The sequence below is a fragment of the Schistocerca serialis genome, chromosome 5 (assembly GCF_023864345.2).
Source record: "Schistocerca serialis cubense isolate TAMUIC-IGC-003099 chromosome 5, iqSchSeri2.2, whole genome shotgun sequence".
NCBI classification, from domain to species: domain Eukaryota; kingdom Metazoa; phylum Arthropoda; class Insecta; order Orthoptera; family Acrididae; genus Schistocerca; species Schistocerca serialis.
Genome location: NC_064642.1, coordinates 560108975 through 560253153, shown reverse-complemented (window position 1 = coordinate 560253153; position 144179 = coordinate 560108975). Strand labels below are relative to the sequence as shown.

Genomic DNA, 144179 nt, shown 5'->3' with positions numbered 1-144179 from the left:
AACTGGGGAGGTATCAAGAATGTTGTCTCACAGGGTTCAGTCTTGGGTCTCTGTGTTGCCTCCTCAGCTCAGTTCCAAAAGCACATTCCTCTTTTTTGACTTCCCCAATTTCGCACAAGCCAATCACGAGCTGGAGCCCAGCATTCTAAGCTCGGTGAATGGTCTTTGCCCTGCAGACCGATTTGACCAATCAGAGACTTAAAGTTAATTGGCAGAAACCGGAAAAAAATTCAGCTTTGTGGCCTCTTTCCGACTCGTTTGCCATGTCTTTTGCTAACACAATACAGGGTGGAAGCACAGCCCTCCATAAACAGCTTGTTATCTCCCCTGTTGCGTCCACTTCAAAGTTCGCAAAGAACGGCCATAAACTAGCATTGACAAAACATGTTTAGAAACAGAGTCTGCATGTATGGGCACCAGTATTCCTCTCCGACGGATATTTGCAGAGCGTTTACATTTCTTTTGGTGGCTTGCTCGAAAACATGGTCTAGAATGCGCTGTCGGCGACTTTTCGGCGCTAGGCCATATACCTGGACGTCTGCCCCTGTCCGTGGCGCTAAGCTTAATGTATTTCTGCACTTCTGCACGGACCGTCTGGAAATGTCTCAACCGTTCTCCAGAAAAAACACGCTTTGTCGCCCCACCAACGCCGTGCTTTTACTGCAGTCGCCCTGTTCCTTTGAACACAGGTAAAGTTTACCGTATTTTTTCCCTATAGCACGCAAACAAGACCATAAACTGCTGCCCACCATTTCATCACAATGTATGAAGTCAAATCGTCACAAATCATATTCCCTACACCAAAGCAGAATCTGCAATCTCTCATGGACACTCCCTAAATTTTGAGAAAACACAGTTTATACAATTCTGTACAGTAAATGGCATAACACCATTGATAAATATAGATTTTGAATAGAAGTCTGTTGAGGCAGAATATTCGAAATTTCTGGGTGTGTGTATTGATGACAAATTGAATTGGAAGAAATGCTGAAATGGTTAGGTTCAGCTACATATGTTATTAGGGTTATTGCAAATTTTGGTGATAAACATATCAGTAAATTAGCCTACTATGCCTATTTTCATTCACTGCTTTCATATGGCATCACATTTCGGGGCAATTCGTCATTAAAAGAGAAAGTATTCATTGCAAAAAAGTGTTTAATTAGAATAATAGCTGGAGCCCACCAAGATCATATTGCAGACATTTATTTAAATAACATGGGATATTCGCAGTACTTTTGCAATACATATGTTCACTTATAAAATTTGTAATTAATAACCCATCCCAATTCAAAAATCACAGCGAAGTGCATAGCTACAATACTACACTCCTGGAAATTGAAATAAGAACACCGTGAATTCATTGTCCCAGGAAGGGGAAACTTTATTGACACATTCCTGGGGTCAGATACATCACATGATCAAACTGACAGAACCACAGGCACATAGACACAGGCAACAGAGCATGCACAATGTTGGCACTAGTACAGTGTATATCCACCTTTCGCAGCAATGCAGGCTGCTATTCTCCCATGGAGACGATCGTAGAGAAGCTGGATGTAGTCCTGTGGAATGGCTTGCGATGCCATTTCCACCTGGCGCCTCAGTTGGACCAGCGTTCGTGCTGGACGTGCAGACCGCGTGAGACGACGCTTCATCCAGTCCCAAACATGCTCAATGGGGGACAGATCCGGAGATCTTGCTGGCCAGGGTAGTTGACTTACACCTTCTAGAGCACGTTGGGTGGCACGGGATACATGCGGACGTGCGTTGTCCTGTTGGAACAGCACGTTCCCTTGCCGGTCTAGGAATGGTAGAACGATGGGTTCGATGACGGTTTGGATGTACCGTGCAGTATTCAGTGTCCCCTCAACGATCACCAGTGGTGTACGGCCAGTGTAGGAGATCGCTCCCCACACCATGATGCCGGGTGTTGGCCCTGTATGCCTCGGTCGTATGCAGTCCTGATTGTGGCGCTCACCTGCACGGCGCTAAACACGCATACGACCATCGTTGGCACCAAGGCAGAAGCGACTCTCATCGCTGAAGACGACACGTCTCCATTCGTCCCTCCATTCACGCCTGTCGCGACACCACTGGAGGCGGGCTGCACAGCTTCATGGAGACGGTTGCGAATGGTCCTCGCCTATACCCCAGGAGCAACAGTGTCCCTAATTTGCTGGGAAGTGGCGGTGCGGTCCCCTACGGCACTGCGTAGGATCCTACGGTCTTGGCGTGCATCCGTGCGTCGCTGCGGTCCGGTCCCAGATCGACGGGCACGTGCACCTTCCGCCGACCACTGGCGACAACATCGATGTACTGTGGAGACCTCACGCCCCACGTGTTGAGCAATTCGGCGGTACGTCCACCCGGCCTCCCGCATGCCCACTATACGCCCTCGCTCAAAGTCCGTCAACTGCACATACGGTTCACGTCCACGCTGTCGCGGCATGCTACCAGTGTTAAAGACTGCGATTGAGCTCCGTATGCCACGGCAAACTGGCTGACACTGACGGCGGCGGTGCACAAATGCTGCGCAGCTAGCGCCATTCGACGGCCAACACCGCGGTTCCTGGTGCGTCCGCTGTGCCGTGCGTGTGATCATTGCTTGTACAGCCCTCTCGCAGTGTCCGGAGCAAGTATGGTGGGTCTGACACACCGGTGTCAATGTGTTCTTTTTTCCATTTCCAGGAGTGTAGAAGAAAGCATAATCATCATTGTTCTGGATTAAATCTCACTTTGACCCAGAAGGGGGCGAATTATGATGCCACAAAAATCTTTGGTTATTTACCAAATACTGAGTCTTGGTAGTGAGTCTGCTCGGTTCTGTAAATGGTGATATAGAGAATAAGCTGACATAAATTAAACATAGGCTACCCTCTTTCATATGTCGAACCTGCCATAGAATATTGACATCACAATTACGTTCCAGTTTACATGGTCATGCAAAATAATAGATTATAAGATGTATATTAAGTAACTAATTTCAACAGGTCACATGCAGTTCTCCTTGCACCTTAAATGCTCCACATTGCCTAACAGCATAGTTTTTCCATGGCGTTGTATTGTCTATTGTTTTGCCTGCACTTCTGGTTTGCATTGTATGTCATCCTGAAGAGATTGTGTTAGTTGCTTTTATAAGCCAAAATTTGTGTTACAGCAGATTAGAGTAACTTTATGCAGTACTAAGTTATGATATATTTCTATGTGTAGCAAGGCATTCTAAAACATTGTGAAAGCCATGATCACTGCAGCACACATGCATATGAGAACTTTAGCTGGGTTGTGTAGTGAAGAAAGTGATATAGCAGAGGATCACGTATTGTTTGGAATTCTGTAATCATTTGGAGAGGCATGAGCTGGACCCTATAGAAACCTAATAGTCTCAAGGGACATGGACGAAAGTGAAATACAATGCGAAATGGGACCAGAATAAAGAAGGTCTGTGCCAATGGGTAGAGCCGAATGGAGCACAGCCATCAGGGCAACATACAACCCAAAGAATGGCAGCAGGTAGTGGCAGAGGTTGTTCATCCAGGCTCGGATGGCAGGGCACCTGTCGAAACCAGACTAACTGTAGAAATGTTTGATTGTCAGGCTCATCAAGCTTGGATGTCTCAGCAATTTAAGATGGAAACTGACGAGTAGGAAGCGCGTAATGCAAGGCAATGGTAGCACAAGAAGTGAGAGGTGAAAAGCTTGAAAGAAAAACAGAGGAGCACAGAGCGATAAGTTAGATTCATTCATAGAAGGAATTCAGAGGATTAGAAGGCAGTTTGCGAAACAATTGATGTGCAGTCCGATAAGCTTAATGCAGTAGTGCAGTATTCGAGAAGGCAGATGAGCTAAGAAAGGGTTGCAGTAATGGACAGATTGATAGTGTGCTAGAGAATTTAACAACTGTCATTGAACAAATATGCGGCACCACAGAACTGATTCCAATGAAGGTTATTGAGAATCAAGTAGTGAACACTGGTACTGATAGCGATGCACTGCAAGTATGATGCACATATTTGACTCAGCGAATGCAGAACATTGCGGTTCTAACAATGATCGGTGGTTTTACCCATAAATGAAGACATACAGAGAGAGGTCTTTCTTGTGCTTTGCGGTTAAGGTTGCACAATAACCTGAAGAGATTAAGCTGTGCTGGAGCCTGTGCAGAACTGTTGATTTTAGGAGAATGTTGTAGAGAGATACTGGGTTTTGTAGAGAGGCATATTATTGAGATTTTAGAGATTTAGCAGAGAGCTGTTAGAGAGCTTTGCTGTAGAGATTTTGAACAGAGATGTAGGAGAGGACTGTGTTGTGTATTAATTCCCTCATGAGGTTAATGGTGGTTTATTTGTTAATGGGAGCAAAGCACTGTTAGATTATTGAGGGGGAAACACCTCACTTGGACATTTTAACTGTATTAATATTCGAATCTTGTGTGTCACGTGGGAGTTCGAAAATTTCGTTGAGTGAATATTTTTAGAGATTCACGAGAACCTACAGTATGTCACTGACATTTTTTTATAGACGCCATATAGTAACCATAGGGGTTATTATAAGCTTACTGGTAGACAAAAGATGAAAGAACGATGGGATGAGAAAGAATTCTGCCCTTTTTCTTGAACTTTTGGAAAGTAAGAGTTTGAAAAACGAGGTATGGATTGGTTAATCAGATCATGTTAAGTCTTCATATTTTTTCTGTTTTTCCTTGACTCAGATTTATGAGCATTTATTTCCTTTCTTCAACAGTAAAATGAATGTGATAATCAGTACATCAGTCTAAATATGTAATTATCTTATTGACCAGCGGTGTGATGAGTGTGGTGTGTGATTGATTCAGTAAACTTGTGGACTAGAGCACTGGTTTTCAAACTTATGGAAGGGAGCATGGCCAGGGCAAGCGGCACCAACTCATTACGTTATTAAAAAAAAACTAACTATTTAATCAAAACAAATGCATTAGTACTATAATGAACTGTTTATTGGGTACCCAGAATTTCCTGTGTACTCTTAGCTAATGAACCTGAATGTAAGTGCAGTAACTGACTGTAGCGTACGAGTACAGTAGATGTGCAGTTTTGGTGCTCGAGTCTTAGTTGGACATGTTCTGTCAGTATCGATAAAACAAACAGTTTAGTCATGTGTAAGTCTGATGTGAATGTAAACACACGTCTCGAATGGCATTTATGGACTAAACATAGCGCTTTAAAAGGTAAGTTGATGGAGTTTTTCGTTGCAAAATGTGCGAATTTGAAATGTATGAAATTGGATGGTACTGGATACGTTGCTCATTCCTCTGAAAAAGCAATCCTAGTTCCCTATGAGCTATCGCAACTCATCGCAAAAGCTACGAAAAGTCATATTGTCGGAGAAAGACTTGAAAGAACCTGTATTTTGGAAGCATATTGTCGGAGAAAGACTTGAAAAAACCTGTATTTTGGAAGCAGTTGATATTGTTTTTGGACCAGAAGGTGAACAAAAACATCCACAAATACTGCTTTGTGACAACACTGTGAAATGTCGAATTGATGATATGGCTGAACACATAACAAATCAGGTAGTGCACGCTGTGAAAGAATTAGAATTTTTGGGAAAACAGTTAGACCAGAGTACAGATGTTGCAAATAGTCGTCAACTAAACAAAACCGAGATGCTATTTTCGACAGAGCTAGCGACTACTTCAAAAACAATTCATATAATTACAGTGATATCTAAATTCTTTTACAAATATGAACCGTCATGGCAGAAGCTGATCGGGGTATGCACAGATGGCGCCCCGTCAAAGCTTGGATCTCGGTCAGGATTCGTGCAGATTATCAGAGAAATGGTATTCAATCCACTGCATCATACACCGTCGGGCCTAGGCAGCTAAGATACTTCCAAACGAACTCAACGACCTCTTAAAATTATACATCAAAACTGTGAATCATGTTAAAGAGTGTGCAGTAAATACTCGTTTTTATCGGCGCTTTGTGAAGATTTCGGAACAGAACATAAAAAAACTGCTGTTTCATATGAATGTACGCTGGCTCTCAAAAAAAAAATGTTAGCTAGATAAAGCGATTCAGTTTTTGGAAATTGAAAACCAAACTGAATTGTGTGTTGAACTCAGTAAGCCAAGAGGTCAAGTTGCGTTCACTTATCTGCGGATATTTTCAATTCGTTGAACTCAACAAATTTGAAATTGCAATGTGAAGATAATTTATCATCAGGATGCCATTGCAGAGTATATTAATGAGCTGAAGCTTTGGAAATGTAAAATTGTAGCCTGCAATTATTCCTATTTTTCTTAATTAATTGGAGTCCTAAGGAAAAAGCACTCTTTATGGAGGTCTTTGAGCAAACTGATACTAAGAATAAAATATCACATCATTTGCAACGTCTGACGGCTTCAAACGCTACATCCCTAGCTCGTGTGATAAAAACATTTACAGACTGGTAACAGAACGTTTTCACGTTGACACAGATGTGCTGTCAGGAACACTGTAAGAACTAGGTTTCGAAATTAAAAACGCTTCCACAGCCAAATATGACTTTGAAAAGATGGGTAAGATTTTATTTTGGGTAAAATATCTGAAAGCAAGCACTGCAACTGCGCTTATCATTTTCGCGCACTTATTTGGGCGAAAGGGCGTTTTCAGCAGTTGTAGCCATGAAAACAAAATGGGGAAGATAGCTCAATACCGCTAGTGAATTACGCTGTGCACTTTTTACTATTCAACCAAGAACTGAAAATCTTTGAAAAATGCAAGTACATCCATCACACTGATTTACTTTTTTTCTGTTACCAAATGTGGGTGTAATAAAATATTTATATTACAAAATATTTATTTTTAAATCTGTTACTGTAGGTTATCCGTCTTGAGCTGACTGCAATCTAATTAAAAAGAACTACACCAGACGCACTTCGCTTTTATTTACAGACCATCTTCAGTGTTTATTCTGTAACTTGGATACATATGTTAGTACATTTTTTGTTTGTTTTAGGTTAAAAACAACGTTTTCTTTATAAAGTTGGTCTGTAAGCTACTTACGGTGTTACATAATCTGCTCCTTTCCTCCTTGCTGGCAGTGGTTAGTGTCAACAGGCTTCATTTCACATCTGCACTTGGCAGTTTTGGCATTCTGGAGTAATTCCTGCACTGCACTATTTATAATTGACTTTCTTAAACTGTTTTTCATTCTGCACTGCCACAGTGTTTATGCCTGTTACTTTGTTTTCGTTCTCATTGTGAGTGTTGCCAACCTACGAAATGATTTTGTGTTTGTGTTTGTATGTGTGTGTGTGTGTGTGTGTGTGAGAGAGAGAGAGAGAGAGAGAGAGAGAGAGAGAGAGAGAGAGAGAGAGAGTTAGTAAATTTGTCTTGCAGGAGTGGAGGTGGATTGATTTTTTTTTGTAGGTGGGAGAGGGGGAGGGGGGAGGGGGGAAGACAAGGATGGGCCTGGTCAGTGGTTATAGGACAGAATCTGGGAGGAAATGGTAGTGGTAAATGGAGCCTGTGGTTATATGTGTGCTTTTAATGTTATACTAAGTGGCCAGTCAGTTTAAAGAGTGAGTGGTTTGCCAAGTTGTACTGATCATTTATGAGTTGTTTCTTTTCCGTTATGGTTTTTTGGATGTGGCAGCTTTCCTGTTGAGATGGTGTTTTTGTTGTAGTTTATCCTTATGTTTTCAATTTCTATGTCTCTGATTGCAATTTTATGTTGGTATTGGTGTAAGTGTTCTGCAAAAGTTGACTGATTTGTCCTATACTTCCATGCCCTTACATGCACTTTGGAGGTGTCAGATGTCATCCTGGTTTGACCGAATTTCCATGCAAACGCGTGTATTGATCATTTTAGGGAATAAATGCGTATGTCGAAGAATTTTTTATTTAATATCTTGTATTTAGAAATTTATGAGGGACATAAATAATTTTCCTGGCGTCAATGGAGATGTTTCAATAACTTGCATAGGCATAATAGGTACTATCTTTTCTCATGTGAATTAAGACCAAATTGAAGATTATGTAAAATTTATGGTAATTTGGTTGAACTAATTATTATTTTACAACTGAAAAATTTTGGCAATATTTGAAGGACTTTGTTTCATAGAATTGTATGAAAAATTCCCATGTCTATGTTAAGATGTTAGTCGACAAAGCAAAAGTGCTTTCCTGTCACCCACAAAGAAAAGTGACATAGAGAAGTACAGTACACACATGTTTAGTAGTTCTTCCTGTCGCATCTAGAGCAAGTCGGAACATTTCGTGTCGATAAATTCTTTTTCCGATTGGCGTCATCGTCAAAATCTTACTGTTGTGGCACTAAAGATGCGAGGAAGTGGTGCTGTGCCATCGTATATTGTCTGACGTTGACATCTTAAATAATAACGAAACGAGCGTTTAATTACTAAGGCAATAATTGTATTTATATAAAGTGACCTGACACGAACTAAAATGGTCATTATGTTTTTAAATGACGCTTTTCTCTACTACCTGCTTGGTGTTACAACACCTTTCAGACAGTTCCATTTTCCTTGATACGTGTGAATAACGCATTTGACGATGAGTATGTATCTGTATAACGCGCAGTGTGCACTTTGTGTATACCATTGCAGGTTTTTGGTACAATGCACGTGAACTTGTCAGTTAGCAGCTCCGAAACGGAGACTGATAAATATTCCCCCTAACACGTCACCCCTTACCCCGGCGAACTTCCTCTCTCTCCTCCGCGTGCACGCCCTTGAGATAACACACTAACTCCAAATATTCGTACTGAAGCAAATACTCTACTGCTCATAATCCGATGAACATGTGGACGTCAGTATAAATTTGTGTAAAACTGTGAAGTATACTCATTGTACTGATAATTATTCGAAAATGAGACCTAGCTGCAAAATGAATTGAGGAGACAATTTTTAAGAATGGAAGTTTTTGTTCGGGTTGTCGAATGCGCAATTTTAGTTAGCAGCTTACCTTAAAGATACAGAGGGAGTGTTGATTAGCCGCCATAATCGTGACAGGGGCAATGCTGGCTTGGCTTCACACTGGTGCTCCCAACCCACAGGTGTGTGCACATCCTATAAAAGTTGCCCTTTGGCTAACGTTTTGGATAAAAGCTTGTGCAAAATTGAAGTAAGTATAAAACTGAAACTGAATTTTGATGCTGCATGTTTCTGTTGTTTTTTGGTTCAAAAATGGTTCAAATGGCTCTGATCAGTATGGGACTCAACTACTGTGGTCATTAGTCCCCTAGAACTTAGAACTAGTTAAACCTAACTAACCTAAGGACATCACACACATCCATGCCCGAGGCAGGATTTGAACCTGCGACCGTAGCAGCAGCGCGGCTCCGGACTGGAGCGCCTAGAACCGCACTGCCACTGTGGATGGCTTTTTGCTTCATTGTGCAATTTTGATCTTGTAGCAGTTCATGAATGCAAACAAGTTTAAGATACGATAGTGTATGGAAATTGGGGCTCTAATTATAAGTCTTCACGAATCTATGTTACTTCTGTGTGGTATCTACACCTAAGGGCTGATCGATATACACTCCTGGAAATTGAAATAAGAACACCGTGAATTCATTGTCCCAGGAAGGGGAAACTTTATTGACACATTCCTGGGGTCAGATACATCACATGATCACACTGACAGAACCACAGGCACATAGACACAGGCAACAGAGCATGCACAATGTCGGCACTAGTACAGTGTATATCCACCTTTCGCAGCAATGCAGGCTGCTATTCTCCCATGGAGACGATCGTAGAGATGCTGGATGTAGTCCTGTGGAACGGCTTGCCATGCCATTTCCACCTGGCGCCTCAGTTGGACCAGCGTTCGTGCTGGACGTGCAGACCGCGTGTGACGACGCTTCATCCAGTCCCAAACATGCTCAATGGGGGACAGATCCGGAGATCTTGCTGGCCAGGGTAGTTGACTTACACCTTCTAGAGCACGTTGGGTGGCACGGGATACATGCGGACGTGCATTGTCCTGTTGGAACAGCAAGTTCCCTTGCCGGTCTAGGAATGGTAGAACGATGGGTTCGATGACGGTTTGGATGTACCGTGCACTATTCAGTGTCCCCTCGACGATCACCAGCGGTGTACGGCCAGTGTAGGAGATCGCTCCCCACACCATGATGCCGGGTGTTGGCCCTGTGTGCCTCGGTCGTATGCAGTCCTGATTGTGGCGCTCACCTGCACGGCGCCAAACACGCATACGACCATCATTGGCACCAAGGCAGAAGCGACTCTCATCGCTGAAGACGACACGTCTCCATTCGTCCCTCCATTCACGCCTGTCGCGACACCACTGGAGGCGGGCTGCACGATGTTGGGGCGTGAGCGGAAGACGGCCTAACGGTGTGCGGGACCGTAGCCCAGCTTCATGGAGACGGTTGCGAATGGTCCTCGCCGATACCCCAGGAGCAACAGTGTCCCTAATTTGCTGGGAAGTGGCGGTGCGGTCCCCTACGGCACTGCATAGGATCCTACGGCCTTGGCGTGCATCCGTGCGTTGCTGCGGTCCGGTCCCAGGTCGACGGGCACGTGCACCTTCCGCCGACCACTGGCGACAACATCGATGTACTGTGGAGACCTCACGCCCCACGTGTTGAGCAATTCGGCGGTACGTCCACCCGGCCTCCCGCATGCCCACTATACGCCCTCGCTCAAAGTCCGTCAACCGCACATACGGTTCACGTCCATGCTGTCGCGGCATGCTACCAGTGTTAAAGACTGCGATGGAGCTCCGTATGCCACGGCAAACTGGCTGACACTGACGGCGGCGGTGCACAAATGCTGCGCAGCTAGCGCCATTCGACGCCCAACACCGCGGTTCCTGGTGTGTCCGCTGTGCCGTGCGTGTGATCATTGCTTGTGCAGCCCTCTCGCAGTGTCCGGAGCAAGTATGGTGGGTCTGACACACCGGTGTCAATGTGTTCTTTTTTCCATTTCCAGGAGTGTAGGTTATATGCATCACCTTTATGTTGGCAGTGCCGAGAGAAAAATTAATACAGATTCATTTCTCCTTTCATGACGCCCTCTCCTCACCAAGTCCTCATTATCTCCCCCCCCCCCCAACCAGACAATGAGCTAATCGGTCGCATTTTCAGGTTCTTGCGTTAGGTAAGACAGTGTTATTATTTTGAAGGGGGGCAGTAGATGGACATGACAAACAATAATTTGGGAGCCACGAACTAGAGTATCAGCCTATGTGAATAAATATTTTGGTAATTGCTGGTCAAGTACCTCCAGCCGCGGAAGTTGAACATGTGCCAGAACAAATGGACATGGCCAGCCCATAGTGGGCTCCGCGTCCGCGGCGGCTCTTCCATGCAGCGGCTCTCCTGCAGCGAGGTTGCCACCGCTGCACCACGTGCAGACCGCGGCCAATAGCCGCTCCCTCCAGTTTCGTATATAGGGACCCGCTCTGCCCTAGTCCAGACGTTCTCCCATTATTCTGTTTTAAGTTCCCCTTTCTCGCCTTATGTATGTAATATGTTACTCTTATGTCACTCGGCTGAAGAGCGGCGGATTGTGCCGCTGACAGCCCTCCCCTGCCCATATGGGGCAGGGGAATGAAATCACAATAAAGAAAAAAAACCAAAAACCTAGTCCAGTCAGTCTGGTACTCGCTCTGGATTGCGTCTGTATCTCGGCGGTACTGCGTTCTGCTCGTTGCTTGTTGTTGACATTTGCCTGGCTCTGGTTCCGAGTGGATTTACTGTTGGTGTTTGGTGTTGTGGTTTCTACAAGCCTCCGTTGTTTATCTATTCCTTGTTGTGTCGGTCATAGTCGGTTGGTTGTTGTCGGTTGTCGTTCGTCTGTCGTCCAACTCGTCCTTGTCTTTACCCGGTGGTGCGTGCTCCACCGCCAGCGGCTTCCCCACCTGGTGGTTCCGACCCGCAGTCCTAGGTGTTCCCGCAGTTGGTTTTTGTTACTACAGCTGGTGTGATGTGTGTTTCTGTAGACTAAACTAGCAAGGTCTGGTGATACGCCATGCCTCATTCTTAACAAATGGACATCTGGTTAATCAATAGTGTGTAATTTATTGGGTGGACTGTTTGGTTGACTGACAGTGTCTTTGTACTTTGATGTTTGATTAGTGGAGTTTTTATTGAATGTTGCATAATTCTTTTATACTTATCTGGTCATGATTTTAAATATTGTACATACTCAGGAATCAGGGCCTTACCGAGTCCCTGGCTATACTGGCTCCCATGAAGGGTGTAAGCACACAAAGCGTAAAAACCTATATAATAAAAACGTGAAATACGATTTAATTCTCCTGCCTCTCATGTTTCTTTCTTCTGACTGCGAGAAGAAGACTTGCCCTCAGGTCGCGACTGTGCGCACACAGTTATCACAGTGTCATTTCGTCCAAGCAGCAGCATAAAAAATGATTTCTAATGAACAAGATTCATATGAGTTATGTGTCAACAGTGCACTTACTTCATAAATTGCCAACTACATTTTTTGTACACTACTAGCTCACGTTCAACAATGGAATTTTTGTTGAAACTTCGTTACGGTATAGTAGGATCTAATGGATTCGTGAATGAGTGCTAAAAGAGATATGCTATTTGACTGAAGATTTCAGATTTTTGCTGATTTCTGACAACTAGGGAATGGAATGAAACGGTTTAAGCTTGAATGCTTCAAATTATTTGATAGAATAATAGGTGTATCGGGAAACGGGTTTCACATATAACATCCCATTTCACCTCATTTTAATTTATTGCAGGAATGCCTTAAACGAGAGTTTCCCATTTGGATATTTCGAAGTTTTTTTCAGAGTATGGGTTACTAGTACAGTTGACAGATTAAACTGACAAAATTACCAAATACATCCTGGCAAAAGAATTTTCTGAGCTGATAAAAGTTGTTGCATGCTGCAAAGTTCAAAATAATTCTGTTTTTACTGTATTGACACTGAATTTATTTCTAGTATCAGACCATAAATGATTCACATGACTGAAGATTGGTTCAAATGGCTCTGAGCACTATGGGACTCAACTGCTGTGGTCATAAGTCCCCTAGAACTTAGAACTACTTTAACCTAACTAACCTAAGGACATCACACACATCCATGCCCGAGGCAGGAATCGAACCTGCGACCGTAGCAGTTGTGCGGTTCCAGACTGTAGCACCTTTAACCGCTCGGCCACTCCGGCCGACTGACTGAAGATTATTCCCACACAGACAATGTTGCATCGACCCATCATTACCCTTTGATAACATTTTTTATGTTACATGTTTCTTCAATACCCACCATCTTCGATGCTTGTACAAATTTTTCATATGTAGGAGTTACTCTTTCTGCATTCATACAACTGAAAATATTAAAAGGAGTATTTTCATAGACAGAGAAGTTTTCATGATAATCTTTAGCTCTTTGATAAGGCATGAGAGCTTCATTCTTGAATTTATTTAAGTCAACCGCATTTAGTTTTAACACATCTTGATAAAATTTTGCGCCAAAGAAACAGTCATTCTTATGCGCTATGATATCCAGTTTTAATGTGACTATTGTATTAAATAATTCTAGAATTTTATATGTTTCTGAAATAAATTAACAAATGATACACTAAACAAACGCATCACTCTGACAATCTATTTTATTCATTAGCCATGAAAGACAAAATAAGCTTACTGCACTCACTCTCATTCTCTTGGCAGAAATACATCTTGGTTCCTTTCCAGTCAAGCAAAAGACTTTCCGCAGTTGCCCATCTAACTGTTGTGGCAAAACAAGGCATGATAATCATAATTAATGAAAGCAGAGCATTCTCTAAGCACCTCCACCCTTTTAACACTGAAAGAAAATTCACCAAAACCTTTAGTACAAGAGTTTCAATATCAAAAGGTACTGGCTTCATGGAATGTTTTGCTGCATTACGCAAAACATGACTACTACAATTAGATTTATGGGCTTCAGGGTTCAGATTGACCTCATTTGATTGCGCAAATCAATAAGTAAGTTAGTGATATGAATGTAATCCGAAAAATACTGAACCACCCACTTGTACTTTGGTACCAAATACCGAACATGGACCTGAAATACGTAACAGTTTCGTAAATGACCCAACATCCGATGGCTCAGCTTACAAGTTGCTTCTTCAAACTTTGAAACAGCTTAGGACTTAGGGGATACTTATGACAATGCCAGTGACTGCAGCATGTTGTCAAGGCAGTACAGCAAATTAAACATGATAAAAAACTATTTAAGATAGAGTTTAGCTGAGGTAGACTGTCAAATTGAGCTATCTTGTCATAGAATAGGACACAGCTGCTAGATTTGACATCAGTGACAAAAACCAACACATTTGCTTCGCGAAAGTAAGAAAATGGAAACTAAAATTGTAACAAAAACATAATTCTTGAGAAGACACATATTTCAGCACTTATTTACATCACCTTTTTACTTACGTCCAGTTAATTTATGAAGAACAAATAAATTCTATTCGTTACTGTACATCATATTAAAATCAGTATGCAATAGCTGACATAAAAAATTAGATACAGATTTTGGTTTATTTTCATTTTTTAGAAATTTGATACGATTTGTAATTTATTTACTACATACATTTAATTAGTTGTGTGCAATATTTTCCATTTGTTGTTGTTGCTACCGTTATGGCCTTCAGTCGAAAACCTGGTTTGATGCAGCATGTCATGCTAGTGTATCCTGTGCAAGCCTCTTCATCTCTGCATAACTACCACAACCTACATCCACTTGAACCTGCACCTTAGTACTCTATTCAGGCATTGTTTTACCCTCTCCACAGACACTCACACACACAAACGCATACTTACTTCCGTCACCAAAATGACAATCCCTTGATGCCTCGGGGTGCATGTTAATAACTGATCCATTCTTTGAGTCAAGTTGTGCCTAAATTTAGCTTTTCCCCACTTCGATTTAGTACCTCCTCATTTATTATTCGATCTACCCATCAATTCTTCAGCATTCTTCTATAGCACAACATTTCAAATGCTTCTATCTTCTTCTTATCTGAATGGGTATCGTCAATATTTCACTTCCATACAAAACTATATTCCAGACAAGTACCTTCAGAAAATATTTCCTAACACTTACACTATGTGATCAAAAATATCCGGACACCCCCACAAATATGCATTTTTCATATGAGGTTCATTGTGCTGCCATCTACTGTCAGGTACTCCACATCAGTGACCTCAGTAGCCATTAGACATAGGGAGAGAGCAGGATGCGGCGTTCCGCACAACTCACGGACTTTGAACGTGGTCAGGTGATTGGGTGCCATCTGTGTCACACGTCTGTATGCGAGAGTTCCACACTCCTAAACATCCCTAGGTCCACTGTTTCCGGTGTGATAGTGAAGAGGAAACGTGAAGGGACACGTACAGCACAAAAGTGCACAGGCCAACCTCGTATGCTGACTGACAGAGACCGCCAAGAACTGAAGAGGGACGTAATGTTTAATAGGAAGACATCTATCCAGACCATTACACAGGAATTCCAAATTGTACCAGGACCCACTGCAAATACGGTGACAGTTAGGCAGGAGGTGAGAAAACTTGGATTTCGTGGTCGAGCGGCAGCTCATAAACCACACATCACGTCGGTAAATGCCAAACGACGCCTCGCTTGGTGCAAGAATCGTAAACATTAGACGACTGAACAGTGGAAAAACATTGTGTGGAGTGCCGAATCACGGTACTCAATGTGGCGATCCGATGGAGAATGCCCAGTGTACCTCATCTGCCAGTGTTTAGTGCCAACAGTAAGATTCAGAGGTGGTGGTGTTATGGTATGGTCGTGTTTTTCAAGGAGGTGGCTTGCACTCCTTCTTGTTTTACGTGGCAATATCACAGCACAGGCCTACGTTGATGTTTTAAGCACCTTCTTGAAGAGAAATTCAGGGATGGCCATTGCATCTTTCAACACGGTCGAGCACCTGTTCATAATTCACGGCCTGTGGCGGAGTGGTTACACGACAATAACGTCCCTGTAATGGACTGGTCTGCACAGAGTCCTGACCTGAATCCTATAGAACATCTTTGGGATGTTTTGGAAAGCCGATTTCGTGCCAGGCCTCACCGAGCGACATCGATACCTCCCCTCAGTGCAAAATCCATGAAGAATGGTCTGCCGTTCCCCAAGAAACCTTCCAGCACCTGATTGAACGTATGCCTTCGAGAGTGGAAGCTGTCATCAAGGATGGACCAGCACCATACTGAATTCCAGCCGTACCGATGGAGGGCGCCACAAACTCGTAAGTCATTTTCAGTGAGGTGTCCAGATACTTTTGTTCACATAGTGTAGGTTTTTAATAAAAGTTAACAAATTTGTATTTTTCGTAAATGGTTTTCTTGCTGCTGCCAGTCGGAATTTTATTTCTTCCATACTTAAGCCATCAACAGCAATTTTGCTGCCAAAATAACAAAACTCATATACTAATTTGAATAACAGCAGAGAAGTTTACAACTCTCTCTCACTCCCTTCTCAACTACTGCCTCCCTTTCACTTTTTTCGAATTGTATACCTGCACTCTGTCTTCTACACAAAATCTTAATAATCTTTTGGAGACTGTATTTTATACCTGCTACCTTTCGAATTGTGTAGTCCAGACCAAACTGTCGAAAGCTTTCCCTAAATCTACAAATGCTGTAAACCTATCGTCTAGGAAAAGTCATAGAATCAGTATTGCCTTGCATGTTTCCACATTTTTCCATAAACCAAACTGACCTTCCCTAAGGTTAGCCTCTACCAGTTTTTCAATTCTTCAGTAAATAATTCGTGTCAGTATTTTTCAACCAGTCATTCCTATGAACACCTGCCTTCTTTGGAATTATCTTATTCTTCCTGCAGTCTAAAGCTGTTTCGTCTGTCTCGTAATTATATCTTCCACACCAGGTAGAATAATTTTGTCATGGTTGGCTCTCCAAAGAATCTCAATAATTCTGAGGCAATGTCGTTATTTCCAAGGGCCTTATTGGCCTGTAGGTCTCTCATTGCTTTGTCAATTTCTTCTCGCAGTATCACTTCTTCCCTGTCATCCACATCTACTTCTTCCCTTTCTACAATATTGCCTTCAAGTTTGTTTCCCTTGTATCGCCCCTCTACATATTCCTTCCACCTTCTAGCTTTTCTTTCTCTGCTTAGTACTGGATTGCTATTTGAGCTCTTGATACTCATTCAGCTGCATCTCTTTTCTCCAAAGGTTTCTTTAATTTCCTTACAGACAGCATCTATCTCTCCTCTAGTCAGCCTTGCATTTGTCCTTCATCAATTTGTGCTTAACCTTTTTGCACTTCCTGACAATCTCATTTTTTATGCATTTGTATTCTCTTTTGCGTGCTTCATTTGCTACATTTTTATATTTTCTCTTTCCATCAGTTAAATTCAGTATCTCCTATGATACCCAAAAATTTCGATTAGGCCTTGTCTTTCTACGTATTTGCTCCTCTGCTGCCTTCTCTGTTGCATCTCTCAAAACTACTTATTCATTTCCTACTGTATTCCTTTCCCCTGCTGTAATCAATCATTGCCTATAGCTCCCTCTGATATTCTCTGGTTCTTTCCACTTATCAAGATCTCATCTCCTTAATTTCCTACGTTTTTGTAATTTTTCTTGTTTTAATCTACAGTTCATAACTAATAAATTATGATCAGACTCTACATCTGCTCCTGGAAATGTCTAACTGTTTGAAAATTGGCTTCCAAATCTCTGTCTTACCAATACATACATTGAGGTAAGGAAAGTAATGGGATAGCGATGTGGACATATTCAGAGGGCGGTATTATCATGTACACAAGGTACAAAAGGGTAATACATTGGCAGAGCTGTCATTTGCACTCAGGTGATTCATGGCCACACAATGGGAATTAACGGACTTTGAGAATGTGGTATGGCAGTTGGAACAAGATGCCCGTAACATTCAATTTCGGAAATCGTCAGAGAATTCAGTATTCCGAGATCCAGACTGTCAAGGGAGTGCCGGCAATACCTCTCACCAAGGATAATGAAGTGGCCTAACGGCCTTCATTTAACAACCGAGAGCAGCAGCGTTTGTGTAGAGTTGTTAGTGCTAACACACACGCAAGACTGCGTGAAATAGCCCCATAAGTCAGTGTCGGATGTAGGAAGAACGTATCCATTAGGAAACTGCGGCGAAATTCGGCGTTGTTGAGCTAGGGCAGCAGATGACCGTTGCTAGTGCTATTGCTAACAGCACAACACCACATGCAGTGCCGCTCCTGAACTCATGATCATTTCACTTTGACCCTAGACGACTGGAAAATCGTGGCCTGGTCAGATAAGTCTCGATTTCCTTGGTAAGAGCTGAGTGTAGAGATCGAATGTGGCTCAGACCCCAGAAGCCATGGACCCAAGTTGTCAACAACACACTGTGCAAGGTGGTAGTGGCTCCATAATGGTGTGGGCTGTGTATACATGGAATGGACTAGGTCCTCTGATCAATCTGAACCGATCAGTAACAGTAAATGGTTATGTTCAGCTACCTGGAGATCATCTCGTTGTTGTTCCCAAACAACAATGGAATTTTTATGGATGTTAGTGTGGCATGTCACTGGGCCACAGTTGTTCGCAACTGATGTGAAGAACATTCTGGACAATTCAAGTGAATGACTTAACCACCCAGATCACTTGAAATGAATCTCACTAAACATTTATGGGATGTAATCAAGAGGTCAGTTCTTGCACGAAATCCTACACTGGCAACACTTCCACAATTATGGATGGGTAAAGAGACAGAATGACTCAGTATCTCTACAGCATGCTTCTAACGACTTGTTGAGTCCATGTTTGGATGTGACTATGTCTTATTTTTAATTTAATTCTGAGATATTATTTCTTCTATGTTGACTTGTCGAATACCTGGTAGAAATGTAAAGAATGTAAGTCAGGTGTACACACAGTAAATTTCATAAATTTAAAATTGATGAGTCTAATCATGGCACTCCATGAAGTAAAACTTCTTTTCTCACTTTACATTGGTTCCTTTGTTGGTTGGTGGAGGAGACTAAATGGTGAGGTTATTGGTCCCATCAGATTAAGGAAGGATGGAGAAGGAAGTCGGCCATGCCCTTTCAAACGAACCAATTAGAGAAATCACACAAAACCTAAATCAGGATGGCCGGATGCGCGTTTGAGCCATCGTCCAGTGTACTAACCACTGCACCACCTCGTTTGGTACATCACCAGGCAGTATGTTGTGCTGCAAGAAACGGAATTTTTGATCAGTATGTTTTTGCCTGTTATGTAAAATATTATTGGAATAGCTTCACTTTTCTTGTCCTTGTAAATAATGTACAGAAGTAGGCACTCTGCCAAGACGAGATTCATGTGCAAAAAACTGTGTCTGTGGCAATGTAGTCACATTTGTTTGTCTTGAAATTATGGAATTTTGTAAATATGCTCCATGTTGAGACAATTTGACATGGATTTCCTGGCGTGAGAGTTCAGTGAGGTACACACCTCGCAGGACCCCTCCAGAGGGACACAAGTAGGACAATGCAAGTGGTTGGCTGGATGGGAGAGTGCCAGCCAGTCTACACTCAAACCATTCTCACAGAGTTGTGTCTTGGGACACTGGGACACTCCACTGCTGCTTTCCTAAAAGCATCATGTCTTTAGTTTTTGTGTGGAATACTGTGTGCTACTTTGTTGAAACTGAAATATTATTTTCCATTTTAAAATCTCCCCACCTAAGATATTGATAGTGCCACAGTCACATTCCTTTTTATGTTCCTTGGGCTTAAGGATAATTCACACCAGCTGTCATGGCACCGTCACATCACAGCACCATCATGTCAAGGTGTATTCATATCACCTCACCTAATAGCATGTCACGTCCATTCAAGTGATGTGATCTCTATTTGCATGGTTGCCCTAAACCGTTTTTTCGTGGGAGTTGTGATCATCTGAAGATGACTTTCATCTGTTTTTACACACAAAATGCATGTACACAACAGAATATCTTATATACGTGGATGGTGGAGTCCACATTTGTATGACAGTGACATATGTTTGACTCAAATGGTTTGCAGCTTGCATAAATGCAAAACAACACAAAAAAGAGAGTAGGTCTATAAAATGTCATTATGTGGTACAGAAAGGGAATTTCACACGCTATAATGGAGCTCAGGGAAGAGGAATCTGTATTTTATAAGTATTTTAGGAAGTTGAAGCGCCAGTTTTTTCATTGGTTACGCCAAATTGCACCCAGAATCGCTAAAGCGAACACAGTGTTATGAGCTGTCATCACATCTCGTGAAAAATTGGTCTGTGGAAGATTTAATTGCCAGTCCAGTGCAAATTTTTGTGCATTAGTCGTATCTCTTTCAAACCTTTCCCTGGAGGACTTATACGTTTTCTCCACATCTTTTATTGGCATAATCTAAATCATTTCAGGCAGGGGGGTTACCTTCATAGTCTCGTATGTTATTGAATTTAGCATATGTTATAATACAGGAGTAAGTATGAAACAAACATTTTTTTGTTTTCTCCAAAAAAATTCCTGCCCCAAGATACAGGCCTCAAATGATGACACTGTGAACATCATTTTGAAGATGCGAATTTCGGATTTTTTTTAGAAAAATGCTCTATCTCTGTAACAGTTCTAGATTTTTGTTAGAGTTGTTTTTATTTTAAAGATAATTGCTTTATGATTACAATGGTATCCTCCGTTTAGCCATATCTATCAAAGTTCTTTTACTGTCACCTTTTGAATTTTTTTACAATTTACAGAAAAAAATTTTTTTTTCAAAAATACCGATCCAGAAAAGTTAGATTTTTTTCTGTTGATTAGTACCATGTAGTACTATATTCTCTGTACAGGTGTGCTTCCACTTTTAAGTTGGACAAGTTTTATTTCAAAAAATCATTTTTTTATCTTTCAAGGGTAATGCATGACTTCATTGAAGCTGTTTTCTTACCAATTTATTTGTTACAATGTTTGTTTGTATTGTCTATGTTGTAGTTATTTCTTATCACTTTCATTGTTGCAGATATTTCTTACACTTTATTGTAGTCTCTCGTCAGTTTTTTGCTGTGGTTGTTCATTGCAGGTTTATGTATTGTAGTTGTTCAGTGATAATTTGTATACTGAAGAGGCTTCTAAGAAATCTGAGACCATCCAGTGAGTTCTGTGTATTTGTGAGGAATTTCCATTTGACACAGTTGCAGTGTGTTTTGTGAAAAGGACTGTTTGAAATGTATTCTGACTGGGGCCACAGGAGCGTGAAGTGTGCTAAATGTTTGCTCATCCATAAAAGTGTGACATATAAGGCAAACAAAAAAACAGACTTTGTTCAGGTTGGGAATAAGTGTTCTTATTTGAAGACTCTGTTTCAAAGTGAAGATATTTCCAGTGATGACTTTTTGTGTTCCAAATGTTTTGACAGAATAACAACAATGATAGTATCTGAACAAGGTAAAGCCTCACATGGTACAGATGAGGCAGATTTTGCATCAATACAGGAAGAATTAAATACCTTGAATCAATCATCTACAGAGGTAGCCCTGTTAGTTAACCGTGATCAGTGAAGTCGAGTCATAAGCTCTATGCATCAAGAAAAGTGCACAGAAATTACTAAAGCTATGGATGAATAAACTACAGAAAAATTGACCACACTCTTCAAACCAAAAATTCCATCTTCAGAATGAAATGAACCAAAGCTCTCTTGCACCTCTTGCCAGGAATTTTTCACAAATATCAATTCAGCTGTTGAATATTGTGCATCCTACTGTGAAAAGGTGCAAGTTTTAACTATTATTTCAGAGACATTTTCAAAGAAAACAGTTTGAACCACATTCCATTAGCATCAAAGTACATGGTAGACAAATCAAGAAATTTGATGTCTGTAAAAGGAGTCTTTGGAAGACCAGATCCCTATTATGGTCATCCTGTAGAAGCAGCTCAAGTTCAAATAGTGCCAACAAAAAAGACATTATAACTGCAACAGTTGAAGGTCAAAAATTTGTGAAAGTGAAGACACATATGACTCTCAGTATTAAAGAAACTTTTCCAATTTGTAAGAGCAACTATAGAACTTCACATAGTGGAAGATCAAAATTTTATGTCCTATGACCTAAGTGAGTAATTCCATTTCCACCTAGAGATGTCTGCTTATGTGTGTACTGCGCGAATTTTGAACATTGTGTGGTAACTTTGAAGAACTTCCTGGAGCACGTGACATATAACACCTTGGTTGGGCGTGTGAAGTCATTATTAGTCTGTGATGTACAGTGAGAGACTTGTTTGTTTGAAGAATATGACGACTGACCTGGAAAGGGAGGACTGTCTTTACAAACACTTAGCCTGGAAGGTGTAGCGGTAACTCTGAATAAATTACATATGTGACATGAGAGGAAAATAAACTAAATAAGAAAACTGTTGCCTTTGACAGTTTCGCTGATGACCTTGGCAAATGGTCAATGAAAGCAGTAACACACCAGCATCTGAAGAAACTGCAAGTTATTTTACTGTGAACTGGTCTGTAATTCTCCCACAAGATGTACAAGGGTATCATTGGAGTAATGACCAGGTTTCAATTTTTGTAGGAGTGGTATATTTTCAAAACAAGACCACAAGTGTTGCAGTTATAAGTGATGACGCAGGATATGATTCAGCGCATGCTTTGGTAGCAATACGCAAAATTCTTCAACTGCAAAGAGGGGCAGAGAAGATCATAATTATTTCTAATAGTGCTCCTAGTCATTTTAAAAATCATTACCAGCTGTATAAATTGAGTAAGTCGCTTGTGCTAACTGACTGGGTATACAGTGCTACTGGTCACATGAAGGGGCCTTGTGGTGGTGTAGGAGGCATGCTCAAGCAACATGCTACAAAACATAATATTTCCAGACCAAATACAGCTGCGATTCAGAATGCTGAGGATTTTACAAGAGTCTTGAAGTCTTACACATCCACAGCCCTAATTCTTTTGTCCAAAGAGGAAAAAAGAATTCCATGCACAGAAAAAAGAAGACTGGCCCAAAAAACTACTCCTGTAAAAGTAATTCAGAGGACACATTTTTCGACTCAAAGTGATGGGCAAACTCATATTGCACACACTTTAAAGAGCAAGAAAGAAGAAACTTCATTCGTTCAGCCAACACCTCAGAAATACCAGGATAATATTCAGATTCAGAACTTGAGAAGGGGGATGTTTGTGGTGTGTGTGTGTGTGTGTGTGTGTGTGTGTGTGTGTGTGTGTGTGTGTGTGTGTGTGTGTGTGTGTGTGTGTGTGTGTATGACTGTGACTGGTGGATTACAGAGATCATAGACACCAGTTATGAGTTAAACGAAATTGTAGTGAACTTTATGCTACCACATGGACCAGCTGCTGGGTATAGGTTTCCAGCAGGACAGCAACAACCCCATCAGTTCTCACTTCCTGTTCACAATGTTTTGAAGATTGTAAGTGATCCAGATCCTATTGATTCAACAGGAAGGCATCACTCTATATCAAAGGAAGATTCTGAAGCACTGGAACACATTTTTAGTTCATTGACTGGCTAATTTCAGTACAAAACAAAGTGCACAGAAGTTTTATAAATTGAAACCCTTAAGTCTTTGGACCTTTCACATACATTTTGAAATCATTTAAAGTGCTTGAAAATGACTCTCTTACTCATCTTTCAAAACTAAAATTATGTTAAATAACGCTACATTCTGATTTTTATGAGCCTGTAATGTGATAATAATACAGGTTTTATGCATGCAAAAATTTCAGTTGTTCATAAAACCTCTTCAACCTACAACTCGAAGCTCTCCTTTTCAGGGAATGTAGAACTATATGGTGCTAATCAACAGAAAAAAACCAAAATATTATGGATTGGCATTTTTGAGAAATTTTTTTTTCATAAATCACAAGTTCAGAATTCTGTCATAAAACAAATTTGGCAGATAACTCCAAATGGAGCGTTTCGTTGTAATCATAAAGCAATTATCTTTCAAATAAAGAAAAACCCAACAAAATATCTAGAATTGATGCAGAGATACAGCAATTTAAAATCTTTTCCAAAATTCGCATCTTTAAAATGGTATGCACAGTGTCATCTTTGGAGGCCCGTATCTCAGAGCAGAAACTTTTTTTTTTGAAAAAAACAAAAAAAATGTGTTCCTTAGTTAGTCCTTCATTTTGACATATGCTAAATTCAATATCTGAGACTTTTTCTAGCCTTCCTGAATTAATATGAACTATGCCTATTTGGCTTTTAATAGTTCAAGTGCCTTATTTGTACTGGGGTTAACAAGTGAAACCAAATAAATATTGAACACTAGTGCTTGCAAAATTGTTTCATACGCTGTCAAAGGAGCTACTTAGCAATAAATAAGTCTGCCAAAAAGACACAATTAAACGAACAACTCTAATAATACATTAGTTGATGTATACTTCACCAAAAATGTATTTTTCCACTGTTGCAGCATCTGAAGATTTCAGTCCATTTCTTTATGAAATATTACAAATGCCTAACAACGTATAAATAAATTTCACTCACTGATCAGTCTCATTCTGCCCACGGAATTCTTTTCAGTTAAAGTTGCAGCTGTACTGCTGTCCATTGCATGGTAAAATATTAAATACAGTATCGGTATGCATAAAAATCTATAAATGTAGCAGAGGGCAACTAATTTACTAACCTCATGTCACACAATCCAGACTACTGCCTCACTACTTTATTTAATCTTACATTTATTATAAAATTATAAATTTTAACAAAAGAAATAACGAAATGAAACAATTTATAACAAATAACAAAAATAACGAACGAGAAATAACTGATGTCAACCACAAAAAGAACGAAAAACGAAATACGGATATCTGCACATGGCCATGTATCAGGAGTGAATGAGCTTGTGGTCATGTGATTAACAATGGACAGATGATATCAGCCATCAAAACTTTTTTTGCAAGAGACTTTGACAGTGCCATGATGTGATGTGATTGCCAGTGTGGATGCTGCCATTTGAAATGCATTGCATAATGTTTTGAGGATGGGTCGGGATGTGGCATGAAGTGATAGCGAATGTGAATTGGCCTTTAGCCCCTGAAATCCCTAAACACAGCATGAGGAAGAACAAGGAAAGCAAGGAAGGGTAAAACTTGAATAGCAGTGTAATTTGTACATTGAATGGTTACATTTATTTAACCACCACATAATAGCATGAATAAATAACTACAATAATCACAAATAATTATCAGTAACAGTGTAAGGTTAATTAGTTTTTTACAGCAATGATTGGTTTCAAGAAATTTTTTTACCTCAATAAGCCACAAAGTACAGTGCCAGAATAAATATAAAACAGTAAATTAAAAAAACTTTATTTTATTATAAAATACAAGCTGCTCAAAGGGCAACAGTAAATATATTTTAAGGCAATTTAAGAAAAAGTTACATAAGGCCTTTAAAGAGTTTTTGGAAAACTAATTATTAAAAAAATAATCAAACAGGCACTTAACACACAAGAGGTGAAACACACTGCTAAAATCAGCATAAAATCTACTGAAAAATTTTTCAGGTTCCAAAACAGCAAAATAGATTAAGGTTGTTCACTCGTGAGGCAAGTACAATCTCAATTTAAGCTCATACCAGTAATTATGCTTAAATGATTTAGAAGTGTTTGCATAACATAATAATCAAAAAAGTAGCATGAGCTTAAGCAAGTTTAGAAAAAAACTTAGGTACCTGAAATTCATAACATGGGCAATACAAGAATATTCCAAAGGAGATATACAACTTTAAGTAAAATTTAAATAAGGTTCCATAGATCAGATCATTAAGCAATATAGACACTATTTAACTTAGAATTCATTAGCAGGCAACTCGAACCAGCACGTTAAGGCAATCGTGGATGTGCCTCAAAGGAAGCCAATAAACACCAAGGCAATGCATAACAACAACAATACCCTAAAACAATACCCATGAAGGTCAGAAGACTAAGTAGGGCTGTTAACAAACAATACTTCGGTGAAACACAGACCTAACAAACAAGTTAGGCAAATATTAATGCCCATCTTCTCGAGAAATGGTCAGCATAAGGCCTCTTAATATGCCACCAAATTTCAAACATTTATCCTTAATCAGATTTACAAAATATCGAGAATACAGAGTTGTAGCGAGGGTAAAGTCTCTTAAACCATTTAGCTGAATAAAATTTGATACAAAAAAACTTAATAAATACCCAGAGAATAAGATATGGCAATAATTTAGCCAAAACAAATGGCAAAGACCATTGTGTGAACCAAACAGTTATGCAAGGCGAACAACAAGCTTACCTTTACGAGGTGATACTTAATGATTAGATCTTAGAAGCACTGCTTCCTTCCGTGGTATTTAGACATGGAAATCTACAACACGATTTTAACTCACATATTAAGTAGACGAAATTTCTGTTAAAATAAACAAAATATAAATTAAACGATTAAATGCAAAATCCTTCAAAACACTTAAGATCACACTTAAACCTGAAAATTTTTTGCCATGGCTTATTGCCAAAACATTTCTCAGAACACTATGGCATAAGAAAGCTGACGGACATATCAATGGAAAAGCCTAACATTAGGTTAACCACTGAATTTAGTCTTTCACTCTGCTTATAGCAAAGACAAATACACCACAGTAATGTTCTCAGTGGTACACAGAAATCCCCAGTACAAGCACAATTATATGTACAACAAAATATTCGACTGATCAGAAATATAAATAATCTGAAGTAACTGAGCCTTAGCTCAGATAATTAGGCTGAAGCAATTATTTCAGTAAGCCACCAAGCACAAATGCGTCATGTGGAAGATATCTCATAGACCTGGAAATATCCAGTGTAGCTCCCAGCACCGAGTCCCACAAATCATGAAATATGAAAGTCGGACAAATGAGTGGCACGGACACAAGGACGCCAAACTGAGCTCAATATTCATAACTTTGACTTCATCAGTGTCACAAAGTCTTGGCGACTGACCCACTATGTGTGGAAGTCAGCCTGTGATGCCCCCTAGGCCTCTGTCAGAGTTTTATTGTTTCTGACGATGTATTATCACGTCTGTGTTGTTTTCTCTTAAGCTATGGCTGTGGTGGCTTATTTTATGTAGGAATTACATTCCACATTGGATCCCTCCCTTTTAAATTCAATGATTTGGCTGAAAGTGTAGCGAGAAAAACTCCACTTTGTTGATTAGACATACATCTTCCTGCGAAAAGCCATTTCCTTCCACGTTAAATAGCAACTTTTTGCTCTTAAAGGAAAACAACATTATTCGGTAAATACTGTACGTTACAAGAGAATTATAAATAAACTGTACTGTAATGTACCGTTTCGTACTGTACTGTAATGTACCGTTTCGTACCTTGTCCACCGAGCGAGGTGGCGCAGTGGTTAGCACACTGGACTCGCATTCGGGAGGACGACGGTTCAATCCCGTCTCCGGCCATCCTGATTTAGGTTTTCCGTGATTTCCCTAAATCGCTTCAGGCAAATGCCGGGATGGTTCCTTCGGGAGGGCACGGCCGATTTCCTTCCCCATCCTTCCCTCACCCGAGCTTGCGCTCCGTCTCTAATGACCTCGTTGTCGACGGGACGTTAAACACTAATCTCCTCCTCCCTCCTCCTTCCAGGGTCCTTAGGAAACTAAAGTATTACAAATTTTGTAGTTGTTGTCGCTTTTTATGGCACTAAATAGATTCCCTATTGTAAAAACTATGCTAGAGATCAACACAAACATTAACATTCGTACTCATCTTATATCGTATTCAGATGTGTCGCTTGCTGGCCGCCTGGGGCGCTTCTGTCGCAGTGGGTAACAAAAACAAGACGTTGTGTCGCGACTGTTATCAGACTGTGATGGCACCACAATCGCATTTCTTTTGATGTTCCTTGGGCGTAACCCCCTTTTGTTTATTCATTGTTTGTCCATCATTAAATACACTTCGCTGTATATTCAGGCGTAATAAAAGTTGTTCCTTTGTATTCTTGCATCTAAATTTTAATTACATAAACCTTAACAGGCTTTGAGTCCAGTTTAATTCCAAAATGTCAAAATATTTGCAATGCTCTGAAGGTGCATCCGGAAATTAGGCTCTTTTCTCAACTGTTCTACCTTAATTTTATTCTCAGTCATGGTTCTGAGAGAGAATTGTTGCTGTAGATCTAATTTTGTAACAAAACTTTGTGGCAATATACAGAACCAGCCATCAATTGTGTCAATAAAATCACTGTGAAGTTTTGGTGGGATTTTATTTCATATCAAAGGTAGCTTTAAATCTCCGAAGGCAGAAATAAATTTTCTGCTTCCACTCACTGTAACATTTACATTCAGTGACTTGTTCAGTATAACTTATGCAATTTAAGCTGTATGTTGAAACTAGACGAATAAATTTCTATGTCTTATAGGCTTATTTAAAAAAATTATTGTTATTATACTACATGGTGGTTAAACGGATTTGCTGAAGGCCAGTATGAGACTCCTACCATGATGTTCACAATCATTTTCCAATGTACAAAATATTTATTTATGTAGCTGAAAATATAACTCATTTTACAGTCGTGACACTGTCTTGCTAAAGAATGCAATATGAGAACTTAGCCATCTAGTGCAGTTTTCGAAGCTCTTGTTAAAGGTGGAGCAAGGTGCATGCGGCCAGTAAAACAAACGGCTTTTAACTTTTCTGACTTTTATGCCAGCTGGCATGACAGTGAGCCGTTAGGATGTTTCCACAGGTCTGGGGCTTGTAGGAGATACATGTGCAAGTTTTCATTGAACGTAGAGTCGTCATAATCGTCAAAGCAAGGCCATAGTGTGCCAGCGCGAAGTAAAAATTAAAATCTCCAATGGAAGATCTCTGGTGTCTATGTGAATGTTTGTAAATAAAAGTGCTTGTGTTGAATTTTGTGGTTAGGGGTCGTGTTGGGTACATGGTTGGCGATTAAATGGCTTACTCTCGGAAACTTATTGTCAGTTGCCTACGAAAACAGTTGTCAAGGAAAAACTACCAATACTTACAGAAAAAGGCGTATTCAACGGCAGATGTAAATGCAAAGGATGGTTAGTTCAGCAATGATTTCAAAGAGTACTGCGTACAAATTCACTAGGCTCATCACTGATTCCAGAAATAAATAAGATATTTTTTTAAAAAGTTAATGAACATATCTCATTCTTAGTGATACTGTAAAACTATAGAATGCTGTTCATTGTTGCCGTTTCGCATTAATGTTTGATAGAATGCATCAGTATATTCCGAAAATAGCGCAGCTTCGCGTGCGTCAGGAACTAATAAAAATAAAAAATCATTTAATATTGTGATTGTGACAGGAGCATTGAAGTGACACAATCGAACTGCCATTTTAAAATGACAACTATTCCATTGCGGAAGTGAAATGTTTGCTGTAAAAAAATAGTTACCAATTTTCCCTGAAACTTAAAGTAAGACCAATGAAAAAGCCATATAATCCGCTAGCTTTTGGTCAGAAGGTTTACAACAACACAGCATCATTATTGACGAGTGAAAGCCGACGAACGCTACTGTACGTTTCGGATGGCCCACTGTCACTAAAGGTTCTCCTTCATGACGGAATCTGCCAGAACATGCTGAAAGAAGGAGTTAACATGTGTGATGTTATTCGAGTTGGCAGTTTTTGCACAGTTTGATCGAAGAATGGTATTGTATGTTGTAGGTGCAATTGGCTTAAAAATAGGGCCTATCATGAAACTTTTTGGCAGATTAAAATTGTGGGCAGACCGAGGCTTGAATTCGGGGCCTTTGTTTTCTGTGGGCAAATGCTCCACGCCAGTACGTCATGTCCTACCTGCCAAACTTCACAGAAGCCAGGACGGTTCATATCAACGCACACACCACTGCAAAGTGAAAAATTCTTTCTGGAACCATACTAGGGGCTGTGGTTAAGCCATGTCTCCACATTATAGTTTCTACCAAGAGTGCTAGTACCGCAGATTTCACAGGGCAGCTTCTTTGAAGTCTGGAAGGTGGGACATGAGGTACTTGGCGGGGGTGAAAGCTGTGAGGACAGGTTGTGAGTTGGGCATGGGTAGCTCATTCAGTAGAGTACTTGGGCGCAAAATGCAAAGATCCTGAGTTCAAGTCTCGGTGCGACACACAGTTTTAATCTCCCATGTAGTTTCACATCAGTGCACACACTGCTGCAGAGCGAAAAATTCGTTCAGGGTCTGTTGCATCTGTCAGGATGATCATACACATTTGATAATCATTTAACCCCAGAACACTAAAGGAGAGAAAAAATTGATTTTTACTAAACCATCGTAAATTTTACTAGGCTATTCCGTATTTTATTCAAAGAAAGTCATAATTTATAGCTTAAACACCAATTAATTACGATTATAAGGCCTTCAATGGTATGTCCCACACAAAAAAGTACAAAATGACTTTTTTTACACCCAATGCTGACAATACCAGATCGTAGGGAACTGTGAATTGGTATCAACTGCAATCATAAATTTTATGAGGGTTTAGTACTCTAGGGTTAATGTTCTGTGTGATTCATAAAGGAGTGTCTCATCAACACACTTTCCTATGCCTTATATGCATTCCTACAATTTCATTTGGAATGACATTAAATTTTATATATGCAGGCTGAAGTGGTGAGTTAACATTTTTACCAAGAAGGGGAAATTGAACTGGGTTTCCTGCTAATTAGGCAGGTGTGTTAGCTACCTTAGAATAGCAGTTCGCACAGCTACACGGATTAACCTGGCATGCAACCCACATTGATCCACACTCTCACTGCTGTCTCAATCTACTTTAAATTCCCCCTTGCACACAAACAGAATTGTTGAGGCTCTCCATTTTCTGGAATAGCACCTCAGCATCGAACCTTGGTACAAATTTTTACCTTCAGCTTCAGTCTATATACATGAAATCATATCTGTATGAGACCAAGGAACCACCGTACAAATTTTCCCTTGCTACTTCAGTCTATATACATAGAATCATATTTGTATGAGACCAAGGTATCTTGGTGCAAATTTTCACTTGCCGCTTCAGTCTATATACAGAAAATTATGTCTGTATGAGGCCCATAAAGTCTCTGAAATTGTGTGATTTTATGTGTTTAAGTGCCTGCACTTGGGTTTCAGGCTGGGTCCCCCATTTATGTTCAATGCTGAGGTGCTATTCCAGAACATGGAGAGTCTCAGAAATTCTGTTCAGGTGCAAGGGGGAATTTAAAGTAGGCTGTGGCAACAGTGAGAGTCGTGTCGAGGAGGCAGAAGTGCCAGGATAATCTGTGCAGTTGTGTGAACCACTGTGCCAAGGTACCTTAGTGGCTAATGCACGAGCCTAGGATACCTGGGTTCGATTCCCGGCCTTCGTACACATTTTTTACTCACTGCTACAGTCTGTATACATAAAATCATATCTGCATGAGACCAGCCTCTGAAATTGTCATTTCATGACATGTTAAATGTCAAAGTCATTCCCATTTCAGTGAACCATAAGATACAGTACCATCCTACACATTTTCTAAGTTACCTATTTTTAAGATGAGCAAAGTACTGGACACTAATTGATGCCTGTGGCTAGTGGTCATTGAGTGTCATTGACTCTACTATCACATTCAGCAAAGGCAGTCAAAACATAGAGATCTTGTATGGCCCAGCACAGCTGCAATGGATAAATGCACACCTTTCCACTTATTGTCAGTCATCAGTGTCATTTATCAGATACAAGAATGTGACAGCAGCATTTTTCTGTGCATTTTATTGCCTTGTTTATGTACTTTCTCCACCATTCTACCATATACACAAATATTTTGTGATATAGTACTTCAGTAATAAATAAATCCTTTAAAATACATTATACAGTGTGCTTCTGTACCAGTATCCCAGATAAAACACTCAGATTACAAAGAATAATCAACAAGATTAGCCTATAATTACAGTACACAGGTATTAACTGAATATCAGGCAATGGGAAAATATGATTTTATAAGGCTAAAGCAACCTCTCTGAAATGCTCCCATTAATATCCATGGAAAACGTATCAGGTATGTAATTTGGAATTCCAGTTGTGGTGGAGACATATTTGTCAGCTACAGATTGGCGAGTTTTCTTGAGAACGTATACACAGAGACCAGGGCCAACTGTCGTATGCAATTCTAGCAACAGTGATCATAACATAAATAAATGAACGAGGATACAAAGTATTGTAGAAATGAGCAAAAAAATCTACGTTTTATTGCAAACTTGACATCGACATATTTGTAATGGGAGCTGGAAACATTTATTTTAGATAAGGGCCTTGCAAAATGCCTCTAATATAAGTAAAACTGAGTAGTTGATCACACTTTACAGTAATATGTAACTAGAAAATAAATAAGCATGGCAGATCACCATGGCATATCAGTAGCATTAGGAAGCTTATTAAATGAAAACACTTGCTTTACAACAGATATAAAGCAAAGTGTAAATCTATAGATAGGCAGATCTGATGCAACACAGTGGAATCAGCAACTGGTGTAGCAATGTCCTATTACGAAGCTCATCTAAACATACATTATGAGCCTATAATATACTGGGGGTATAAGATAATGTTACAGAACAAAACATTTTGCTCTCTAGCATCCAGCATGGTTTCTGATCAAAACTATCAGCTGAAAAGTCAACTTTTGCCCCTTACCCAACGCAGTTTAGAGCCATGCGTAGTGGAACCTTGTTTTGTCTCTCTCTCTCTCTCTCTCTCTCTCTCTCTCTCTCTCTCTCTCTGTGGATTGAGATCATCTTAAAGAGACAGAATGTAGTGTGTTGTCAGTGAAAACTGGCTGTTGGAGCATCATGGGATAAGTGGTTAAAGCTAAGGCACTGAACATGCACTCAGGAGCTGCAATGTCCAAATCCCTGTCTAGCTATCCAGATTTGATTGTTCTGCAGCTTCCTGAAATCTTTCTTCCTCAAACTACCTAGAATATGAAGATAATAGAACCTTGTAGGTCAGCATCCCATTGTATTAAGTATTTAAGCACATATCACAATTATTATTCTTCTTCTGTAGCGCTACCATGCTTTGTGACCTTTGGCTTCTTCGTTTATTTTCCTCTACGCTTCTTGGTTTTTTAAAATTGTTTTCCATCCCTGGACTCCTTTGCTGATGAGAGAGATCCTCCATTACATCATCAATCCACTTTCTTCTAGGTCTCCCCTTTTGGTCTAGTAGCATGGATGATACTTTTCATAATTTTCTTTTGTATTCTATCCTCTGCTATTCTCTCTCAATGTCCTAGCTATTATGTTCATTGTGATTTGACAAATGTTACTATCTCTTTTCCTTGTATTAATGCTTATTACTCAGTGTAACAGTTTATCCTCTGGTCTTCTTCCTCCCTCATTGGGCCATACATTTTATGTAGTACTTTTCACACATAGGTTCTTAAAGCATTTTCATCATCTTCTGTCAGTGTCCGTACCTCGGACCCATGTGTGACAACCAGGTGAACTAGGGAGTTATGTACTAAGAATTTCATTCTTCTTATAAAAAGGCTGTTTTCGAAGAGTTGTAGAGCTGCAAAGTAAGTTGTGCTCTCTGCTTGTATCCTTTCCTGTATAGCCTTTCAGATGTTGTTATCATTTGGTATTAAGCCTTCCAGGTAACTAAAAGATGATACCCCTTTGAAGTACTTCCCATTTATATTTAGATTTTTGGGGGTTCTTCTGGCCTCAGAGCATGACATTACTATACATTTTGTTTTATGTTTATTTGTGATGAAGCTGATTTTTAAAACTTCTGTTTCCGTTGCCAGGTATTTCTGTAAGTGTGTTAGAATCTCTTCATACTATTGCTATGTCTTCAGCATATTTACATAACTGGCTGGTTTTCATGGATATGGTGCCTCTTTTATTGATTTTATTTACCATGCTGTGCAGGGATATATGTTTAATATGACACTGGAGAGACTGTTACCGTGCTTCACTCCTTTATTTATTAAAGATGAATCTTTCATTTGTCCTGTTGAATATCTATACTTTAGCTCTTGACTCTGTCAGTGCGATTCCGATTGGATTTAATAGTCTAGCCAACTTCCCTTGGCGCTCTGTATAATTCTTGCCACCTGATGCTATCAAAGGCTGGTTTGAAATCAATGAGTAGGGAGTGTAGGTCTATATTATGCTCATAGAAATTTTCCATCAGTTTTCTGTTCGCAAGTACTTGATTAGTTGTTCGTCTGTCTGGTTGAAAGTGACACTGATGTTCCCCATGTATGCCTTCTGTGCATTTCCGAATCCTTTGATTTAGTAAACATATGATGACCTTTTAAGCCATGCTTAGCAGTGTTATACTTCAGTAGTTTTCATATGCAGTTCTATCTCCTTTCTTATAAATGGGGATTATTGTTTCAATTTTCCAGTTATCTGACATGATTTCAGTTTCCCATATGTCTGATATTAGTGTATGCACTTCCTTTATTACAACATTGTAATTTATATGTTTAGAGGCACACAATGAATCACTAGGTGATACTAACTCTCAACCCGTTAAAAGATTTAAAGAATTAAGTCCTTCTGAATACATAAAAAAAATCCAGATTGTAGTAACAGAACGGAGATGAATTATCAAAATGGGTTTCAAATTATAAATAGTAAAAAAAACATGTTCTAAAAACTGGCACCAGAGGAAGGATTATGAAATCGGCCAAAAAGGCTAACAAATGGTGCTGTATACTTTTGAGACAGTTCCACAATGCTCATATTTATTAAAGCGGTGGAGACATGCACAGATTAATACAGTTGGAAACAAATGAACTTCAAGAACAGTTACAGGCTGATGATGTCACTGACAGAAGAAAGAAAATAATAAAGTGAAGAGCTTCAGTTACCAGAATGTGAACTGAGATATGTAATAATTTATTTTCCCATTAATGACCGCTGCTCCTACAGGTATGATGGTTTTGGTAGTTTTTCAGTTTCAGCAAGATGCTGCTTGCTGGGCTGTTAGATGCATCTGAAACTATTGTTCCAGATCATCATCTCAGATTATTCTTTGGATGATTTCTACGACTAGTGAGAACTGAAGTTGTGAACATTGTTAATCAAAGCTACACTACCAAGAAAAACAGTTACAATCAGTCATTAAATTTAATATCCATAACAGGACTGGCTTCATTACTGTGTTTATTGACATAACATCCAGTATAAATATGTTGGGCAAAGCTCTGGTAGAATACAAATAATACACATATGCCCTGGGCAGCGAACAGGCAATGCCGGGATTGCAATTTGGTTATGAACTGGGGTGAGTGGTTACATTGGGGTGGCTGGGTACATGGGGAAAGAGGCAGGAAACAGGAGGAAGCAGATGAGGAGGAGTAGCTGTTGGATTGGAAGGAAGCATCAGGTATGTAGGATAGTGACATGGAAGGGAGAGGTAGCAGGTGCGTGGGCTGAGAATGTGAAAATTGGGCACCAAAGACAATGAGATCATGTAGTGCACAGCAACAATGACATGAAGGCTTGAATTGAGAGGTGGTGACTGTTGGGCAGAGTGTGTGGGATGTGGGTGTAGTGGGTTAGTGGAGATGGAGGCCAGGAGGATTACAGGAGCAAGGAATATGTTTCAAGGCTAATTCCCATTTCCATTGTTCCAAAAACCTTGTACGGGACAGAAGGAATCAAGATGGCATGATTTGTGAAGCAACTGTTTATTTTGAATTTGTTGTGTTCTGCTAATGAGTGAGCAATCTTTGCTTGCCCACAGTTTGACAGTGGCCATTCATTCTAGTGGATAACAAAATGCTGTGCAGGAATTGCAGTGGAGCTAGCATATGACATGGCTGCTTTCACAGGTGTTCCTGCTCTGGTGGAGTAGGGTAAGACTTTGACAGGACAAGAGTACGATCTGTTGGGCAGTGAATCAAGCAAGTCTTGCATCTGGGTCTTCCACAGGAATATAACCGCTGTGGCAATGGAGTGGGGGTGGCGTGGGTATGGACCAGGATGTTATGTAGTTTGAGTGGATGGTGGAACACCACATTAAGAAGGGTGGGAATGACTATAGGTAGGATATCCCTCATTTCCAGGAATGGTGATAGTTATTCAAAGGCCTTTCAAGGAAAACAGTTCAGATGCTCCAGTTCAGGACGATATTGGGTGATGTGGTGGCACACTCCTTTGTAGTGGGTTCTTGGGGGTGGTGGGAGGTTTAGGAGTGTGTAAGGATATGGTATGAGAAACTTGTTTGCGGATTACAGGTGATGGGAGGGGAGGCGGGGGGAGAATGCCTGTCTATGAAGGCCTTCATGAGATGTTCAGCCTATTGGACAACACTGCAAGTACATCTGCCATGGGTGGCCATGCTACAAGGGAGCAATTTTTTGGTATGGAAGGCACAACAGTTTTCAAAATGCAAGCACTGATAGTCATTAGTGGCCCTGATTTGGACAGAAGTGTGCACTGAGCCATCGGAGAGATGGAGGTCAATGTCCGGGAAGGTGGCACCTTGGGCTGAGGAGGACCAGGTAAGCAGATTGGGAAAATGTGTTATGGAATGAGGAGAGCATGTCTTTGGCTCTTAATCTTTCTCCTTTGAGGGAAAGATACATAAACAGATCCATAGCACACCCATAGGCATCCACATGCACCCTTCTATGCCAACCAGTTAATGGACCGTCTAGAGGAAACCTTCCTAGCCTTCCAAACCCCTTGTATGATTAAAGTTCATTGATGATACCTTCATGGTCTAGAGGCCGGGAAAATGTGTTATGGAATGACGAGAGGATTCTTTGGCTCTTAATCTTTCTCCTTTGAGTGAAAGATAAACAAACAGACCCATGGCGCACCCATAGGCACCCACATTGCACCAATCTGCCAACCAGTTTATGTCCCATTTAGAGGAAACCTTCCTAGCCTTCCAAAGCCCCAAACCCCTTGTATGATTAAGGTTCATTGATGATACCTTCATGATCTAGAGGCCAGGTCTTTGACTATCTATTATCATGGCTGGAAATGAGGAACATCCTTCCCACCCCTGCTAAAGTGATATTCTGTTGGCCACAACATCCTTGCTCATTCCTATGTCACTCCTACTCCCAGCCTTTTGCCCAAGGACTCATATTCGTGTGGAGGACCCAGGTTCAAGACCTGCCATATCCACCACCCGGCATATCCTTCCCTTGTCCTATCACAACCTTATTCTATACCATTAGCAGCAGGGCCACATAACAAAGCAACCATGTCATATACTAGCTCATTTACAATTTATGCACATTTTTATGTGAGCATGACCACCAAATACAAGAGCTATCCACAAAGTACATTACGTTTTGGAATTAAAAATAAATAAAGTATTGGAATTTTTTTAAATTATATACAGATGAAAGCCACACTTAAATACTACTTTTCTACATAGTTGCCATTTAAATTAAGGCACTTATCGTAGCGATGGACGAGCTTGGAAATTCCTTCGTCATAAAATTCGGCCGCCTGCGCCTTCAACCACGTGGTTACCTCTTCTTGAAGCTGGGCGTCGTCATCAAAACGCTGCAAAGCCAACCACTTCTTCATTGCTGGGAATAAGTGGAAGTCACTCGGTGCCAGGTCGGGACTGTACGGTGGATGAGGAAACAACTCCCACTTAAAAGATTCGAGAACTTCACAAGTGGCATTTGCCGTGTGGGCCCGGGCGTTGTCGTGAATCAGCAAGATCTTTGAGCCCAACTTTCCCCTGCGCTTGTTTTGTATTGCTCTTCTGAGGTTGTGCAGAGTTTGGCAATACCTTTGAGAGTTTATTGTAGTGCCTCTTTCCAGGAAATCCACAAAAATCACACCTTTTCTGTCCCAAAAGACAGTCACCATCACCTTCCTTGCCGACGTTGTCTGCATGCATTTCTTGGGTTTTTGGGGGGAATTTGTGTGCCCCCACTGCATTGACTGCAATTTTGTCTCGCAGTTCACATGCTTAACCCATGTTTCGTCACCAGTAATGATGCGATTGAGTAATGAGTAACCATCTTTCTCGTAAGCGTCCAAAAACGTTAACGCTGCAGCCATTCGCTGATTTTTGTGAATCTCTGTCAAGATTTTTGGCATCCATCTTGCACAAAACTTGTGGTAACCAAGCTTTTCGGTAATGATTTTGTGCAACAAACTTCGTGAAATTTGTGAAAAACTCATAGAGAGTTCTGTTATTGTGAAATTACGGTTTTCACGGACCGCGGCATCGACTTTTTCGACAAGTTCGGCAGTCACTATGCTCGGTCTTCCACTTCGCTCTTCGTCGTGAATGTTAGTTCAGCCATTTTTAAATTTTATGACCCATTGACGCACTCCACCTTCAATGATTATGTTGTCCCCATACACTTCACAAAGCTGCCGATAGATTTCTATCGGTGTACAGTTTTTTGCAGTCAGAAACTTTATTACAGTACGCACTTCACACTTCGTGGCATTTTCAATTAATGCTGACATTTCAAACTGTCACAGTAAGTCAAAGGAGTACAGCACGAACCTCTCACTAGCACGGCAGGATGCCGGCTGAGCGGCGGAATGCCATGACACCAAGATGGCCGCGCTAGCCCCGCCGCTAACGGACACAAACGAAAACATAATGTACTTTGTGGATAACCCTCGTAACTGTCCATGAAAAGAATGGCCACCACCCAAAGGATTCATCTGAAAGCTAGCAAGTTTTCATTCTTTTTTTGTATGCCTGTTGACAACTCAACACTTCTACTACTCAGTGAGTGGTCTCCTTTACTCCTAAATTGGTGACACAACATCCAATATTTCAACCACATCAGGCTAAGAAAATACTGCAAGAAGACATATACTTTGGGTTTCCTAATCTGCTGTTGATATTCTGTAACATATTAATGGCCCAAGATTCTAAGAATCTGTACCTCCTTAGGCAGCCACAGTACTATAACCACCAACTCTCTCTGATGAGTATCTTCTGCCAATACAGCATAAGGTCACCGGATTACAGTGTGTTTGCTTGTCTGTCCTGCTGTCTCATTTGTGCACCCATAGTCTGCTCACTTTAAGCGTATTAGATGAGAGCCTTGTGAAACCCTCTGCTTCAGATATCCTGTTCCATATTTGCCCTCCCCGCTTATTATAATATTAGAGATAGGCTTACAGCCTTTTTAATTAGGCTTTACAGTGCCCCCTCTTTTCAGTGTCTACTGGGAGTAGTTCCTAATTACAAAAACAGACATAAAAAAACTCTAGTATCAGACACTGGAGGTGTGTGAGATTGGTTAGTCTCTAGATGTATCATGATAAATCAAAAGAGAAACATAGCTTAAAATTACATTTTTTGCACCCATTGACATATAAGATAATATAAATTCACTTTTTTGTTGATCTACCTAGTTGACTGTACTGACAAAATGCTTTGTACTGTAGTTACCAAGTACTCTCCTTTAATGTTGCAACAATATGAGAGGCATCACTCAAAAGAAAATCTACAACCTGTGCTTTTCTGAGCTCATCTCTTGCACAACAGAACTAAACAATCTAAGAAAATATTTTCAAAATAAAACAGCTTAAGCTCTGTGATTCCTCCCTTGCATACCATGTAGTATCTACTCATACTCCCCTTGATAAACCTCTTCCTAAAAGAAGAAAGACAGAATAATGTAATTACACTTTATCAATGTATGTCTACCATGAAGACTGGAGCTCTTCCAACTGAAGAAAGATACAAAAATATGATCTTATAAACACACACATCTGGCATCTAAGCTCACCATGTGCACATTATCCAGAGGCAAAAAAGCATATTGAAAATAATAACGTGGTAACTCTCCAAACAACTCACTCTTTAAACAACTTGCAACATGTGCCTCTGCTTGAAGTGTTGTTCTTATTTAGGCTATCCATAACACAGTCACTTGTTACTAACAAACTCAAAATATGCTCTTCATATTAAGTCTTTTACTTCTACACATCTTGACATATCTTTAGATTTCAGTCTTTGCTGAACTAGATAGTGGCACTTATTGCTTCACTTATTAGATGGCACTATCTTTTCCTCTATTACACATTGTACATGTCCTGCTCAGTAACCATCTATGAAGGTCTGCATGCAGACATCAGTTCCTGCATTAGTCAGTATCTTCTGAAGTAGCTGATATGTATTTCTGTATATACCTGGCTACCTAAATGGAAGGTTGTCTTCTGATAGCTGCCTGTTCTGACAGCCATTGTGAGCAGGATAACAGGCCCTATGGTGAGCTACACATTGGATATAGATAGAGGGCACATCCTTGTTTACTGGGCTGTTTCCTTGGTTCCATGTGGTTCACTATATAGCCTTAGTACCTTCTGACTCCACAAGTGGTGACAGATTATCACTGAGATGGACCCCTTAGCCTGATGTGCATGGCAGTGAAAACCTCGTACCTACTCCCTTTTTACTGTTATATTTATCCCTCCAAAACTCCACTGTTGCTTATTAGCAGGTATCAGATCACCCCCTTCTATTTCTAATCTAATCCAAAGTTTAGAACTTTATTATGTGTTGCTTGACGAATGTTGTACTGGTTCTTCCAATAGTTACTCTGTTGGGTTTCTACAGGAAGAACTTGTGCAGGCTAATCATATTAGGTTCTTTCCTGGAAAATTTAAAACTCTCTCTATCTGACCTCATGTTATTAAATATCTTAATTTTCCCACATGTTCTACCTGTCAAAAACCTGTCCTTGTTTATCATTTCTCCTTAGTGACATAGCCAACTTTCTCAGACAGTTGTCCTTTCAATATGTCTGTGTTTTCAAGGGAAGGCCATACCTCATCTGCTGTCCATGCCCAGTCTATCAAAGCATACCCCCTGGATTCAGATTGGCAGCTTCTCAGAAACTGTGAATAAGGTCTTCTTTCCTCCTTGTACCACACTTTATCTGTAAGTTGCAAAAGAAATCTTTTCCATATTCCCAACCAGGACTGGTGACTGGTAACTTTTATCATGTATGAATGTTCTACCAGCAGTGTTCTTGCTTCCTCTCTGACCAGACTTGTTTCTTAAATTTTTTGGCGCATTCAAGTAAAGCTGGATGAGTGGCATTTAAATACTCCCCCTACTAATTCTATCTCTCCTGCTAAATTGGAAGAGTTTATTTTGGATTTTTGGCCCTTTTTTTGTTCTGCTAAGCGAGGTGGTGCAGTGGTTGGCACACTGGACTTGCATTCTGGAGGACCACGATTCAACTCCGCATCCAGCCATCCTGATTCAGGTTTTCCATGATTTTCCTAAATCATTTCAGGCAAACTCCAGGGTGCTTTCCTTTGAAAGTGCATAGCCAACTTCCTTCCCCGCCCTTGCCTAATTGGTTAGGATTGATGACCACACTGTTTGGTCCCCTCCTACAATTCAACCAACCAACCACCTTTTTTTTTTGTTTTCATAGTCTTTAAAATTGTTGTGAGAAATTGGTTGGCTGTAGTTATCTGTTCTCTGCAAAATCTTAAAGATTACCCTTTCTGCAAAATGCATCTTGCCATACTTTGTTCTAATTACTGTCGCTTTCCCTGGCCTGCTTGTTTCTCTTTTCTTATTTTTTCCACCACATGCTATAGTTTCTGTTATTTGCCTTAAATTTTCTCTGTCTCAGCTCTCAGGTTGTGCATTATGTGTCACTCTCGTAGTTATTTATTCATTCATTGTTGTGTTCTGTAGATGAACATTTAGGGTTGGGGTTGTTTTGGGGGAGGAGACCAGACAGCGAGGTCATCGGTCTCATCGGATTAGGAAAGCAAGTTGGCCATGCCCTTTCGAAGGAACCATCCCGGCATTTGTCTGGTGCGATTTAGGGAAATCACGGAAAACCTAAATCAGGATGGCTGGACACGGGATTTAACTGTCGTCCTCCCGAATGCAAGTCCAGTGTGCTAGCCACTGCGCCGAACATGTAGGGGTGTGAAATAAATCAAGATATACTTTAACAGAGACAATACATTGAAACTTAGTCTGCATATTATTTTAATAATAAGCTATCACTATAATGCTTCATGAATCCAAATTTTAGATAATTTGTAGAAAGAATGGCTAATGAGGTACATTTTAATTTTCTTTTGAACTGATTAAGATTCCCAGTTTGTTGGTTTATGTTAGATGGGACCCTGATGAATACCATTACAGCAGTGTTCATAACCTCACTCTGAACCATAGACCAGGAGGAAAAATCTACATGAAAATTATTTTTGTATCATATTTTAGGACTGTGTATATTACAGTTCAGCTGAGCTGGTTTTTCTTATCAGCTACAGATACCATTAAAGAGTAAATGTATTGGAAATTAGTGTAAGAATTCTAATATCCATAAAAAGGCCCTCTGCAAGATGTTTGGTCATCAGTTTTACACAATATGTGTACTGGTTGCTTCTGTGGAATAAATATTTTATTTAGTTAGGGTTCATTTCCCCAGAACATAATTCCATGAGACAGTATGTCCCCCCACCCTCTTAAACCAATCAACCAACCAGTGAGGAGGGAAAATATCCAAAATAAGCTAACACTCTTGCCTTTAAGCCAACTCAGTGACAGATACTCCTAAGGGCAAAAAATAATAAACCAAGTTTCTTGATTTAGTTTGTTTATGTAATGACTATTTTAACATGTTACTCAGCTGAATGATAAGGAGGTTTCCACACAGTGTTTCATTGGGTGCATAATCATTAATGTCTACTTGTGGTGCAAGCGGGGAATTTTCATATGTTTGAGTGAGATTAAAACTTAAACTGTTTGCTGTGAACCAGTGATAGTCTTATTCAGCTAAAACCTGAACTGTATCTGGTAAAGTTGAATTTGGACCCTTGATTAGTATGTTTGTGTCACCAGAAAATGTTACAGTTTTAAATGCTTTTTTCTCCCATGTTTACTCATTCAGTTACCTCATCCCTAAGCATTTTACTTTTCTCCTCCTTATCTTTTCTCTCATTTTTCAATTTTCCCACCCCCACCCCTTCACCCCTTCCTTTCCTTTTTGGTATCTTTCTTTCTGCTCTCTACCCTCCCTTTCCTTCTCCCTCTCTTCCTCCTCTTGCACTCTTTCTTTCTGTCATTTATTTTCTTCCCTCACTTTCCATAACCGTCTACTGTCCCCTGTCTAATTATCTCTTCTCTTCTGTCTCTCTCTTTTTCTACCCTAGACAAAATTATCTGTATGTTTACTCCTGTATTTCTTTTCTCACTGCTTACTTACTTCTTTCTAACTTTTGTAAATGGAATTCTTTTCTTTTCCATTGCTTCCTGCCTCCTTCCACTACTGATTGAGCTCTCTTTCATTTCACTTAATGCTCTGTTCATCTGTTCACATACATAATCACCTCATTCCATATTATCAAAATCAAATGTGTGGTTCTCTTATTTCCATTCATTGTTCATGTTGTCATGCAGATACCACACAAAGTCTGTTCAAGCCTATTGTCATCAGCATAGCTCATCAAGTGTAACTCCTCAATTTTATATTACTTATTTACATCACTTAGCTCTGGAGACAAGTCGCCAGAGCCTTCTTTACTTGAGCTCCGCTAATGGCTTGCTTGGGTTGCAGCCACCTTCTTACCTGGCCCATGCAGGGTGCTGACCGTGTCATTCTCTGCAGTTTTGTAAACACCTGTATCTCAGATAATTGATGTAGATTTAAGGGTTACTCGCCCCAATAAGAAATCTGTGATATGAAAATGAATTTAATATCAACACAAAGTGGCTCTCTTGACTAACATCCCAGAAGATTCACTTAATCTGCTCATTAAGTGATGTACATACACAAAAAACTTCCATAATTAATAAACTCTGTCTGAACAGGCTTTGCAAGGTCCAACGATACCAACTGGCCACCTTGTCATCTTCAGCCAACAGGCATCACTGGATGCAGATATGAAGGGGCATGTGATCGCCACACCACTCTCCCAGCTGTTGTCAGTTTCCATGACTAGAACTGCTGCTTCGCAGCAAGTAGCTCCTCAATTGGCCTTACAAGGGCTGAGTGCACCCCACTTGCCAACAGCACTCGGCAGACCCAGACAGTCACACTTCCAAGTACTAGCCGAGTCCAACCATGCTTAGCTTCAGTGGTCTGATGGGAACCAGAGTTACTAATGCGGCAGGGCTGTTGGCATAATTAACCAGAACTCTGATAAATTATGAGCATGGGAAGTAAAAGTTACACTATTAATAAAAACAGCTATAATCAAATATTAAGTTTAACATAAATGTGCTCATTAGTTCTAATATTATGTTTGAGAAGTCATCTAATTCTTCTGCAACATCAAGAAACCTACTTAAGAAAGTTATTTAAACACATACTTCAGTTTTCCAAATTTGCTGTCCAACCCTCTAAAACGTAAAGAGCCTATGGTTCTACAGTATTTTATTTCCTTATTACTCAACCTATCCTCCTCCTCCCAATTCCTTCACTATTGACTATCTGACACACACAATCAAATATGCATTATTCATAAAGGGATCTTGCAAACAGGTGTTGCAGATGAACAGGCATGTTCTGCCATCGTAGATTTCTGAAAGGCGTTTGAAACTTAACCATTTTACCAGATAATAATCAAGATACAATCATATGGAACATCTTCACAGATATGCAGTTGGCCCAATGAATTTTTGACTGACAGAACACGGTACATTGTACTGGATAGCAAATATTCAACAGTGATGAAAGTGAAATTGGCCAGGCCCAAGGAAGCATAATAGGAACACTGGTGCGACCATACAAAATACACATAAGCAGTGTATCAGAGAGCATCAGCAGCACTATCAAATTGCTCACTGATGATGCTGATGTCATTATTAAATCACAAAGAAATGGAGATAGACTTGGACAAAATTTCCTCTGGGTGTAATGACGGGCAGCTCTCCTTACATGTAGATAAATACAAGATAATGCATATCACAAAATAACACCATAATATCCTGAAATATTAGTGGCAAAATCTAGAGTTTGTCACATTATTTAAATATTTAGTTGTAGTATTTACAAGAAATTTTAAATGAGATGAAAATTTTAAATCCTTAATTGGTACAAGAACTGAAGGACTGAAATTTGTTGTAAGAGTTCTGTGAAAATGGAAAGCATCTCTAAAGGAAATCACATAGAAGACACTAGTATGACTAGTTCTAGAGTATAAATCAAGCTTTTGGAGTTGTTATCAAGTAGGAATGACAGTATAAACATCAGAAGAACTCAGAGATACACTACTATGACTGTAACAGTTTCATATAGCTCATATAAAATTGTTAATAATGTAGAAGTAAAGGTAACAACTCACCCAAATAGTGGAGACACTGAGTCACAGAGACACACACAAACATGACTGCAGCTTGACTGGGATCAGCGGTTGTGTGGGGTGAAGTGAGAGAGTGGAGAAAGGAGGCAGGGAGTGGGAGGGACCTTTGGGGAAAATTGGCTAATAGCTTGGAGGGAGACAGCAGTTGCATGAGATAGGAGACAGTGGCACCAGTGAGTTGGGTCAGCACATGATGATGGTGATGATGATGATGATGATGATGAAATGGGCTAGTGGGCTGCTATAGGTGATGGAACAGGAAGGGGAGGCTGTAGGGACGAGGTGAGTAAAGTTATGGTGCTGGGGCAGGAGGAGGTGCATGTGGCTCTAGCTCAAAAAAAGGATTTCTCTGAAAGCTAGCAAGTTGTCAGTTTTATTTATGTGTATGTTGTCAACTCAGTGCCTCTACTATTTGGTGAGTTGTTACCTTTACTCTTAAATTATGTACATTGTATTATGACTCATTGTTATAATATTCATATATATTTTAGTGGGAATGTTCAGATATTTACAGGGTGACAATTATTGAACTATATGAAAAAAACATAAATTAGTTACAAACTATGGTGTGCAGACACTTTATTCAACATTTAATTGTCACTACAGATATTTGGATTTAGGTTATGACATGTTTGAAATGCCTGCCATCATTGGCAATGATTTGGCGCAGACGAATAATGAAATTCTTCATGACCTGCTGAAGTGTCAGAACATCGATGCTGTTTATGACCTCCCGAATGGCTGTTTCCAGCTCAGCAAAGGTTTTGGGGTTGTTGCTGCACACCACATCTTTAATATAGCCCCACAAAAAGGAGTTGCATGTGTTCAGATCTGGAGAACACGGCGGCCAATTGAGGCCCCTGCCAGTGGCCTCTGGGTACCCCAGAGCTAGAATGTGGTCCCCAAAGTGCTCCTCCAAGACATAAGACACTCTCCCGCTTTGATGTGGTCAAGCTCCGTCATGCGTGAACCACATCTTGTCGAAATCAGGGTCACTTTGGATAATGGGGATGAAATCATCTTCTAAAACCTTCACATACTGTTCTGTAGTAACCATGCCATCAAGGAATGTCGCGCCAATTATTCCGTGACTGGACAATGGACACCACACATTCATCTGCTGAGGGTGAAGATACTTTTCGATCATGAAATGCAGATTCTCAGTACCCCAAATGCGATAATTTTACTTATTGACCAGTTCTGTGGACAACAGTGTTGGCGAAACGCAACCTCTGTTCCATGGCCCTGGGGATTAATGGCTCATGGTATTGAATTTTGTATGGGAAGAGATGCAAGTCTTCAACAATTTCTCAGTGTCTCCCGGTTGATTCTCACCTGTTGTGCAGCTCGTCTGATTGATTTCCTGGAGCTGATTTGAAACACAGCACATATCTTCTTGATGTTATCAGGCATTTCCACACATTTTGGATGACCAATATTGCCAATACTGTCAACATAAACACTACCCGTTCTCTCAAACTTGTGAATCAGATTCTAGATTGTTAGCACACTTGGACCAGCTGTCTTCAGCTTGAACTTGGTCACAAACTTCCTGTGAGCCACAGTTGGGCTGTTATTGCATGCATTGCATAGTAGGCCTTCACAAGCACTATATGCTCAGGCACTCTGTACCATGACATTTTCTCATGCAAATGGCTGACAACAACAAGGTGCGTACACATTCACACTAATTCCCATCATGGCCCGCCGACAACCTTGCAGTTTGAACATTCTAACACAAACCGTTCAGAAGTTATGATGATTTTATTTCATATAGTTCAATAATGGTCACCCTGTAATGCAAATTTTTGGGAGAATGGCAGTGGTGTTTCCATGAAAACATGTTTGTTGAATTACGGAATGGGTATTGAGGAAGACTGTTCAACATTTCTGTTGTCACTGTCATATATGTCACACAGGGATTCTGAGAATAAGGTATGATAGATTACGGTGCATAGAGAGACATATAAACACTAATTTTTCCCCTCAATCAGTTGCATTGTTAGCTGCAACAGACAGAAGATGTGCTTTGTTGGTGTTGCACATTTTACCGATTTTAATTGAGATAAACTCATGCTGCATTGTTCTTCTTCAGCATGCCAGTGTAGAAGTGTGCACAGAATCAGCTAAATGAAAAATCTGTGCAATGCACACTTTTATTTGTATGCAGAGGGATTCAGAAAAATGTAGATGCTCTTTGATAGTTAATATCTTTGCAATTTCATGAGGTGACATAGTCCACTGTTTTTCTCAACAGATCGTGGTGTGCGTTTTCCAGCAGATGACAGTGCACCAATGAATGCAGTAAGATTGTCGTCTGAACAATGCACAGCCGTATTGAAGTGGTACTGGAAGTACAAAAACATGATGGAGGTACAATGACAATGATGTAATGTGCACAGAACTCAGCCACCAACATGTACAACAATTTATAATATTTATTTGGGATGATTTTGAAGCCAACGGTACTCTTCAGGATGTGCGTAAGAAAAAGTCTGGCTGATCAAAAACATCAGTAAGTCCAACTTCCAACATTGCTGTGTTGCAACATTTTTTAGGCCATCTCAAAAATCTGTGTGAGCCAATCAAGCGTGCAATGAATTCTGAAGGCTGCAAAGTGGAAAATGTACATTCCTAGATCACTACACACCATGAACAAGGATGACCCAGATCCAAGGATGGAGTACTGTAAGTGATTTGAAGGCATGCTTTGGGAGGATGAACAGTTTGCAGGGATGTTTATTTGGTCTGACAAGGCGCAATTCAAACTGAACAGTACTTTAAACTGCCACAACTGTATATATGGGCTCCTGAAAATCCTTACATTCCCATGGACAAACATGTTAATCTACAGGGTGTTAATTTGTGGTGTGGTCTGTCATCGCACGGTTTGATTGGCCCATTCTTTAAGGATATGTAACTAGTAAGGTGTATTTTCAAATGCTGCAAACATTGATTTTACTTGCTATCTGAGAGGTATTTGGAAATGAAAGATTTTTACCTACAATAAGATGGTACTCTGCCTAACTACCATAGAGATGAAAATATACCTGGGCAATGGATAGGTCGAAGAGGAACTTGTGAATACCCAGAACGGTCTCCGGACCTTACACCTCTTAACTTCTACGTATGGGAAACCATGAAAAATGAAGTTTATCAACAGAAGCCAGCTACAATGAATGAGCTACAAGAACCATCGAGGCGTACTGTGTGGCTATCACACTGGCAACACTGACAGCTATAGTTCGGGTAACAGTTCAGTGGTATTAATGTTGTTTGGCTGCTAATGAGGGTCACTTTGAACACATAAAATAACCTTCCCTCCATGCAATAATTGTAACAGTGTGTCATTTTGTTCCATTCATATTGACTATCAAAGAGTATCTACATTTTTCTGGACCCCTCTATGTAAAAGGCGACTTCAGAATTTCCTTTGTGTGAGACCACGCCTACAAGAACAGTGTGCCAATTTGAAGTTTTAGATTTGCTTATTCTACCATTCACTTTGCTTCTGTGTGATCTTTCATTGATTGTATCAATACCCATTTGTAATGTGAAATTTCAAACATTCGTGAGTGTTGCAATAAACTCATACTGTTATCATCAACTTAAACTTAATGGTGCTCTTTTAAAATTTTTGAGACCAGTGGGCCTCTCATGATTCAAACCAATCATTTCATAATTTAATTGTATGGTTACATTAGAAATAGTTTATTTTTGAGAATTTTTGGAGACTTACAAAACTATATTTTTGTAAGTTTCCAGTACGATTGTTTTGGATACGCAATTTATTTTGCAGCAAATCAGCATTTGTGATTCACAGTTCTGCCAAAGAATACATCATCCCCAAATATCACTGTATTTCAATGCAAATAAATGTGCATTTTTGAGAATTTTTGGAAGCTCTGATTATCCTTCGCATAATCTACGAGCAATTTGTAGTAAATCGGTGTTTGTGATTTAGTTACTGTAGTAGTAATTCTAACATATTGTGTTACATCCTTTTAGCTCAGCAGATTAAAAGGTAATCACCAGGCTTAATTTAAAGTTATTTGTTCACTGCCTTGTAATGCACTGCATCAGCCAAAATGGAGCGCCCCTGTGAATTCTGTTGTCGAACAATGGATGAATTGGTTGACATTCATAAACAGCGGGAAATTGCCCTGACTACTGTCAAAAGATTGGCAGGTGCTGTGAGTTGGTGTGTTGGAAGAGCTCCTGAGAGTCGTGTACCTGCGATACCAATACCAGAGATACATCAAGTACTATCCTCTTCTGTAGATCCTGTCTCCTCTGCAGAAAGTACTTGATCTGTCATTACTCATCCACTTGACTGTGAGTGGCATGTCAGCGGTAGATCTAGGCATCCCGTACAGGGTGGATGGGGGCCGAGGAGGACTCAGGGTGTTGTACCAATCCCCCTAACCAATGAGTTTGAGGTGCTGTCTCTCATATAAACTGAAACAGAGCCAGTGGGACTCACTTCACCTCTTTTGGGGAAACCTGTTTTGTTCAGTGTCAAGAGGAGGCAAATGCTAAATGGTAGTGGTCTGTTAATCGTTAGCAGTTCAGGTATATCGTAAATGATGGTACCCCTTAGGGAAATGGCAGCAAGGGATAGGAAGGACACCAGGTGCACTCAGTGTGTATGCTTGGGAGCCTCATTCAACATGTTGAAGAGGCTATTCCAGTGGCCATTGAGAGAACAGGGTGCAACCAACTGCAGAATGTGGCACATGTTGCAACAAATGATGCCTGTCTTGTGGACTCCAAGGTCATATTTGAGTCATTTCAGCAACTGGCAGAGAAGGTTGAGAAGACCAGCCTTGCACAGGGAATTTAAACGAAGTGCACAATTTGCAGCATTGTCCCCAGAACTGATCATAGCCATTTGGTTCTGAGTCGAATGGAAGAAATGAATGGGAGCTGTAATGGTTCTGTGACAAGCTAGGCTGTGTCTTCCTGGACTTGTGCCATAGGGTTGAGAATTGTAGGGTCCCCCTAATGGGTCAGGTGAGCACTAAACATCAGAGGCTGCTACTCAGATAGCTGACTATGTGTGAGGTGCACACATGGGTTTTTTAGATTAGATGACTCTCCATCCAATCCATATAACGATAGCTGTGGGAAACCCAGAAGCGTCAGTGCTGGGTCAAAAGAAATGCTTTCCTTAGTTGAGAGTATTAAAATCCTAATGGTAAACTGCCAAAGCATTTGCAACAAAGTGCCAGAGTTTGAGGCACTCATGAAAAGTTGTAAAGCTCACATAATACCTTAAATTAATGGCAGTGAGATTTTAGGGGAAAATTTAAGTGTATGTGAAAAGTATAGGCAAATGGACATGGAGGTGGTATGTTTGTTGCAGTAGACAAGAAACCTGAATCCACCAAGATAGAAATTGCAGATGCATATGAGATTGTTTGGGCAAGACTCAGTATCAGGGGTGTGCATAAAATGGTAATTGGATCCTTTTATCACCCACCAGGATTATCTCGTGATGTAACCAAAAACTTTAAAGAAAACCTTAGTTCACATGTACATAAGTTCCCCAATCATACTGTAATTGTTGGTGGAGACTTTAATCATCCAACAATTAATTGGGAAACTTATTGTTTTGTTAGTGGTGCGTGTGATAAGACATCCTCTGACACATTACAAATGCCTTCTCTTAAAAGTGCCTAGAACAGATAGTTAGGAAATATATTGGATCTAATGGCAACAAATGGACCTAAACTCTTGGAGGATGTCCACATTGAAACTTGTATCAGTGACCATGACATGGTTGTGGCTACAGTGATCACCAAAGAACAAAGGACAACTAAAACAAGCAGAAAGATATATATGTTCAGTAAACTAGATAAAAAATCAGTAGCGTCATATTTCAAAGAGGAACTGGAAACTTCCAGTACAGGGCAGAAGCTTGTAGGAGAACTATGGCTCATGTTTAAAAGAATAGTTGACAATGCAACTGGACAGATATGTACCTAAGAGAACAGTCCATAATAGGAGGGAACCTCCATGCTATACAGTCATTGTAAAGAAACTTCTAAAGAAACAGAGACCACTGTGTAATAGGCATAAAACAAAGTGTACGGCTATGGATACAGAGATGCTGAATGAAATAGGCATGGCTGTCAGGATATCACTTTGTGATGCCTTCAATGACTACTGTAGCAGTATATTGGCAAATGATCTTTCACAGAATCCAAAGAAATTCTGATTGTGTATAAAGGCTGTTAGTGGCACCAAAGTTATTGGCCAGTCCCTAGCGAATGAGACAGGAACTGAAATTGAGCAAAAGCTGAAATGCTTAATTCTGTTTTAAAATGTTCCTTTACTGAGGAAAATGTAGGAGAATTGCCCCAAATTTAATCCCCAAACCACTGAAAAGATGTATAAAATAAGCGTTAGTGCCAGTGGTGTTGAGAAACAGCTGGAATCATTAAAACTGAGCAAAGCTCCAGAACCCGATGGAATCCCTACCAGATTCTATAGTGAATTTGAGGCTGTATTAGCCTCTCTTCTAACTATAATCTATTGTAGATCCCTCAAACGAAAAACCACACACAGTTCTTGGAAAATAGCACAGGTCACACCCATCTACAAGAAGGGTAGTAGAAGTAATCCACAAAACTTTCATCCAATATCCTAGAATTCGATTTGTTGTAGAATCTTAGAACATATTCTTAGCTCAAACATAATGAAGTATCTTGAGCAGAATCATCTCCTCAATGCCAACAGCATGGAACTCGAAAACATTGTTCATGTGGAACCCAACTCCCATTTTCTCACATGACATACCGAAAGCTTCAGATCAAGGCAGTCAGATAGATGCAGTATTTCTTGATTTCTGAAAAGCATTTGACTCAGTATCACACCTACACTTATTGTCAAAATTACGTTCATATGGGGTATCAAGTGAAATTTGTGACTGGATTGAGGACATTTTGATAGGGAGGACATAGCATGTTATCTTGGATGGTGAGCCATCATCAGATGTAGAGATAACTTCGGATATACACAAGGGGAGTGTGTTGGGACCATTGCTGTTCATGTTGTATATTAGTGACATTTTACACAATGTTAATAGTAAAATCCGGCATTTTGCTGATGATGCAGTTATCTATAATGAAGTACTATCTGAAAGAAGCTGCATAAATATAGTCAGATCATGATCGATTTCAACATGGTGCAGAGATTGGCATCCTATGACTATAATATCAATGGGTCACACCTGGAATTGGCCAACTCATACAAATTCCTTAGTGTAGCACTTTGCAGGGATATGAAATGGAATGATCACATAGGTTCAGTCAGTGGTAAAGCAGTTGGTAGACTTCAGTTTATTGCTAGAATGCTGGGTAAGTGCAATCAGTCTATAAACGAGATTGCTTACAAATCACTTGTGTGACCCATCACAGAATATTGTTCATATGTCTGGGAACCGTACCAAATAGGGCTAACAGGGGATATTGAACACATACAGAGTGGGGCGGTGTGAATGGTTACGGGTTTTTTCATCCGTGACAGAGTGTCACAGAGATACTGAAGGAACTGAACAGGAAGGCTCTTGAAGATAGATGTAAACTATTGTGTGAAAGTTTATTAATAGAGTTTCAAGAACTGGCTTTGAATTATGACTAGATATGTACTACAGTCCCCTACATACCACTCACAGAAGAATCATGAGGATAAGATTAGAATGATTACTGCATGCACAGAGGCATTCTAACAATCATTCTTCCCATGCTCCATACATGAATGGAATGGGAAAAAACCCTAATAACTGCTACAATGGGACATAACCTCTTCCATGCACCTCACAGTGGTTTGAAGAGTATAGATGTAGATGTAGATGTAGATGTAGATGTAGAAGTAAATGAAATAGCACAGATAATCTCTAATTTAAGTTTACCCTCTACAGTGCACTGTGCAGTGGCTTATTTAGATTTGTAGGTGTGATGAATGAGGCCTTTATCTTTATTCTGCTCATTACCTTTCTTCTGAATAATCTTTTCTCTGTTCACTTGCCTAAGAATCAGTTCTGCTGACAAAACCAGCATCTCCGTGCCTCATCTCCTGGACCAGGAATCTTAAGAAGCTTCATAATGCTTGAGATCCCAACCACTTGGCCTGCATAATTATTACATGTTTGTGACTTCCATTTGAAACTCTTTGTTGTTGGTTGGTTGAAAATTATTTTCTCTCATCACACCCAGAAAGTTGATATATTGTCCATAATTTCTCAAGAATTGGTCACTTTCTGCAGGTGAACTGACAGCTTTCAGAGCTTCCTGTGGACAGCTGAACAGCAGAAATTGTAGTTTAGGAGCAGGTGTAAACCTTTTGTAAGTAAGAATAGAACTGAATAGATTGGATTTGGACACTATTTTTGTGAATAGAAAGCATTACCTTATTACACAGCCTGTAATTTGCAAAACAGTTCTAACAGGAATCTTAAGAAGCTTCTTAATGCTTGAGATCCCAGCCACTTGCCCTGCATAATTATTACATATTTGTGACTTCCATTTGAAACTCTTTGTTATTGGTTGGTTGAAAATTATTTTCTCTCATCACACTCAGAAAGTTGATATATTCTCCATAATTTCTTAAGAATTGGTCACTTTCTGCAGGTGAGCTGACAGCTTTCAGAGCTTCCTGTGGACAGCTGAACAGCAGAAATTGTCATTTAGAAGCAGGTGTCAACCTTTTGTAAGTAAGAATGCAACTGAATGGATTGAATTGGGACACTATTTTTGTGAATAGAAAGCATTACCTTATTACACAGTCTGTAATTTGCAAAACAGTTCTATTTATACAAATTTACTTTAATTGTGTGTAGGGAAGGATACTTTGTGTACCGCTGTCAGTCCCCCCCCCCCCCCCCCCCCTCCTGTTCCAGTCACGAATGGTTCATGGGAAGAACGATTCTTGGTAAGGTGCCATGTGAGCTCATATATCTAATTTTACTTTCATGATCTTTATGCAAGATGTGCATTGGAGGAAGCAATATATTAGTTGATTCTTCTAAGAATGTATGCTCTCTGAAAGCAGATCATGATTCAGAACATCTCTCTTGCAGTATCTACCACAGGTGTTGGCTGACCATCTCCATGATGATTTCACACTTATTTAATACACCTGTAATGAAACAAACTGTTCTTCCTTAGATCTTTTCAATTCCCTCTATTAGTCGTAGCTGGTACACATGCCAGACTGACAACTATTTCCTTTGTGAGTTCGTTACACTTCCTGAGGATACTTCCAATGAATCGCAGTCTGACATCTGCTTTATCTGCAATTAATTTTATGTTGTTGTTCCACTTTAAATCATTCTAAACACATACTCCTAGATATTTTATGGATGTGACTGCTTCCAGTTTTATTACGTAATAGATATAACATTTGCAAAAGTGATCCTTTGATCACTGTATGCAAAAAGAATTGTAATTTAATAAAGAATTGTCAACCAGGACTCAAGTACACTACTGCTTTTGCAGTACTTAACAGACCCTGTACTGACTGAGCATTGTGGCCACAATAATCCAATCCTCCACAGAAACACCCTTCCTAAAACTTTTCACTGCTTACAGTAGTTGCTTTGTTCTTTCCCCCTCAATGTGCCTGTGGTTGCTTCCTTCTTTTCCCTGTGAAGATGCTTGTTTAAATTCTCTGTCTCTGAGACTTCTAAATTGGATGCCCACAAACAGTCCCTCAAATGAGACATTTCAATGTCTCAAGACCTTGAATTGTTTGTAAGAGCTTGTGAAGGAAAATTTCTCAGTTGCTACCTAGAAATTGATCATATATCAACCATCACAGGGGGAAAGAATAATTATATTTACTTTCAGAAAGAAACAAACACTGTCTGAACAGACTGTAGAGGCCCAATGGTACTGACCGGCCGCTGTGTCATCCTCAGCCCTTAGGCGTCACCCGGTGCAGATATGGAGGGGCATGTGATCAGAACACCACCCTAATGGCCATTGTCAGTTTTTGTGACTGGTGTCTGCTACTCCTCAATCAAGTAGGTCCTCAATTGGCCTCACAAGAGCTGAGTGCACCCTGCTTACTAACAGCACTTAGGAGACCTGAATGGTGACCCATCCAAGTGGTAGAAAAGCCCAATGGCACTTAACTTCAGTGATCTAATATGAACTGGTGTTACCACTGCAGCAAGGCCATTGGCTATATTTTATTTCATAACATTATGAAAATTAAATGACTGCAGGAACAGATTTATATCTGTAATTATCACTTTTCCTATTTGTACATAATTCACTTAGGCATGTGCATCAGTCACAAAATTTAAACTGTTTATTTGTTTTTTATGTTTTTCATCTAGCTATTGGACAAATGTCATGGTTTTTAGCTGCAGCATATAAGTTTGGTGGATTTCTATGTACTTCCATTGAAGCTGTAATTGCTATGTGTCTTTTGTGACTTTGTTCTTTACTTAGAGATAATTGAAATAACCACATTTTCAGATGAAATATTGGTGGACAAAGTATTTGATGTAACCACCATTGGTATCAATAGACCAAACAAGAGAAACTGTGTAAACCCTGAAGTTGCAAGAAAACTCCGAGCAGCTGTTACAAATTTTGAAGATGACCCTTCTTCCTCAGTTGCTGTTTTGTATGGTACTGGAGGCAACTTCTGTTCTGGATTTGATCTGGAAACTTTGGCAGAAGTGAAGAGTTTTGAGAATTTACGCAAGGAAATTGCAGCAGGAGGAATGGTGAGCACTGGTGTAACCTGATAGTATCAAATATGAAAAAGAAGAAAAGAAAAAAATTAGAATGAACCTCCTCATTCACAAATTAAATCACTGAGCAGCAATTCATCAATTACAGTTATAAATAACTCTCACAGCAGAGAACATTCCATTGCCTTCATACATCACTCAAACTATATTTTATGCAGGTCTACTTCCTTTAATGATAATCAAAAGGCAAGTAAATTTTGTCATTGAAATTTTTGTTAAACACACCGAGGTGCATAAAAACCTCTTCAGGTGCAACTGTGGGTGTCTTACCTTTTTCAAATGTTATTTAAAGGATGAGAAAAAATTAATAGTTTATTTTCTAATTATTATGAGATTTACTTTGTGTGAATGCTTAATAGAATTTAAAAAATATATTTTCTGCTGTTATGTCTTGAATAATGTCCCACTTATCAACTATCAGCCATCTGATGAACTGGACTAGTGCTATCTTTAGATGTATTAAAGATAGAAAAATTAGAAATATATAAAACCAGTAAAAAAGTGTAATTGATATCATTGTATATTATGGGAGTAAAATTAACTTATGACATTAAATCAAGGACTATTAGGAGAGGAATCTAAAACAATGGTGGAATCACAGCTGCAAATTTAATTGTGGCTGTTTATCCATTAATTCCAAAATATATTTTTTCTGTCTGTTGTTCAAGTTTTGATGGTTTTAAAATAGACTCTATTGTGATTTTGGTACTGGAAACATGTACGTCATACTATATCATGTATCAGATGTGCATCATGTTTGTGTCCTCCTCATTCTGTTTTCTACCTCTCCTGTTTTTCTTTTTGTCTGAAAAACTGGTGGCTGTGTATTCTTTTGTGGTTTGGTTTTCACTAAACAGAATGACAATGGGTGTTACATGGTGAAAAATCAACTTTCAGGCATGAGGTGTGACACCAAATATTGTGAATACACTGTGGAACTCTAGTGATACTCAATGTCTGGACCACAACTCACTTCCTGCTAGATGATCTATGCATGGAGGAAGACATTTAACTGAGTTATGAAAAAGCCAGTGTGGCTGATAATTTTTTTTTAAAAAAAAGAAAAGAAAAGAAAGTTATCTGGCCATACACACAGTTGCAAAGAAGTTGTATGTACAGTTTTCACTGAACTATTCATCTTAAACTGTTGGCCTAATGCCTGCAATATTATAATTCAGTCCACTGATCTACCATTGTTGACTTAATAACCATCACAATATCTATAATACTACATGAGCTATGATCTTATTTCTCCGTCGTTTTTAATGATGTCAAAAGAGTGTGTTATTAACAATAAAGATTATCTTCTTCTTTCGTTAATTTTCTTGTGCCTTTGTCCTGCATGTGTGCAGGGTTGTGATGGTTATTGATGGTTTTGGCACAGTTAATTTAAGGGGTGGCTGGATGCCCTTCCTGTCACCACCTCGTTACCCTTCGGGACAGAATGTGTGTATGCCAGCTGTCTGTGTGTAGTGAGAGTTATGCAAAAACTTTCAAAATTTTTGCAAATTGTGCAACTGAGGTGCGAATTCGGTACCAGCCCAGACTCACCTATTCAGATGTTGGGAAACTGCCTAAAACCACATTCAGACTGGCTGGCACACTGACCCTCATTGTTAATTCACTGAGCAGATTTAATTGGGGACTGGCACATCTCACCATCCCAGAAGCAGCGCTTTAACATGTGCAGTTATCTGGGTGGGTAATGAAGACATGGTCACTGGTTATTTATATCCTAAATTGATCTTTCATCATTTATTATTTCAGTTCTGTTATAATTTCATTTCTAATATCATAAGATTTTCATTTGGTTTGACTGTCACTTAGCCAAGAATTTCTTTGCTATACTATCATTCTAAAATTATTATTATACAATTATTGTTATTGCTTTTGTTACTAAAAATCACACAGTTGAAAAATTATCATTTAAATATTTTTGTCTCTGATAGGGATTAACAAGAAGGATTACAAAGAAACCTCTAATAGCTGCTGTCAGTGGCTATGCAGTAGCTGGTGGTTTTGAACTTGCGTTACTGTGTGATCTTAGGGTTGTTGAAGAAACAGCAGTCATGGGAGTATTCTGTCGACGATTTGGTGAGCTTATAACAGATTTATCATAGTGAAGCCCAACAATATCATGACTACAGCCTAATAGAATGTACTTTTAATGAAAATAAATTATTTTCGGTGGTTCCATTGTACATAGATGGTAGTAATGACTGAACTTAGTCTGGAGTTGATGACAAAGGAGAGAAAAATTTCTAGTGCTGGCACATGCTTGCACCTTTTGGTTAGTAATGAGGGTGTCATTAGGTGTAATGATCCCTTAATTTTTTTCTCTTTCATTAAGAGCTGCAGTACTGAACCATTCACTGATCAGTCCAGTATCAGTCTATCACAATCCTTTTAACACTATGAACAATTTCTGGCTTAGCTTTGGACACCAAGTGCTTCATGTCCAAACAATGAAAGAAATTACAGATGTGGTATGATACTAAATGTACAGGTGTTGTATGAATATCCCTATTTTGAGGTAGTTTTCACTAATGATAGATGAATACTTTATTGTGAAATAACAATAGAAAAAGACATTGTTACTCACTCCATGGAGGAGCCATTGAGTGGCAGGCAGGCATATTGAAAATAGACTGCTAGATTTTTTTAAAATATCAGACCAAATCCTTCATCAGAGGTACTAAAAGAAAAAAAAAAAATGCACACACATTTTCAACTCACATACATATGTTCACTACCATCTCTGGAGCTTGCCAGGCAGAGACACTTGCTCTTGATGCTGAGTCTTAGAATACCTGGTACATCTGCTCATTACAGCACTTACAGTAACAAAGGTTTCAACAGGGAGCAGACTATACTGGGCAGACTGACCTACCCAGCTGTAAGACTACACAAGATGTCACTTGTAACGTAATAGACTGAGATTCACTTACTATAATATGTGATACATCTGATTTCTAAACATCACAATATTCTGTAACTTTAAACAATGGGAAATCCAGGATGGAATGTAACAATATTATAAAAAGGATAGTTGCTACTCACCATGTAACGGTGATGCTGAGTTGTGGATAGCCACAACAAAAAGACTGTCATAAAATAAGTTTTCTGCCAACAAGGCTTTTGTCAGAAACAAATGGCAAAAACACACACACACACACACACACACACACACACACACACACAAACACACAAGACCACACTACAAGCAGCAGCAGTGCATGATGTGAGAGGCAACTGGATGGGAGTAAGGAGGAGATGGGGTGGGGAGGGAGAGGGATAGCAGAATATGGGTGGAGAACAGTGAAGTGCTGCTGGGGAGTGTGCAGGGATGAGGTGGAGAGAGGGTAGAGCAGCTAGGTGCAGTTGGGAGGTTAGACAAAGGGGAGGGGGGGGGGGAGGAGGGGAGCAGAAAACAAGAAAAGTAAGAAGACTGGATGTGTTGGTGCAATAGAGGGTTGTGTAGTGCTGGAACATTCCCATTCCAGCACTAAACAGCCCTCTATGCCAGCGATGCACCCAGTTTTTTATTTCTCTCCTTTTCTGCTACTACCCCCCTCCCCACCATCTAATCTCTAACCTCCCGACTGCACCTAGCTGCTCTACCCTCTCTCCACATCGTCCGTACACTCTACCCAGCAGCACTTCACCATACCCCACCCCTACCCTGCTATCCCTTCCCCTCCCTGCCCCAGCCTCCTCCTTAGCCCCAACCAACTGCCTCTCCCATGATGCGCTGGTGCTGCAGCTCGTAGTCTGGTTTCAGCTGCCAGAGACTGTGGTCATGGTTTTGTGTGTGTGTGTGTGTGTGTGTGTGTGTGTGTGTGTGTGTGTGTGTTGTCTATTTTTGATAAAAGCCTTGCTGGCCGAAAGATTATTCTGTGACAGTCTTTTTCTTGTGCATATCTGCGACTCAGCATCTCCGCTATATGTTGAGTAACAACTATCCTTATCATAATATTCTATAATTTTATTGTATGATTGTATGCTTATGGTCATGTGTTTATTTTCAACTACACCAATTAGTTTTTAACAACATCTGAAATAAAAAAGAAAATACTTGAACAGAATGTTCGTTCAAGATGTATAAAATGAAATAATTGTCTTGAAGTAAACTTGTTAATTACTGATTTTAAATACAATATGGAGTGGTGTGTTTTTGCAGAATAATTAGGGTTGATGAATGGCATTGCTTCTATTTTGGCAAGTGAAATATTAATTTATCTGATGAGAATATACATACTGTAGTATTAATTGTTAAAAATACTCATCATATAATAATTAACACTCAAAGCCTCTATATTTTATGAAACCAATTTTGAAACATATGCTTACGTTTTTTGCTGAGCATAATGTCATGCTCAAATAATTTTGTAGAGAAATGGGGAAACCTGAATGTTCCAGTAAGGTATGGTCTTTCTTTTACAGTATGTAATGAACATGGGTGTCATCTTAAAATCGGCCATCTTGAATCTACGTCAGTTTTTTTAAATGGAAAGGAGGTTTTGTGATACACCAAATTACATCAGCATTTTCTCACAGGTTCATTCCTGTAAACACAGTCGAATTAGCTGTTATGGTTAAAAAATTACAACACATTTTGGTTGGAATTACAGACTGGACTGTTCTCCATAAAGGACAGTCGTTTAATGTGTTCAACAAAGTGTTCCTCTCAGTCAACATACATTTGAAGGCACTTAATCCAATCATCACACGCTCGCAGAAGCATTTCTGCAGAAATGCTGGCACATGCATCTTCAGCGTGTTACTCAAGATAATGTCTGTTTCTTATTTTCTCTGCATAAACAGTCCCACAGATAGAAGTCAGGTGGTGTGAGATCAGGTGATCTTGGTGCCACTCCACAGAACCACTTCAGCCAATCCAATGACCAGGAAATTGACCACCTGACTAACCACTGACAAACAACTGCTCCATTTTGTGGTGGAGACCTGTCCTGTTGAAAGTAAGAGGGAAAGCTGCCATCTTCATTCAGAACTAAGGGAAACACCACTTCTTGCAGCATTTGCAGGTAGCATTGAGCATTTAGGTTCTGGTCAGTTAAAATGGGTCCGATTACACAGGTACCTCATATTCCACACCACACCATAACCTTTACATCACCAACTGCCCCGGAAAGTTGCATCCAGTGTTGATTCTGGTCACTCCAATGTCTGTAGTTGTGATAAGAAATTTTTGCTCATCACTGAACAGGATACGTTGTGCACAAGAGGGATCTTGTTGAACTTGCTCTAGGGTCCTCATGCAAAACTGCATACATCTGTCTGGGTCGTCCCCTCCTAGATGCAGAGTAGCTGAATGTTGAATGGATGCCATCGATAAGCATGAAGGATCTGTACTATCAATGGCTGGCTAATTCCATATTCTGCTGACAGACGTCATGTGCTGCGGTGTGGGCTCTTCACGGAGGATGCCAAAACCATTGTTGAGGTCATCTCGTCAGTAGCAGTTTTTGGATGGCCACTCCATGCCTTGTCAGCCACAGTCCTATTTTCTTGGAATTTGGAAATGAAGCACTTGACTGTGTTATGTGAAATTGGATGTCTTTCTGGGTGGCAGTTATTAAAATCTGCTGCTGTGACATGGAAACTCCCTTCTCCAGAGATCAAAATGTCCTCAATTCTCTCCTCCTTGATCAAAGCCATCTTCAGTTACATATAACGAAAAAAAAGTGTTGTAACTTTTGAACCATAACTGGTATTTCAAATCTGCTTACAGGAGTGAATTTGTCAGAAAATGCTGATGTTACTTGAGATTAAAAAAAAAAAAAAATTACTTAAATTCAAGCTGGCACCCACATTCAGTACATACTGTAAAAGATAGACCACCTCACATAAACCATACTGGAATATTCAGGTTTCCCCATTCCTGCGGGATTTTTGGCATAAAAGGGTGTACTGCAACTTTTGACCCACTCTGTACTGTAAATACCAAGCATTGTTGAGATTCTAAAGGGGCTCGTGGCTGCAAATGCAGAGAATCAATAAGTAAGCAAGGGAGTGCATCAGTGTGTAAGAGTGCTGTTGAATTCAGTGTTTCAAGACTCTTCATTTAGCAAAACTCATGCAAGCAGATAAGAATATGAAAGACTCCAAAGAGTCACTCAGGATATCTGCAATGAACATAAATTATTATTATTATTAACTTGATTGGCCACATTTGACCACTTGAGTCATTCCACGTTCACTTTCTCTTTGAAGATTGGACTACTTGCTTCTTGTGCTCAGCTCAGTACTTTTTCATTCGTTCCAAATGCAATTTTCTTAACTCGTCTGAAATCTCTTACCAGTCTGCTGTGCGTCATTTCTGCTGAAAATTTATGATTCATAAGGAGAGTGTTAATTTTGTTTTTGTTCTCTGCATCAGTAATTCTAAGTCCAACTGCCTCAAGATCTTGCTGAATTTCTTTGACTCACTGTCCTCCTGTCTTTTTTCTGAGACTTCTCATCACTAGTTGTTTTAATAAATAATAATGTTTAAATATGACACAATGTTTGACACCTCCTATTCAGCCAGATAAGTAACCAGGTACTTACAAAATATTTTCCTGCTCCAAAGCTCAGTTTATTATTTTGCAAAAACTATGATATAATGCTGTGGATACTGAAAACAGTTAATATTTTTTTACTGAAATTTTGACTTGATACTCATCCATGTTGTGGGTAGGAGTGTTACACACTACAAGTGGCAGAAGTGCCTGAAGGGATTCAGTCTACTCTCACCCTAAAAGGGATCTTCTCCTTTTTTCCAACTAAGCATAAATTTAAAACAGCAGACAAAAAACGAAAACTGAAAACCATGGAAAATTATAAAAATAACTATTACTACAAACAATATCTAGGAATATTTAACATAAAGGGCACTAACATGCAAGACCTTCAACAAGATAGTTATGAAATTCATACTGACAACATCAAGTCCACAAGAAGACATTTATGGATTCTTAAGGTGTGATTGTGAGCTAAGATTTTTTGCTGTAAATAACAATTTGGCAGTGGGTAGTCCTTGTGTACCTCCACACAAATGGGCGGGAACTTCACTGCTTGCAGAGGGGACTCAGTTTCATTACTGGGAAATGTGTGCTCAGTGAGACCCAACCTCCACACAGGAGGTCCTCGATGACCAGGATGAGATCGCCAATCTAGGGCTATCATGCTCCTCCTGATGTCCATTTATTGCATTTCTGCAGCTGATGCAGGCGTCCAGTGAACCACCTCTTCCAAAGATTCTGGCTCAGCGACTACAAGTAGCCATTTATGCAATCTGTTGGTGGGAATCTCAAGGATAAACACTATGGGGCTGCATGTTTAAACTTCTGATGCTGTAGTTATCGAGAGGCTTGTTGTGATTCACTTAAGAATTTATTAACTTCCCACCTAATCACTAAATACCATCTGTGTCAACAATTTGCCATGTTTCCTGTAATTTTCAGTTATGTTGGCACAATACTTGGCCTTTAGCAAAGCAATCTCATTGCCAAGCTCATTATTTTCAACAGTACCAACAACCATTTTGATGGTGTTTTGACATTGTTTTGTGGTGAGTGGTCCCGTTATTCTATCTATTTGTTGCAAACTAATGTGTAGACCAAAACACTATACTTTATTTGAATATTGAATATCAACACAGCAATTTATCATCAAAGTTGATAACTGAATACAAGGATACATGCACAAATCTTTTTTCTGGCGCATCTTCTACAGCTAATATAGGACAAGTGCTGCAGTCCAGGTACTAGTTGGATAGTTGTAGCTGGCCACACCACCACTGGTCAAGTGAGCTCAAATATGCTGGACTGGGCCAACTTGATAGATGATCACCAGACTTGTCTTCTGATTTGACAAGTCTTCAATTGGATGCTGTGCTGCTCGCTTCACCCACCCAGCACGTCTTACTCAAGTCTTGTCACAGGCCTGTCCTATCCTATCATGGGCATGGCCACCTGTGAAAGCAATCATTTCATATACCAGCTCTGCTGCAACTTCTGCACAGCGTTTTATGTGGGCATGACCACCAATCAGTTGTCCACCAAGATGAATAGCCACCACCAAACTGTGGCCAAGAACAGAGCTGACCACCCAGTGGCACAAAATGCTAATGAGTACAACATGTTAGTGTTCAGTAGCTGCTTCACATTGTGTGCATTCCAGATCCTTTCTCTGGTACCGTGAGCTGCGGAATTTGAATCCGCGCCAGATGTCATGGATGTCGAAGACCCCTAGAGGTCTCTGCACCATCGCACCGTAAGCCGTGGCAGCGTGCGCCTCCTGGCCCACATTGAGTGTGAGGGCACCACAGTGGAACACGTGGTCCCAGCGACCAATAGTGGCACCCCGATCATGTATTTAAGTGCCTGTGTGCCTGCCTCTCACTCAGCCAGCGAGTCTAATCATTGCGTGCGTCTTGACCTATCGCCTCAACAACAGACAGCATGTTTACTGTTCTTTGTTTTTATTACTAGTGGATGTCTTGGATTCGTTTGGTTGTCACTGTCACTCTGTTGCTTCTTGTGTGTTCATCATCATTGTTTGTTCACTGGCCGCTCTCCATTTGGTCCCGCTGCGCTTTCTCGGCCACCCCGCAACCTCTCCGGTCGCGGTTACAACATTTTTGGCGACGAGGTAAACGGTGGTAGTTGTTAGCATGGAGGCAAAGTTGGTCTGTCTTCTAGAGCAACAGCAGCAGCTCATGCAGCAGCAGCAGCTCCAGCTCCAGTTAGACATCTTGCAACAGTCGCTGCGGTTGCTAATGGACAAAGTTGATGCCCGGGATGCATTACCACAACAGCTTCTGAGTCCTCGGGTGTCCGATGCTTTCCCATGTCTGCCGTCATTCCTACCCTTTAATGACGCTAAAGAGGACTGGGAAACCTACTTACATCGACTGAAACAACATTTCACAGCTTTTTATGTCACAGATCACTGCTTGCAGTGGTCGTTGTTTTTGTCTTGGGCCTCCCCAGACACGTTCTTTCTTGTACGCAAGTTGGCACCATTGTCCAATCCTGTAGCTCTCTCTTTCCAGGAGATATGATTTTTGCTAACAAACAATTATTCCCAACGCTACCATGTGGTCGCTTCTCAGCTGGAGTTCCACCAGTACCATAAACAGCCAGGTCAATTGTATCGTTCCTGGGTCACAGACATGCAGGGTCTCAGTCATCGATGCGATTTTACATGCACCAATCAACAGTGTAAGTTTTTGTATGCAGACTCCCTGATCCGGGATGTGGTGGTTCAGTTGGCTCCCGATCCAGAGGTCTGTACTGCGGCACTGAAACTCAATAACCCCTCCTTGGAAGAGATTCTCCACATTGCCCACTCCTTTGAAATAGCTCAAGCAGCTAATGAGCATCTTATGGCACAACTGCAGGTGGTGGCGATCAAGGTGTCATGGCAGGTTCCATCTTCACGACGTCAACGTGGCCTGGCCGACAGAGGCCAGCACCTTCGGGACACCTCATTGTCCAACGTCTTTGTGGCATCGGTGACTCTGGTCGCCCCTCGTCGCCGGTCGCGCGGCCCACTTCCATCTTGCCCAGAGTGCTTTACTGCATATTCTCAAGCTGATTGTTCCCACTACTGGAAAACATGCACACTGTGTAACAAGGAGGGCCACATCCAATCGGTTTATCGTAGTTTCTCGACTTGCTCCAGTCTGCCCCTCCTGGGCTTCAAGATACAGTCCATGCACTGCAATCGGTCAACCCACAGGATGACCCGTCAATGCGGAAGCATTTCCTCATGCTCTGCCTTTTCACTGAGGATATCAGTTTTCAGCTTGACACTGGGGCCACCATTTTCCTGATTAATATGGTGACATACACCTGGCTGGGCTCTCCTGCGTTGTCGCCTCCCTCTTGCCGTTTGGTCACCTACAGAGATGGTTCCATTCCCGCGTGTGGGCAGTTCATCGTCCAGGCAATGTACAAGCATGTTCCCCAGCTCCTTACCCTCTTTGTCATCAACCATCCATCAGATTCGAATATTTTTGTCCTGGATGCGTTTCCACTGTTGGGCTTTTCAATTTCTGATGAAGTTAAGGTCGTTTTCTATGGCTGTTCCTTTTCAGGACTTTGACGATCTGTGCTTCGCTTTTGTGTCGTTGTTTGCAACGGATCTCAGATGTGCTTCCGGTTTACAGGCACACATCACCCTATGGCCGGATGTGCAGCCTCGCATTTTTTGGGCCCAGCCCCTTCCGGTAGCCTTACGGCCAGTCGTCAAGCAGGAACTTGATTGGCTCCAGGCCACTGGCGTTCAGCAGCTGTGACTTATAGTGCTTGGGCGACGCCATTGGTGGTCATACGGAAACCCAATGGGTCCCTTCGGCTGTGTGGGGAGTTCGGCATTAGAGTCAATGCTCAGTCCCTCGTTTACACTTACCCAATTCCCCGACAAGAAGACCTTCTCACCAAGCTTGCCGGGGGAGCGTATTTTTCAAAGATCGACCTGGCTGAGGCATACCACCAGTCACCCTTGGATGCCGAATCTCAGAACATCATGGTTCTCAGCACACCTTTCAGACTGTATAAGTACGAGCGCCTTCCCTTTGGTGTCTCTTCAGCGCTGGCCATTTTCCAGAGTTTCCTGGAGCAGCTTGCACAGCCTATCCCTGCCTGTGTGAATTATCTGGATGACATCTTGGTCACCGGGCGTTCCCACCAGGAGCATTTGCAAAACCTCAGCGCCTTATTTCACGCTCTGCAATTTGCAGGTTTACGCTGTCGGCTGGACAAGTGTTGTTTTTTCAACCGGAAGTGGAAGACTTAGGCCACTGGCTTAACAAAGATGGCATTCACCCTTCGGGTCATAATGTTGCGGCCATTGAGGCCCTTCCTCGTCCCTAGGACTTATCTGAACTCCAGGTGCTTTTGGGCAAGGTTACTTATTGCTTAAAGTTCTTGCCCCAGGCTGCCTCCGTTGCTCAACCCCTCAATCACTTGCATCGCAAAGGGGTACCTTTTGATTGGACTCCTGCCTGTGGCCAGGCTTTTCTCCATTTAAAGGCAATGCTGAAGTCCACCCCTTGCTTTACTCCCTTCTCTCTTGATTGCCCCTTGGTTGTGGTGGCTGATGCTTCGGCATATGGCATTGGGGCCGTCCTCACGCGTCAGGATGCCGATTGCTCTGAACAACCCATCGCTTATGCCTCTAAGACATTGACCACAGCACAATGGAACTACTCCCAGATTGAAAAGGAGGCCCTGGGGATCGTGTTCGCCATCCAAAAATTTCACACCTATCTCTTTGGGGCAAAGTTCACCCTCCTGACAAACAATAAACCCTTGGTTATGCTTTTTGGACCCCACTCTCACCTCCCAGAGTGGATGGCTCAATGTCTCCAGCACTGGGCGTTGTTTTTACGAAATTACACTTACACCATCTGGTATAAGCCCACCGCCCACCATGCTAACACGGGCACTTTGTCACGTCTCCCAGCAGGCCCCGATCCTGCCTTTGACCAACAGGAGTTCCTCTGCTTTCACATTGATTCTGCCTGCCAGGATGCGTTGGACAGTCTGCCTCTTATGGCTGCTCACATTGCCACGGCTACCCTCCGCGACCCTATCTTGCAGCAGGTCTGCACTACGTGGTACATGGGTGGCCCTCCTATGTTACTCATCAGATGCAGTCTGATTTCAGCCCCTGGTGCCACCTGTCCCACAGGCTCTCCATTGTCGCTGATGTCCTTCTGTTGGCCACAGAGTCGGATGCCCATCGGGTGGTCATCCTTCCAGATTTCTGGCTTCATGTGCTCAGTTTGTTGCACTGCGGGCACTGGGGTATGTCCTGTATGAAAGTTTTGGCTCGCCGGCACATGTATTGGCCCGGCACCGATGGCAGTATTGACCACCTGGCCCGTGGGTGCACTGTGTGTGCGCGTCACCAGGCAGGCCCCCCCCCCCCCCCTCAGTCTTTTGCATCCCGGCATGTGCCTCGCCGGCCCTGGGATTGCATGCATATCGATTTTGCTGGCCCGTTTTTGGGGTCCATGTGGTTACTTATCGTTGATGCTTACTCCAAATACCCATATGTTGTCTGCATGGCATCCACCACCACAGAGGCTACACTCACGGCCCTGGCCCAGGTCCTTGCCATTGAGGGCCTGCCACACACGTTGATCTCCAATAATGGCCCCCAATTCATGGCGTCCTCCTTCCATGACTTCTGTCAGGCCAACAGTATCCGTAGCCCCCTTTCCACCCTTCATCCAATGGCACAGTGGATAGGCTTGTCCGCACTTTTAAACAACAGTTGACAAAGACGGTAGACACATCTCCAACCACGTTGGCCCTCGCCCTGTTTTAGAACACCTGTTGCACTATGCCAATTGATGGATGCAGTCCGGCAGAGCTCGTTCATGGGCGATAGCCGCAGACCCTGCTCAATTGGCTGATGCCATCCCCCTCCTGGCCCCACTCCCAGCCCTCGCAGTGTTATGCCCCTGGCACAGCTGTCTAGGCTCGCAAGACTGGACGCAAGGCAGGTTGGACGCCTGGCACGGTCGCCACAGCCCATGGGTGGCATGTGATGTTGGTGCAGACATCGAAAGGGTTGGAGTGCTGCCATCATAATCAGCTCCGCCCGCGTGCCCCTGCGGGACTCGCACCGTCGCCTCCTCCCCTACCTCCTTCGGGTACAGGCATGGTCCTCGAGTCGCCGCCCCTGCCCCCGGTTGCCGTCTCCCCTCGGGCCTGCCGCCGGCCCTCCCTGCCCCCTGGTGGATCAGCGGCTCTCTCCCCCACCCTGGACTCTGGGTCGGCTGTCATGCTGTCATGGATACCTCGGGTGTCCCATCCTCCCCACAAACAGTGGTTGATGAGCCCGGCTCTTTTCCCCACTGCCACCCACCTCGGCACCGTCCGGGGTGTTTCCGCCCCTACGCCCAAGTTTAAGGGGGGGGAGGGATCTGGTACCGCGCACTGCGGAATTTGAATCTGCGCTAGACATCATGGACGTCGAAGACCCCTAGAGGTCTCTGCACCATTGCACCATAAGCTGTGGTGGCGCACCTCCTGGCCCACATTTAGAGTGAGGTTGCCACAGTGGAACACGTGGTCCCAGCGGCCAATAGCGGTGCCCCCAATCGTGTATTTAAGCACCTGTCTCTCGCTCAGCCAGCGAGTCTAATTGTTGCGTACGTCTTGACCTATCGCTTCGACAACAGACAGCGTGTTTACCGTTCTTTGCTTTCATTACTAGTGGACATCTTAGATTCGTTTGGTTGTCTCTGTAACTTCGTTGCTTCTTGTGTGTTGTTGTCGTAAGGTCTCTCTCAATCATCCGTCGTTGTTTCATGTCTGTCCTTTCCATTCATTTGTATGTTCGCGGGCCACTCTCCATTTGGTCCGGCCGCGCTTTCTCGGTCACCCTGCAACTGTTCTGGTTGCGGTTACAACTCTGTCCTCCAGCACCAGATTTTCTGAACTATGCAGATGGGAGTTATCCTTGCAACACATCATTTGCTCCCATGATCCTCCTGACCTTAATCTTCACTAATCCACTGCATCCACACCCTCTACCCAACAGTCTCCCATTTCTATGTCCTGTCACTTCCTCCCAGTCCACCAGATAACCACTGTGTGCCACAAAAACTCACCATTTGCAGTGCCCATGCATTGCACCATCTCCAGTGCCCATGCATTGCATTCCTAGCCTATGCATCTGCTGCCCCAGCCTCTCTTACCCTGACACCTGCTGCCTCCCTCCAAGCTGCCAGCTACCCTTCTCCAACCCCTCCTGTGCTTCCCACCTCTTTCTCCCTCTATCCACCCCATCCGACACAATGATTCAACACAGTCCACCTGCCAAATTGTTGCAGTCCTGGCTTTCTGTGTTCAGCCGGGGGAGGGGGGGGGGGGGGGCAAAATTTCTTTCTTTTTGTGTGCCTGTTAGGCAAAATTTTCATTATTTTCTGGGTGCCTGTCAACAGCTCTATTCAGTGAGTGATCTCCTTTAGTTCCAAATTATGTACACTGTGCCAAAACTTTCCGTGACATTTAAAACCAATTTAGCATGTTTATGGCAAGAAATGATCTCCCTGCCAATCAAAATACCAATTAGGAAAGGCAACTGTGTTTAAAGAGCATTCCATTCATCAGTCATGATCACTGATGAAACAGCTTGCATAAAACTGCTTATTTGTCTGAGGTGGCCTTAATGTTGTCTCTGTATTTGACCAACCTCATCCTCTCCAAAGAAACCATGTCAGGAATGATCATATGGAAACAAGAAGCCAACAGTTATACTTACCTTAGCAACACATACCTGTTTCACCAACATGGTCCTCTCCAAAGAACTTATAATGGGAATGGGAAGATGGTAACAAGAAGCCAACAGCTCCACTTACCAATTGCAGTCAGCATGGCACAGCAGTACAAATTGGAACAGCAGTAGCATCAAGGGTGCTTACAGATATATTGTCTGGTGTGCACTCTGGGTGGTGAAACTCTGGCAGGAACATGAGGTGACATAATAGAAGATGGTGTGACAGCCACTATCTGTGTCTTTACCTTACATGTCAAAAATTCTGAAGGTGCTTCAACAAACAACAAATTAATAGCTTGAATCATCGTGTTAAATGCCTTGTCCCCTAAGACCTGAACAGGCCTTATAGTGCTTGTATCCCTTAAAGATAGAGCTGAGAACATATACAGCTTACATAAACTGAGTTTCTCACAGTTTCTTACAAGTTCATATACACTGAACCAAACACACACACACACACACACACACAACTATTTTGCGCGTTCGCCGTATCCAGCTCAGATGACCAAAAAATGTATGCCACTGTTCACTTGTAGGTCTCTGGTTCCTGCATTCATACTCTTTTTTTTCTGAGTGTATAGTATGATATACTTTTAACTGTATGTATCATGGTATTCAACACAACTCAAGTAGGCCATGGAAATCAGAAAATATGTTAACAGTTTTAACAGACGTATTGGTTAAGTATATAGCTACTAAGTTTTGCTGCTCGTTACAATGGAAAGATAAACTTGGAGTTATTATTTATTCACAAAGTCTACACACTGTTGTTGTAATGCAATGCTCATCACATATTGATTTTTTACATTTTTTGCAACTTTTTCTTGTTTTCGTTTTGTTTATTTGAGATTTGCTTGCAAAACAGTCACAAACCATTTTCAGTTATACAAATGCATTTCATTCTGGCTGAGCCTACACTCATTGGGGAACTAAAATTAGAGGTCCTTTTATCATGCACTCAGTAGTGGATTACACAGAAAATTTTCTCAAGATGTGTATGTAGATGTAGATCAGGTGTACTGATGTTAGTATACACAAGCACCAGGTTATTCCTCATTTGTATCTTAGGATTTGATGGTCTACAGATAATGGAAGCCATTACCAAATATTTTCCCAGAACCAGTAGAAATAGTCTGTGTCTATAAGTCATGTTCTTTGTTTGAGGATTGTTTTCTATGTAAATAACATATGCTGCTAAGGAAGCAATATCCAGAATATTGTAAAAAATGCTGGGGCCCATCTCTGTGTTCTTCTTTTTACATGGTAATGGCAACAAAACTTGTCCATATTATCAACATGCCTTTTATGCTGTTATATTAATGCATAACATGTAGCTTTTAAAGTGGGTCAGAAGTGGATGCATCATAATGTCTTGTGAACAACATTAGAACTGCTTTTGTTCTTCTTTGGGACATATGAACTCAGGGAAACATTATCTTCACTTAATCAAAATACAGGCAACAGTTCTTGCCATGAAGGTTGCATTTATGAAGATATGTAGGTCTTACTTCTTTTCACAGTACCAACTACGGACAGGCCCAGTCATAAACGGCCTTGCTAATGGTGGAGTTGTGAAAAAACTGTCAGTGATTATTAGAGACCGGATTATATGCATTTGCATATTTGGCTCCTTTTCACCAGTTATTGCATATTTTAACTAAAACTAGTGATGAGGCATAGTTTTGCTCTGTTTTTACAATATTTTAAAAGTTTAGACTGGAGGTCTTCAGCTCGATCTAGTTTTGATGTCTCACTGATTGACCGCAACCTAGAACTGTGTGCAATTGTTAACTGAGAGGCAACTGCCTAGCGAAATCATTACAGAACAACAACATGAACGAGCAGACTGAGTCAATGCTCCTGCGCCCATGTCCCCAGTTAATCGCCTCCGCTGTCATACCGTTTGCATCAGCAACAATTAAATTAAACTACGCAAGCTTTTAGTCTCATGTCCATTGTTTCAGTTTAGCTTTCTATTTACTTGTGCACAGCTGAACTTTTTTACGGTGTGTAGTGTGTAATGTGTTGTGCGTCATGCCATCCAAAAAAAGAAATGTCGTTTCATAGATAGCTGACCATCCTGGAACATTTACATATGACCAAATTGTTTTATATCGTCAAGTTTGCCAGAGAAACGTTTCGTGCAAAAAAGTTTTCCAATAGACCAGCATTTCAAGACAAGTATTCACATCGCAGGAATGCAGAAGAAAGGACAACAACAATTTCTGAAAGTAGCAAGCTGCAGTAGCAGGGATTTGTCCAAAGGAAACCAAAAAAGTTGATTTAATATAGATCTAAGTGAAGCATTCATTGCAAGCAATGTTCCTCTTCACAAACTTGCAAACCCTATCCTCAAAGGTTTCCAAATATTGCTTAAATCAAAACATACCAGATGAATCAACATTACTTAAAAATTACATACCAACAATTTACGTAAATGTTCTGGAAGAAATACGCAATGAACTCAATGACAGCATTATTAGGATTTCAGATGATGAAATTGCAGACACTTATGGCCGTTACATTGCAAATTTAATTGTTGGTACTTTAAAAGAAGAGCCTTCTTCTTATTTAGTAGCCTGCAGAGAACTTGAAAAAGTGAATCATTCAATGATTGCCAGGTTTATGACTGAGGGGACTAGAAAAATATTTCCAAAATTTTCTGCAGATGAAAGGGTGTTTGTGTTTAATTCAGATACCGCTCCCTATATGACCAAAGCAGGAAAAGCCCTCTGAATATTTTATCCCAATTTGATTCATGTCACGTGCTTTTCTCATGGAGTACATTGCCTTGCTGAAGAAGTACGTTCCATATTTGCAAATGTAAATAAACTAATTTCATCCACAAATAAAGTGTTTCTAATGGCTCCTGGTCGCTTCAAGTTCTACAAAGAAGAACTACCAAATGTGCTTTTACCTCGCGAACCAGTGGTAACTCGTCGGGTTTCATGGGTCGAAGCTGTGTTGTTCTACAGTGAACATTTTGAGGCCATTAGAGGGGCAGTAAATGACTTCAATAGTGCAGAGGCTTTGGCAGTTTGCCGGTGCAAGGAAGATTTTAATTATTCTGGTGTTAAAAAAGACATTGCTGTGATTAGCACTCATTTTCCCCATTTACCGGCAAGTATTAAAAAGTCTGAAACTTGAGGTTTGGGGTTGAATAAATCTATTCAGTTAATGAATAAAATTATTCTAGTGAATTCCTCATTGCTGGAGGTATTCCCAAAAAACTTGAAGAAAAGTTTAAAAACATTTTAAACAATAATGCAGGCTTTGAACTCTTGTGCCAAATTGATTGTTTTATTAATGGGATGGGCGAACTTTTAACAGAAAAAGTAATTGCCAACATAGCACCCAAATTCCAATGCTGCCCAGTCACCTCAGTTGATGTAGAATGGTCCTTTTCTGCTTATAAAAATGTTTTAAGTGATCGAAGACACAATCTTGCTACTGAACTTTTGGAACAGTACTTGGTTGTATATGTTTACAATAGTATAAAAATGTAAAATAAATTGTAAATGATTTATTGGTCCAATAGTATTAATTAAAAGTTAATGCTGTTCAAAAAATTTATGATTGTATGTTGTTTTTTTTTAATAAAATATTACGGATATTTTGAGCGTGCCCCTCTGCGGGTGATTATCTTGAAGTTGGTCCTGTACATATCAATTGTTTCGCTGCAACGCATCGCATCCACTTGTTACCGACAACAGTAGCAAAGAAGGAACAGTTCTTAAAATTAGGTATGTGTCCCCATTTTGCAAATTTTTAGAAAATAATCACAGAATGGGCCCCCTTCCTAACCTCTACCAGAAAGTATTCAGAAAATGATATCAGTGTTCTAAATGTACTGATTTTTCGCATGGCTGGCATTTTTCATCATAACTGATATGCACAGTTTCGACTTTGAGATATAATGCATGCAGTATCTACCATGTTTTTATATTATTTGATCTTGCATGTTTTGACACTTTTCATGCATTTTTTAAACATTTTTCATGCATATTTTAAGGTATTTATGATGCATGTAATCCAGTATCTAGGGATTATATTTCTCCTGGTGCCTATGAAATGGTAGCATACATCTTTTGCTACCCTCTCCTTTTGATTAGTTTCTCTATCAGAAGCAGATTTATCTGTATAAATTTGGCCGGTTATCAGATCAGAATTTTGCAAATCACAAACCCACCAAATATTCAAGCCATATTTGGCTGGCTTTGAGGGTATGTATTGTCGTGGCAACTTCCACCACCAAATGTAACAGCAACACCAAATGTAGTGGGAAGAGGTAGAAGGCACCGTATTAAGACTCGTCTGAGCTTTCCAAGTGATTTATTGTTTCCAGCTACAATACTACATTTCACAAAACAACCTATTGGATCCAAAAATTCATTATCCTGCAATGGTTCAGTAACACATACTGTACCCACAGGTACATTCGACTCCACACTTATCCAAAGCGACTGCCCGGTGCCACCAGACACACACTCAAGCAGTTCAATTGGTTTGTTCATTATGTTGAACACCTCTCACAACAGCTCTGCTTCGACAACAGTTTCCCCTAGCTGAAATAACATTCCACCAAGTTCCACAGTTCATTGTCCAAGGTCAATTTTGGCATGATGTTGATGCAAGAAATCTACTCCTAGGTTCATGTCATAGCCCTCACTTACCCATGGTACTACCTCCATGCAGGCACCAAATCAGACTTTCCCTACGTGGAAGTCAACTGTCACTGACCCCAATGGTGTGACCTCCTTATCCCCCACTCCACGCATCCTATAACTTGGTGGGTCTAACTTCCTTTGTCCCATTAAACTCTTAGTAGCTACTGACACTTGCGCCCCTGTGTCCAACAAAAGCTTAAACTTTTTAGTTCCTACGGATCCTACCACTGAACATTCCACCTCTGCATACGTATTTGTAGCATTGAAATTAAACGAGAGCTCCCTTAGGTGGGTCGTGGGCCCCCTCTGCTGTTTAACAATTGTCCAGCCCTACTAACTCACCTTCTCCATTCTCCACACTGCTGATTTCCACGCCTTCCTCTATTCCTTGGTGACTAGGTAAATTGCCTCTGCACATCTCCTGTACGACCACACCTATAACATTTTATTCCTGCTGTAAATACTGCTTGTCAATCACATACTCCTGTTGCCAGGTATATTTCCTCACATTGGATTGCCAGCTAAACGGCCGAATACAAATATTTCGGAGTCCCTTCACACACTTTCCGTGACACATGTGCCGGTAACCCCCTCAAAAATACATCAAGTGCCCTTTGCTCGGCCCTCTGCAACAAAATACCATTCACTCTGACCCAACTCATAAGTATACTCATTAATTTCTATTATCCTGTCTGCAAATTTCTCTACCGTCTCCCCCTGTCTCTTTGTCATTGTACTCAACCTCTCCCTAAAGCACCGAGCACTACTCTGTTTCTTGAACCTTTGTGAAAGCCACTCCTTCAACTGCTTAAACTGTCCTGTCTTCCTTGAGGCCTCAGAACACCTTACATATGTCTTCGCTTTACCCATTAATCTAATCTTGGCGACTGTTCATCCGACCAACTGCTCATCACAGCTGAAGTTGCCAAGTCCTCCACAAACACACACACATCCTCAGATGCCTTGTCAGAAAAGAGAGTAATCAAACTCGTGGCAACTGGATCAATCTCCTGCTGCGGCACCTTAGGCCAAAACGACTGATCCGATGCGGTTTCCCACTCATTTCTAGTTGTTAATTCACTTCTCAACTGTGTATAGTCTGCTGTCAGTTGTGCTACCTTTTCCAACAAAATCCGTACCGCTTCTGGTTCCAACACACCTCGCGTTCCTGACTCTGCCACCGTGTTGCTTTTGTTCCCCGTTAATCCCAAAACAATACAATTAAGTACAAAAATAGCCCGACTCTCTACACCTCAGTACCATCATACACATCAATGTCATACGCAAACCAATACAAAAGTAATTAAATGTCATGAAAAAAAATCTTACTGCCCCAAATACACTAACACTTACTCTGACAACAAAAAATACTACGCCAAAGCACAACTTCTACGATGGCCTGCATAGAGCCATACCCAAAAACACAAAAATGAAAGAAAACGTCCAACACTCAAAAGAAAACTGGCCAAAACTCACCACATCTTGTGACTATAATGCAGGCGGTCGACTCAAATGTCGTACTGTACAGCCAATGTTCACTATTCTGACTCTAAATGTAGTGGCAACTTCTGCCACCGAATGTAACAGCAACACCAAATGTAGCGGGAAGAGGTAGAAGGCACTGTATTAAGACTCGTCCGAGCTTTCCAAGTGATTTATTGTTTCCAACTACAGCGCCCCGTTTCTCTCAGTCTGCGCCACCGGGGCCAGCAATGCTGAGGACACCACTTCGCTGTCTGCGAAATGTCTTAGCACGGAATGGCTGCCTCAGTGACCCATGCATGCACTGCTATGTGTTGGCCTTGTACGGCAGCAGAGTTGCGGCGTTGTCAGGATGTGCCAGCAGCCGACTCAGCGGCCTTCGCCTCTGCCACCTCAGTGCCACCTGCTGCAAAGCAACCCGCGGCGCGCTCCCTCGCCAGCATATCTAAGAACGCAGTGACATCGAGTGCCCACAATCCGGTGTACGAATCTGTGGCCCTCACCCTGGATGTCTCCGGTGCATGTTGGGAGCCAAGACGACTGCCCACAGTAGTGAGCCGTGGAGTGGCCCGTCGCTGGATGGCTACGGACCCCGTGTCAGCTTCAGAGGGTCGAACCAGCAACCATCTGGGGACTGGAACACTGGTGCCCCATCTGCTGCTGTGTGTAGCCAGTGGTGTGACATGCCCCACCATCCAGGAGAGCTGCCGCACTTGAATGCCCCGCGTTGGCCTCAGAAGTTCGAACCAGCGACCCACTGTGGACTGGAACGCTGGCACCCCATCTTCTGCTGTAAGTAGCTGGTGGTGTGACATGCCCCGCTATCCAGGAGAGCTGTCACACTTGAATGCCTTGTTAGTGAACCAGCACCTACTTATACATGGCTGTGTGCCTCTGTTTTGCTAACACGCTGCTCCGAGTCATGTACTCATAACAATTAAGTTGCGATAGTGGGCCCTTTCTGCTGTAACTTGCACCATGCAAACCACTGCGTTAACTCTTTTCAGCAGTTTGATGGCCCTGTGGCCTCCATTCTACTTCACAACAGCTGGTAGCATAACTTACTGTCAACAGGCCTACACCTGGCTGTAACTTGTGTGCTCAGAAATGTTGTACCAAATCTAACTGTGGTGCTGCTACAATATTGAGTAAATCTTGTCTTTCCTTTGTAAGAGGAAAGCTGCTTATCAACAGTGAAACGATCAGGAGGCAAATAGTTTATCGAAGATTAAATTTAGTATTTCAAATATGTCAGATATTGCAGTAGCTTTGTCACTTTTCAAACGCTCAGCCCTAGTGTTCACATTGTCAAATCCTAAAAATCGGCTTTTTGGCCAAGACCTTTTGAGGGCTAAACTTGCACAATACAGAGGAAATGCATTTGTTTTCCACATTTGCTTTGTGTGTTCACTGTTACAGAATTTTACTCCATCTTCAGGCCATAAGTGGCCCATCAGGGGCATCCGACCACCGTGTCATCCTCAGATGAGGATGCGGATAGGGGGGGGCGTGTGGTCAGCACACCGCTCTCCCGGTCGGTACGATGGTATTCTTGACCAAGGCCACTACTAATCAGTTGATTAGCTCCTCAATTGGCATCACGAGGCTGAGTGCACCCTGAAAAAATGACAACAGTGCATGGTAGCCTGGATGGTCACCCATCCAAGTGCCAGCCAAACCCAACAGTGCTTAACTTCGGTGATCTTACAGGAGCCGGTGTATCCACTGCGGCAAGGCCGTTGCCTACAGAATCTTACTCCAGCTGTAATCAGTATATGAAGATAGGCATAAAATTCTTCAGTTGTAAATGGCTTCCATACTTTTGCTGCTCTTTCCAAATTTTGTTGTACCTGATTTGCCTTCCTGTTGGTTTCACATACTACTGTGTCATGCGTTTCATCCATAAATATACTCTTGAAGGTGTCTTCTATAAAAAGAATTTTTGTTGCACATTATAGATCAGCCCTCCCCACAAAATATTATGTTTGAATAACTTTAAAGTCACAAAAGATTCCTTATGCCATTCAGTTCCATCTTTACCATGTAGAATGCCTGCAGAAAACAAAATTGCTTCACTGTTTTTGTCAACTCTATCATTTTCATCACTACTCTTATCTCAACTTCAGTATCATTCCAAGCATCAATGGCATCTTCAATATTTGAAGCTTTCGAATTTAATTTCTTTTGCTTCAAAGTTTAATCCACTGTATTCAGATTCAGAGAGTTCTCATATATCATCAATGAGAATTCAGATTTGAGGTTCATTGTAGCAAAGCTTACACTATAACGAATAGTTCATAATCTGCAACAATAGCCAGCAAGAATTAGAATGCACTGTTGTAGTGATGTACACCCAGAGCTGAGTGGCTAACAACAATAAATTCATTGGGTTCCTCTAGTAACCAGTTTATAGAAGAAAGTATAATTTTTTTGTGTGGACACAAGGATTAATGAGTGATTAAGTCGCCTCTTCAACATAACATGCTATTGCATGAGGCAGCCTCAATAAATTCCCGGGTTACTTCCCTATTACAGTCTTCCCAGCAAAATACCAAACTGCAATCTTCACATCACTCCATTCTGAAATAGGTATGCATTATGTAGATTAATAATTTAATATAGCAAGCAAATCAGATACTGGGGACTGGACGTAATCTCTACTTCTTTATACATTTGAATGACTGCACATCTACATCTGAACAAATCTTGTTTTTCACAGGTGTACCACTTGTAGATGGTGGCACTGTCCGCTTACAAGCAATGGTTGGCCTGTCACGAGCACTGGATTTGATTCTAACAGGACGACCAATTAAAGCCAAAGAAGCCTTTGAGTGGGGTCTTGCAAATCGAGTGGTTGCCTGTGGAACAGGTAAACAGTATGAAGTTCTTTTTATATAGTCTTAGCATTCAGTTAGCGAAGGAAGCAAATAAAGAATGGCAACTTCCGTACTTCAATGTGTGTGCTCTGCATACAGTGACACAATTTGTTCCTATCATAAACAATTTAAATTCATCCTTTCTCTCTGTGCATTTTATTCTGTTACTTCACATAGACTAGTTTAAGTGTCTCATCTTTTAAAAATCCACACAGTATATTGTTTCATGTTTTCACATTACTAGAATTGACTAGAATTGACCCAGTATCTTCAAAGAGTAAAAAAATATTAATTAAAGTTAAATTTGGAACAATATTCAGTTTGAAAACTTCACAGCAACTACTTTTATTGTGATCCTCTCTAAGAAATTTTATTTTCAAGAGGATATGCCAGGGAAGCACCAGCATCTGGGACAGCTTTTTCATGATGCACAGAGGTCCTGCCACAAGAACTGAGCCACTTACAGAAAGTATTTGAGGGAAACTGTGACTGAAAAGGTTAGCCGGCTCCTGAAGATGTGTAAAATGGATTTAGTCTTCAGGGCTCCAACAAAAATTTGGCAATTTGTGAGGCCAGTAAAAGGTGATGTAGGCCTCAGAATCCCCATAATATACTAAATGTCATGTGGTGTGGACAGTTTTATGTGAGATGGACTGTGTGCACTCTTGAATAGCTCCAGATAGAATATGAGATGTGTTCCACCTACAATAGCCTCAGAAATCAATGGTAGCAGAACATGCTCTAGAAAACAGGCAATGAATTGCTTTTGACAAGGCTTACGTTATTAACTTAAAAATGTCTATGGAAAAGCATAATAAAAGAAATTATAGAGATGACAACATCCCCAATAAAGATGACACTGCGCAGCTAAACCACAACTTGGGATACAGGACACAGTGATTCTGGTTGAGGCAGGCACACAACTTAAACATTATCTTATATGTCATTGGAGTGGGCATCAGTGATGTCACAGTTGGTAGCATGGCTGTATATAGATGGAAGCAGCAACCGCATGACATCCTTGATGATTTTTGTTATATGGGCTTCTATCTATGGTCTAAGGCATATTGAAAAGGAAGGATAGGTCACTCAGACTCAAGACTGAGAGGACCTACCCGTTATTGTCCAGAAGCTTAGCGACATTTTTAGGTGTGTAGAGTTTTCACGTGTTCAACTGGATCACATTGTAAGTTCACCATGATATTTCAGCAAGCAGGCTCATTGCCAACTTCACTTGGTTCCTGATGACTACTGCTCTGCCTGTGTTGGCATCCTACATTCATTGGCTGTTACCCTCTCCTTCACTCTGCTCCTGTCACTATCTGTGCAGTCACCATGGTGAGTGGTGAGGCTGGCAACGTCCAGCTGTGGACAAATTGGGCATTGCTCTCCTCATCACCACCCACTGTAGCAGCTGCACGGATGGTGACAGGAGTGGAGTGATGGAGAGGGTAATGCCCAGTGTGTATAGGATGCCAACATGAGCAGAGAAATAATCATAAAAAAGATCAGGAACCACCTGAAGATGGCGGTGAGTCTGCTGGAGTATTGTGGAGATGTTATGATATGACACAGGCGACACCCAAGAATTCTACAAGTTAAAAATTTACCAGGAAAACATCAGATTACTTTTTTAGGCTTGTTTATATGTCTACTGACCTTTCTAGAACATACTAATATTGCTGGAGACATCATCAGACATTATAAAGACTCACATGCAGTTAGGAGAAGTGATCAAAAATTATATTAAACTGATTTAGAGAAATAAGTTTCAACTTACAAACTTGCAGATATTTAAGATAATTCTCATTTATTGTTCCATCTCAGTTGCACACTTTTTAATTTGATTGCATGTTTTGATCACTCTGCATCATCTTCAGATCTAAAACAATGTAAAACTAAATACACTGAAGCACCAAAGAAACTGGTATAGGCATGCATATTCAAATCCTGAGATATGTAAACAGGCAGAAGACAACACTGTGGTCGGCAATGCCTATATAAGAAAACAAGTCTCTGACACAGTTGTTAGTTCTGTTACTGCTGCTACACAATGGCAGGTTATCAAGATTTAAGTGAGTTTGAATGTGGTGTTACAGTCATTGCCCAAGTGATGGGACACAGCATCTCCAAGATAGCGATGAAGTGGGATTTTTGCAAACAACCATTTTACGAGAGTGGGACATTTGTAGCTGGAGAGATATAGGACCCCTGATATGTCTGGATACAACTCTGCCTTGCAACATGCTGTTCAGAAGAGATCTCCACCCTCTTGTACTCTTATGGATTTATGGACAGCCCTGCAGGCTTCATGGTGTCAGTTCCCTCTAGCACCACTTCATACATTATTCAAGTCCATTCCATGTCATGATGCAGCACTTCTGCTTGCTCGCAGGGGCCCTACACAGTATTAGGCAGGTGTACCAGTTTCTTCGGCTCTTCATTGTGTATACCATTTAATATTTGACAAAAGTAGAAAACAAAGGAATAATACATAAATGTAGAATTTACCTAAGAACTGCATCAGCAACCTGCCTTGTCTACTCAGAACAACGTATCAGAGTACTGTATTTTGCAACTTTGGTCAATGTTTTAAATAGGCAGATGTTGGAGGCAGCGGGAGAGGGGGGAGCGGAAATGGAGTGAGACTAATTGTAGGAGGGAAAAAGAAGCAGGGGGGGGGGGGGGATGGTGGGGAAGTCATGAATTTAAACAAGAGAGGTCATTTTAAAATTATAGAACGTGATGTAAAAATTCTCATTGAAAGACTAATAGTGTAGAACAATGTGTATCTAAAATATAAACAGTATAAAATAAGGAATTATAAAATGGAGTGAGGGAGGGATTGCGAGTTGGCAAAGAAGATGACGGAGGGGGTGGGAGGGAGAGGAATAGTGGCAGGGATGCTATGGGTTCAACAAGAGACTAAGGCTGCAAAAAGTGAATAATGTAAAAAAAAAAGTCTGGTAAGATACCAGACTAGATGCATAAAACTGTAAAAGTGGATAGAACAGCAGATTTTGAAATTGGAACTAGCTAAAACTAACAAGTGTCTGAAGATATTCAAAGTGTGAAACTTTTTAAGTATAAAGTCATAAGTTGTTACTCTAAAAATATACAAATGTATAAAGATTTTTTTCATTAAAATGTTAAAAGTGTAGGCCTAGTATGATGGATGTATAAATAGTGAAAAACATAAAGATCGTAAAATTACAGAAGTGGAATTATGTAGAGAACCTAGAACTGCATGAAGAGTCAGTAAATACTATGAAATAAAAAAAATGAAGACATTGAAAGTACAAAGCCAATAAAAAATGTAAAACAATAAATTATGAAAGTGTAGCAACTAAAGTTATAGGGACATGGTGTGACATTCATGGTTAACTGCATTTGCTTGTGCTGGTGGCATTGTAGAGCAGATAATTTTGCAGTATGTACAAAGCCTGTCTCTATGCCAGCTTGCTGCTAGAACAGTGCATGAGCTGATGTATTGCTGCTGTCTCTTCTGGGTGAGTGGGGCTGTTGATCATACATGTGTTGTGGTGAGGTGGTCAATTGGAATAGACTTTCAAAGTTTCTAAAAAAATGCACTTGATAAAATAATTCTGCTGCTGATGTAATGTATTGCCAGGCTCTTGCAGACAGTGTGTAAAAATCTCAATCAATCATTGTCAGGAGGTGCCCTTAGGTTCATTGTGCAGCTCTCCCAAATGTGTATCTATCTGTTTAAAACATTGACCGAGTTGCAAAACACAGTATTCTGATATTCAGACAAGATGGGTTGCTGATGCAACTATTCAGGTAAATTCTACATTTATGTACAACTATTTTCTTTTCTACTGTTATAAAATATTAGATGGTACATATTTAGTTTTACTTTGTTTTTTATTTGAAAATGATCCAGAGTGATTGAAACATGTTATTGAATCAAAAACGTGTGCAACTGAGACAGAACAATAAATGAGAATTATCTTAAATATCTACTTGTACAAAGTTGCTGAATTCTCCCGAGACAATTATGTTGACTATAGTTACAAATTTGTACTTGATTCTCTTCTAAGATATCTTCTTAATCTAACATTGCTTCCATTAAACAGAATGTGAACTGGACAGCTCATCCAAAATGAAAAATTTCAATGTTTTCCATGTTTATGAGCGCTTGACAAGGTGTCAGTTCAAGATATATCCTTGTGGCAGGTCTGTTTTTGCCTTTGTCATAATAATGATTAACAGTTTCTTTCAAATTTTGAATATCTTCAGATCAACCATAAATACAGTGCAGCTGCCAGTTCTATATGCTGTGTGCAACTTCCATAAGTCTTCCATTGACTTTATCATATTAATTTACATATTTTTATGTATGTTATGTGCTACTTTGCTTATTTTCAGTTTAATTACAATAATTAGAGAGATGGCAAAAGAAGATACTTTAGATTGTCATAATGCGCTTACACACACATCATTTTTCTTTCCTCCGTATTTTATTGTAATCTGGTCCAAAGATTCAATTTTTAAATATTTTTGTTCTGGTTTTATACCAGAATATTATTAGTGAGAATATGCACAAAATTAAAGAGTTATTTGTGTTCTGTGCATGTGCTCTTTCAATTTGAATTTTGGTAGCCATTTTGTATAATTAGATGCTACATAATTACTGTTTACTTCCAGCCCTGGGTCAAGCAGTCCAGCTTGCTTCGTCTTTAGTGAAGTTCCCACAAGCATGTATGTTAGCAGACAGGGATTCAGTTTATAACAGTGCCTTCAATGCAAAAACCTTTGATGAAGGAATGGAGTATGAAAAGAATAGTGCATCTGATGAAGTCATAGCTGTAAGTTATTTGCTTATTAAATGAAGTTGCCTCATGTAGACTTGTTTTATGGAAATCTGATTTTAATTAATATTTTTTACTCTTTTGCCCTGTACAAGGAAACACAGTAGTAAGACACTTTTCTTTTGAGAAGAACAGTTTTTATACCCCCATTGAGCCATTTTAATTTTCCACAATTTCCCTAAATCATGTGATACAAATAACCAGATGCTTCCTTGGAAGAAGGCAAAACTGTTATTACTGATACTTGGTGCCACTAACAAATGTTGTTTCATTATTGATTACATTTATACAGTGTCTTTGATTAATTACTAGCATTGGACAAAAAGTTGAAGCAGCTATTTTGAGCCAGATGGAACGAGTTAGGAAGCCAAAAAAACAGTTCAGTAACAGTAAAAAGAGTACACGATATGTGTAACATCTTCATTAAAAAACTTAAAACTTAAAAAAGTGAGTAATAATAGCTGGAGAGAGAGCGTTTAATTACATCTCAATGAGGATTAAGTGAACCAACCAAGGTAGATTTCAAAGTCCAGTCAAGATGTTCAGGCTATTAATAGCCCCAAAGAACAATTTTGATGCAACAATCGCCATTTGTGTTATGTTATGCTGGAGAGCTGTGTTGAGCTATTGATATGCAGTAGTTCAGTAATTTTTGTGTATGTGTTGCTATTCTTGTCATTTAGAAACTCTTAATGCATGTCATATGATAAATAAATAATAGAGAGCAAATAAGGATGGGCTGCTTACCAGTGTGCACTGCAGGCAGTGAATTGAAACCTATTTTCTGGACTACACAGTTATGAGTGACTAAGACAGACTGACTGACTGCTAAATGGCAGTACCAACATGAGGGCACTCCTGACGCATGATCAGTGTGTTGAACCCCGGTTGTAAGATTTAGAAGCACTCAGGCCTGGGCTAAGACTGTTTTGAATGTAGGTTTACCAAGGTTTAACACTATGCACATGTCTTCCAAAACTCTTTAGGTACTGGTAGACTAGCATACTACATATAGGATTATCAGAGGCCCTGTTGCCATGTGAGAGTTCCTACGATGTGGATTTCCTAGTTAAGTTTTTAATATAACTGAGGAAGCAGCAGTGTTTTTATTTATTTATTTGTTTTTTAAGCAGCTTTCTTTCTAGTTTACTTAGTCAAATTTACCTGGCATATGCATGAATAGCATTAAGCACTACCATGATAGTTTACTGTGTACAGAGTAAGTTTTTATGATGTCCTTGCCTTTTCTTAATGCATACCTTGACCTTTCTCACATCATCCACCTTGTGGGTGGGATCAACATGATGAATGAATAAATATGAGGTCTATTCAAAAAATTCCAGAACAGTCATAATTTCATGTCAGTGGTGTGTTAGGGTGAAATGTGGTTGGCATCCCTGCACACATCTGTGTTTAATAAGTAAGGCCATGCTGATAGTTTTGTTTGACTTCCTGTGAAGGATTATTTCATAATGAATTTGTTCCACTGGGACAAACTGTTAATCAGTGGTACTACCAGGATATGTTGCGACACCTGTGAGAAAATGTGACAAGGAAACTGTCTGAAATGTGGTGAGACAACTCATGGCTGTTGCATCACGACAATACCCCCTCACATTCATCCCTGTTGGTGCATGACTATTGCATAAAAAATGAAATCACTGTGCTGTCTCATCCTCTGTACTCTACAGATCTGGCCCTTGCAGACTTTTCTTATTTCCAAAGTTGAAAACCCCATTGAAATGATGAAGATTTGCAATGATGGACAAGATAAAAGAAAATTTGCAGTCTGCACTTCATGCGATCCAGCAAGAGGCATACCAAACTGCTTTGGGAAGTGGAATCGGCATTGGGAGCAGTGTATCAATTGTGGAGGAGAGTATTTCGAAAGAGACCATGCATAATAAGTAAAAGATAACTGTAGAAAAATTTTGTGGACGAAGTTCCAAAATTTTTTTGAACAGACTTTGTATGACTGAATGAATGAATAAAGGAACAAAAGGAGAAAGGACTGTGTTACTGGAAGGGTCTTGGTAGACTGTAAATAATGGAAGGAGTAAAGGTAACAACTCACAATATATTTGGGATGAGCAGTAGTCATAGGCATATAAACAATAATAAAAATGTTGCTAAGGCCTTGGGGCCCTCTCATTCTGGAATCTAATGACCTCCCTTTCCTTCTCAACCTTTTCTAATCTGCTGCTCTCTTCTCCCCTGGGGAAGAAACTAATCGCTCTGAATCCTAGGATATTATAGTGTATTTTTATATATGTACAAATGTCTCACCTCCTGAAGGTAAGTACTGGCCGGCAATTCTAGCAGTGCTCATAAAATTACAATACATCTACATCTACATCACACTTTGCAAGCCACCTAATGGTGTGTGGCAGAGGGTTCTTTTGATACCACTGTCTGATCCCTCCAACCCTGTTCCACTCGCAAATAGTGTGTGGGAAGAATGATTGTTGGTAAGCCTCTGTATTGGCTCTAATTTTTCAAATTTTCTCCTTGTGTTCAATATATGAGATGTACGTGGCAGGAAGTAATATGTTGCCTGACTCCTCCTGAAAAGTGCTGTCCCAAAACTTCAATAGTAACTCTCTCCATGATGCACAATGCCTCTCATGTAACTTCTTCCAGTGGAATTTGTTTAGCATCTCCGTAACGCTCTCTCACCAGCTAAACAATCCCATGACGAAATGTGCCGCTCTTTGGATCTTCTCTATTTCCGCTCTTTGGATCTTCTCTATTTTGTCTATCAGTCGTACATGATAGGGGTCCCAGATAGATGAATAATACTCAAGAATTGGGCAAACAGGCACCTTATAAGCCATTTCTTTCATGGACATTTCCTTAAGATTCTTCCGATGAGTCTGAGTCTGGTGTCTGGTTTTCCCACTGTATGTTTTATATGGTCATTCCACTTAAGGTCGCTCAGGATAGTTACTCCTAGATATTTTACGGCAGATGCTGTCTCCAGCTGTTTGTCCTCAATAGTGTAGTTGTACAGTAGTGGATTTCTTTTCCTATACATGCGCAATATACTACATTTATTTACGTTCAGGGTCAACTGCCAGTGCCTGCACCAATCATCAATTCTCTGCAGGTTGTTCTGCAAATTCTTGTCATCTTCTGACGTTGCTACTTTGGTATAGAAAACTGCATCATCTGTGAATGGCCTTAAAGAGCATGCAATGCTTTCTACTAGATCATTTACATATATATTTTGAACAGCAACTGTCCTATCACACTTCCCTGTGATATTCTGAATATTACCTTTACATCTGTCAATTTTGTTCTGTTAAGAGCAATGTGTTGAGTTCCATCTGCAAGAATGTCTTGAATCCAATTGCAAGTCTTCTCCAATACTCTGTGAGCCCATATTTTTTTAATTAATCAGCAATGCAGGACAGTGTCAAATGCCTTACTGAAATCAAGGAACATGGCATCTACGTGAGCGCCATTGTCCACTGCACTGTGGACCTCATGGAGAAACAGAGCGAGCTGAGTTTTGCAGGATCTATGTTTGCAGAATCCATTTTGATTTGTATAGAGATGATCATTTTCCAAAAACATGATAATTCTTGAGAATAAAACATGTTCCATAATTCTACAACAGATTGACGTCAACAATATTGGTCTATAATTGTGTGGATCTGTCTTATGGCCTTTCTTAAAAACGGGAATGACCTGTGCTTTTTTTTCCAGTCGTTAGGTACCTTTTGTTGCTCAAGCGATCTACGATAAACTACTGCTAGAAAGGGAGCAAGTTCTTTTGCATAATCTTTAAAGAGTCTTATAGGTATCTCATTTGTTCCTGACACCTTTCCACTACTAAGCGATTTTAGCTGCTTTTTAATTCTGCAATCGGTTATCTCAATATCTGCCATTTCGACATTGGCATAACAATTGAAAGGATGGACAGTGTTACAATCTGCTGCGGTGAAATAACTTCGGAAGACCGAATTCAGTATTTCGGCTTTCTCTCTGTTATCTTCTGTTTCGGTGCCGGTGTGGTCACTGAGAGAACGAATAGATGATTTTGACCCACTTACTGATTTTACATACAACCAAAATCTCTTAGGGTTTTTACTCAGGTCGGTTGACAACATCTTACTTTTAAAATCATTGAATGCTTCTCTCATAGCTCTCCTTACACTCATTTTCACTTTGTTCAGCTTTTATTTATTAGCTAGGTTTTTACTTCTCTTGAATCTGAAATGAAGTGCCCTTTGTTTATGTAGTGCTTTTTTAACATGGCAATTAAACCATGGTGGATCTTTCCCATACCTTAAAACCTTACTAGGGCATATTGAATGATGCCTTTGAATTTTTTTCCATTTGTTCTCCACATCTTTGTCCTCTTCACTGAATATTTGATGCTGACTGCTGAGGTATTCTGAAATTTGTATCCTGTCACCCTTGCTGAGCAAATATATCTTCCTACCTTTCTTAACATTCGTTATAGGCCCTGTCGTCATAGATGCTGTCACAGCCTTATGATCACTGATACCTTCCTCTACGTTAACGGATTCAATAAGTTCAGGTCTATTTGTTGTCAGGAGATGTAAGACATTATCCTTTTGAGTTGGTTTTCTAACTATCTGCTCAAGGTAATTTTCGGACAAGACATCCAGGACAATGCCTCGTGAATCCCTGTCTCGGGCGCCAGTTTTGATGGCATAAGACTCCCAGTCTTTATCTGGTAAGTTGAGGTCACCCCCTGTTACAACAGCATGATCAAGAAAATTAATATTGATATTCTGCAAGTTGTGTCTGAAGTACTCTACAACTACAGATCCTGACCCAGGTGGTCTATAGAAGCATCTGATCACCATTTTTGACTGGACAAATGTAAGGATGTAGAGGCGCATATCACTAGGGGTAAGATAGATACTGCCTACAGGAAAATTAAAGAGACCTTTGGAGAAAAGAGAACCACTTGCATGAATATCAAGAGCTCAGATGGAAACCCAGTTCTAAGCAAAGAAGGGAAAGCAGAAAGGTGGAAGGAGTATGTAGAGGGCCTATACAGGGGCGATGTTCTTGAGGACAATATTATGGAAATGGAAGAGGAGGTAGATGAAGATGAAATGGGAGATATGATACTGCGTGAAGAGTTTGACACAGCACTGAAAGACCTAAGTTGAAACAAGGCCCAGGGAGTAGACAACATTCCATTAGAACTACTGACAGGCTTGGGAGAGCCGGTGCTGACAAAACTCTATCATCTGGTGAGCAAGATGTATGAGACAGGCGAAATTCCCTCAGACTACAAGAAGAATATAATAATTCCAATCCCAAAGAAAGAAGGTGTTGACAGATGTGAAAATTACCGAACTATCAGTTTAATAAGTCACAGCTGCAAAATACTAACGCGAATTCTTTACAGACGAATGGAACAACTGGTAGAAGCTGACCTTGGGGAAGATCAGTTTGGATTCCGTAGAAATGTTGGAACACGTGAGGCAATACTGAACCTACAACTTATCTTAGAAGAGAGATTAAGGAAAGGCAAACCTACATTTCTGGCATTTGTAGACTTAGAGAAAGCTTTTGACAATGTTGACTGGAATACTCTCTTTCAAATTCTGAAGGTGGCAGGGGTAAAACACAGGGAGCGAAAGGCTATTTACAATTTGTACAGAAAGCAGATGGCAGTTATAAGAGTCGAGGGACATGAAAGGGAAGCAGTGGTTTGGAAGGGAGTGAGACAGGGTTGTAGCCTCTCCCCGATGCTATTCAATCTGTATATTGAGCAAGCAGTAAAGGAAACAAAAGAAAAATTCGGAGTAGGTATTAAAATCCATGGAGAAGAAATAAAAACTCTGAAGTTTGCCGATTACATTGTAATTCTGTCAGAGACAGCAAAGGACTTGGCAGAGCAGTTGAACGGAATGGACAGTGTCTTGAAAGGAGGATATAAGATGAACATCAACAAAAGCAAAATGAGGATAATGGAATGTGGTCAAATTAAGTCAGGTGATGCAGAGGGAATTAGATTAGGAAATGAGACACTTAAAGTAGTAAAGGAGTTTTGCTACTTGGGGAGCAAAATAACTGATGATGGTCGAAGTAGGGAGGATATAAAACATAGACTGGCAATGGCAAGGAAAGCGTTTCTGAAGAAGAGAAATTTGTTAACGTTGAGTATAGATTTAAGTGTCAGGAAGTCGTTTCTGAAAGTATTTGTATGGAGTGTAGCCATGTATGGAAGTGAAACATGGACAATAAATAGTTTGAACAAGAAGAGAATAGAAGCTTTCGAAATGTGGTGCTACAGAAGAATGCTGAAGATTAGATGGGTAGATCATATAACTAATGAGGAGGTACTGAATAGGATTGGGGAGAAGAGGAGTTTGTGGCACAACTTGACAAGAAGAAGGGACCGGTTGGTAGGACATGGGACATGTTCTGAGGCATCAAGGGACCACAAATTTAGCATTGTAGGGCAGCGTGGAGGGTAAAAATCGTAGAGGGTGACCAAGAGATGAATACACTAAGCAGATTCAGAAGGATGTAGGTTGCAGTAAGTTCTGGGAGATGAAGAGGCTTGCACAGGATAGAGTAGCACGGAGAGCTGCATTAAACCAGTCTCAGGACTGAAGACCACAACAACAACACATGGGCTAGGTTTATGTAACAAATACAAGATGCCATACAACAGTATAGATAGTGAGGAATAAGCACAACTACAATGACTGTCACTGTACAAAAGTACATGAACTACATATACAATAACATAGGCAGTGTAACGCACAACATAAAAAAAAACAGCCAATAGCTACTGTACAAGTATAGTTAATGATCTAACAGGACAATAGTTCACATTGGATACAATTTATGGTGTGGCCACGAGGCAAGATAGGTACAGTACAGTTTTAGCTAGTGTTAAATAACACAATGAGTGAAATCAGAAAGAGTGATCACCAGGCAGTGATGGCATATATAGATGGCATGTCATAGGTGATGCTGGAAGGTGCCTGCACAGCCCACCATGTGCGGTCGCTTGGCAGCAGTGTCTCCCCCTGGCAGCCATGCTTTGCAATAGTGGACACAGTGTGACAGTCATATCATATGTGCCAGTCATGTGTCTTGGTAAGTCAACCCCCACCCGATGATGTTGAGCAGTGCTCCAAACCAGGCCGATGTTGTTGGAAACATCAGATAGCCCCTCTAGTTTTGCCAGCTCCTGCTCAGTACAGACAGAAGCACACATCTGGAAAGTCCCCACCTGACAATGCAGTCTTAGTCATGGTGGCTCCGACATTGGTTGCAGAGGCCACTGACTTAAGTCCACATCGGGTTCTGGCATGGAAGGGAACTCCAGTGGTGAGGCCTGGGCCGATACCACAGCCTGATCTTCTCCTGACATCCAGTACTAGACCAAGAAACCTATAAACAGAGGGAGATGAGGGCAAGGACAGGATTGGCGAACAGGGCTGTGAACCAGAGGGCAGGTACAGCTTCGAATCAGGAGGGGAGATAGCAGAAGGCCCAATGGAAGAGAAATGAAAGGCAGCATCACCATAATGTATGTCTGCCAGACGTGGCAGCAGCTGGGTCCTCCACACATATGGAGCTGATTTTGATGGCATGCCACCACTGTCCAGTCCCACATGTCCAGAGTGAACATGCAGTGTCCTCACTGCTTCTGTTGCACACCTGCCAGAATCCATGTGACCTGGCATCCAAAGCTTTGCAGCCACACAAGGGTGCCTGTCCAGAAGCATGGAGACGGTGCTGCGGATGGCCCCACAGATGTTGGCAGCTTGAGACGGAGGAGTGTGTGGGGCTGATGGTCATGGGGGATTTTCACTATACTCTTCTTCCCTATTGGTGTTGAGCTGCAGCAATACAAAAAATGTTAGCACCTCATCCGTAGAAGCATCAGCCACATATTACTTCAACTGCATTTTAAAAGTGAGTCTTTTGGTGTCACCATTTGATTGGAGGTGCGGGGCAAAGTCAGGACATGCGGGGACCAAGCAGCAATTGGTATTGTAATTGTAAACTGTCAAAGCTGCATTGGTAAAGTACCGGAACTTCAAGCGCTGATAGAAAGCACCGAAGCTGAAATCGTTATAGGTACAGAAAGCTGGCTGAAGCCAGAAATAAATTCTGCCGAAATTTTTACAAAGGCACAGACAGTGTTTAGAAAGGATAGATTGCATAAAACCAATGGTGGTGTGTTTGTCGCTGTTAGTAGTAGTTTATCCTGTAGTGAAGTAGAAGTGGATAGTTCCTGTGAATTGTTATGGGTGGAGGTTACACTCAACTACCGAGCTAGGTTAATAATTGGCTCCTTTTACCGACCTCCCGACTCAGCAGCATTAGTGGCAGAACAACTGACAGAAAATTTGGAATACATTTCACATAAATTTTCTCAGCATGTTATAGTCTTAGGTGGAGATTTCAATTTACCAGATATAGACTGGGACACTCAGATGTTTAGGACCGGTGGTAGGGACAGAGTATCGAGTGACATTATACTGAGAGCATTATCTGAAAATTACCTCGAGCAATTAAACAGAGAACCGACTCATGGAGATAACATTTTGGACCTATTGATAACAAACAGACCTAAACTTTTCGACTCTGTAAGCGCAGAACAGGGAATCAGTGATCATAAGGCCATTGCAGCATCCCTGAATATGGAAGTTAATATGAATATAAAAAAGAGAGGAAGGTTTATCTGTTTAACAAGAGTAATAGAAGGGAGATTTCAGACTACCTAACAGATCAAAACGAAAATTTCTGTTCCGACACTGACAAAGTTGAGTGTTTATGGAAAAAGTTCAAGGCAATCGTAAAATACGTTTTAGACAGGTACGTGCCAAGTAAAACTGTGAGGGACGGAAAAAACCCACCGTGGTTCAACAACAAAGTTAGGAAACTACTGTGAAAGCAAAGAGAGCTTCACTGCAAGTTTAAACGCAGCCAAAACCTCTCAGACAAACAGAAGCTAAACGATGTCAAAGTTAGCGTAAGGAAGGCTATGCGTGAAGTGTTCAGTGAATTCGAAAGTAAAATTCTATGTACCGACTTGACAGAAAATCCTAGGAAGTTCTGGTCTTACGTTAAATCAGTAAGTGGCTCAAAACAGCATATCCAGACACTCCAAGATGATGATGGCATTGAAACAGAGGATGACACGCATAAAGCTGAAATACTAAACACCTTTTTCCAAAGCTGTTTCACAGAGGAAGACCGCACTGCAGTTCCTTCTCTAAATCCTCGCACAAACGAACAAATGGCTGACATCAAAATAAGTGTCCAAGGAATAGAAAAGCAACTGAAATCACTCAACAGAGGAAAGTCCACTGGACCTGACAGGATACCAGTTCGATTCTACACAGAGTACGCGAAAGAACTTGCCCCCCTTCTAACAGCCATGTACCGCAAGTCTCTAGAGGAACGGAAGGTTCCAAATGATTGGAAAAGAGCACATCGTTGAGCAGATGTGCAAAACTATAGACCTATATCTCTGACGTTGATCTGTTTTAGAATTTTAGAACATGTTTTTTGCTCGCGTATCACGTCATTTCTGGAAACCCAGAGTCTACTCTGTAGGAATCAACATGGATTCCGGAAACAGCAATCATGTGAGACTCAACTCGCTTTATTTGTTCATGAGACCCAGAAAATATTAGATACAGGCTCCCAGGTAGATGCTATTTCCCTTGACTTCCGGAAGGCATTCGATACCGTTTCGCACTGTCGCCTGATAAACAAAGTAAGAGCCTACGGAATATCAGACCAGCTGTGTGGCTGGATTGAAGAGTTTTTAGCAAACAGAACACAGCATGTTGTTATCAATGGAGAGACGTCTACAGACGTTAAAGTAACCTCTGGCGTGCCACAGGGGAGTGTTATGGGACCATTGCTTTTCACAATATATATAAATGACCTAGTAGATAGTGTTGGAAGTTCCATGCGGCTTTTCGCGGATGATGCTGTAGTATACAGAGAAGTTGCAGCATTAGAAAATTGTAGTGAAATGCAGGAAGATCTGCAGCAGATAGGCACTTGGTGCAGGGAGTGGCAACGGACCCTTAACATAGACAAATGTAATGTATTGCGAATACATAGAAAGAAGGATCCTTTATTGTATGATTATATGATAGCGGAATAAACACTGGTAGCAGTTACTTCTGTAAAATATCTGGGAGTATGCATGCGGAACGATTTGAAGTGGAATGTAGTCCATCAACAAAGGAGGTGGCTTACAAAAAGACTCGTTCAACCTATACTTGAGTATTGCTCATCAGTGTGGGATCCGTACCAGGTCGGGTTGACGGAGGAGATAGAGAAGATCCAAAGAAGAGCGGCGCGTTTCGTCACAGGGTTATTTGGTAACCGTGATAGCATTACGGAGATGTTTAGCAAACTCAAGTGGCAGACTCTGCAAGAGAGGCGCTCTGCATCGCAGTGTAGCTTGCTCACCAGGTTTTGAGGGGGTGCGTTTCTGGATGAGGTATCGAATATATTGCTTCCCGACTGGAACAGAAAAGGGAGGTAATGACAGTGGCACGTAAAGTGTCCTCCGTCACACACCGTTGGGTGGCTTGCGGAGTATAAATGTAGATGTAGATGTAGAGGTGGAAAGGTGGAGACAGCAGGTGTTGAATTCCATTTCTGTGGCAGAACTCACTGGAAACTGGGGAGCAAAAGTGTGGTCCACTGTAAGACACCAACATGAGAGGAAGTCCTTCAATATCAAACATTCTGTTGAGTGCTGCAGCTGTAGCCTTTGCACTCCTTGACTGACAATTGACCACATACTGGAAGTTGGAGTATGCATCGAGGAAAATCAGCCAGGTGGTATCCAGGAAGGGGCCCACAAAAGTTGACATGAACCTTTGAAATATTGCTGGTGCACCCCAAAAACTAATCATTTGAAACAATACAGGGTGTACATGAATTCTGGGAACACTTTCAGTTATTTATTGCACAAGACCTAAACATTGTACAGATGTCATGCATATTTTGTTTTGAAGAGAAACCCTGAAAGTTTTTTTACAAACATTTGAAATGCGAACCATGAGTGACCCAGCAAACGTCAATATGGTAATTGAATTCTTGCCATACCCATCCCAGCAGGGCATCATCGACTGTGGCAGTTGCTTCCTGTATTCTCTCCTGGAGCTCTGCTACATCACGTGGTAGAGGCGGTTGTAGTGTTGGCTGAAGAGCCAACACTGTGTTTCTAGAGGAGGCCGAAATGCACGCGTTTAATTACACGCTGACTGGTGTGAGGTCTGGAACAGGACAATATCTTGAGAATTGCAAATAAAGTACGTAGTTGATATAATACTTAACTTTAATCCACAATTGTAGAACATCTCTCTTAACGGTACATGTTATAACCACAATATATATAGCAAAGGATTATGGCGCCTTGCTAGGTCGTAGCAAATGACGTAGCTGAAGGCTATGCTAACTATCGTCTCGGCAAATGAGAGTGTATCGGTCAGTGTAGCTTCACTAGCAAAGTCGGCTGTACAACTGGGGCGAGTGCTAGGACGACTCTCTAGACCTGCCGTGTGGCGGCGCTCGGTCTGCAATCACTGATAGTGGCGACACGCGGGTCCGACGTATACTAATGGACCGCGGCCGATTTAAAGGCTACCACCTAGCAAGTGTAGTGTCTGGCGGTGACACCACAGCGGTACATACACCAGATCCTTAATGTGTCCCCACAGAAAAAAGTCACATGGAGTGAGATCTGGTGATCGGGGAGGCCATTTCATGAAACAGCTGTCCCCTTCTGTAGCACGGCACCTGCACTCACCATGTTTGCGACCAGAGTTGACTATCAGCAAATTACCAAACTATGCTGTGGCAGTATACATGGGGGGGAAAAAAAACTTTCAGGGCTTCTCTTCAAAATGACATATGTATGATATCTGTACAATGTTTGGTTCTTGTGCAATAAATAATTGAAAATGTTCCCGGACTTTATGTACACCCTGTATAATCCATGCAGCATGTTGACTACCAGAATCTTCTGTGATTCCTCATCCAGGGGTAGTTAAGAGTAAGCTTTGGAGAGATTGACCTGCAGAAACTGCTAGTTTCTCGCAAGTGCAAAGAAAAGCTCATCTAGTTTTGGAATGGGATACATATCAACCTCTGACCGGGAATTGAACATAACATTAGTCTCCATAAAAGCACAGTTTTCCTGACAGGTTTTGACAACAACCAGGAATGTTGCCCACTGACTTACAGACATGGATTCAATGATGTCCAAGGCTGTCAATCTATCTAGCTCATTTTTGACAGCATGCCCCAGTGCGAAGGGCATGAGTCATGCAGAGAAGAATAGAATTTAACAGGGATGCAGAGGCACTTATGGCCCACATTTTCCCAAACGAACAGCATTTCTTTGCTGAGAGATGAGCTTCTTTCCTGCAAAAGCTACTTTCAGTAGCCATTGGATTTGAAAAAGCTCAATTGAATGTACGTAAAACAAGAGTAATTACAATGACTGACTGTTCCTGGTCAAGTTAGGTTTGTTAACAAACCATGTCCAGTAGACAAGCTGAATGATTAAAACTTGTTATGGGGCACTCCTAGAATGAGAGTCTGTGTTGCTTATCGCTAGTAAACCTTTGTGGAATAATTTAAGCCATGTAGACTACAAGTGTCAAATATCAAACTGCTCATCTCAGCATCCTCTACATTGCCATGGAAAGTTTTGAACATCCACCATTACACAGTACATATGCTGCCTTACAGAATTTATTGTTGAAAAGCTTCACCTGCTCATGATGTGTAGTGTTTCCTTGGTGAACACAATTAACTTGTGTGAAAATGAAAATGTGGTGTTGTGTAAAATAATTTTTGATCCTTTAATGAAGATGACAAATCAAAATAATTAAAATCCACATCTGTAGAAATACCCTGAAATCATTCCTTAACTGGTTTGTGACTTCACTGTTTCTCCTATCAAAATCATAATATATTTTATTTCTTTCTGCAGTTTGTTAGCTTTTACTTTTCTAAAATCAGATAACTGTTCATTATACACAAGTGTCCAAAATACAAAAATTATAAGAAGTAAAATCTAGAGAACAAGTTATGAATTTGTGTAAAGGTGCTGCATGTGCTCTATGAATACAATGTTGTGCCTTCAGTAACTTCTTTCTTTTTGGGCTCTAACAGCACGACAGAATCACTAAACTAAACTCCGTCCGAACAGACCTTGGCAGGTCCAACGGTACCGACCGGCCGCCGTGTCATCCTCTGGCCACGGGCATCTCTGGAGGCAGATACAGAGGGGCATGCGGTCAGCACACCATTCTCCCAGCCATATGTCAGTTTATGAGAGCAGGGCCGCTACCTCTCAGTCAAGCGGCTCCTAAGTTTGCCGCACAAGGGCAGAGTGCACCGCACTTGTCAATAGCACTCAGCAGACCGGACGGTCACCCATCCAAATGCTAGCCCAGCCCGACATTGCTTAACTTTGGTGATCTGATGGGAGCCGGTGTTACCGCTGTGGCGAGGCCATTGGCACAGAATCACTAGTGTATTCATAAATAAGTAAATGGTTACTATGACTAAGCACCCCAACAGAACATCGAGGCCATAATACTGACAACCAGTGTTTAAATCACAGTTGAAATTTTTGTACCAATGCCAGTGAATTGTGTGCTTCAGTAACTCATGGCCTCTTAAAAAAATGCATTGTATGAAGGATAGTGAAAAGAACCTGGACTCAGTGTGTGAAATATTATTGCAATGGGAATTTTATATTTATTGAGCTGGCATTACTAGCAGAGAAGACATAAAGGTAGAGATGGAGGTGGTGGTGATGTGTATGTAGTGAGTTTGTGTCAGTTTGAACTGATGTTAAATGTTAAATGTTTCAGGAGGCTGTTAAAGGAGCAAGAAGGTTCCTCTCTGGCACTGGAAAGCATGGGACAACTCAAAACTTGACAGAAGATTTTTCTCCACAATGACACTAGTTTTACTTTAAATATCATATGTATAATACTTGACTCTATAATGACACTTGGTAATGTTTCATGAAATAAATTTTATTTTATCAAAAATAGTAATGTACTGAAGACTTTCTGACCGTTCACTGTGTGTAGGTCCCATCATCAAGAAGAATCTTCAGAGATGTGGGGTGACTCAAGGTATACATTAACAAAAGAAAAACAGTTGTTAGAAAGTGTCACTACAGTGTGCTTACACAGGTTAAATTTAACACAAAAAAACCAACACATCAGCTGCTTATATTGCAAGAAGATGTTTCTTCTTTAGTCATATGAAATGAGAGCTGTTTGTCTCCTGCTGGTAGCTTAGTATTTATGACCACATTAATACTCATCAAAGTTGTCTACCTTTCTACATCTACATCTACATTGATACTCCGCAAGCCACCCAACGGTGTGTGGCGGAGGGCACTTTACGTGCCACTGTCATTACCTCCCTTTCCTGTTCCAGTCGCGTATGGTTCGCGGGAAGAACGACTGTCTGAAAGCCTCCGTGCGCGCTCTAATCTCTCTAATTTTACATTCGTGATCTCCTCGGGAAGTATAAGTAGGGGGAAGCAATATATTCGATACCTCATCCAGAAACGCACCCTCTCGAAACCTGGCGAGCAAGCTACACCGCGATGCAGAGCGCCTTTCTTGCAGAGTCTGCCACTTGAGTTTATTAAACATCTCCGTAACGCTATCACGGTTACCAAATAACCCAGTGACGAAACGCGCCGCTCTTCTTTGGATCTTCTCTATCTCCTCCGTCAACCCGACCTGGTACGGATCCCACACTGATGAGCAATACTCAAGTATAGGTCGAACGAGTGTTTTGTAAGCCACCTCCTTTGTTGATGGACTACATTTTCTAAGCACTCTCCCAATGAATCTCAACCTGGTACCCGCCTTACCAACAATTAGTTTTATATGATCATTCCACTTCAAATCGTTCCGTACGCATACTCCCAGATATTTTACAGAAGTAACTGCTACCAGTGCTTGTTCCGCTATCATATAATCATACAATAAAGGATCCTTCTTTCTATGTATTCGCAATACATTACATTTGTAACAGTTACGTAAATTTGTAATAATTAAGGCTTGTTTACAATGAACATTGATAGTTGTCATGCAACCAATGAGTCTTTAAAGCATGAATCCAAATTAATTAAATAGTGTCTGTGGCCAATAAGATGTTTTTAAATTTTCTTTTCATTTTGTGAGAATTTGTTTCTTTCTTGTGCCATGTTTGTTTGATAACGATTTGAAAGACCATTGTGTCAGAATGTGGACCCCTACTCTGGTTCCTAGAAAGTCAAGCAAAGTGTTCTTTTGTGTTGTTTTGTGATTGTATAGATAACAGTTTAACTTAATCTTGATCATGTTGAGCTCCACAGTTGATATCTATTTATATTAATAAGAAACCACCACTGCTATATTTATGCATATTTATTACATCACAACCGATTTCATTAAAAAGAACATAATCGATTTAACTGCCAATAGTCTTCATAAGAAATCCCCACAGATTTGTGCCATGACTTGAGAAGTCTAGTTGTCTTATGCAGTCAAATGCCAAAGAAACTGGTGTAGGCATGCACATTCAAATACAGAGATATGTAAACAGGCAGAATACGGTCCTGCGGTTGACAGCACCTATACAAGACAACAAGCGGGCACAGTTGTTAGATAGGTGACTGCTGCTACAATGGCAAGTTATAAAAATTTGAGTTTGAACATGGTGTTACAGTCGGTGCACTAGCCATGAGATACAGCATCTCTGAGGTAGCGATGAAGCGGGGATTTTCCTGTACAATCATTTCACAAGTCTATCGTGGATATCAGGAATCCAGTAAAACATCAAATCGCTGCAGCTGGAAAAAAATCCTGCAAGAACAGGACCAACAATGACTGAAGAGAATTGTTCAACATGACAGAAGTGTAACCCTTTCGCAAATTGCTGAAGATTTCAGTGCTGGGCCATTAATAAGTGTCAACATGTGAACCATTCAATGAACATCATTGATATGGGCTTTTGGAGCCGAAGGCCCACTCATGTTCCATTGACGACTGCATGACACAAAGCTTTACGTCTCACTTGGGCTCGTCAACACAGACATTGGACTGTTGATGATTGGAAACATGTTGCCTGGTCGGACGAGTTTCATTTCAAATTATTTTGAGCAGATGGACATGTACAAGTATGGAGACAACCTCATGAATCCATGGACCCTGCATGTCAACAGAGGATTGTTCAAGCTGGTGGACACTTTGTAATGGTGTGAGACATGCAGTTGGAGTGATATGGGATCCCCAATACATCTAGATACGACTGACAGGTGATGCGTACATAAGTATCCTGTCTGATCCTTCATCCATTCATGTCCATTGTGCATTCCGATGGACTTGGGCAATTCCAGCAGCTCAATGCGACACCCCGCATGTCCAGAATTGCTACAGAGTGGCTCCAGGAATGCTCTTCTGAATTTAAACACTTCTGCTGGCCACAAACTCCCTAGACATGAACATTATTGAGCATATCTGGGATGCCTTGCAACATGCTGTTCAGAAGAGTTCCCCATCCCCTTGTACTCTTACAGAGAATATGAATAGTGTACACAAGGGATATAGGTTCTTACTTCGTCCAAATATGTGTGTGTTATTCAGTATGACACATATTCGATAGCTTGCAAGTAACCATAAAATGTGTACTTGCAAAGACAGTGCATTTCAAGAGGAGTTGGAAGTGTTTTATTGGCTGGCAACTTCTTCATTAATGAATATCTTAGCAAACATATAAATGTCACATAATGTGAGTTTGGTTTCTATCTATCAAAAGTTAAGAAATGAGAACACTGTAAATGGAGATTAAAAATTATTTTGATGATGTGTCGCTACAACAGCCTGCAGTTTATGTGGTGTACTTGTTATAAGGCATGACAAGGTTCATGATAGTAAAGGAATGCTGGCACAAACTGGCCCCTAGCTCAGGGATCACAAAATGCATATCCATCAATGATGGGCAAAGTTCCCTGAAGTATTTGCTATCTAGAACAACTCTGAGGCAAATGTTTTAAATTTTGTGGACATTGTGAGCATTATCCTCATAATTGTATTATCCTTATAAGAACTGATTTACCATCTCTCCACAATGACTGAGATACTGAACTCAATAGAGGAAAAGGTTAATATTATTCATTTTACTTAATATTCATTTATACAGGGTTATTACAAATGATTGAAGCAATTTCACAGCTCTACAATAACTTTATTATTTGAGATATTTTAACAATGCTTTGCACACACATACAAAAACTCAAAAAGTTTTTTTAGGCATTCACAAATGTTCAATATATGCCCCTTTAGTGATTCGGCAGACATCAAGCCAATAATCAAGTTCCTCCCACACTCGGCGCAGCATGTCCCCATCAATCAGTTCGAAAGCATTGTTGATGCGAGCTCGCAGTTCTGGCACGTTTCTTGGTAGAGGAGGTTTAAACACTGAATCTTTCACATCACTATGCGTGAAACTTTCCCGCATGCGTTCAACCGTTTCTTCGCTCACTGCAGGCCGACCCGTTGATTTCCCCTTACAGAGGCATCCAGAAGCTTTAAACTGCGCATACCATCGCCGAATGGAGTTAGCAGTTGGTGGATCTTTGTTGAACTTCGTCCTGAAGTGTCGTTGCACTGTTATGACTGACTGGTGTGAGTGCATTTCAAGCACGACATACGCTTTCTCGGCTCCTGTCGCCATTTTGTCTCACTGCACTCTCGAGCGCTCTGGCGGCAGAAACCTGAAGTGTGGCTTCAGCCGAACAAAACTTTATGAGTTTTTCTACGTATTTGTAGTGTGTCGTGACCATATGTCAATGAATGGAGCTACAGTGAATTTATGAAATCGCTTCAATCATTTGTAATAGCCCTGCATTTATTCCTAGTTTTTACTCTGTGTTAATATAATTTTATTTGGCAGGAAGTTTTATTTGACAGGTTTATTTTAGTGTCCTTTGTAGAGAAATCTGTTTTATGTAGGCCAGTAACCTTTCCTGGCCAACCTATTGCTCGATTTTGTTCCTTTGATGGAAAATATTTTAAGTTTTTAGTGTGATATTGTTATTATGGCTGCTACAAGCAGCTACACATTGTCATGGAGAAGGAAACCATGTGGCCAGTGGCAGGTACAGCAGAACTGCGTGTCTGACACCTTGTTCCTGTGGTGGCCACAGCACACAGCAGAGCCTCATGCCTAACGCCATGCGCCTGACGGTGAAACATCCATCACTAAACCTGCACCAATAAACAGTTTGTTGTTTTAAGCAATTTTCATGATGTCTAACAGCTTGCAGTAGTATTCTGAGTTCATCATTTTTCTGTTGTGAAGGAAGGTACTGAATGTCACATCCTTAGTAGTAGTAGTAGTAGTAGTAGTAGTAGTAGTTGTTGTTGTTGTTGTTGTAGTAGTAGTAGGCTTCTAAGGGACTCGAAGCTCCTGTGCCGATTTCACATGATTCCTCCAGATTCTGTCTTCTGATGCCTCTTGCCAGTTATTTATTCCCAATCTTTCACATGCGCAATCAATTTCATTGCACCAAGTACTCCTGGGTCTCTCCTTAGTCTTTTGCCATATGGCTTCTCCCTGAACATTCTTGCCTTTTGCCATATGGCTTCTCCGTGAATATTCTTGCCTTTTGCCATATAGCTTCTCCATGAATATTCTTAACACAATTGGTCTGATTTCATCCTCATCAGATGTCCAGCCTGTTGCAGTGTTCTAGCATTTATTATGTTTACTGTCATTCGTTGTTGAGATAGCTCATGTATTTCTGTGTTGTGTCTTCTCTTCCAGTATTGTGATTAATTGTCATAATATGGACCAAAGATTTTTTCTATAAACTATATTCTCAGACACTTGTAAATGGTGGTGTTCTGTTTTTGGTAGGCTCCATAATTCTGCCCCATAGATTATAACTGGTCTGATGATTGTATTATATAACTTTATTTTAGTTTTCCTAGTCAGCAGTTTGGACTCTAAGAGATTTTGTATTGCATAATATGCTCAGTTAGCATTTTGCAGTCCCACTTTTATTTCTATCTGTCTCTGATTTTGTTAATCTATCACTGATCCCAGAAATTTGAACTGTTCGACATGCTCGAATTTGTGTTCAACTATTAGGTGTGATTGGTTATCCCATTGATCTCTACATCTTTGAACTATCATGTATTTCGTTTATGACTGTCACATCCTTTGTATATGAAAATATAAAGTTGGTTTACTTACTAACAGCATACTAATTTCACTGTTCTCTGAAGTATCATTATGAAACCACAGATTATTAAAGGTCTCAGTGCAATGCAAAATTTCTAAAATGTACTCATAACAAACTTGGCAACATGGGGAACAGACCACGTGTTGCCAAGGTTGTTTTAAGTATGTTGCAGAATTTGCACTGGGAAGCTATTACGTGGCTTCCATAGAGTCCCGATCTCTCCTCATGTGGTTTCCATATTTTTGGAGTCCTGAAGAAAGACGTTCATGGCTGTTGATTTGCTTTGGATGAAGATATCCACAACTGGTTCTGCAGGCAACAGCAAACACTTTTCCACGAAGGCACTGACCACCTTGTCTCGTAGTGAGATAAATGTATTAACAATCATGGTGATTACTTTTGAAATAATAAACAAATTCTTGTTTTCATTTGACTGTCCCTTATATGTTGCCAATGGCCTTGTTACAGTGGTAACACTGGTTCCCGTCATATCACTGAAGTTAAGTGCTGTTGGGCTTGGCTAGAGGGTCTGCAGAGTGCTGTTGGCAAGAGGGGTGCACCCAGTCCTTGTGAGGCCAATTGGGGAGCTACTTGATTGAGAAGTAGCAACACCAGTCACAAAAACCGATAACAGCTGAGAGAGCAGTGTGCTGACCACATGCCCCTCCGTACCTGCATTCAGGGTTGAGGAAGACACAGTGGTCAGTGAGTACCATTGAGCCTTCTGGCCTGTTCAAATGGTGTTCCCCCCCCCCCCCTCCCATTTCCCCATATGTTGTGACTCATAGATGTGTAGGTTGGATAGTAGGCAGGTTACACACAAAGTGCAGTGACCCAGGTTCGTACTTGGTCTAGCACAGAGCTTCGGTGTCAAAAAGGCCCACAGTACTATAACCTATGCCACACAGGGGAAGACTAATTCTGAAAGTAACCAGTAATTGAAGTTCAGCAAAGTACACTATACAGTATGTGAGGGGTTTGAAATGTAGGAGGAATGTAAATGTAACAGGTGTTGTTGAACTATCTCCAGAAGCAGCAGCATATGTCATAATGTGTAAGACGATGAGACTGACTGTACTTACGTTAGCTTTTTTTATTGTTGATAAGTAAATGTCATAGCATTATTATATCCGTGCATTTTTGCTTTTGAATGATATGTGTATGAGAGAACCCCTGCAATGAACTACTGAAGTTAGAATGCATGAGAAATGAATAGTCCAATATTCCACAATTTGTAGTTTTTAAAGTGATTTATTTGTTCCACAAATACAGGAAATGATATTATTCAAATCTTTAATTTAGATTCATGCTGTAAAACTTACTTTCAGAATAAAGCAACTGTAAGAAGATAAGCATCAGTAAAATCTACTGTAATTCTCTTTGGATTTCAAATTCTCAGAGAGTGTAGCATCACCAGCATCGTTTGCACTCATCTGGGCTCCCAATCTTGCGAGTGCATCTGCTTTCTGGTTGCCTTCAATACCACTGTGTCCAGGAACATAATGCTGTAAGCAAAGAACATTATAGTGAACCTCCTCAAGCAAAATATTCCAATTAAGCATTCCAATTGCTTGTCCTACACAGAACTCAGTACTTGTGAGCCAAGCGCCATCTATAGTTTCAGGATGTCGGTAATGGAACTCTCTCCAGTCAACCAATTAAGATAAATAAAACTCAACAGAAAATTGAGCTTCTTTTGTATATTTTTGGGGATAATATATAATTTGGGGACAAACAAGTAAGCACAACTATTGCAAAGGAACCAGTAACGATAGATGCAATTTGCTAGGTTGATATCTCCATCAATACATTCTTACTCAAAAACTTGCACTTTCAGTATTGTGCACCATACCATCGCAACATGTAGAAGGAATCAAGTTGTAAAACTTACCTGCAATGTTAAAATTTGTTTTATGTGTCATTCCACTGCTTACCTAAATGTTGAGTGGTTAACATCATTAATTCATTATTTGTATTACACCAAACATAAAGTGTAGTAGAAATAACAGAAAGTAAAAATAGAGAACATTTATCACACTACAATTAATGTGCATGATAAACTGATTTTGTAATGAATTCTGTTACTCAAATATGAGAACATTTGCATAATCTATTTTGAGCAACTCATTGTTTCCTGTCATTGGCGCGTAAGTATGTAAGTGCATTTTAATTTTTTCTGAGATATAACACATTTCTTTTGCAGAGAATTCAATGATAAACATATCTACAAAATATTTATATTCTATATAAAAACAAAGATGAGGTGACTTACCGAACAAAAGCGCTGGCAGGTCGATAGACACACAAACAAACACAAACATACACACAAAATTCAAGCTTTCGCAACAAACTGTTGCCTCATCAGGAAAGAGGGAAGGAGAGGGGAAGACGAAAGGAAGTGGGTTTTAAGGGAGAGGGTAAGGAGTCATTCCAATCCCGGGAGCGGAAAGACTTACCTTAGGGGGAAAAAAGGACAGGTATACACTCGCACACACGCACATATCCATCCACACATACAGACACAAGCAGACATATTTAAAGACAAAGAGTTTGGGCAGAGATGTCAGTCGAGGCAGAAGTGTAGAGGCAAAGAAGTTGTTGAAAGACAGGTGAGGTATGAGTGGCGGCAACTTGAAATTAGCGGAGACTGAGGCCTGGCGGATGACGAGAAGAGAGGATATACTGAAGGGAAAGTTCCCATCTCCGGAGTTCGGATAGGTTGGTGTGGGTGGGAAGTATCCAGATAACCCGGACGGTGTAACACTGTGCCAAGATGTGCTGGCTGTGCACCAAGGCATGTTTAGCCACAGGGTGATCCTCATTACCAACAAACACTGTCTGCCTGTGTCCATTCATGCGAATGGACAGTTTGTTGCTGGTCATTCCCACATAGAATGCATCACAGTGTAGGCAGGTCAGTTGGTAAATCACGTGGGTGCTTTCACACGTGGCTCTGCCTCTGATCGTGTACACCTTCCGGGTTACAGGACTGGAGTAGGTGGTGGTGGGAGGGTGCATGCTACAGGTTTTGCATCGGGGGCGGTTACAAGGATAGGAGCCAGAGGGTAGGGAAGGTGGTTTGGGGATTTCATAGGGATGAACTAACAGGTTACGAAGGTTAGGTGGACGGCGGAAAGACACTCTTGGCGGAGTGGGGAGGATTTCATGAAGGATGGATCTCATTTCAGGGCAGGATTTGAGGAAGTCGTATCCCTGCTGGAGAGCCACATTCAGAGTCTGGTCCAGTCCCGGAAAGTATCCTGTCACAAGTGGGGCACTTTTGTGGTTCTTCTGTGGGGGATTCTGGGTTTGAGGGGACGAGGAAGTGGCTCTGGTTATTTGCTTCTGTACCAGGTCGGGAGGGTAGTTGCGGGATGCGAAAGCTGTTTTCAGGTTGTTGGTGTAATGATTCAGGGATTCCGGACTGGAGCAGATTCGTTTGCCACGAAGACCTAGGCTGTAGGGAAGGGACCGTTTGATGTGGAATGGGTGGCAGCTGTCATAATGGAGGTACTGTTGCTTGTTGGTGGGTTTGATGTGGACGGACGTGTGAAGTTGGCCATTGGACAGGTGGAGGTCAACGTCAAGGAAAGTGGCATGGGATTTGGAGTAGGACCAGGTGAAACTGATGGAACCAAAGGAGTTGGGTTGGAGAGGAAATTCTGGAGTTCTTCTTCACTGTGAGTCCAGATCATGAAGATGTCATCAATAAATCTGTACCAAACTTTGGGTTGGCAGACTTGGGTAACCAAGAAGGCTTCCTCTAAGCGACCCATGAATAGGTTGGCGTACGAGGGGGCCATCCTGGTGCCCATGGCTGTTCCCTTTAATTGTTGGTATGTCTGGCCCTCAAAAGTGAAGAAGTTGTGGGTCTGGATGAAGCTGGCTAAGGTGATGAGGAAAGAGGTTTTAGGTAGGGTGGCAGGTGATCGGCGTGAAAGGAAATGCTCCATCGCAGCGAGGCCCTGGACGTGCGGAATATTTGTGTATAAGGACGTGGCATCAATGGTTACAAGGATGGTTTCCGGGGGTAACAGACTGGGTAAGGATTCCAGGCGTTCAAGGAAGTGGTTGGTGTCCTTGATGAAGGATGGGAGACTGCATGTAATGGGTTGAAGGTGTTGATCTTTATATTAGTTTTTTCTGCCATTTAATGGAAGGAGTGAAGGTAGCTATTCACAATTTGATTGTGTTTCATAGTCCAGGGTGATATCGGGTAATGAGTTGGTACACATCATCTGCAACTAGTTCTTAGACCACTGATTCTCAATCTAGTCAGAAAATTAATAACATTATGTGGATGTGGTGCAGGAGGTCTGTTTTCAGACATGTTTTGCTGGATTGTTCCTACCTGTGAAGGCTGTTACTTTTTACTTAGAAAGATTTCATCAAGTGTAATCACAATTAGTAAGACCCGTATCCCAGCAACTATTCCATGATGCTAAATTGTCACTATACAAAAATATTGCAGGACCACTATCTCAGGCAATTACAGCCTTCTGCTGGAATTTTTTGTGCTAACAATTGCACAGTATGTGGTTTACAATTAGTAACAGTAATTTAAGTTTTTTATGCTGAGAGATGGTGTAATACTGAATTTCTTTTATTTCCACTGTGAGATAACTCAGAAGAGTCAGATGTTTAAGCTGATGATGATGATGATGACAATGACGATTTTGTCCTGTTGTTTCCTGAGCTTTTGTCTACTCCAGGTAACATCAGAAATTAGGACAGGTAGTTACGTAGAACAAATTGTCAACAATTATGTATCTCCTTATCCACTGACAGATGAAAACAATGTTGAGAATGAAACTGAAGTTTACAAACAAAATGATGAAATAGGTCATTGTACAGTTTGTGACCATTCGAAGGGATACATTTACCTTCATCTACTCAACGAAACCTACTATGAACTTTGCTTTGATAGACGATGAATATGTGCATGTTTAAAAATTATTTCTACAATGGCCAGGATCTGATTTCAAATGAATCTGTAAGCCAAACAGAAGAATAGTGCACAGTGGAAACAGCCTGTCGAGATGAAGAATCAGAGCCAACTACGAGAAAAGAAGATAAGTAAAACGTTTATTGTAAATCTTACTCCTCTCGTATTTTTGGGGAAAAAAAGGCTTCAGCACCGAAAATAGTAGTAACAATAACGACAAATCGTGGGAGGGGGAGATTACAGGGTGATATTGTGAAGGGGTGGCAGTGTGTGCAAGGTGATGGACCTGATTTCTGTCTTTTATATGGGAAGTTGGGCTGCAGGTGACAGAGTATTAAAATCCTTGTGGTAAACTGCCAAAGCATTCACAGCAAAATGCTAGAAGCTGAGGCACTCATGAAAAGCTGTGAAGCTCACATAATACCTGAAATTGACAGCAGTGAGATTTTTGGGGAAAATTTGAGTGTATATTGAAAGGATAGGCAAATCAGAAATGGAGGTGGTATATTTGTCACAGTAGACAAGAAACTCGAATCATCTGAGATAGAAATTGAAGCTGCATGTGAGATTGTTAGAGCAAGGCTCAGTATCAAGGGTGTGCATAAAATGATCCATCTATTGCCCACCAGACTCATCTCCTGGTGTAATCGAAAATATGAGAGAAGACCTCAGTTCACTTGTACATAAGATCCCCAATCGTACTGTAACCACTGGTAGAAACATTCATCATCAAACAATTAAGTAGGAAAATTACAATTTTGTTAGTGGCAGATGTGATAAGACATACTGTAAAACATTACGAAATATCTTCTCTGAAAACTACCTAGAACAGATAGTTAGGAACCCCTCCCATGATGGAAATACATTGGGTCTAATGGCAACAAATAGACCTGACCTCTCTGCAGATGCCCTCATTGAACTGTTATCAGTGACCATGACATGGTTGTGGCAACAATGATTACCAAAGTATAAAGGACAACTAAAACAAGCAGAAAGATATATATATTCAGTAAACTAGATAAAAAATCAATAACGTCATATCTCAATGAGGAACTTGAAACTTTCAGCACAGAGGAACTATGGCTCAAGTTTAAAGAAATACTTGACAATGCACTGGGTGATATGTACCCAGTAGAACAGTTCACAATTGGAGGGAGCCTCAATGGTATACAGTCACTGTAAAGAAACTTCTAAAGAAACAGACATTACTGCATAATAGGTGTAAAACAAAGTGTAAGCCAATTGTTAGAGAGATGCTGAATGAAACATGTTTGGCAGTCAAGAGAGTGATGTGTGATGCCTTCAATGGCTACTAAAAATGTTGTTAAATGATCTTTCACAGAACCCAAAGAAATTCTTTTCATATTCATTCACGGTACCAATGTTAGTGTCCAGCTCCTAGCAAATAAGACAGGATCTGAAATTGAAGGTGGCAAAACAAAAGCTGAAATGCTTCACTCTGTTTTCAAATGTTTCTTAACAAAGGAGAACCTTAGACAAATTGCCTCAATTTAAATCTCATATCATTGAAAAGTGGAATGAAATAAGTATTAGTGTCAGTTGTGTTGAGAAACAGCTGAAATTGCTGAAATTGAACAAAGCTCCAGGGTCCAGTGGAATCCCTGTCAGAGACTACGGTATACTGAATTTGCAGCTGAGTTAGCACCACTTCTATCTATAATCTATCACTGATCCCTCAAGCAAAAAACTGTGCCCAGTTCTTGGAAAAAAGCGCAGGTCATTCCCATCTACAAGATCAGTAGAAGAAGCAATCCACAAAACTACCATCCAATATCTGTGACATCAATTTGTTGTAGAATCTTAGAATGTATTCTGAGCTCAAACATAATGAGGTTTCTTGAACAAAATGATCTCAATGCCAACCAGCTTGGATTCCAAAAACATGGAACATGTGAAACCCAACTCGCACTTTACTTATGTGACATACTGAAAGCTTTAGATCAAGACAGTGAGGTAGATGCCGTACTTCTTAATGTCCAAAAAGCATCTGACCAGTACCACACCTGTTCTTTTTGCCAAAAGCATGATCATGCAGCATATCAAGTGAAATTTGTGACTGGATTGAAGATGTTTTGGAAGAGAGGATGCAGCATGTCATCATGGATGGAGAGTCATCTTCAGATGTATAAGTAACTTCAGGTGTACCAGAGGGAAGTGTGCTGGGAGCCTTGCTGTCCATGTTGTATATTAAAGAACTTGCAGACAATATTAATAGTAACATCACACTTTTTGCAGATGATGCAGTTATCATAAGTGGTGCAAAGATTGGCAACGTGCTTTAAATGCTCAGAAATGTAAAATTGTGCACTTCACAAAATGAAGAAACTTAGTATCCATTGACTGTCAAGGAATCACTGTTGGAGTTAGCCAACTCATACCTAGGTGTAGCACTTTGTAGGGATATGAAATGGAATGATCATTAAGGCTTAGTCATGGGTACAGAAGACGGTATACTTTGTTTTTTTGCTAGAATACTGGGGACATGCAATCATTCTACAAAGGAGACTGCTTACAAATCACTCATGCGACTGGCTCTAGAATATTGCTCAAGTGTGTGGAACCCAGACTAAATAGGACTAACAGTCGACATTGAACATATAAAGAGCAGGGCAGCACAAATGGTCACAGTTTTGTGTGGTCCATGGGGGAGTGTCACAGAGATACTGAAGGAACTGGACTGTAAGATCTTGAAGATAGACATAAATTATCCCTAGTGAGTCTATTAACAAAATTTCAAGAACCAGCTGTAAATGATGACTCTAGGAATATGCTACAATCTCCCTATGTATTGTTCACATACGGATCATGAGGATATAATTAGAATAGTAACTGCAAGCACAGAGGCATTGAAACAATTATTCTCCCTGTGCTCCATACAGGAATGGAATGGGAAGAAATTATAATAACTGGTACAGTGGGATGTACCCTCTGCCATCTACCTGACATTGGTTTGCAGAGTATAGATGTAGATCTAGATGTAGATGTACCACAGCACAGATAAGAGCACTTGGAAGCCCAAACATGCCAACACGAGCTGTTGTGAACTGCTTATTGGCAGTGGGACCTAGCAATCACACAGCTAACCTGTCTTTCATTCGTGCCACAGCATCAATGTGCACAGCTTCAACTGATGCGATCAGAGAATCATTTGGGAGATGGAATGCCATGCCGTTGCCTTCAGCAATAAAAGCAGATTCTGGATGCATGCAAGTGATTGTTGTTTGCCTGTACAATGTAGACCCAGTGAGCACTATCTTACAGAGTGCATTCATCCAAGACAAACTGGCCCCACTCCAGGCCTTATAATCTGGTGTGCAATAAGCTACAATTCTTGTTTATCCTTGGTGTTTCTGAAGGAGACACTAACCAGTACTCAGTACATGCACAATGTTGTTAGACACATTCTTTTGCCTATCTTGTAACAGGAAGGTGATGTGTTGTTCCAAATGAGTAATGCTAACCCACACACTGCCCAAGAACTCAATGTGCTCTGGAAGACATGCAGTAGCTTCCCTGGTGAGTAAAATCTCCAGACTTGTCTCCAATTGAGCATGTGTGGGCTATGATGGGACGCGAATGTTTTGTCAACCAACAACTCTTACTTAATGACATGAGCAGGTGTGGCATAATGTATCCCAGGACAGTATTTGCCATCTTTACGATAGACTTGTCTCCAATTGAGCATGTATGGGCTATGATCGGACGCAAATGTTTTGTCAACCAACAACTCTTACTTAATGACATGAGCTGGTCAAGCAGGTGTGGCATAATGTATCCCAGGATAGTATCTGCCATCTGTACGATTGACTGGATGCCAGAGTCAGCACCTGCACTGCCGCGTGTGGAGGCTACACCGCTGGCTAATATAGGTGTTGCACCTGATACCTCAGAACTGCGTGTGCTGTTGATCTGCAAATGTAATCATTTTATGTACTACACATGCATTGTTGGGCCAATAAATCTTGATTGAAATGGACCCTCTATAAGGGTGTACTAATTTTTTCGCTCTCCTCTTAATGAGATTCAAGGAACCTGACATTGGGGTTGGGTGAAACAGAGAGAGAGATTTATAGATCATCAAAAAATGCTGGTTTCATCCTAAGAAAAACAGATGAAATAATCATACACTGTAGATATATGTTGAATAAGAAGGACCACGACATGGAATGTTTTGACTGTGGATGCCCTTATACAAAGTGTTATGTTCAAAGTGGAGATTTATATACTATTTATTGCAACCTGCTGACGAAAGTAGTACAAAGGAAGTATAGGCTGTATTGTGGGCCATTAGCTTACTGTATGAACAAGTTTACTGTGAGGAATATTTTCCTTATGAACTTGATCAGTCTAGGGTAGTTCCAGTATAAAAAGTTTCAGACCAATCTCCATAGCCCCAGATTTTTCTACAGTGTTGGAATGTATAATTTATCAACTGTTTATCTGTTTAATTTGAAAAATCTAGGAATAATTTTAGTATTATGAAAAACCTTTCAACAGTCAGTGTCATAGGATCTGTAGAAAATACCTCCTTCTGGTGTTTGAGGCTAAGGGATTTGCTCAAGTAACCTTTTGCACCTTTAGACTGTGTGCAATGAACAACAGTTCTAGAAAAAATAGATTTCTATAGCATAAGAGATAACAGCCTTAAGCTATTAAAATCCTATCTACAGAACTGTAAGCAAGTTGTCTGTGTAGGCAAGAAAGTGTCCAGAATAAGTTAACGTAGAAGTTCCACAGAGATCTATGATGGCCCTTTTTTGTTCCTAATAAAGATTAATGACCTATCATTATTTATTTCATCTAGTACAGTACTATATTGAGATGATAATATTTTTCTTATCTGACATCGCTTTAAAACGTGTGTTGAAAAAGCACTTACTCAAGCATCCTACTGGTTTTGAGCAAATGGATTCCTGCTGAATGAGAACTAAACTCAGCAGATGGTTGTTACCCTGAAAGATAATCTTCCCTCAGATGATCCAATTAAAGTTTTTGGAGGTAAAATTTAGATGATAAATTGTCTTGGGGTCAACAAGTAAAATAATCAATGGTATGATGACTACAGGCACTTTTCTCAACTTTTTTCTTTCCTTTGGGGCAGCAAAGTATTTTCAAACTTTGCAACACTTCTACATGTGATCCTTTCCCTAGATACGAGAAAGCAAACACACGTATCGCGTACATTTTTTTGTCATGGAACGACTATGAGATACAATTTTACAAATTTATTACTTCAAGAAATGACTTAGCAATAAATTTTTTTTATTTTCTAGGTATTAGATTATTATTATTCTAGATATTAGAATAAACTACATTAAAAAAATCTCATAGCTCATCTGACAAATATTCACGACATACCAATGTGCCACAACATGGTGGTTAAGAAACACTGATCTATAGAAATTTATTCATTTAGATAATTTATGAATTTTGTATGTGAAATATATATTATAATGTTCTCTTTTCTATTTTTCATAACATAATATCTATATAATTTTGTTGGGAATGTGTAGTTGAGCGCATGACATGTAAATACTGCAGAAGTTTTAATTTATACAAAGAAGAAGTTGAACATGCAAAATGTGGAGAAAATATACATTGTTACAACATAAAAGGCAATATATGCATTTGTACTCCATCCCACAGACTGTCAAAATCAGTTAACTGTCATGTATTCATGTAGTATATATTATTTTATGAACTTTCACAAACTGTACTAGCTCTGCTGAACAAACATGCAAGCAAACTGGTTAGTTTCCCACCTACTCTATGGTATAAAGGAATTTATTAATTGTAATATATTATAACATTAATAACTAACCTTATTAATTGTGTTGCACTATGTATGTGATGTCTGTTGCTGCAATGGCCCAGTGACAGTAAGTATTATTATTACTATATTTATTATTATTCCTGTTCAATCATACTATTTACTGTGTTTCATGTGAGTGTCACCAGTAAACACTGTTTTTGAAGAGACCTCCCAGGTAAATCATTTATGCAGATCAAGAACAGTTGTGAGCCTAGGTCCAATACTGGCAGAACACTATATTTATTGATTCTCCACTCTGAATTTAGTCTTATCCTTTTATTTCATCAATGTTAAATTAAACAATCTCTTCTTAGAACAGGATACTTTGAGCCTAGATGTTAGCCACCCTTCATCTTGGTTTTCACTGTAATTGTTCATGTTTTGTGACAGAAAACTGGATTCAGTGGGATCTAATAATATTTTTAGAAAATAATCAGTTACCCATCTACAGTGCACCCTTGGTAGCCTACTTCCTAATGTCCATTCATTATTTTCTCTCTGAATAGCCTGACTGAATCATTGTTTATAATTTTGCACAATTATACTTTTCTTTTCTTAGCTAAAACTGCCATTTGACTGTAATGGTCAGATAAACCACTTATTAAGTGTTCAAATATATATCATGTAACACAGTTTGCTAGGTAACACTTTACTTTTATAATGGTCAAATTAAGTGGATCTGGGAATAGATTTGAAGTGCTGGAGAAAATTGCAAAGGTTTCTTTCCATTGGTAAAAATTGATTTGTTATTTTGTAACACTCCATTCCTAATCTTCTACCTGAGAGTTTAATCATACAGAACATATCTTTTTATTTACTAAAGGTGGATGACTCACAAGCTTCTAGAACCTGAATTTATGTTTGGGTAAGAGAAAAGATGAAAGTAAGACAGAAATTTGAATACTTATCCCTGCATAATCATTGACTACTTAATTTCCAATTGCATCTCTGATAATGCCTTAGAAAGTACAGCTACCTTAGAAACTATAGCTATAATATGACATAAGGCAGATTTTATTTACCCATCTGATTTCCATTCCACTGTCCGTTATTGCATCGTATAGTACTTTGTAATCTTCTTGATTCTGGGCCCAGCTACCGCCTGCCTCTAAAGTGCAGCCAGCCTTGCTCCAGTGAGATGCACTCTTTACCAAAAATTCAGAATCTGTTTTGATGCATAGCTTTTTTATACCTGTAAATCAGAGATGGGAAAGTTACTTTTTGGAAGTAACTAAGTTGTAGTTATTGTTACTTTCCAGGAAAAGTAATTTATGTTAGTTACAGTTATAGTTACTAAACATCAAAAGTAACTATATCAGGTATATTATAATTGTAGCTCATCTGTAAACAAATGATTAACCTTGTTCACATAGAAAGGAAACCTCCATAAATGTCAATCAATAATTAAACATTTTGTCTAGTCTACAGCCTTTTTTATCTCAATACATTTCAGTCAAACTGCTTGTTCATTTTCAACATAAGTTGTATTTCAAATGTTTTATCTCCCAATTTGCCCCTCATTGCACTCATCACAATACCTCCTACACTGAAAACTCACTCTACAGATATACTACTTAATGTGCCTGTATTATATTCAGTTATGACTGTCTTGATTATAGGAAAAAACATTGATCATCTGTATATCTGTTGAAGAATTTGGTAAAAATTGTTAAAGATTCAGTTGAGACATGAGGTTAGTGTGTTTGAGTACCTCAGTTGCAAAACACAGTAACTGTAAAAAAAATGAAAAATGAGATAGTGGTTTTCAATTTACCATTAGCTGCAAGAAGAATAATACTTTCATTTCTGAAACCAGCTATAACACCTTTGAAATTAGAACAGAAATTTGTAGACTGTTGCAAAAATTGATAGTGTGAGTTGGACAAGGATGCAAGACCTGCTAAGTGCATGATGCCATGTTTACTTTTGCAATACATGCTAAAACCATTGAAACAACATGTCCATCATTACAGTTACAGATGCAAGAGCTGTTACTTAAGCTCCATAAGGATTACATTGAGCATGAAAAAATGGTATATTGTTGCACGTAGTTATGAAGATGGTATTTACTTTCAGGGTTAATTTGGCCAATCTGCTTCTTTTGACAAATGAGCTGCATGATTTTTCACATTAAATATGAAGGAATTCTGACTTTTTAGGTTGTGTGTGTTGATGTCAAAATGGGTGTTCCTCTTTCGGTTTTTGTGAATTTTACGAAAATGTATGAGACTGGATATGGTGCATCAAGTCTGCATAACTACAGTGTTCAGGAAGGAGATAAAATTAATCCAGAGAATGGTTTCAGTGAAAAAGAAGTTGTGATTTTTGAGGCAAACCTGTGACATCTAGAGAATGGTTTCAGTGAAAAAGAAGTTGTGATTTTTGAGACAAACCTGTGACATCTGGAAAGAGAGAGATTTACAGAGCACTGTAAAAGGACAGAAAATAAGACCGCAAGATGAGATTAAGAATGTAAAGGCTCCTATGAACTTATTGATAACAATCTAATGATTATTTAATTCTGAGATAGTAATGCAGTGGTTTAACACTGATCTGTTAGTATAGATTTGAGTTCAACAAAATGGATATTTACTTTGTTTTACCTAGAGGAGAGAAAATGCAGTCAAAAATGTGAGGGGCTACAGAGCAGCATTTGCGGGTATTATTCAAATTGATAGAGGCAGATAACGCAGAGTGTGTCAAAAATATTTTGAGACTCCCACTGAATCAAGGGGAGGTGACAGGTGAACACACAAATATGAAATGAAGAAAGAGGCTGCAATTCAGTACATCAAAGAGTTGAAATCACTTCAAAGCCACTATTCCAGGAGCAAGAACTGCAACAGACAGTATCTTCATAGTGAGCTATGGTTATTACAGAATGGTATTCAATAACAATTTTAATACTGGCTTTGGAATCCCGTGTGTAGACAAATGTTCAACATGAAATGACACAGTTTCAGAGACTTTACTGGTCCCATACAGATACGATTTTATTTATATAGATTGAAGCAGTGAGTGAAAATTTGTACCATGACTGGGAACTGAACCAAGGTGTACTGCTTACTAGGCAGGTGCATTGTTCGCTAAGCCGCCTTGACACAGTGGTTCATACAAATGCACAGATTACACTGGCATGCCTCGCTTCTTGATTCAAATTCTCACTACTGCCCAGCCTACTTAAAATTCCCTCTTACAGATGAGCAGAATTGCCAAGGCTCTCTATGTTCTGTAATAGTGCCTCAGCATTGAATGTAAATGGGGGATCCAGGCTGAAACCCATGTGCAGGTACTTATACAAATGAAATGATTTCATGTACATACCAGTAGACTGTAGCAGCGAGTGAACATTTATACCAAGGTGAGGAATCAAAACCTAGGTCTCCTGCTTACTAGACAGGTGCATTATCCCCTAAGTCTTTGAAATTGTGTCATTTCATTTGTATAAGTACCTGCACCTGGATTTCAGGCTGAATCCCCCAGTCAAATGGTTCAAATGGCTCTGAGCACTATGGGACTTAACTTCTGAGATCATCAGTCCCCTAGAACTTAGAACTACTTAAACCTAACTAACCTAAGGACATCACACACATCCATGCCTGAGGCAGCATTCGAACCTGCGACTGTAGCGGTCGCGCGATTCCAGACTGCAGCACCTAGAACCGCTCGGCCACCCCAGCCGGCAATCCCCCAGTCACATTCAAAGCTGAGGTGCTATCAAAAAAGATGGAGAGCCTTGACAATGCTATTCATGTGTAAGGGGGAATTTAAAGTAGACTGGGGGGGGGGGCAGTGAGGATTTGGATTGAAGAGAGAGGCTTGCCAGGGTAATCTATGCAGTTGTGTGAACTGCTGTACCAAGGTGTGTAAGTGGTTAACACACTTGTTAAGTAAGCAGGAAAGATCCGGTTTTGATTCCTAGCCTTGGTACAAATTTTCACTTGCTGCTTTAGGCTATCTGTATGAGACTGTATGAGACCAGGAAAGTCTCTGAAATTGCATCATTTCCTTTATATAAGTACTTGCACCTGGGTTTCAGGCTGGATTCCCCATTTACGTTCCATGCTGAGGTGCTATTACAGAACATAGAGAGCCTTGGCAATTCTGTTCGTGTGTGAGGGGGAATTTAAAGTAGTCTGGGGTGGCAGTGAGAATTTGGATCGAGGAGAGAGGCATGTCAGGGTAATTTGTACAGTTGTGTGAACCGCTGTGCCAAGGTGGCCAACACACCTGCCTCATAGGCAGGAGAACTGGGTTATTTTCACTCACCACTTCAGTCTATATACATAAAATGTTCCACATGCTCATCCATTAAGAATAGAATTGCAGCCAACAAGATGCCCTCAGACAGACATGAATTACAATTGCAGCTTAAAGTTCTCAAGCTCACAAGATGGTTTTGCAAATGGTCTACTCATTTTGTCTCTCAAAGAAGAAAAAAATCTTCCTCCTCATAATCAAGTACTCCCGCTTCTTCTCTGGCAGGGTCTGTAACTGCTGTTTGTTTGTAGCACGGCTTCCACCATATGAGCCCTAGCTACACAGGCATGTAGCTGACCCATCCAGTTGGTTCTGAATTTTGGGTGGAACCACGCAGAAACATGAGGAAATGAATGTAACATTAGAGAGTGCATGTTATTCACAAGTGATGTGTCATTTGCCTGCAGTATATTCATTGTTGCATATATAATTTCCAGATAAAAATGTTATGAATGAATGAACGAATTAAATGCAGTAATGGCACTACAAATTATAATTCAGACAGCAGACTTTTCTATGTGAAATTTAGAATATTATACACAAATGATAATTATTAATTGTAGCCATATCGTTGATCAAGTGGTGTCACAAACAGGAAGACGGAGAAACATGCAGAAACAAAATGCCAATAAAGCATGGTGTTCAGCTGGGCTGCAGGAATAAAATGTGTCATCAGCAGCCGCAGCAAAAGGTTTCCAACAAGTATAATGTGCTCATTGATGAAAAGATTGAATTTTGAACACCCCCCACCCCCACCCCAAAAAAAAATTGAGGTCGGCATTATGCTGTCTTGAGATTCCCGTAACGAAATAGGTTACATACTATAAAAAAAGGTAATGACACTTTTACATTGTTACTGATAAAAACAATTTATTAAATTAAGGTTACATCCTTTATGGAAGTAATAATGCTGTTACTGACTGTTACCAGTGAAAAGTAACTGTTACTAGTAATGCTGTTAGAAGTAACACATTACTCCCCAACTATGCTATAAACATATATTAAATGTCAACAGTCCAATACGAAATAAATGAAAAAAGTTACCTCAGGTTAAGAATTCCTGACATTAATCTGCAATTAAACTGCGTGTGCCATGAAAAAATAAATATCTTATTAAAACCAGAAGACATCAAATAGCTGAATATATTTAGTGACCTAATACCATCATAGGACAGAATGATTTTACATGAAAATAAACCAAAGACTAACGACTCAAAAAATCTACTAATTGAGTGGAACAGAGTGATAGTCACACAATGAATGTAAAATTTTTGTCAACAAGAAGGAACAGGGTGAGAGAAGAAAGTGGGACTGTGCCAAATAAACAAAACCTAGGCTCTGAATGCTTAAGTATTTCAGTTTTTCTGCATGTGTTAATATTTTGTGTCATTACTTCAGTGTAATGAAGTTACAGAGTGACAGATATAGGTCTGACAAACCTTAAGTTATAACTACAAATACTGTTGACATAATAAGCAGTATATACAGTGTGCCACACTGCTTGTCAAATGTGACTGGAGAGGATTGTTACACACACAAAAGGTAGAGATTTGTAATATACAATACTGAACCAAATAATTACCAACTACAGAATAAGTGCTACGAGTTCTGTGAACAAAAAGAATGAGTTCTCAACCTGGGGGCCATGCAGACCTCGTGGGAGAGGATACTGATATTTATGGGCAGGGCCAAGAGGGTGGGGGTGGGGGGGATGCACAGCCAGCTCAGAATAAAGCAGAAACATACAGTTACCCAAATCAAAAATTTTATTGTCTTATAGCAGTTAGTGAGTGCATTTTTGTAGAGTTGACAGCATCAGCTTTGCTTCATATGTCAGAGAGTAATTGTTGACACAATATATTCTTTAGTATGCACTGTGCATTCTCAACTCAGTATTATGCCTGTTGTGCTCTGTAGAAGTAAACAGTAGTTTTATTGGGTTTGTACAGTGAGTGAAACATTCTGCTAGAAGAAAATTGTAAAATGAAGCATACATCAAATATTATTGAAAAAGATAATGTCCAACAACCACAGTGTCATTGTGGCCTGTGCATCTGGAATGTCATCTAATAATAGCTTACATGGCGTTGAAAAATATACAAAAAACGTTTTTGTTAGAAGAAGATGTCCTTTAAATCTGTTGGTATCTTTCAGCAGGAAAATGAGAAAGTTATTGAAGCATCGTATGAAATTTCTCTCTCAACAGCAAAACACAAAACCTACTAATGAGAAATTAATCAAATATTCCATTCTTGAAGCAACCAGAATTGTTTTTGGAGAAGACAGTCATCAAACAATGGGCAACATACCTCTTTCAATCAACAGTGTGTAACATAGGATAAAAACCATCGTACAGAATGCATTAGATGAGTATGTGCCAAGCAAGATCGTAAGAGATGGAAAAGAGCCACCGTGGTACAACAACCAAGTTAGAAAACTGCTGCAGAAGCAAAGGGAACTCCACAGCAAACATAAACATAGCCAAATCCTTGCAGACAAACAAAAATTACATGAAGCAAAATGTAGTGTGAGGAGGGCTATGCGAGAGGCGTTCAATGAATTCGAAAGTAAAGTTCTGTGTACTGACTTGGCAGAAAATCCTAAGAAATTTTGGTCTTATGTCAAAGCGGTAGGTGGATCAAAACAAAATTTCCAGACACTCTGTGACCAAAATAGTACTGAAACAGAGGATGACAGACTAAAGGCCGAAATACTAAATGTCTTTTTCAAAAGCTGTTTCACAGAGGAAGACTGCACTGTAGTTTCCTCTCTAGATTGTCAAACAGATGGCAAAATGTTAGATATCAAAATAGATGACAGAGGGATAGAGAAACAATTAAACTCACTCAAAAGAGGAAAGGCCGCTGGACCTGATGGGATACCAGTTCGATTTTACACAGAGTACGCGAAGGAACTTGCCACCATTCTTGCAGTGGTGTACCGTAGGTCTCTAGAAGAGCATAGTGTTCCAAAGGATTGGAAAAGGGCACAGGTCATCCCCGTTTTCAAGAAGGGACGTCGAACAGATGTGCAGAACTATAGACCTATATCTCTAACGTCGATCAGTTGCAGAATTTTGGAACACGTATTATGTTCGAGTATAATGACTTTTCTGGAGACTAGAAATTTACTCTGTAGGAATTGGCATGGGTTTCGAAAAAGACGATTGTGTGAAACCCAGCTCACGCTATTCGTCCACGAGACTTAGAGGGCCATAGACACAGGTTCCCAGGTAGATGCCGTGTTTCTTGACTTCCGCAAGGCGTTCGATACAGTTCTTCACAGTCGTTTAATGAACAAAGTAAGAGCATATGGACTATCAGACCCATTGTGTGATTGGATTGAAGAGTTCCTAGATAACAGAAAGCAGCATGTCATTCTCAATGGAGAGAAGTCTTCCGAAGTAAGAGTGATTTCATGTGTGCTGCAGGGGAGTGTTGTAGGACCATTGCTATTCACAATATACATAAATGACCTTGTGGATAACATCGGAAGTTCAATGAAGCGTTTTGCGGATGATGCTGTAGTATATCAAGAGGTTGTAACAATGGAAAATTGTACTGAAATGCAGGAGGATCTGCAACGAATTGACGCATGGTGCAGGGAATGGCAATTGAATCTCAATGTAGACAAGTGTAATGTGCTGCGAATACATAGAAAGAAAGATCCTTTATCATTTAGCTACAATATAGTAGGTCAGCAACTGGAAGCAGTTAATTCCATAAATTATCTGGGAGTAGGCATTAGGAGTGATTTAAAATGGAATGACCATATAAAGTTGATCGTCAGTAAAGCAGATGCCAGACTGAGATTCATTGGAAGAATATTAAGCAAATGCAATCCAAAAGCAAAGGAAGTAGGTTACAGTACACTTGTTTGCCCACTGCTTGAATATTGCTCAGCAGTGTGGGATCCGTACCAGATAGGGTTGATAGAAGAGATAGAGAAGATCCAACAGAGAGGAGCACGCTTCATTACAGGATCATTTAGTAATCGTGAAAGCATTACGGAGATGATAGATAAACTCCAGTGGAAGACTTCGCAGGAGAGACACTCAGTAGCTTTTGTTGAAGTTTCGAGAACATACCTTCACCGAGGAGTCAAGCAGTATATTGCTCCCTCCTATGTATATCTCACGAAGAGACCAAGAGGATAAAATCAGAGAGATTAGAGCCCACACGGAGGCATACCGGCAATCTTCCTTTCCACGAACAATACGAGACAAATAGAAGGGAGAACTGATAGAGGTACTCAAAGTACCCTCTGCCACGCACTGTCGGGTGGCTTGTGGAGTATGTATGTAGATGCAGATGTAGAAATGGCCCAAAATGTGACAGAACGGCTGCTTTTTGCATTCCAGTGTGATGATTCTACTAGTATAGCTCAACAATGTCCTCTTAATAGTATAGTGCTGATTTGTGAATGAGAAGAAAGTAATGGAAGAACTATTGTTTTCTAAAAACTTGGAAACGAAATCAAAAGCTTCTTATGTATCTTCTGCCATTAATGAATATTTGGTTGAAAATGGTTTACGTTGGGACAGAGTTATGAGGATTTGTACAGTCAGGGTACCAGCCATGTTAGTTCATGAAGTATTGGCAGAGAAAAAAATCCTGATCTTATTATCTCTCACTGTTTGAGCCACAGATGAGTCCCAGCTTCTAAAACCTTACCTAAGAAACTAAACACTACACTGAAAGTGGCTATCAGTGTAGTAGACAAAATTAAGTCAAGCACAAGTGCAAGTATATATAATCATCTCAATGCTGAACACTAATCTTTAATCTCTCGTACACAAAGTCTGGTGGCTCTTGAAGGGTAATATGCTTAGCAGGCTGCATGAAATGAAATCAGAGGTAGAACCATTTCTTTGGAGTCAAGGGAAAGCTGATCTTCATTATCCATTCACTGGTGAGTGCCTTATTTTCCCTGGTACATCGTGAATAATCTGAATTTGGAAAGACAAAATAGAAACACCTCTATAATGGATGCCAATGATGCTATAAGAGACTTTTTGGAAAAGGCACAATTATGGAAGTATCCCCTGGATGCTCCAATTACTAACTTTTCATCATTCCATTACTAAATTTTCATCATTCCATCAATTCAATGGAATTCCTGATAGCCAAAAGCACAATGTCAGTGAGTGGAGGGTTATCACTGAACACCAGGAACAGCTTCAAGAAAAGTTCAAACTTTATTTTCCTCATTTGTCTTCAGAAGACTGGCAGTCGAATTTAAATGTGATTCAAGTGCTGAAGAACAGTTTCAACAAATAAGGTGTGAAGAATTTTGGGCCAGTTTCCTTCCTATTTATCCAGGAGTGGCGAAGGAAGCCTTAGAGGTATCCATACAGTGCTCATCTAGGTACGTATGTGAGACCAATTCCTGACACCAGCCATCATGAAAACAAAACATCACAGTCACCTGAAAGTGGAGAGTGATCTTACACATGCTTGAACTAGTTTGAAACCAAATATTCAGGAACTACTTAAAGAAAAACAATTTCGACCTCCTCATTGATGTTCTGAATTTTTTCTTGTGACTTTCATCACATTAAAAAATGTTAGATTTCAAAAATATAGTATAAGTAAAAAACAATATCATTAGGTATTTTAAGTAAGACAAGATATTTCTATTTCAGCTTCCAAGTCCTTTGAAACACTATAGTTTTGTATTAATCTATGTTTGATAACCATCTTTTACTAAAATTTGGGTTGCAGAATATTGCCAAATAAAAGTTTTTAAAATAAAATACACATAGGGGGCATAAGATATTCTGGGCGTTGCACCAGATAGAAAATAGTTAGGAACCACTGAGTTACAAACCACTGAGTTACAATCAAGGGAAGTAGTGAGACCACCCTATTAGTTTCTAGAAATAGAAAAGAAAAATAGTAATAACAATAATGATATGCTTTACTCACCCATAATAATTTCATAATCTTGGACATTATCACTTTTTTACATTAATGGCATCATTCCACAAATATAATAAACTAGCCAACTCCACAGTGCTTCGCAATTGTTAAATATAATGGGAATTGTATATATGACTTAATCTCCTTTTCACCCCCCCCCTCTCTCTCTCCATCATTCTCATCCTGCCCCCCCTCTCATTGTCCATCAACTCCTACTCCCTCCATCTCCCTGTCCACTACCTCCAACCCCCTCTCTCTGTCCATCATCTCCTCCCCCTTCCCAATCTCCTCCTCTTTCCAACGCTCTATATTCATTCCCCCCCTTTTGCCTATCTCCTCTTCCTCCTCCTCCAAGTCACTCTGACCTTGAGAATTGTTTATTGTTATTGCAAATTCAGATTCTGTAGTAGTATTCTAACCATACAGTGATAAGCCATAAATACAACTTACCTGTCTTCTGTGCAAACTGACTGTGAGAAAGAAAACAGAACAGCTAATTGTTGTATATACAATTTTCTTTGAAAAATGTTTATAACAAGAAAGAACATGTATGGGAGAAACACTATGTCTAATGGTTTAAATGCCCTGCTATCACAGTTAAAACTGGCTGCAAGAAGAGAACAAAACTGCACTGTTTCACAGCAGAGTACAGTGCAGTATGCAATGAGTTTTAACAGAAATCTGTACATTGTTGTTTAAAGATGTATATAGCTCATATCTGTTTGAATGTTTATTAAAGTGTTTCGTGAAAATTTGAAGGAAATTGGCCAAGTACTTTGAGATTTTTGTTCACAATGTTTTCCCTTTCTACATTAAACAGATAGTTATATATTATATACAGCTTAGAAGAAAGATTAAGGAAAGGCAAACCTACATTTCTAGCATTTGTAGACTTAGAGAAAGCTTTTGACAATGTTGACTGGAATACTCTCTTTCAAATTCTAAAGGTGGCAGGGGTAAAATACAGGGAGCGAAAGGCTATTTACAATTTGTACAGAAAGCAGATGGCAGTTATAGGAGTCGAGGGGCATGAAAGGGAAGCAGTGGTTGGGAAGGGAGTGATACAGGGTTGAAGCCTCTCCCTGATGTTATTCAATCTGTATATTGAGCAAGCAGTGAAGGAAACAAAAGAAAAATTCGGAGTAGGTATTAAAATCCATGGAGAAGGCATAAAAACTTTGAGGTTCGCCGATGACATTGTAATTCTGTCAGAGACAGCAAAGGACTTGGAAGAGCAGTTAAACGGAATGGACAGTGTCTTGAAAGGAGGATATAAGATGAACATCAACAAAAGCAAAATGAGGATAATGGAATGTAGTTGAATTAAGTCGGGTGATGCTGAGGGAATTAGATTAGGAAATGAGACACTTAAAGTAGTAAAAGAGTTTTGCTATTTGGGGAGCAAAATAACTGATGATGGTTGAAGTAGAGAGGATATAAAATGTAGACTGGCAATGGCAAGGAAAGTATTTCTGAAGAAGATAAATTTATTAACATCGAGTATGGATTTAAGTGTCAGGAAGTCGTTTCTAAAAGTATTTGTATGGAGTGTAGCCATGTATGGAAGTGAAACGTGGACGATAAATAGTTTGGACAAGAAAAGAAGCTTTTGAAATGTGGTGCTACAGAAGAATGCTGAAGATTAGATGGGTAGATCACATAACTCATGAGGAGGTATTGAATACAACTGAGGAGAAGAGGAGTTTGTGGCACAACTTGACAAGAAGAAGGGACTGGTTGGTAGGACATGTTCTGAGGCATCAGGGGATCACAAATTTAGCATTGGAGGGCAGCATGGAGGGTAAAACTCGTAGAGGGTGACCAAGAGATGAACACACTAAGCAGATTCAGAAGGATGTAGGTTGCAGTAAGTACTGGGAGATGAAGAAGCTTGCACAGGATAGAGTAGCATGGAGAGCTGCATCAAACCAGTCTCAGGACTGAAGACCACAACAACAACAACAACATATACATTTAAAAAAATTACAACCTATCTCTGCCCAAATGTTCATGAGAGTATTGTGTAAAACTTGAAGTAAATCGATCAAGTACTTTTCGAATTTTTTGTACAGCATTAACCAATGACCTGTCTATAGATGTATGTAAAAGAATAACTTATCGAATACTATTAAGTAAATCTTTACTGCCATTAATATACCAAAACTGAATATAAGTGCGAGACAGTTAAGTCAGAATACACAAAATCAAGGCCAAGGTATGATTTTTGTTAAATTGTGCAGTACAATGTAACAAAGTTTCTGGCATATGCAAGTAATTTTCAACTTCATTTTTATTTCATCGGATACTCTTTCTGTGACAATCGAAGAAACCTATGAAGAGAACTTCAGTGACTAACAATGTGTGGAACTTGATCAAATAATAACAAGATAACATCACTGCAGATCACTGTATCGCCACCAGGAAAAGAATTTCCGCAAATGTCTGCCCTACTGTACAAAATGTATGCAAACACATAGCTCAGGTATGGTTTGTGTGTCTGTTACTATGACTGTGGTACTGAGTGCTAAAAATGCCCACCTTCAACACATACATGTTTATCATGATTTGTACTTTTTCCTTGAAAAAAAAAATTAATAAGTTTTTAAGGTGCTTAAAAATGTAAGAAGTTTCTAAGGAGTCCCTGCTTGCCTGTATACACAGTGACGTAAAAACATTTAATAAGTGAAACAGCTGCAAGTTAATAAATAGTAAACTTCAACAAATTATTTTTCACGTAAATTATATAAACTGAAAACACAAGAATACATTTACCTCACTATTAAGGCATTTCTTCAATGAATTTGAAGTTTCTAGCACAAGCACCGCTTTGTGCAATGATGCTGATTTTTAGATCACAGTATGAAAAAGTACTTCTTAGTTTGGCCACAAATTATACTTAAAATGTACGATATTGTAGCGAAAAACATATGGAAGTATAGTCATGTAATTACATAACAAAAAAAGCTAGAAGCCTCTAAGTTTGGTCACTTTTTATTTTTTATTTAACACATTCAGTTTAACATGGGATAGCAGCATTTTTCCGCTTAGTTCTTTACACTCTTCTTGTTCCTTCAATTTGTGTCTTATTTCACTTACTTCCTCCAGGCTCTCCTTAACTGTTCTTCGGATAGTGTTTGACTACCATCAGAACTGTGTACCTTGTTTACTAAGAACAAAATGCAACATCCATAGTCTTCTATGATCACTCTGAGAACTCATCAGGAAGATTTTGTCAGCTTTCCAACATCAGGGTCGAGAGAGACAGAGAGAGAGAGAGAGAGAGAGAGAGAGAGAGAGAGAGAGAGAGATGGTGTGTGTGTGTGTGTGTGTGTGTGTGTGTGTGTGTGTGTGTGTGTGTACATTCAGCATAAGAATAATTGCTATTTAATTGCCACTGCGTTTTTGTAATCAACATAAGAACAATTTTTATTTAACTACCAACACATTCACCAGTAATACATTTTCGACGAAATTAAAGATAAATGTGACATAAGTTGGTCTTCATAAATACACAAACAGAATAAAATCAATGCTGGGGCATTATATTGGTAACACACTTCCTGAAAAAGTTTTTATTGTTTTTGACAGAGCAAGGTAATTTACTGTAGAGCTTGCTGCCTTTATGCCTCACACTGTCATGGTATTTCCTCATTCTCTGATTTATCAAATGAATGTTACCTCTACCACGGGTGTGATAATCATACACATCAGTATTTGTTTTAGATATATGGATGTTTTTATTTATCAATGAAACAGTCTCAGGTTGTATATGCTTGGAACGGCAGTATTCCCAGTTCTTTAAAGATTGGCTTGGTAGGCATATGTAGTGGTACTGGAAACATGATCTTGACAATTTGTTACGCATAATAAATATTTACTTGTGTATTGACACCCAGAAAGGAATGCCACACAAGATGACTGAGTTAACTAGTGGAAAGTATATAGTTTTAATGGTTCTCAAGCCAAACCTTTGAGAGAGAACTCTAAAGGCATAGCAAAGGCTACTTTGTTAATACAGTAGTTTATCTCTGTGAATATTCCACTGTAGTGTGTTGTCTATCCAGAGCCCCATGGATTTAGTCTCATTGACCTGTTCGATAATGTTCTTGTCTACGCTTGAAAGTCTCTTGGGCATGAAACTGGACTGACTGATCATTGTAGAACAAATTTATGACGGTGTAACATGCCATCTTCATCAAGTTACTCCTGCTGACTGACGTCCTGGACCAATGGATGTGACACATATACTGGTCATCTCCCACCCCCACTGATCCTGTTAATGGATCACTTGATGTGGCAGCAGTGATGGTGTGGGTAACTCGTGCTCGGGAGTCAAGTTGTGGTCCTCAGCCTATGCTCCGCCTTCACTGTGCTCACTGTTCCATTTCCACTGCATTTGGAGAATTTTCAGTGCTGGAGTCCATGCTTGACTAAGTTGAAATACATGGTCTTTGTTGATGAGGTTGTCATGTAGCTGTTTTTCAATAGTTTCCTTGTATAAATAGTCCCAATAGTGTTGTGCAGAATCTTTGTACCTTTGTATTTCATTTTGTGGTTTGTTTCCAGGCAATGTTCAGCAATTGCTGATTATATGGGTTGCTGGAGGTTAATGTACCATTTCTGTTCTGTGCACTTTTCTTTAATTGTGCAAATGTTTTGTCCGGCGTATACATTACCACACTTGCACAGTTTGTAATACACTATAGATTTCCAGAGTCCCAGGTCATTTTTACTATCCTTAAAAGGGACTTGGTCTCTGCCAGTGTGCGGTATGCACATCTAATATTTTGCCATCATAAAATTCTACCAATTTTTCCAGCTATGTTACCCACATATGGAATGTATGCTATCTTTTTTAGCTGGTCTTCATTGGGTGTTGGCTGTGGTGTGGTCTTTTGCTTAAAGCCATGTCATATTTGGCAGTCAATATAGACATTTTTCTGGAACACGTCCCTGAGGTGGTCCAGTCCTGGTTTTAGACTTTCTTCATTGGAGATCACACAAGCTCTGTGGACCAACATTTTTAGCACTTCTCTTTGCGACAGATGATGACAGTCAGAGGCATGGAGGCACTGGTCTGTGTGGGTTTTCTTCCGATAGATGCTGTGTCCCTGTGTTCCATCCTGTTTTCTCTGTACCTGAACATCCAAGAATGACAGTTGACTGTCATCCATCTTACCAACTCTAAGTCCACTCCATCCATTGCACCTCATCAAGGTTCCCTATTCCTCCTCCCTACCTGTTTTCTTGCCTTTCTCTTCCCTACCCCCATCAACTTTTACCCTACCTAGTACTACCCTCTACTCCACCCCCTCCTCTGTCTCTTACCCCGTTGATACTATGCCCCAATCCTCCATCCTTATACCACCACATTCCTATCCTCCTCACCAACCAACCTTTACTCTTCAACAATGGACTCCCTCTCCCAGGGCAGGTTCTCACAGTTTTAAGTGTCAGGAAATGGTTTCCTTTTAATCTAAGAGGTGAACTGAATTTGGTTATGGATAAAGTTCAGATGTCGCAAGAAAACTTGAAGCTCAACTTTTCTGTGAAACCAAATGATGAACGTACTGTCAACACATCTGTAAAAAACTGTTAGTTTTAATGGTGCTGAGTCTAGAGCCTTGTCCTCAGAGTCTTCCATGTCCATAATGGCCGCCACAGGTGACAGAGAACTAGCCATAGCCACACATTGGTCTGTTCATAATAACGTCCATCAAAAAGAAAATATGTGGACGTGAGCATAAAACTGAAAAGTTTGGTGAATAAGAATACAAATGTCTCTTCAGTAAGGTTCAACAACTACTTGAGTGGAACTCATGGTGAAAAGAGACACATTGTCAAAATTGACAATGAGATCTGAGCAGGGCAATCTGAGCACAGTGTACGGAGACAAGTGCATGCATGTGGATGGACAGCTTGAGAAAGGAATTTCATTCCAAAAGCTAGCAAGGCAAAGCTCTGTACTTTTTGTTTGTATATCTGTCACGACACAGTGCTTCTGACTTTCGGTGAGTTGTCTTCTTTATTCCTAAATAATTCATTATTATCAACCAGAACTTTTTGTACATCACAATCTTATTTTCCATAGATGTTCTACAAACTGAGTTGAGTTCTTGATGTGGTACTCACATTTGCCAGCCAATGGACTCAAAACTAATGTCAAGTGTTTTGCAAGGTGGTGCATTGGCACTCCTATTGGTCTCTCATATGGGCCAAGCTTCTTCAATGTCTCTTCTGTAAAATTACTTGAGAGAAGTTCAATCATGCATCCAGCTGGTTGGGTCCATTGTCAACATCTTGTAAGCCATGTTGTCCAAGACTTTGTACATTTCTTCTTTGCATTCTGCAAGTGTTAGTAAGATGGTTGTGTTCCTCTTATCTGCTGCGAGGATGACGATGTCTTGATCATCACACAGAGAATGCAGCATGGTTTTTACACTCTGAAGATTTTATGCCTCGGCAAGAGTACTGTGTGTTTCTGACCATATCTCCTCTGCCATATTGTGGAGGCAGCTTGTTGATTTCTGCGAAAGGTAGTGCTGCTGGAGTTGGGGCAAAGTTTATGCCTTTCTCAAGGACTGACAACACATTGTCCTTGATCGTATTCCCTTAAAATTCATGATGGTTCATTTGGTCTCTTGTTTTGGCTGTTTTGATGCTGGTTTGTTGAATTTTGAAGGCTGTTTCATAGACACATTTCGTTGTGCCCACTTTGCTTGCGCCTAAGATGAACATTCAACCCACTCTCAGGAAATGTGAGTGAGCAAGGACTCCAATTCTAGATGTAGGGCAAAGACTTTGTGTCCTATAAAGCCAAGCTGGTGGTGTGTGTTTCTGATCCATTCGCTCACTAGAGCCATGCTGGCTCTTTGTGTAATTCGGTTCACTGCTGGTGTCTGGATTTGATGTACAATCTTGACAAAGGCTGGAACAAGCAGCATATTCACTGGGAAAACATATGAACACACATTATTTTCTTGTGTGTTACTAATCATTCTGTGTGTGTTATATGGATCTTGAATAGACAGGATATCATATGAACTGCTTTTTGCGAATTAAGTAAGAGATTGTTTTCATAGAGCCAGTGTACGAGCCTTTCACAGCTGTGAACTAAGTCGGCTCTCATCTGCTGTGGAGAAATGTTTCAATAGAGGAGACTTGTATCATCAGCAGATAACACAAGTATTGTTGAAGGTAGGTGTTCTAGGAGGTCATTAATAAAAAGAAGGAAAAGATAGGGGTCTAAGGTTGAGACCTGTGGGACTCATGATATGACTGGTATTGTATCTGAACAGCTTGTCTTCCATCACATGTTGTTATTTCTAGCAGCTGCCCTCCATTGGATAGATATGCCAAACCACTCATTACAGGTTCCTCTTATACTGTAAGCATACAGTTTATATAGAAGCAGTGTGTGATTCACTAGATCAAACTCCTTTGCCAGATCAAAGTGGTTTTCATTAAATATATGTATTATCTTGTCAGTAAATGAAACGAGAGCCTCACTGCTGGATTTATTTTTATGAAAGTCGAACTGTTGTGCTGCTAGTAGGGAACTGCTTTCAAGAAAGGTCATCAATTGAATGAGTACAGTTTTTTCTACTGGACACAATTGGAAGAGGAGGGATGTAGGTCAGTAGTTGTTCACCTCATGCTTGTCCCCTTTCTTGTGTAATGGAACTATCTTGGATGTTTTCAGTGGTTGAGGTAAAATGCCAGTACCCCGTGTACTATTCTTCAACAGCCTGTTTTATTGTAGAGCTATAGAGTACATTTAAAATTAGTTGTGACTTTTGACGTTTGTCTCACCAGAGGGGACATGACGCCATTGCCCAGGTAACACCAATGGCAAGACGGCTTTCCTTACCATGGTTCGGTGTTTCGGATGGTAAAGCGCCCCTGTTGCCATGCCATGGATAAACAGTATAATGTAGTACCATGCATTAGATGCACCTGCGTTCTTCAGCTCTCATTGTGAAATAGCATTTTTTGGCGTTGAAGTGTTCTGCAGCTATTGTAAACAAGTGTTTTGTGTAGGTGTTGCACTGATAACGACAGAGCAGTACATCTGAATACGAGATTCGCAAGAAAATTGTCATCCAAGAACACATTCACCAGCTGTGAAGATAATGTTCTGCTGCAAAATATTCCTGCAGATTCAGCAATGGTAATGGTCAATATGCCATGCTGCTCTGTTGTGATGAATAAAGTTCCAACAATGCAGTAGAAGAATGCAGATTGTTTCCTCTGGGTAAAAAGATATGTTCATTCAGATAAAGTTGAATGTAGCATGTATAAGGTGAAGTTAGTGGAACTTTTAGTGGTGTACAAGCCAAAACTCCAAGCTACCAAGTCGACGAACTGGCTAATGCTAAAGGGTATAGTTTAATCAGGCTTCCTCCTGTCCTTCTACAGCACCTACATTCGCTTCTCACAACCATCTGGGAAGAAGGCTATGTCCCACTAAGTATATGAAATTCAAAGATTGTTACTTTGTATAAACAGAAAGGAGACAGAAGTGATTGTAACAATTACCGAGCATTTCACTGTTGGGTGTAGCTGGGCAGGCTTATGCAAGAGTCATCCTAATGTGATTGCAATTCCTAGCACCTAGAAATCTACCCAGAATCTCAATGTGGCCTCAGACCTGGCCGATCAACCATGGACATGATTTTTTTCTCTACGCCAACTGCAAGAGAAGTGCCGTGAACAGCAGAGACCACTGTATATTGCTTTTGTTGACCTTGTCAAAGCATTTTATTTAGTGAGCAGAATTGGACTCTTCAAGTTGCTGCAGAAGACTGGATGCCCACCTAAACTACTACGAATAACTGTCTCAGCAGTGTAAAGCAGGGGTGTATGTTAGCTCCTACTCTGTTTGGCATTTTCTTTTCCATTCTGCTGAGATTTGCCTTTGAAGACTGTGAGGAGGGAGCGTATTAACACACAAGGTCCAATGGAAATCTCTTCAACACTGTCTGTCTCAAGGCCAAGACCAAAGTCAATACAATTGTTATTTGCAAATTGTTGTATGCAGATGATGCAGCTCTGCTAGCAAACTCAGAGGATGAGCAGCAGTATCTAATCACCAAGTTATCACATGCATGTGGAAAATTTGGTATTACCATCAGCCTCCAAAAGACTAAGACCATGGCGCAAGGGAGCCACCAACCTTCCATCCATTAGCATTGACGGCAATCCTCTCCAGGTACTTGATTTTACCTACCTGGGATCTACAATATGTAGCAACTTGCCTGCGGACACTGAGATTACCAACAGAATTTCAAAAGCATTGTCTGTCATGGGTAGACTGAAAAACAGAGTACGGAAGAATGGACTCCTCACATTAAAAACTAAATTGCCAGTATGTAACGCTTGTGTTATCAGCACCCTTTTGTATAGCTGTGAGACATGGACAACTCTTGCTAAACATTCATAAATTTTGCCTAGAACAGCATATGGAAGCATGTGCAACAGAAGTAGAATTTCATAAAAATCCTTCATAATATTAAATGTATATCAAGCACCTGCAGGTAACTTTAATCTGTTCATAAACCACCTTGAAGCTGTACTGGACTATTTAGCAACCAAAAACAAAGAAAATGTGGTTGCTGGTGATTTGAATGTAGATTTCCTTAAACACTTTCCCAATAAGAACTTATTCTACATATCCACATATATACTCCACTAGTCACCAAGCATTGTGTGGCGGTGGGCACAACTCGCGCCAAAGTAATATTCCCCCCCCCCCCCCCCCCCCTCTGTTCCACTTGCGGCATGTGAGGGAAAAACCACTGTCTGAACGCCTCAATATGAGCTCTAATTTCCCTTATCTTTGAATAGTGATCATTGCACAATTTGAAAGTTAGTGGTAATAATATATGCTCTACATCCTCAGCGAAGATCAGATTTCAGAATTTAGTGAGCAGTCCCTTCCCTTTAGCGCATCGTCTATCTGTAAGTGTATCCCACTTCGAACTTTCTATGATTTTTGTAACGCTCTTGCGATGGCTAAATGTACCAGTCACGAATCTTGCCGCTCTTCTTTGGACCTTCTCAATCTCTTGAATCAGACCCAACTGGTAAGGGTCTCATACAGATGAACAATACTCTAATACTGGAAAACTAACATATTGTAAGCTATTTCCTTTGTTGAAGGACTACATCGCTTCAAGATTGTACCAATAAACTGCAATCTAGAGTTCGCCTTGCCCGTTACTTGTGTAATCTGATCATTCCATTTGAGATCATTTTGAATAGTCACACCCAGATATTTGATGGGTGTAACTGCTTCCAAAGACTGGGCATTTATTTGAGTTAGTAACACTATCATTCAACTTCATTCCCATTGTAAAGTTCCCAACTAGGGTAGCCAATTGCTCACAAACAGCCATTGATAATATCTTTATAGAAAAGTCCTATGAACAAAATTATATTACAAAAGCAATAGTCAATGTCCTCTCAGACTATGACATGCAGTTCCTCCTGTTAAATGGTAATACTGAACAGGACATACAATCTGTCAAATCTGAACTCAAGAGGATAAACAATAAGCCAACAATTGATTATTTTAGGACACTCCTCAGAGGCATTCACTGGAGTAATATTTACAGTGCTCATGGCATGAATGAAAAATATAACACTTCTGCTAATAAAGTGCTTACCTTATTCGAACACTGTTTTCCCCCAAAACTAACCAAGGTTAGTGTAAAGTCTACAAAGAAGCCATGGAATACTCAAGGAATAGAAGTTATCTCATAAAACAAAAAGAAAAGTGTACCCGTCAATCAGAAACAGTTCGGATGTTGATGCTATAGGACATTACAAGAAATATTGCAAAATATTAAAGACTGTAATACGGACATCAAAGCAAATATATTACAAGGGAAAGATAGTCATATCAGATAACACAATAAAGACAATATGGGATATAGTGAAGCAGGAGACTGGTGGAACCAGACATGAAGAGGAACAAATAGCATTATGAGTAAATGATACATTGGTGACAGATGTGTATAGTGTTGCAGAACATTTTAACCAACATTTTATAACTGTTACTGAAAAGATGGGGTAAGGTTCTGTAGATGCTGCCGTGGGATACCTCAGACCAGACATTTCAAGTAACTTCCATAATATGAATTTGACCCTCACTTCTCCATCAGAAGTAATGTCCATCTTAAATCTTTAAAATCAAAAACATCTCATGGGTATGATGAAATATCAACAAAGTTAATTAAAGAATGTGGTTCTGAGTTAGGTAACATATTAAGCTATCTGTGTAACCATATATGTAAAAAACAAAGATGCTTTAACTTACCAAACGAGAAAGTGCTGGTATATTGATAGAATAAAAAACACACAGTCATTCCATTTGCGGGAGTGGAAAGACTTACCTTAGGGGGTACGTTTTTCCACTCCCGGGATTGGAATGACTCCTTACCCTCTCCCTTAAAACCCACATCCTTTCATATTTCCCTCTCCTTCCCTCTTTCCTGATGAAGCAACCATGGGTTGCAAAAGCTTGAATATTTGTGTGTGTGTTTGTGTGTTTTTTATTCTATCAACACACCAGCATTTTCTCGTTTGGTAAGTTAAAGCATCTTTGTTTTTTATATATATTTTCCCACATGGAATATTTCCCTCTATTATATTCACATATGTGTAACCAGTCATTTATCAGTGGAATATTTCCTGAACGGTTGAAATATGCTGAAGTTAAGCCACTGTTTAAGAAAGGAGATAAAGAAACAGTGCCAAATTTCCATCCAATTTCACTTTTTCCAACATTCTCAAAAATTTTAGAAAAGGTAATGTACAATCAGCTTTATAACATCTTATCACAAATAACATACTGTCAGAGTCGCAGTTTGGATTTCTAAAGGGTTCTGATATTGAGAAGGATAACTACACGCACAGTGAAAATGTACTTAATTCATTAGACAAAAAATTGTAGGCAACTGGTATATTTTGTCGTCTAGCAAAGGTATTTGACTGTGTAAATCACAATAGCCTTTTAAGTAACTTAGAATATTATGGTGTAACAGGAAATTCTGCAAAGTGGTTCAAATCTTATATCTCTGGCATGAAACAAAGGGTGTTATTAGGAAGGAGACATGTATTAAGCTATCAGGCATCACCCAACTGGGATTAATTACACGTCGGATCGCACAAGGTTCCATCTTAGGGCCCTTACTTTTTCTTGTGTATATCAATGACCTTTCATCAGTAACATTACCAGATGCCAAGTTTGTTTTGTTTGCCAATGACACAAACATTGCAATAAATAGCAAATCAATTATAGTGTTAGAAAGATCAGCTAATAAAATATTTGTTGGCATTAATCACTGGTTCCTAGCCAATTATTTGTCACTAAGCTTTGAAAAAACACACTACATGCAGTTCGGAACTTGTAAGGGGTGTCCCACGAGTATATGCCTAACATATGATGACAAGCAGATAAAAGAAGAGGACAGTGTTAAATTCTTAGGATTACAGCTTGATAATAAATTCAACTGCTGAAGTGTCTAAGCAAATCTTTATTTGAAAGGTGAATTCTATCACACACAGGGGATATAAAAATGAAAAAGCTGGCATACTATGCTTACTTTCACTCCATAATGTCGTATGGGATTATTTATTGGGGTAATTCATCAAGCCAAGCTAAAGTTTTCGGGGTACAAAAACGTGCAATAAGAGTTATATGTGGTGTGAACTCAAGAACATCCTGCAGAGGCCTGTTTAGGGAACTAGGGATACTAACTACTGATTCCTAATATATTTATTCCTTAATGAAATTTGTCATTAAAAATATATCACTTTTTCAAAACAACAGCTCAGTTCATGGAATCAATATTAGAAATAAGAATAATCTTCACAAGGATTTAAAGTCACTTACTCCTGTACAAAACGGTATGCATTATTCAGGAACACGCATTTTCAATAACTTGCCAGCAGCCATAGAAAGCTTAACAAGCAATGAAATTCAGTTTACGAGAAGCCTAAGGGTTTTATTGATGTCCAACTCCACCTACTCCGCCGATGAATTTCTCAGTAGAACCAACAGTTGTTTTTTTTTGGTGTGTGTGTGTGTGGGTGGGGGGGGGGGGGGTGTATATATACGAGGGTCACTCCAAAAGAAATGCATACTATTTATTTTTATAATCCATCTTTTAGTCTAAATGTTTGAAAGTTTTACAGTGTGTAGATACATCCTTTACGAACAATATTTTCATTTCTCCACATAATTTCCCTCTCAACAGCCTTACGCCATCTTGGAACCAGCACCTGTATACCCACACCGTAAAATTCTGTACCAACCTGTTGGAGGCACTTTTTGGCACCGTGCACAAGAGAGTCATCATCTTCAAACCTTGTTCCACGAAGACAGTCTTTCAGTTTCCCAAAGAGATGAAAGTCACATGGAGCCAGGTCAGGACTGTATGGTAGGTGTTTCAGTGTTGTCCATCCGAGTTTTGTGATCACTTCCATGGTTTTTTGACTGACGTGTGGCCGTGCATTGTCGTGCAACAGCAAAACATCCTGCTTTTGCTGATGTGGTCGAACACGTCTCAGTCGAGCTTGAAGTTTCTTCAGTGTCGTCACACATGCCTCAGAATTTATGGTGGTTCCACTTGGCCTGATGTCCACAATCAACAGTCATTCGGAATCGGAAAACACCGTAACCATAACTTTTCCAGCAGAAGGTGTGGTTTTGAATTTTTTTTTCTTAAGTGAATTTGCATGATGCCACTACATTGATTGCCTCTTTGTCTCTGGTGAAAAATGATGGAGTCATGTTTCATCACCTGTCACAATTCTTCCAAGAAATTCATCTCCACCATTCTCGTACTATTCCAAAAGTTTGCTGCATACCGTTTTTCTTGTTTCTTTGTGAGCCACTGTCAACATCCTTGGAACCCACCTGGCACAAACCTTTTTCAACGCCAACACTTTCAGTATTCTGCAAACACATCCTTTCCCTATCCCAATGTAGCATGACAATTCGTTCACTGTGATGTGTCTGTCAGCAATCACCAATTCATTAACTCTCTGCACATTGTCTGGAGTGTGTGCAGTACGAGGCCTGCCGTTGCGAGGACAATCCTTTATATTGCCATGCCCACTTTCATCACATAACCTGCTTGCCCACCGACTAACTGTACTGTGATCAACAGCAGCATCTCCATACACCTTATTCAACCTCTTGTGGATGTTTCCACTGTCTGGTTTTCACAGCACAGGAATTCTATGATAGCACGTTGCTTCTGACGAACGTCAAGTGTAGCAGCCATCTTGAAGATATGCTGTGCTGATGCCACATACGGAAACAGTTCTGCATTTCAGTGCAGTAAAGTATTCTGTGTTCATTGTGAATAAGTATTGTAGTAGTTCTATTATTAGTTTATTATCTTATAAATAAATAAAAACATTTTTTTAAATTTTCAGTTCACTGCGATCTTAGTAAATGAGTGGAAGGTATATTAGCTTATTTATTTTAGTTGCAAATATTTGTCATGTATTATTGTTTTTCTGACACATTCTACATCCTGGAGGACCTCCTCACTACAGATCTATTGGACTGAAAGTAAATCTAATCTAATCTAAACAGAGCCCCGACTGAACAGCTTCCATCTCCGTTGTCTCCAGAGGATCAGATCTCTTGGAAGGATAGAGTACCCAGCACCAACGTATTACAGTTTACCCAACACCAAAGTATTACGGTTTGCAAGCACAACCAGCACTCATGCACTCCTGAGCCACTGACGTCTAAGTTGGCTGGGGCATATCAGGCACATCAATCCTTAGCAAATACTGAAAAAAGTGCTGTAAGAGAACTTCGGGCAGGTGTGAGGCCAGTAGTAAGACCGCACCTTCGCTTCAAGGATATCTACAAGACAGATCTGACCAAGGCCAGCATCGATCCAAGTCAGTGGGAAAATACAGCAGGTGACCGTGTCAAGTGGCAACAAGCTGTGTGCAACAGGGTTGAGGTTGCAGAGAATGAATGCATGCCAGAAGACATCAGGAAGAGGGAAAGACCAAAGGAGAGAGTGGCCTCTGGTGGAATTCCTTCACATTTCAAGTGCCCAAACTGCAGGAGAGACTGCGACTCTAGAGTATAACTTTTCAGCCCTAGCTGATGTTACAGAGTCTGAATCAACTATGCTACACCATCATCCTTCAAGGATGGACGGATGCCATTATTATTCCTCCGTGTCATGTTCATTTAAATCCGACTGAGAAAGTGTGGACCTAGGTGAAAAGTAATGTGGCAGAGAACAACAGAAAGTTTACCCACACTGAGGTTGAAATGCTGAGAAAAGAAATGGCTCTGAGCACTACGGGACTTAACATCTGAGGTCATCAGTCCCCTAGAACTTAGAACTACTTAAACCTAACTAACCTAAGAACATCACACATATCCATGCCCGAGGCAGGATTCGAACCTGTGACCGTAGCGGTCACGCGGTTCCAGACTGAAGCGCCTAGAACCGCTCGGTCACAAGGGGCCGGCGCTGAGAAAAGAAACCATTGCAAATGTTACACCATAGGACTAGCCTCAAGTTGTCAGCTATACCAATTAGGTAGTTGAGGAGACGTGGATTCATGAAGAACTGACGAGTTTTAAGGACTACGTAACTTCTCTTGTTGCCATGTTAAAATATGTTTCTTTCGCCAAAACACAACAAAGTTTAGAAATATTCATGTCACTAACATTCTAATGCAGTTGACATTGCGAAAGAATCCTGAAACAGTGTATTATTAAACTAGCAACAGAGGGTAAGACACGTGAATAGTTTACGGAAAAGATCAGTTTCAGTATAAAAATAAACATGTTACTTCATCACTTATATTGTTGCAAAACCCACAGCAATTCTCGTTTCACCTGCTATTGCTGGACTAAAAAAAGTACATCACTTCTTTAAAAAATCTGTAGTTGCTTGAATGTCGCGGTAGATATGGAAGTTTCACGTATTAATCATATGGATAAATACCGTACTCTTCTCTTTGTATGCTATTATTTGCTAAAATCTTGTTTTGATATCGCAGAAGTTAAAAAATGAAGAAAAGCAAATTGTTCCTGATTTCGAGTTCCACGAAAAACTAATTGTCGAGTCAGACATTACAAAAAGAAATAACCTCGTTAGTGATTATCCTGCAGAATGGCGTATCAGTAAATCAACAATCAACATTCTCTTACAACGTGGCATTGATCAAAATTGTAACGGTGATTTTTTTCATTCAAGAAGATCAATAGGCGATAAAACCAGATATTTGAACAAAAATGTATTTTGCCGTAAACTTTTAAATGGTGAACCAACTTTGAATGATTCTCTAGTATACTCCTGTAGCAGTAGGATAGTGAACCTGTTGAATGTTTCCTTCTGTTTTTACCAAACCCGTGACACAAGTCCGAAAACTTAGCTGAGGCCGTACTAAAAGTCCTGTCTAGAAATTCCATTGATATTACTGACTGTAGAGGCCAGTCATATGACAATGCAAACAATAAGACAGGAACCTACACCTGTTTGCAAGCAAGCATTAAAGAACGAAATCCGAAAGCGCATTATGTGCCTTGTGCAACACATTCTTTGAATTTAGTCGGCACTAGTGCTGCAATCTGCTGTCGGGAAGCATGTTCATTTTTCAATGTAGTGTAAAACACTTACAATTTTTTCTCTGCTTCTTCACAGCACTGGGAAAAACTTATTTCTTTCATGAAACCAGGAACCAAAACGATAAACAGTTCATCAAAAACACTTTGTCAGCAAGAGAGGAAACGTGTGTAAGTCTATATGAAAACTGGGAGGGCGTTATCAGTGCCCTCACACATATTTCCAATAATACGCTTGAAAAACCACTTGTAGGAAATGAGGCTTCAACTTTATTCAATCAGTTTAGCAGACTAGAAACTGTATTCATGATGACAGTTTGGAAGGACATACACCAGAGATTTAACAGTGCAAATCTGAAATTGCAAAGCATAAATATTGATACTAAAATAGTGCATGAATTGTATGACTCACTTGTAGGATTCATTGCATCTATTCGTGGCATGTTCGAATATTATGAAAATAAATCCATGGAGATTTTTTTTTCGTATGGTTAGGGCCCCCGTCGGGCAGGCCGTTCGCCGGGGTGCGGTCTTTCAGTTTGATGCCGCTGCAGCGACCTGCAGTCGATGAGGATGATGGTGAGGACAGCACAACAGCCAGTCCCTGGGCGGAGAAAATTCCCCGAATCGAACCCAGGCCCAGAGGATTGACAATCCGACACGCTGACCATTCAGCTACTGGGGGCGGAGATTGTGACTGATATAGACTATGAATGCACCTATAAAAGATCACGAAAATGCAAACTTCATAATGACGAAGAAGTAGATTCTGAAGAAGTTTTTCTGACTGGAAGGGAAAAATTTAAGAATCGAAACATTTCTCCCAGTACTCGACAACTTGTAAGGCGAATTAGTGAGGAAGAGGGAAAGCTATAGTGCACTGTTGGACTCCTTCACAGTTTTCAGTAATCTTAAGAACAGTTCACCTGACGATATTGCTGAACGTGCAGCAAAACTCCAAGCGTCATATGACACAGATTTAGAGCCTTTCTTTCCTAGTGAATGTGCACATTTCGAGGAACTTTCGAAATCTTCTGAGATTAGTGATATACCAGTCGAAATGAGTAAATTTTTACGTAAAGAGAAGTTACAGTCCGTGTTTCCGAATGTTGACATTCGGAAACTATATTTCTATGACTTACCAATTGTTTAGCGGAAACCTAGTTTTCGGTTCTTAAAAGACTGAAATTGTACCTACGTTCTACGTTGTCTGAGGAGAGATTGAACGCCTTGTCCATTTTCACATCGGAGCCGACCTCCTAACTGATAGCCGTATGAACTATGAAGATCAACGAGTTTTCTGCCGTCAGAGCCAGAAGCAAATTTCGCTGACTGGTGAGTTTGCTTTGTATTCATATTAGTTTTAAAATTTAAGATTATATTGTCATTTTTATTGTAACTTACAGCACATTCATTGGATTTACAAACTACATATTACTTCTTTATTTTACAACTGCAGATGGCAGAACGCGGAACTAAACATCGTTTACGTGCAGACGTGGCCGAAGGCGCGCACAGTACTTTTACAATACCCGAATGACCCACGCCGCTCGGCGCTGTACAGTCAAGTCATACTGATACTGTAGTATATTACAACTGACTCATATCTTGGCGTCTGCTGAAATGTATAGTTATCGTGGAAATATACGTTATCGGGGTGTTAATAAATAACATAGTTCAGTTCTGTCGATAAGTACATAAAAGCTTTGCTAATACCGTTAGAAAGTGCTATGGTGAGAGCAGTAGCTGCAGTACAAAACTGTTCAGTCCCAACATGGATTAAAGATATTGTGTACGCTTATTACGCAGTATCTAGTTACACAGACCCTAATGCTTTACGTGTTAACTATTAGATTATAAAACAAATTTGATTTTTCCACACTAGTCTGTAAAATTATGTAATAGCAAATGCAGTTATGTGTTTGTTCGTCTGTATTTAGTTATTAGTTCGTGAACCGAAATCTCTGTTTCATTTTCATTTCTTATGCTTTCCGAAGATTCACGTATTAATATCTAACGTGTTTTTTTTTTTTTTATCTGATACACATTCAAGTTATTAGATCGTAAAGCGACAGTTTAGTTTCAATTTTGAACGAATCTCTGTAAAGCTACGTGTTAATTTGTAATGTACGAGAAGTTTGCTTCAATTTTTAGACCGTAACACAACTTTTTTATTTTCGTTTTCAACGGTTTCGTGTAAAAGAAAATGTTAAAAGTGAATGAATAACAAAAATCCGTTGTCTCATACATGCCCTGCTGAATTTTAGGCCATAAAAGAAAAGTTATTTTCCTTCTGTTCGTTTCTGTTGTCTTTCGACAGTGAATGTGTAACACAATGCAGTTTTAAGTGTCGTGCACCAAGTACAGTTCAGGAACCATATTACATTTTGACTGAGCGCAACTAGACCGCTGCAGTTTTAAGTGTCGTGCACCAATTACAGTTCAGGAACCATATTACATTTTGACTGTGCGCAACTAGACCGCTGACGCATCCTTCAGATCAACGAATAGCAGAGTACGGAAACAACTCACAGCGCTCCCACCCAAAACGGCAATTGTAAAGTGATCGGGTAATACTTATTATTTAAAACATATTTTTGTGTGTGTGTGGGGGGGGGGGGCTTCATATAATATGGTGTCCCTAGGGGGCGCAAAGCTTTTAAATCCGCCACTGATAGCCGAGTTTATGGTGTTTCCTGTTTGACATCAGTTTGTACATTTTTTGGAGATATCCCACATGGCTTTACATTTGTTATTAGAATCATTTATGTAGGCTTTATTTGCTAATTGTTTTGCTCTAGATATTACTTTATAAAGGATCTTCTTGTACAATTTGAAATAAGGGTGGAAATTTGGATCATCTGTTTTTATACTTTGCTCATAGTGGGCTCTTGGTCTCACGTGACGTTCTTATACCTCTTGATGTCCACATAGTGTCAGTTTTCCTGGATAAATGTTCCACTATTTTGATTTGTTTTACTGTAAAGTAGAGGTCTGCAAATTGTGGGCTTCGCTCGTTCAATCTCACTCGAGCGCGCCGCGCTCTGTCATGGCTTCCCCGAGTACGAACGCTCGAAGCGGGCTGTGGTCGATCGTTGTGCCGTTGGTGAAGGGGGAGGGGGGGGGGGCACCACAGGCCGGGCCGATTTGGCCAA

General features: G+C 40.3%; 1 protein-coding gene across 1 annotated transcript; it reads left to right on the top strand.

Annotated features, from left to right (window-relative positions):
• Positions 1-28813: 28813 nt before the first annotated feature.
• LOC126480737 (probable enoyl-CoA hydratase echA8) lies at positions 28814-98246 on the top strand. Its single transcript, XM_050104008.1, has 6 exons — positions 28814-29042; positions 55748-56001; positions 57978-58122; positions 79201-79350; positions 84026-84186; positions 98064-98246. Exons 1-6 carry the CDS (start codon positions 28928-28930, stop codon positions 98151-98153), a joined length of 915 nt encoding a protein of 304 aa, XP_049959965.1. The 5' UTR covers positions 28814-28927; the 3' UTR covers positions 98154-98246.
• The last annotated feature ends 45933 nt before the right edge of the window (positions 98247-144179 follow it).

Coding starts and splice junctions, on each gene's coding strand:
- LOC126480737 (XM_050104008.1), top strand. CDS start 28,928: ATGGCTTACTCTCGGAAACTTATTGTCAGTTGCCTACGAAAACAGTTG. Junction 79,351..84,025: donor AGTGGTTGCCTGTGGAACAG/GTAAACAGTATG, acceptor GTTTACTTCCAG/CCCTGGGTCAAGCAGTCCAG. Junction 84,187..98,063: donor CATCTGATGAAGTCATAGCT/GTAAGTTATTTG, acceptor TAAATGTTTCAG/GAGGCTGTTAAAGGAGCAAG.